General features: G+C 40.4%; 1 protein-coding gene across 3 annotated transcripts; it reads left to right on the top strand.

The window, feature by feature from the left end:
• The first annotated feature begins 53820 nt into the window (after positions 1–53820).
• serpinh2 (serine (or cysteine) peptidase inhibitor, clade H, member 2) lies at positions 53821–141258 on the top strand. 3 transcript variants are annotated; one of them, XM_051924085.1, is made up of 6 exons: positions 53821–53980; positions 80429–81014; positions 84375–84467; positions 89386–89618; positions 92259–92401; positions 140805–140941. In XM_051924085.1, exons 2-5 carry the CDS (start codon positions 80447–80449, stop codon positions 92361–92363), a joined length of 999 nt encoding a protein of 332 aa, XP_051780045.1. In that variant the 5' UTR covers positions 53821–53980; positions 80429–80446; the 3' UTR covers positions 92364–92401; positions 140805–140941. The 3 variants fall into 3 exon arrangements, with proteins under 3 accessions (XP_051780045.1, XP_028654016.1, XP_028654017.1); XM_028798183.2 differs by lacking the exon at positions 92259–92401 and having other exon boundaries at positions 53834–53980; positions 80422–81014; positions 140805–141258; XM_028798184.2 differs by lacking the exon at positions 92259–92401 and having other exon boundaries at positions 53835–53980; positions 140805–141258.
• Positions 141259–144179: the final 2921 nt, after the last annotated feature.

Genomic DNA, 144179 nt, shown 5'->3' with positions numbered 1-144179 from the left:
GAACAGGAAGTGACATCGTCCCTGGCGCCAGAACCAGAAGTGACATCTTTCCAGATGGGTCAGACAGGTTTTTCCATGGCTGGTCTGCTAAGACAACAGGAGAAGGTTTAGTGCACCCCCCACCTCCCGGCCTGACATGGAATTACCTTCATTTGGTCCATACAACGTCCTCCTACTCGCATGTGCGTGACAACATCTATATACTTTTCCTTATATATATTACTATCTGTAAATTCAAATATCATATAGATACGTAGATATATATTATCATTTGTGTGCTGCCTTATTGCACCTCATTGTCGATTGCACTTTAATGTACTATTTGCTTCCACTGCCTATTGAAACTTAGTCTACTATTTGCCTTTCTGGTTAGATGCTAATTTTGTTGTACTTGTACAATGACAATAAAGTTGAATCTGATCTATTGTGCTGACATCAAGTGCAGTTATGCTGTACAATCATGTGGCCGCTAGCAAGTACTGTTCCAAACAAAATGAATGGTGGAGGAGATGGGAAAATAAAAATGGTGCTAGGATGACATCAAAAACAGGATGGAGATATATAACAAAATAAAATGTTGCTTGAAGACAAGAAGTAATACACTTAGAAAATTCAAGACTCAAAACAGACTGGCCAAAGTTCATCCATGTGTGACTTGCAATGAAGCTCCATGTGTAAAAGAAATAAAGGTTAATGTAACAAAACCTGATATTCCTAAAGGCACCAATTACGGGTCACTAGGGGCTCAGAGCCCATCCTGACAGAACTGGGTACAACACAGGAAACAGCCCTCGGCATTATGCCAGTCTACTGCTGTTGTGACCAATTTGTTGATGGAGCTGAGCTGAGCTCATTTTCCAAAATTCAAATCAAAAAGTCACACAAGGTCATAGAAAGCGATATGCAAGACAGAAACCTGTGAGCAAAAACTTCAAAAAAGAATTTGTCGGAGAGATTAAAGAGTCTTTCCTTTGCAAAACAACAAATGCGGATGCACACAGGTAACTCTTTGAAGATGACAGCCATGACGATGTGACCAGCATCACACACAGCCTGCTGCTGTCTAGTGTCACATTGGCTCAGCCAGGGGTCAGTAAGAAGACACAGATCAGATTTTATACTTACTATAATATCATTTACCAAAGCAGCTTTATTTTCAAGAGAGTGAATGCTGTATTTTAAACTACAAAGGTGGTTTGACCTGGTATTGCACTCTTTCTTTTAGTTTGAAGTTACTTACACAGATGACCTTAGAGGAGGATCTCATTTTAACTGCAATTATGCTCTTTACCATACAGTTATGAATTGATTCAGATTTTGTTTCACGAATAAAAAAAATTCTGGGTAGCTGCTAGAGAATAATAACAGGTGAGATAAACAACAGCCTGCAATTTAAGATCACAGGACTGCTATCTGGATGGTGCCCTGATCAGTCAGCCAGGCAGCTTTGCAGCCATATTTTGGGATAAAATAAAAGATCCCCTCCAGTTAATCTATCTTAAAGAATACAGGCTTTTCCCAAAAATCATTCCAATTATTTACAAATGTTTTGCTTGTATTTACACACCAGGAGCCTCATTTATAAAACTGTGTGGATTTGAGCATGAAAGCATTAAAACAATAGATAAATAAATCCAATTTATAAAATATGAGTATGCACATCTGTATGCAAATCACAATCATCTTATAAATGTGCATATGTGAACGCACCTCAAACGTCACCCAGCTGCCATCTAGAAACAACCATACTTGGACTATGCTAATGAACCTTAAACAAATGCAGTCACAATACTGCAGACCTTCACTGGCTGAGACATCAAGCAGTATGAGACAGAAGCTCTCATCTCACATTAGAGGCACACAATAAACATTTACTTGGTGACCTAAACACAGGAGTCACCAACAAGCACAAATATAATGAATGCCAACATGTTACTGCTGCCATGAAAAGTGAAAGCTCTACTAGCTGCACCGTGCCTCAAATAAAAAATACAAATGCAAATGTGATTAGTAATCGGAGGTGCCTTATAATGTATTTTGATGTTTATCAGTCTCATCTTGGCATCACAGACCACTTGTATGGTAGAGGAGAGGTTGGAAGCATGTACTGATATGGCACGTTGCTGCACCCACCACATGACGAGCCACCTCAGCATCCCAAATTAGGACCAGAGTGGAGTCATTCAATGGGTGACACCTCAGCACCACACTAGTTTGAACGGAGTGGAACAGTGTGAGGCTTTATATAGCAGCTGGAGTTCCAATCCTGCCACCAACACCCAAGTTTTCCCTTGCAAGTTGGAGGACCTGCTTGCAGAGCTTGATGCAGGTTAACATCATACCCAGGATGGAGCAATTGATGGTTAAGGGTCTTGCACAAAGGCCCAACAGAGTGGAATCACTTCTGGCATATGCGGGCCAGCAACCTTCTAATTGCTGACGCAGATCCCATGATGGTGGAATGAAACTGCTTATGGTTAACAAAACCAGCTTCATTCTTACTAGGTGCTCTTAAAAATTGTAATAGATAGATAGATAGATAGATAGATAGATAGATAGATAGATAGATAGATAGATAGATAGATAGATAGATAGATAGATAGATAGATAGATAGATAGATAGATAGATAGATAGATAGATAGATAGATAGATACTTTATTAATCCCAATGGGAAATTCACATTCTCCAGCAGCAGCATACTGATACAATAAATAATATTAAATTAAAGAATGATAATAATGCAGGTGAAAAACAGATAATAACTTTGTATAATGTTAAATGTTAACGTTTACCCCCCCAGGTGGAATTGAAGAGTCGCATAGTTTGGGGGAGGAACGATCTCCTCAGTCTGTTAGTGGAGCAGAACAGTGACAGCAGTCTGTCGCTGAAGCTGCTCCTCTGTCTGGAGATGATACTATTTAGTGGATGCAGTGGATTCTCCATAATTGATAGGAGCCTGTTGAGCGCCCTTCGCTCTGCCACAGATGTTAAACTGTCCAGCTCCATGCCAACAATAGAGCCTGCCTTCCTCACCAGTTTGTCCAGGCGTGAGGCGTCTTTCCTCTTAATGCTGCCTCCCCAGCACACCACCGCGTAGAAGAGGGCGCTCGCCACAACCATCTGATAGAACATCTGCAGCATCTTATTGCAGATGTTGAAGGACGCCAGCCTTCTAAGGAAGTATAGTCGGCTCTGTCCTTTCTTGCACAGAGCATCAGTATTGCCAGTCCAGTCTAATTTATCATCCAGCTGCACTCCCAGATATTTATAGGTCTGCACCATCTGCACACAGTCACCTTTAATGATCACGGGGTCTATGAGGGGTCTGGGCCTCCTAAAATCCACCACCAGCTCCTTGGTTTTGCTGGTGTTCAGTTGTAGGTGGTTTGAGTCGCACCATTTAACAAAGTCATTGATTAGGTCCCTATACTCATCCTCCAGCCCATTCCTGATGCAGCCCACGATAGCAGTGTCATCAGCGAACTTTTGCACGTGGTAGGACTCCGAGTTGTAGTTGGAAGTCCGATGTATATAGGCTGAACAGGACCGGAGAAAGTACAGTCCCTTGTGGCGCTCCTGTGTTGCTGACCACAATGTCAGACGTGCAGTTCCCAAGATGCACATACTGAGGTCTGTCTTTAAGATAGTCCACGATCCATGCCACTAGGTATGAATCTAATCCCATCTCTGTCAGCTTGTCCCTAAGAAGCAGAGGTTGGATTGTGTTGAAGTCGCTAGAGAAGTCTAGAAACATAATTCTTACAGCACCACTGCCTCTGTCCAAGTGAGAGAGGGATCGGTGTAGCATATAGATGATGGCATCCTCCGCTCCCACCTTCTCCTGATATGCAAACTGCAGAGGGTCAAGGGCGTGTTGAACCTGTGGCCTAAGGTGGTGAAGCAGCAGCCTCTCCATGGTCTTCATCACATGTGATGTCAGAGCAACAGGCCGAAAGTGATTCAGCTCACTAGGACGTGATACCTTTGGGACCGGGGTGATACAAGATGTTTTCCAAAGCCTCGGGACTCTCCCCTGTTCCAGGCTCAGGTTGAAGATGCGCTGTAGAGGACCCCCCAGCTCCAATGCACAGACCTTCAGCAGTCGTGGCGATACTCCATCTGGACCCGCTGCTTTGCTGGCACGAAGTCTCCTCAGCTCTCTGCTCACTTGCGCTGTTGTAATTATGGGTGTGGATGTCTCTCCTATGCTGGTATCAGCAGAAGGATGTGTGGAGGGTGCAGTACTCCGAAGTGAGAGTGAGAGTGGGTTAGGGTGGTCAAACCTGTTGAAACGAAATGTAGCACCTCATCAGTCATTAATGTCCTCCAACACAGTGGGCAAGATGTAGCTGTAGCATGGCTGAGATATTCCTGACCAGTTGGCAAATTCCCTCTGGTAGATACCTGCTGCTAAAAAGCCAACCACTGTAAAAAATATAAAACTGCATATCAGGCAGGCTGTCTTTCTAATGCTGGGGCCAACTCAGCATATACAAATAGAATGGCTCTTGGAAGCCTAAATCAGCTCATAAACCAGTCATCATCATAGGCAAGAACAGAGTCCCTAAAAAGTCATTCTCTTCATATATGACCCATTGCATACTTTTGAATAAGTGTCAAACAAACCATGTCATGTCAGACCATTAGGCTATGAATAGGCTGTAGGGCATGAGATTTAGAGCTTTCTGTATGCTCTGAATGAACTATGTCTGTGTTTTTTACTTAATGCAATACAGCAAGTGATTGCTTCTGTTTCTAATGCTGAAAATTGACCCAAGTAAGTAAGTTCAGTGTAAATATGCAGCTTTGGACCACTTAAAAGTCAGCTACAAAAGTCTGTACATCAAATGCATCACTTTTGAGGTTTAATGTTTGTCATGTCAATGCACATTCTAATAATAGTTTGGTGATAAGAATCATTTAGCTGGTTTGGCTGCATTTCCCTACTTTATCAAGGATGCCATCATTTTCCAAAGTGTTGCGTATGGATGGGTCAGAGCTGCCATAAATATACGCTTGTTCTCCCATCAAGTTTTCTTTTTATAAGTACCAAGTTTTGCATGGAGAGTTGAGCACACACATTTCAGGCCTCTGCTATAGACCACATCACATTTATATAGACTTGGAATGTGACCAAACACAATTAAGCTCCAATATTTTCTTATAGCTTTGGTGTTCAGAGATATGAAGTTCCTCTTTAATACCTCAGCTTGTTGCAAAGTGTTATGATTGGTGCCAACATGTAGCAATAAGATGGATACTTTGTTGGCCGGGAAGTTCAATTTAACTTCAGTGTCAGTTACCTGTGCCCCCAAGAGCAACACATACACTGATATGCATCTTTAAATGCATAATAATAAATTGGTGTCGTTCACAGTAAATACTATTGTGATACGCTCGAATTCCCATGGACTAACATCATGAAACACCTTGGTTTGAAGATCTGCACTCTGGTAAACTGCCAGTGGTCAGTTATGAACCTACAACATCTGGCTCAGAAGTGGTTTCTTTGTAGTGTGAGCCAGTAGTACAATTACATTAGTGAGCCATAGAGAGACCACTTCAAAATACTGTACAAAGAGAGTTTCCTGGTGATGTCAACTGAGCTTCCTTTCTGTCAGCTGTTATCTTTTCTGTGCAATGCCACCACTACACTACTGTCATGAGCATTTGGTATTCCAATAGATGGTGCATCTAAGATGGGTTGAAATCAAAGTAAGCAATGTACACCTCAGCGTTAACATTTGTAGAGCCCATGCAATGCAAATGTCTTGGTTATATGCCTTATGGTATGGGATTCGCAAAAGCAGTAAAAATGTTTGTGATGTGCCACCTGTTGCAATGGTACAGACATTGCAACTGTACAGACACACAGGCAGACACACAGACTCTTATCCTTTTATTAAGGTGAATGATGCCTTTTACAGTATTAAACACTATAAAGTATGATTTTATCAGTTATCAGTTATATTCAACATTCCCAAATCTTTTTCCTTGAGGGTCACAGGGATCGGTGCCTATCCTGCAGCCCCAGACTATGACTTTTAGAGGTCCTAAGCACTCAAAAAATTTTGGTGCCCCCATATATACGATCTGCACCCTCTGTCAGTGGATGACTGAATGGGACAGCCGACAAAACCAAGACAAGAACGATCATGTAAGCCTCTGTGGACCGTGGGGCAGTTACCAGATTCTAATTTTATTGTATGGTCAATATTAATATATATCATTAATGTCTATTATTACTATTTTTCTTATTATTTTTCTTATTGTATATATATGTATGCATTTTTTCATGTACAGTGGGAGCCCCTTTTTGTGGAACCTGATTTCAACTGCACCTATTGCAGTTTTGCACCATATAGTCCATGGTAAGTCCAGTAATGGAAAGTTTCTGTGGTGCTCCCCCTTCCCTTGATACCCTAAGCATTTGTTTATTTTCTTAAAGGGTAATCCAGTCCTGCCATCCTGGTGACACTAGACACAAGGCTGGAATGCCACTCTATCACAGAGCACACTCTCATATACACCTGTTATTCATTCACATGGATCACCATTTAACCCAACATTTGCGAAACCTGCACTTTGGCTGAACTAAATTTTGATGTTAAATTTGAGTGTGTAATGACTTCACTAAATGTCAGCAGTCTGAAATGAGAATGAAACAAGGAGATAGGAAATGGTAATATAAACCAGAAAAACAAGCATTGAAGAGACAGGCCCAAAATGAGAATCTAAAATCGTACTTTAGGAGTGTCGCAAGAGCAGCAAAAACCAATAAAGTGCTTAGTAAACAGAGCGAAGACATAAACCAAAAGACAGTAAAAATACAGAAGCTCATAACCAGAAATTAATTATTAATCTCAAATAATAGCTAATCTCTAGATTATTTGGCTTCTAAAGTTGCCATGTTTAAAATATTTCAGAAACCAAGGAACCATTTAAAAAACATTAAAAACAAAAGGCAGATGATGACAAAATGAAGGCAGCTGTGTTTCTAGGATTTGACACCTGTGATGGTCCAGTAGTGCTGAGCCACCATGCATGAAGCAAGCAATCAGCTTTTATGAACTGACACCTTTGACCCTCAGCTCTGTTGCAGTGTGCTGTTCAGAGATAATCACTTATTCATTTACGTAGCACTGCGGTGGGTTGGCACCCTGCCCGGGATTGGTTCCTGCCTTGTGCCCTATGTTGGCTGGGATTGGCTCCAGCAGACCCCCGTGACCCTGTGTTTGGATTCAGCAGGTTGGAAAATGGATGGATGGATGGATTTACGTAGCACTTTCCTGTGTAAGCCATGTGAGAGTATTTTAGACAGCACAGCACAACATGCAGCTCTCATACCTGTCACATTCAATTCTGGGTTCTAGTCCAAAGTTTATTGTGCAGTGTGGTGGTCCTTTATAACTGTGCTTTGCAGAGCCAGTTATATCATTATATGATATAGTATCTCTCATAGGAGCTAACCTGACAAGGTGCTTACAAAGCAATGCATCTTTATTAAATGGCCCCTTGTGTTATCACCTTACACTGCAACTCCCATTACAGACAATGTATGGCACTGCATATGCAGACAAGCTGTACATTCAAAGTGACAAAGACTCCAAATGTCAAGGGTGACACTAACGGAGAAACGGAAGTGTCGGAGCCTACAGAATGTCAGTTGGAGAGTTAATTAATTAATTGCAGAGTATAGCAGTGCAGATGCAGAGGTGCGCCTTGAACTGCAAGTGAAATTCAGTCACCCAAAGAGCAGACGGAGAAGTGCTGCTGGAGCTGTGAACATTCAAGGGTTAGTAATCGGTAGTGACAAAGCCAGCAGCTTCAGCACTGTGTCACGCTGGATTTAAGAATAAAATGCCGCACATCTAAAGCGGACTGCCTTTCATTTTTTTCTTCTCAGTCACTGAGCAGGGTGCCCCTTCAGCACACTGCAGATGATGTTCACCAGTAAAACCTCCTAGGACAGCTTCAGGCTCAGAAGGGTGACACCTACTGACTTTGGACTTTTACATTTCTGGAGTTGCATATCATGATGAAAAAATGAAATGAAGGCCTTGTTGCTCAGAAAACTCCCTGGATTAATTTGGGAAAATATGAGGGTTGGGGAGAGGTGGTAAAGCAAAACATGAAAATAAAATATGGGTGAGATGGAGATTTTATAAAGGAAAAATAAACAAGGAGGTACACTAAATTAATCAATATTGATTAAAAAACACAGGACTCCTGTTTCATATTCCAGCCAGGACACCGGAACTATTTCAGTTTATTAATAAAGTTCATGAAATTGCATGGGCTCACACAACTCAGCTTCCACTTTCTCAGTTTATACTTCAAATGTAGCAATATGCTGTTATTCCACAATTTCTCTCCTTGTTCCTATAGAGGAAACCACATATTTATCTATATAAATACATAATGCCCTCTGTTTGTCTTTTGAATTTCTTGTTTTTGCTTTGCGTCCTCCCCCACCATAACCTATCGTCTAGCTTTAGATTAATCAAAACTATCGATCTCCGGTTTTCGACAGTTCTCAACTTTTAGGGTCCTGTGACACCGAAAACATTGATATATCAATAATGGGTGTGTGGCTGTGTGTTGTAGCTCATTCTTGGGGACGGTATAGAGCTAAAACAGATAGACGGAAAAATACCAAATTTGAAACTTAAGCCTGTTATGAGATGACGATGCGCTGATTAATTTTTGAGCCAAATTGTGCAAGAGAAAGAGGCACTCTAGAGGAACCCTCAAATACCGTAATTCTGTCATTAATTATGAATTCTTCTCATCAATTCCTATCATAATGACCCATTTTATGATCAGCCTCAGAGCAGTAAATAAGAACTGAAATATTATAGAATAGTATGTGTAACTTGCTTCTTAGTGCACAAAGCCTACTGACGCTCACGTCCGATTTTTTTTTTTCTGTTATTTATGTTTTATGTTATTTACCCATTTTGCACACTTATATTAACCCTCAGAACACATCTAGTCTGTTTGTTTGTTCTTCACACAACAACTAATTTTCATTAAATTTCGCATATAGGTTGCTGTTGGTCTGACTTTTTGCATGTCTATTGCACTTAACCCAGCTTAACATGTAGAGTGTGTAAAATTTCAAAACTTTCATCATGAGTAGAGGTTCAAAAAAGGAAAAACACAAAGTGGTACTTTTGCCAACCTTATTAATCACCAAAACTGTAGCCTTTGGATATTTAATCTTCAATTGGTGATTATGTTGTGATGAACATCAGGATAGACATGCTTTCTTGCTTATTTATTAGATATTAGGCCTGGGAAAGTTAACTTAATGTCGCTAGTATTAAGCATTAAAAAATATTCTTGGCTTATACATACTGACATAGATGCAGGGGAAGAGGTGGGGGAAGATATTAATGTAGTTCTGGTGCAATGCTAGAGAAAAATTTTGCTTTTTTTTTTTTTTCATTTCACGTTTCTGTAAGAAGACGAATCAATGTCATATCACATAAGTGCAAAATAAGTTATCTTTGAGTGGCACTAAAACCAAAAAAAGTCTCTAGTACCTCTGCATTTATCTCCCCAGTCTGACAGCTAGCTTAAATATAATAACAAAATTCTACGAAATAGAAGTGCAATGATTATCCCTACCCATCATTCCAGTTTGCAGTATCTTCGCTAATTTATACAAAGAACAAGACATAACCACCCAAGTAATGCACGGTATCAGTTTTTAGGCGAGATAGCTAAGCTGCTACAGAGAATGTTTTGCGTGCCAGAAGCAAAGGTGCACAGCAGTATTTTCTAACCTTTTATCTGTGGTCACACACCTTTTGTATCCCAAAAAATCCCAAAGCACACTATGATTCTACCAACTACAAAAATATTAAATGTCATGCGTATGCTAAACTCTCCAAACGGTCTTGACTACCAGAGACGTCATCAAAAAAATCAGTTTGGAGATTGGCGCTCGCAGACACAGCACTTAATGAGCACTCATATGCCAACTGTCCCTCAGCTCTGCGAGAGTCACTGACGAAATACACACCCTGGCAGATGGACCCCCAACACGTCTCCTGGCTGTTAAAGTGCACTCTAAGTGCTGTGTCTGCCAAATATCAATTGTGGTGCTGCTTTAATATCAGCTTCTCCAGGTGGTCCCATTCTCCTCGACAGTTCTCGACAACTTGAGGAGTGTGTTTTTCTCAGGTCAGGACCCAGAGGCACTACTCTGTTATTTCTACAGTGCACCAGTTGTAAAACACTTGGGTAGAGTATAATGATCAAGTTGTTGATGCTGACGAACAACTGAAAAACAGAGTTTTAACACAAGTTTTAATGTATGCCAGTTTAGGAGACCCTTATACTTTCAATTAAATCAGTCTTCAGCAGTGCATTCCAAATCTAAAGTCGTTTTGATCATTCAGTTTTACTTTGACATGTCTGTTTATTATATACTCTACCAACTTCAGAATTAACACAAGATATACTTGTTGTTATTTTTGTAGGTGCTTATCATACACTGGCCTCATTTTTCCATTCTTCCATTTAGGAAGGCATTCAAATTCAGGTTGTACTTGCTGAAGTAGTATTTTGTTAAAAGTTCAGATTTTGGTTCATTGTTTAAGCTTAAACTATGCCACTAATTTTTTTTTTATTTCTTTTGCGTTGATTCTACATTAAATTTGTGATTCAACGTGTATTTACTTCATGATTTGAGTACTTATTTTACGATTACATTTTTTAATGTTGGATGTGATTAATTGTGATTAATTACATAGCATGATGTGATTATTTATATATTGTGGTGGATTGCCGGCTTCTTACTCCGGCCATCACCTCCAGGCCACCAGGAGGAGCTCTCATGGACTCATGGACTATGTAGTTTTTATACGCAGCCCTGCTGGATACTTTGGGGGCCACCAGGAGTCGCTGTAGGAGGACTCGGAGGCTCTTATGTGCCCTATAACCCGGGAGTACATCATGGTCACGTGACAGGAAGATACAATGTGCTCCCGGGTTGAAGAAAAGGACTGTTTACCCTGACCCGGAAGGAATAAGGAACTGTGGACTGATTGGGCAGGAACACCTCCGGGTCAGGGTGTATAAAAGGACTATGGGAAGCCCAGTACATTGAGCTGAGCTGGGTGGAAGGGTGGCAACGCGTCTGGGAGAGGAGGATTGGTTTATTGATTGATTATTGATTTATTTATATGAGTATTGTGGAGTGTAGGGTGCTTGGTGCACATTATTATTATACAATAAATAATAATTGGATTTTTATCTGGTGTCTGACGTCTAGTCTGAGGGTTCAAGGGGTCACGGAGACCTTAATCTGTCACAATATATATATATATATACTAGCCATCCCTTGTGGCTCTGCCTGTGTAGTAGTGAAACAGGACAGTGAGAAGGGCACTGCCTGGCTCCCCACTCCTGATCACGCTTCCCCTCAGACCGTTGTGTCTCTCTCGGATTCGCACAAATAATTTGGTACCCCAACCGAACTATGATACATAGCATGATGAGAGAAGTTGCAAAATCAACCTGGAATGTTCAAGCAAATTATAGAAAAAAACCTGATCTAAATCCATTCAGTAGCTCTCTCGTGAAAAGCAGACAGACATACAGATAGACAGACAGACGTTGGATTTTATATATATAAATACTGTATATTATATATATCAGACCCAGAAAACACTGTCCCTGCTGTTTTAACAGCACTAACAGAATTTCAGAAGATATCTGGTCTTAGAATTAATCTGAATAAAAGTATACTCTTTCCAGTGAATTCACAAGCATATAATATTAGATTAGACACCCTACCTTTTACCATAGCAGATCAGTTTAAATACCTAGGGGTAAATATCACAAGTAAACATAAAGCTCTTTATCAACAAAATTTTGGTGTCTGTATGGAAAAAATTAAGCAAGACTTGCATAGATGGTCAACCCTTCATCTCACTCTAGCCGGAAGAATTAACATTGTTAAGATGAATATCCTTCCTAAACTTCTCTTTTTATTTCAAAACATTCCAATATCCATCCATCCATTTTCCAACCCATTGAATCCGAACACAGGGTCACAGGGGTCTGCTGGAGCCAATCCCAGCCAACACAGGGCACAAGGCAGGAACCAATCCTGGGCAGGGTGCCAACCCACCGCAGACATTCCAATATATATCAATAAATCATTTTTTAAACAGTTAGATTCAACAATAACCTCATTCATTTGGAACTCAAAACACCCACGTATCCGAAGAGCGACCCTACAAAGACCTCAGGCAGAAGGTGGCATGGCTTTACCTAGTTTTCAGTTTTATTACTGGGCAGCAAACATACAAGGTAGCAAAGCAGAGAATTCATTCGAGTTCCATATGCGCAAAGCATAGAATTATTCAACTAAAAATTATATATCGAGCTCATCTGTCTCGCTTAAAACTGTCCAAAATGTTTCCAGGGCAGGATCCAACCTGCGAACGCTGTAACCAAGCTCCTGCCTCACTGGGTCACATGTTTTGGGCCTGCACCAAACTAACATCATTTTGGACAAATTTTTTTAAGTGCCTTTCAGACAGCCTTGGGGTCACAATCCCTCCTAACCCATTAACAGCTGTGTTCGGTGTTCTTCCAGATGGACCTGAATTGGAGAAGGACAAGCAAACGGTGATTGCATTCACTACACTTTTGGCACGCAGACTTATTTTGTTAAATTGGAAGAATCCTAATTCTCCTCTGATAAGTCAGTGGGAAACCAATGTTTTATATTATTTGAAATTGGAAAAAATCAAATTCTCAGTTAGAGGATCTGTACAAAATTTTTTCAAAACCTGGCAGGATTTAATCAATATTATTTTAGAATAAGAGAAATAACTATTACCGCATTTAATTCCCTTCTCCATCTCTTATTTACATATATATTTACTTCTCCCTTTCTTTTGTTTAATGTTGCCGTATTAAAAAGCCTTAAGCAATTTTCCTTTAGCTAAGCTCTCCTTCTCAGGGGTGGGGCTTGATTTGTCTTCAATTTTGTTGGGTTATAAATTGATCTATTTGTATGGAATGATTACAATGAAAATTAATAAAATAAAAATATAAAAATATAAATAAATAAATACTGTATATGGTCATACAAAGTATTTTACTCAATGCCAGAAAATGTTGGAGTGCTAGTTGGGTCACCCCTTATATTTCACATGACAACTTTAAATAGAAACAATGCATGATGGCTCATATAAGGCAAAGTAAAAAAAGTAAAACATCATTGTAGCAGTTAGGTCTGCTTTGGGGTTCTGGCTTTATTGAGTGCAGTCCAGAATGAGGCACCACCTTCCTGTGAGCACCTTGAATATATAGTCCTCCAGCTGAAAGGGGCAAAGTCGGTTACCCTCAGTGGCTGTCTTCTCCTGGCTATAGGAACATAAAGAGATGATACCATTAGCAACAGCACCCCCTCTCGTCCCAGGGAGGGATTGCTTACCCAGCAGGACAGTGATACTCAGACACACACGTGTGACAATTTATTATTTATATGTTATTACTCAGCAAAATGCATTTTAATATTCTTTTTGTTATTTTATATGTCAATATAATACTTTCTCACAGCTCTAGATATCCCTATTCTGTCCTATTAAGTGACAATGTAGTCTCTTACACAGCAGTTTACACTTTAGTTAAAGTCCCAGCCTTGTCATATACGTGAAAAGAGCAACATAACGCTACAGAGGCACTGGTGCATTACAGCTGTGGGGATCTTGATTCAACTACTGGGCCGGGCACATAAATGGTAAGCTTTGCCTGGTGGTCCACTTGTTAACATTGTGGTCTTATATCTCCAGGGACCTGTGTTCAAAACCCAGCTTGGTGACAGAGTGTGGAGTTGGCACATTCACCTCAGGGCTTATGCTTCTTGATTACACTACTAAACAAGCCATGTAACCCAAATTAAACATGTTGGATTTGAAAATGTCAACATAGCATAATTATATTTGAAATTCACACATGAATACAATCTACAAATGCTTTCCACCAAAGTCATTATAATTCATTAAGTCTGAACACAGTAGTACACTACAAAAGAAATACAGTAGTAATTGTAGTTGTAGTAATGGCAGCAGTAGTACTGTCATTTGTTCTGCCACAGGGCGCAGTAAAATTCCTTCTGCACATTAGAGTGCCAGAGTGATATTTATGGGCTACAACTCAGCATTTAACACTGTTGTACCACCAAAGCTGACCACCACACTCCTCAATGTGTACTTCATGTCACACTCTGATTTTGGAGTTCCTAACCAGGAGATTTCAACATGTGACCACACGCTGACCCTCAACACAGGCACTCTACAGGGAAGTGTACTGAGCCCCCATTGATCATGTGGCCAGACACAGCTCCAAATCCATCATTAAACTTGCTGATGGTACTACCATCATAATAGTGATGCCAACAGTGATGAGGTGGCTTACAGAAAAAAGGTTTATCTGTTACCTCAGTGGTGCTAGAACAATAATCTTAACCGAAATATGAGCAAAACTGAACTGGTTATAAGTTTGAGAAGCCAGAAGACAGATTACAGCACCATAGGAGATGCCAGCCATCCTGCATATATATATAAATACATATATACAGTATATACAGTGCATCCGGAAAGTATTCACAGCGCATCATTTTTTCCACATTTTGTTATGTTACAGCCTCATTCCAAAATGGATTAAATTCATTTTTTTCCTCAGAATTCTGCACAAAAAAGTTTACTTGAGGTTTTTGTTAATTTATTAAAAATAAAGAAACTGAGAAATCACATGTACTAAGTAATTCACAGCCTTTGCTCAATACTTTGTCGATGCACCTTTGGCATCAATTACAGCCTCAAGTCTTTTTTAATATAATGCCACAAGCTTGGCACACCTATCCTTGGCCAGTTTCGCCCATTCCTCTTTGCAGCACCTCTCAAGCTTCATCAGGTTGGATAGGAAGCGTCGGTGCACAGCCATTTTAAGATCTCTACAGAGATGTTCAATCAGATTCAAATTTGGGCTCTGGCTGGGCCACTCAAGGACATTCACAGAGTTGTCCTGAAGCCACTCCTTTGATATCTTGGTTGTGTGCTTAGGGTTGTTGTCCTGCTGAAAGATGAACCGTCGCCCCAGTCTGAGGTCAAGAGCGCTCTGGAGCAGGTTTTCATCCAGGATGTCTCTGTACATTGCTGCAGTCATCTTTCCCTTTATCCTCACTAGTCTCCCAGTCCCTGCCGCTGAAAAACATCCCCAAAGCATGATGCTGCCACCACCATGCTTCACTGTAGGGATGGTATTGGCCTGGTGATGAGCGGTGCCTGGTTTCCTCCAAACGTGACACCTGGCATTCACACCAAAGAGTTCAATCTTTGTCTCATCAGACCAGAGAATTTTCTTTTTCAGGTGCCTTTTGGCAAACTCCAGGCAGGCTGCCAAGGATGATCAGGGGAAACAGGATGCACCTGAGCTCAATTTTGAGCTTCATGGCAAAGGCTGAGAATACTTATGTACATGTACTTTCTCAATTTTTTTATTTTTAATAAATTTGCAAAAACCTCAAGTAAACTTTTTTCACGTTGTCATTATGGGGTGTTGTGTGTAGAATTCTGAGGAAAAAAATGAATTCAATCCATTTTGGAATAAGGCTGTAACATAACAAAATGTGAAAAAAGTGATGCGCTGTGAATACTTTCCGGATGCACTGCATATATAGTCACGCACGAGCTCTTAGGGAGCAGCTTAAGGACCTAAAGAGCAGCGCAAAATCGCAAGGCAGGGGACGACGACAGTGCGCTAACCTTTCTTTCTTTATTTCAACAGGAAAAACGATAAAACACAGCCATGAATCCACCCGAATTCCTTAGCAGAACAAGCCACTTCCGGGTTCCTTCCTTCCCTCTGGTCCCCCTATGACAATGTCACCACATCCCATCTACCTCAGCGGTTCTTTTCCCAGCATTCCCGTTCCATTTCCGTCCCCGTAGCATTTAAATATTCGCCATTTTCATCTGTTGTTGTCTGTAATGAGTTTCATGCTTGACCCAAAACAAGACTGTAAACAAACCGGTTTTCAGTATATGGGGACTCCCCAACACTTTTACCTTGTATTTGTGCTTCTTTTTACTATATATATATTTATATTTATATATATATATATATATATATATATATATATATATATATATATATATATATATATATATATGGTTGAAATAGTTTACTGTCAAATAAATGCAAAGAGTACGCGACACGTGTTTCGCCCTCATTGTGGGCTCATCAGGCGTACACACTCCACTGCACTCCCTCTCGGGAATCGAACCTCGGACGTCAGCGCCAGAGGCGATGCCCCTAACGTTGCGCCACAGCGTGTGGTTAGGGGGCACTGTCGCTCCCTTGAACCCTCGGATAATACGTCAGACACCAGATAAAAGTCCAATATGACTTTATTTTGTAATAATAAAGTGCACAAAGCACCCTCCTCTCCACAATACTCATATAAACACTACAATAATCAATAATAAACAATCCTCCACTCTCCCAGACGTGTTGCCACCCTTCCACCCAGCTCAGCTCAACTCTGGGATCTCCCACAGTCCTTTATATAGTCCATGACCCGGAAGTGCTCCTGAACCCCTGTCCATGTGACTTCTTAGCACTTCCGGGTCAGATCCAAAAGTCTTCTTTTCATCCCGGAAGTACATCTGTCTTTTTGTTCATGTGATTATGATGCACTTCTGGGTTGTATGAGAAAGTCTCGCTGCTCCTCCATGCAGCGCCTTCTAGGGGCCCCTGTGGTATTCATCAGGGTTGTGGATGAAAACTCCAATGTCCATAATTCCCTGCTGGCATTTGGGGCACCTCCATGCTGCAGGGAGGGCTCCATCTGGTGGCCTGGGGGTATTGGCCGGGATGAAAGGCTGGCCATATCCCACTATATATATATATATATATATATATATATATATATATATATATATATATATATATATATATATATATATATATTGTCACACACGTGTGATTGGGAGGCAGTTAAAGGTCCTGCAAAATAGTAGTACCATGCCAGACCAAGGGGTAGGGAGCTGCACTGACTTTCTTTCTCAATTCTCTGAAGACTATCCACGGGAAATCCCGTTAGATTCCGGTACGTATGATGACTTCACTTCCGGTCTTGATGACATCACTTCCAGTTCCAGTCGCAATGACGTCACTTCCTGCCCTGGCCTTTAAAGCCGCCATATTCTCATCCTAAAATCAGTTCTGTTTTGGACTCAAACCTGTTAACAATTCAAACTGAATTACCCATTTGGACCCAGGGAACAATATACGGGTCCTACCCCAATCCTATATATATATATATATATATATATGCCGCAGAATGCAGGCTGGTTAGATTGCTGAATGATTGCACACAACCTAGGATGGAATCATTTTTTACAGCAGTACCGTGTCTGTCAAACATACAAACCCCAAATTCCTGCTCCTCTTTTTTCTTTTTCCACGTAACCAATTGCCACACAATAATCGTCTGTAATAAATGAAAAACCAGCTGCAAGCTTAGAACACCGATTCATCAAAACTTTTAAGTAACATTGAAAAATCTTCATTATCCATGCTTAATTATTTCATCCATCCATAATAATAATAATAATTGTTTGCATTTATATAGCGCTTTTCTCACTACTCAAAGCGCTCAGCAATTGCAGGTTAAGGGCCTTGCTGAAGGGCCCAACAGAGCAGAATCCCTTTTGGCATTTACGGGATTTGAACCGGCAACCTTCCGATTGCCAGTGCAGAGCCCTAGCCTCAGAGCCACCACTCCGCCCATCCAGGGTCACTCCAGTCCCAGACAGCATACAGTGTGTGTCAGCAGCGGTCCATGAACGGGGTGCCAGGTCATCGCTACCACTGTACCACCATGCCCCCAAATGTTTAATTATTAATAGTATACATTATTTAAATTAAGTTAACAATTTATTTGAAAAATGTAATATTCATACTTTAATGCATTTCATCATAAACATTATATCAAGTATTCATCCTAGTATTCTAACAGCACACAGCTCCAAGAGGATAGCTCCTGGAAATCTAAATTGACTTAAAAGCCATTCATCATCATCTGTAAATACGTGGTCTCTTCTACTGACTTAAATTGAATTCCTTTATTGTCTTTGAATGGTAAAATGAGATTCAATATGCAACTCCTCCATAAACTAATTTTCTTATAAAATGATAAATAATAATAATAAAATGATAAATAATATGATAAAAAATAATGAAAATATATATGAAAACATAAGTACAATAAACATGTACGTACAGTGCAGACAGGGCAAATGGTTCATAAAGTGGCTCAGGTTGTGCAATGTCACAGTTGTAGTGGAAGTTTACAGTGAGCTAATTATAATTATAAGTGCAAGCAGTTCTACTGGGAGCACTTCACAGAGTGATTGAATGCATTTATAGCTCTTGGGATGAAACTGTTTCTGAACTTCAAGGTCCATTCGGGAAAGGCTCAGAAGTGTTTGCCAGATGGGAGTAGTTCAAACAGACTGTGACATGGCTGAGTAGAATCCATGCAGATGTTGGTGGCTTTCCTTAGGCAGTGTTATAAATGTCATCAATGCACCAACACCACTGTCTAAAATCCTCCAAAGACTCAATATCCCTTTGTCACTGATGTCATCCTACACCCCTTCAAGTGTACCTGAAAGGACAGATAGATAGATAGATAGATAGATAGATAGATAGATAGATAGATAGATAGATAGATAGATAGATAGATAGATAGATAGATAGATAGATAGATAGATAGATAGATAGATAGATAGAACTTTTATTTGTATCCTAGGGGAAGCTTTTTAAATAAGTAAATATATATGTACAGTAGATAGGTATGTAATAAGTAAATAAATAAATATATGCACACTTGGACTGAACACACACTGAAATACAATACAATACAATACAATTTATTTTTGTATAGCCCAAAATCACACAAGAAGTGCCGCAATGGGCTTTAAAAGGCCCTGCCTCTTGACAGCCCCCCAGCCTTGAATCTCTCAGAAGAAGACAAGGAAAAACTACCAAAAAAAAATCTTGTAGGGAAAAATGGAAGAAACCTTGGGAAAGGCAGTTCAAAAAGAGACCCCCTTTCCAGGTAGGTTGGGCATGCAGTGGGTGTCAAAAGTAGGGGGTCAATACAATCCAACACAACACACAGAACAGAACAAATCCTCAATACAGTATAAAAATAAAAATTTTAGAAGTACTTGACTATAAAGCAAGAAAAGTAAAAGAAAAAGGAAATAAAACTTCTGACTTGGCAGTCCCAGTCCCAGTGAGTCATTATGCAGACGTATTACTGTTGCTATAAAGGAGCCCCTGGTCGTGTTTCTAGACCCACTTCTGTTGAATAATTCATTGGCTGAAGCTTCTCAGTGTTAGTGTGTCAGAGAGAGGAGGTGCAGCATTGTTCATAATGGCACTCAGTTTTGTTTTAATTGTCTCCTTTGCTACAACCTCCAGGGGGGTCAGAATGTGTCCTATAACTGGGCCTGCCCTTTAAATTAGTTTGTTGATTTGGTGGGCCTCTGTTAAAGTGATTTTACTGCCCCAGCACAACACAGTGTAGAAAATTGCACTGGCCATCACAGAGTTATAGAAGATGTGAAGCATGTCACTACACACATTAATGGAATATAGCCTCCTAAGAAAAGAGAGCCTCCAGGTATGTGCCATTTCTCTGATCTTTATTTCAAAGGTTGAAGAGTAACAGGGCACAGCTAATTATATTCAGCAGGGCACTACTGAAAGACTACACAGTCCCTGAAAGCTGGTGAGGGCACATATAAAACTAAACTGTACTTGGAGTTGCATCCTCACAATATACTTTCTGGTTTTTCTGTGGATTTCATTATGGAAGTAATTTTCACTTGTATTAAGGTAGTGTGCAATAAGAAAATAATATTTTTAGACTGGAACTGGTATGTGAGGCAGTTCTATTCTGAGCTTGGAGTGTGGCATACACATACGGCCCTGTATATGTGTTTTTATATATACATATTACCAGTCAGAGGTTTTATCCCTTTGCGGTCGTTAGGCCAGAAAACTGGCCTTAGTAAAAAGTGTGCTATAGGTCGTCAGGCCACCGCTGGTGGCCCTGCAAGTTTCTGACCGATTTGCACAGTCGCCTGGTCGAGAAAAGTGGCCTGTGTTATTCCTACGTGCTTGAAAAAAATAACTGCTGTAATTATTGGCGTTTTTTCAATAATTAATTACGACTAATGTAGCGTGACGTTGAAAATTAAATACGACTGCAAAGGATTAAACCACCTCTGTTTTTTCACTTTTTCTTAAACTTTAATCAGATGAAATGCAATGAATGACCTAAAATGGAGAAAAGGAAAGTAGTAAGCTTTCCCAGGTTTAAATTTAAAGTTTAGGTTAGCAGAAAGTGAAAAAAATGAAATTTCAGAATATCACAAATGGGCGTCTTTCAAGGAACAACTAATAGGTTACACTCTACTGATGTTCTGCAGCAATTAAAGTAAACCATTTGCACAGGTGTCCCAACTTCTGTTGATTACTCAGCAACCCTCTGTCTCAAAGCAGAGTTGGAACAGACTGTGTTACTACACCCTCTGAAGAACTACTTGGACAATATTCCAGTGATAAGGGCAAGAGATTAACAAATGAAATGAGACAGAGCATTATTACCCTTAGAAGTGTAGGCCTTCAGTTAGGGAAATTGCAAAAAATATCAAAGTGTCAGTGAGTACAGTGGTGTCCTACACAGTCCAAAGGCAATTGGAAACTGGAAGAATCTCTGGTATGAAGACATTTGGCAGACTCAAAGTCACAACCCAATCAGAAGACAAGTTCCTGAGGGTCACCAGCTTGTGTGATACATGTCTCACAGCACAACAGCTTCAAGTATAGTTTAACAGTGGTTGAAAAAAGCAAGTCTCAGTTTCTACTGTGAAGTGGAGATTTTGTCCAATCTGCAGTAGTGCACAGCTCATATTTCAAGGCCCTATTTTGTCCTTTAAGGAATGGCTTTCTTACTGTCACTAGCCTTGTCAAACCTGTTGCACAATTTCTCCTCTATTAGACCTATTAGGTGTTCCCTGAAGAAGGCCCATTTGCAATATTCTGATATTTTTGTCAGTTTTTGCTAGCCTAAACTTTAAACTTAAACATGTGGCAGCTTACTATTACTCCATTTTAGGTCATTCATTGCATTTCAACTGATTAAATTTGGCAAAAAAACTGGAAAAACCCAAGCTGTCTATATACAGTATATATAGAGAGAGGTACCTGATAGTTGATGTATTCAGCAGGGGGTGCTCTTTTTCCCCTGAGATGTGTTTCTTGATGCAAAACAGACTAGAGCCAGTGCTATCCCTTCAGATGGACCGGTTCACAGTATTGGTCCTGTTCTGGTGAGATTTTGGACATGCATCAGTTTTTAGGACAGCCATCTGTCATGCTGATCTCCTGAAACCCGTCTCTGCAGTCAATGCACAATGGATCTGCTTAATCCATAGTGACTGACTATACTGGCACATGATATGTCTGACTGCAGCATGCCAATAGCTCTCTCCCTCTTGTTTCTAGTACTGTAATAAGCTTTAAAATTGAATAAATGGCCTTGAATATTATGCCAATCACATTATTTGCTCTTTGTTGACATATGCAAATGGGTGAAAAGGCAACACCTTAGCGACTCCTTAAATGAAGATGCAGATGGGGTTGTTGGGTGACTTATGGTGGTGAGAGGCGCAGACTAAAAGGAGGGAGTCCTGGCAAGAAACAGATATTGCACTTTCAGAAAACTGCAGGGCAGGTTGCCCAGCAGATGCCATGGATGTCCCTTCCTCCTGTTAGACAGGGGGAGAAAAGGCTCAATGCAAGGTAATACATGCACACAGGCTAGGACACATTATTATCCATTTAAGTGACCAGAGAGCAAGTGAATGACCTGGCAGGGAGAAGGAGAAAATAAGAAAAAGAAAAAAGACCAGTAGATGGAAGAAATGAATAGGAACAAAAAACCTGACAATGCTCTGAAGCCCACTAAATACACTGTCAAAGCCAAATCATTATGCCCAAAATCAAAGTCAGAGAAATGAAGTAAAAGGTTCTAAGACTAAATTCTTCTTGGAAGCTCCTTTTAGTTTTTTTCTACTTTAGAAAGATGAAGTTATAAAGAAAAGGATGTGATCAGGTATTGCAATGCCACCATTTTCAATAGGCAGGATTTTATGATGCAATGTTGCATTTGACCCCTTAGTCACATAACCAGCAACAGGCGTGGCAACTGTAAACAACAAGGAGGCAAAAACCATCACAAGGAGATCATAAGAAAATAAAAAAAAAATGTTGCTACTAAAATAATAATAAAAATCATATAAACAATAAAAACAGAACAGAAAGAAACACACAGCATTCCAAAACCTCTTTAGGTTACCTATTTTGCTTCTAAGTATACATCCTTTGGTTTACTCAGTTTGTTTTTCTGTTTTTAATGTTTAGTTATTTCATAAAGTGACTTATTTTAGATTTGTACTATTTTGTTATCTGGGTAGGATGCAGGTTACGATGGCACCCCATCCACCAAGAGGGAAAGACATGACATTTAATAAAATTACAATACAATTTTGAACACAGGCAGTAAGGAAACGTTGGCTACCAGCAAAAAAATTTCCTGGAATTCTGAATAAATAATCAAAGGCTAAAACTACATTTCAAGAAATGAATTTCCAAGAGTCATTGCCTTAAAGAAATACAATTAGATCAAGTTTAAGAAAAAGGCACAGCAGAACAATGGCGTAGACTAATACAAAAAATTAATGCAAAGCAGGAAATACCTTTATGTACATTTAGCATTAGGGCATTTCATAGAGCATCACAGTGGACATGTAAAAGAAATTAGAAAAAAAAAACTCTATAACTCCAAAAAATAAAATAAAATAAAAAGATAATTAACAGAAACAGTAAAGAACTGGAGTGGAACAAGATATTAGAAATGCCAGAAGGCAGTGTTGCTGAACACACATGGAAGCAGCCAAAGGTTTGGGAGGACGCCAGTCTCCCTATAAATTCGGAATTATAAGGAGGTATATCCCACTGTGAGATGTCTCATGAACATCCTAGTCTTCCAGAGATATCCTGTTGGTGTGTGACCAATTTTGGGAGATGTGTTAGTCCTCTTTGGATTACATGTCATGGTCAGATGATGACAATAAAATTCTCACTACTTTTATACATTACTACTCAATGAACCTTGTCTTCCACAACAGGCTCATTGCTAGAGGGAGAATACACACAGTGACAGGATGTCCAGTCTGGGGTTGTGACCTTTTGCATGTTCATATCAAAAATACATAAAAGCAGACAGAGATGCAGCCATCCAGTATGGGTCATTTAACAGACAGTTGCTATGGTTTGGTCAGGGTTTCATCCTTGTTTTAAGATTCTTCTCTTTGTATTTTATTTTGTTGTTTTCTATGTATTTTATGATTTGTGTTCCATTTTTTTGCTTTGCACCTTCCTCCACCATAACCTATCATCTACAGGGGAGGAGCGAAAGCTTTAGACTCATCAAAAATTTTTATCTCTGGATTTCGACAGATCTTGACATTTTAGGGTCACCCGATGCCAAAAACATCAAAATCTTGATGATGGGTGTGTGTCTGCCTGTGTGGGTGTGTGTCTGTGTGTCATAGTTTTTTGAGGATGGTCTAGAGCTAAAATGACGGAAAAATACTAAACTCGAAATTTAAGCCTGTTATGAGATGACAATGTGCTGATTAGTTTTTGAGCCAAATCATGCAATAGAAGAGGCTCTCTAGAGGAACCCTCAAATACCGTAATTCTGCAATTAATTATGAATTCTTCTTGTCAATTGCTATCATAATAACCTATTTTATGATCAAAAAGATTAGCGTCAGAGCGGTAAATAATTACTGAAATGTTATATAATAGTTTGGGTAACAGCCTACTGACGCTCACATCCACATTTGTTGTCTTTCTTTTTGTATTTTATTATTATTTATAGCATTTCTTTGCAAATGAATAGCTGTGGATTTGTTAAGAATTTTAAAATAGTTAATGCTTATATTATGTTCAATGTTTCTTGTAGGTCAAACATTAGAGAGCAAGCCCAACTGACACTGCACTGTGCTCTGTACAGTGCATTCAGATGGTATTCCGAACCCATCACTTTTTTCACGTTTCTTATTTTGCAGTATTGTGCTAAAATCATTTAGATTTATTTTTTTCCCACATCTAGCAACACTCAATACCCAATACAATACTCAAATACCTCAATACAAATCAAAAACAAATTTAGAAATTTTTACAAATTTATTTAAAATAAAAACTTAAACATCATATTGACACAAGTGTTCATACCCTTTATTAGAATTTAGTTGAGGCATCTTTGACAGCAATTCAAGCCTGGGGTCTTCTTGGGTGTGACACAACAAGCTTCACAAACCTGGATTTTCTGTCAATCGTCTTAGGAGATTCCCTTAAGTTTTGTCAGGTTGGATGGAGACCACTGGTGCACAACTATTTTCAAGGTGTCTCTAGAAATGTTTGATTGGGTTCAAATCCAACCTCTGTCTGGGCCACTTAAGGACATTTACAGGGTTGTCCCTAAGCTACTCCTGTGTTGCTTTTGCGTTGGGTCATTGTCCTGTTGGAAGGTGAACATTCAGTCCAGCCTGAGGTCCAGAGTACTCTGGAGCAGGTTTTTATTTAGGATATCTCAATACTTTGCTGTCCTTTTACCTTTCCCTCAACCATATCAAGTCTCTGAGTCCCTGTCTGTGAAGAAGAACCCCACAGTATGACGCTGCCACCACCATGCCTCACTGTTTGAATGGTACTGCACAGTTGATGAGTAATTCCTGGTTTCCTCCAGACACAATACTAATAATGGATTCATCAGACCAGAGAATCTTGTTTCTCACAGTCACTGAGTCCTTTAAGTGTCTTTTTACAAAGCAGGCATCAATATGTTTTTTACTAAAGAGAGACTTCCATCTGGAAACTCTTCATAAGGCCCAAATTGGTGAAGTGTTGCAGTGGGAGGTTGTTCTTCTCGATGTTTCTCCCATCTCTACACAAGTTATCTGGAGCCCAGCTAGATTGACTATCTGGTTCTTGGTCAGCAGTCTTACCACACACGTTATCTGAAGTTCAGCTAGATTGACCATCTGGTTCTTGGTTAGCAGTATTACCATGGCCTTTCTCCCATGATTGCTCAGTTTAGGCAGGTGACAAGCTCTTGGAAGAGTCACAGCTGTTCCAAATGTCTTCCATTTAAATGGAAGCCACTGTGCTCTTGGGAACCTGCAATGCTGCAGAATCTTTATAGCCTTCCCCAGATCCATGCCTCGACATGTTCCTGTCTCTAAGCTCTACAGGTACTTCCTTTGACCTTGTGCCTTGGTCTGTGCTCTGATACACATTATCCACTGTTGGACCTTCTACAGACAAGTGTGGGCCTTTCCTAATCATATCCAATCAGTTGAACTGACCACAGGTGGACGCCAAACAAGTTGTGGAAATGTTTCAACAATGCTTATTAGAATATGATGCATGTAAGTCAAACTTCAAGTGTCATAGCAAATGGCCTGAACACGTGTCAACAGAATATTTCAGTTTTTATTCTTTAAGAAATTTAGAAAAAAAATCTATCACGGCTGTTTTCACTTTGTCATTCTGGGAAATTTAGTTTTGCTTGATGTGGGGAAAAAATGCATTCAAATGATTTCAGTACAAGGCTACAACACAGTAAAATGTGAAAGTAGTGAAAGGGACTGAAAACTTTCTGAAGGCATTGAATACATTCTGTTTGTAAAGATGTTGTCCTTTCATTTACAAGCCAGAGGTGGACGGTAATCCCCTCTCTTGTAGGGCATTTTGATATATTTTGGGACGTTTCTTTATATTTTTAAATTTAATTCAGGTTTTCCCACTTTGGGCCTAGACATACCAAAGCCTGCAAGTTATCTTTGGGTTAGCTGGACTGGGTGTTCCACATCTAGGCTGGCTAGTGAAGGTCCCGGCCTGCTTTTTGCAGAGCTTTCTGGAGGACTCAAACCCATTTGCAATGTTTGGAACTCCATATCACAGCAGTTACAAATTCCTTTGCTTTTTGACTATGAGTTACGATTTGGCTCTGGTTACATGTTTCTTTTTACTTTTGATTATTGCACTTCCCGCACCATTTTCTGACTATGATTCATAATACACGTCAACTGAGCACTGTTTGCTTAACCATTTGTCTTTCTTTTTTTGAGCCTTGGCCTGAAATATTTTGACTTAATGGAATCTCCTGATTCCATTTCCGCTCAAAGCTGTTGACATCTCGTACAGTCAATACACAACCTGCATGTTAAATGCCACATGTTACAGTGTTCTGTATGTTACCCTCAGGTGCAATCACTTACCACTCCAGTGCTTTTCAAAAGGAACAGAGATGTGGAAGTTATTTGGCACAAAGTCCAGGCTGTGAACTGAATGGTCCCCTGCAAAGATGACAAATAGTGTTCACAGTGTGAGGTCAAGCATAATTTTAGCTTTAGTTGAGCTCTGGACATGCAGACATCGAACAACAATATTCACTTGTATGTTTGACCATGTTTCAAGATGTCTTGTCATCTTCAAAGTGGCATACTCAGAGTTAGACATTCAACCTTACACTCTGATGGCCTAACACAGAGACACACATGAGGGATTAACAACTGTGTCAGTGGTCTGAGTTTAAAAATAGCAAATTTAGCTTTAGCTTTAGGGTATGAAATAGCTTAGGAGAAAGCAACAAAACACTTTGAGGAATAGATTGTAGAATATTATTATTGTAACAATAATAATAAAACAATAGGGATTCTGTAACTAGAAAAACTTTAGAGTTGTAGTGAACTTATTAGTTTTCACCAGTGTTGGGGGGTAACATGTTAAAAATAACATGTGTTACATAGTCATATTACTTTTTAAAAGTAACTATGAGGGGGAGTCAAGCTAAAGTTAGAAAATGGGATTTATTAGAAAATGGAATGACCCTTAACAAAACTGATCATGTCATTTCTCGATGGAGTCTCCACCCTTCTCAATGCACTTGCGCCACCTGCCTGGAAGTGCCTGGATTCCAGCAAAATAAAAGGTTTCATCTTGTCCTCTCAACCACTCGTACGCCCGAGTTACTGTTGAATGCTACATACCGAGGGGTATTACAGTCACTAGTGCAAGTTACTGTGACTTGCTGGAGACCAATGTGAAGCCTGCTATTCGATCCAAGCGGCGGGGACTGCTGTCTCAAGGAGTCTTTGTGCTGCAAGACAATGCCCACCCGCCCACACACTGCTAAGAACACCAAGGCTTGTCTGGAGAAACTGAAGTTTTCCTCCTTATTCGCCAGATATGGCACAATGTGATTTCCACCTTTTTGAACCACTAAAAAAAGATCTGGGTGGTCGTCGCTTCAAGACAGATGACGACGTGAAAAAAAGCGGCGCACGAGAGGTTGTGAGGACAAGACAAAACCTTTTATTCTGCTGGAATCCAGGCACTTCAAGGCAGGTGGCACAAGTGCATTGAGAGGAGTTGAGACTACACTGAGCAAATGACATGATCAATTTTGTTAAGGGTCGTTCCATTTTCTAATAAATCCCATTTTCTAACTTTAGCTTGACTCCCACTTATAGTTATGTAATACAAAAAATGTATTACTGCCTTACTATGAAAGATATTCCCAACACTCCAAAAAATACAAATCTTTTCCTTCAGTTTCATTGCATGTACATGCACCATTCCCTACTGAATTGTAAGTACAATACTCCAGAATACTGTCTGACATAAAAGCACCTGCTGTACAGATGCCACTCTGATACTCTCGCAGCTGCATTGTCCTCTGCCTCTTACCAGCTGTGCTGCACAGATGCTCGACTTGGCTGACCTTTGACAAAAAATTAAGAATGTGCGAGGGTTTAACACATGCACAAAGTTACTGTTTTTTTACTGCTTACTAGCTAATGTTAAGTACACTCCATTAAATAAAAGGAAATCAAATGAAAGAGAAGTCTTCTAACTATGATGTCGCCCATGATGTTAATCCCATGCTCTTACATCTTTAATTTAATCTTCTCCATGTGGTAAGTAATGGATAAGCTCTCCGTCTGGTGATGATGTGTGACTGGGTTCATGCAGGTATCTAACATTCTGGCTAAATGTTAACTAAAATATTACATTAACAATCTAGATTAGAAACATATATCAAGTGTGGCTTGTGCCTCACATTTAACACTACTACGGTAATCTCTGGCCCATAATGCCCCAAACTGGAGTAAGGAAATTTCAAAATGTCATGTCATGTCTTTAAATTAGTCCATCATCCAACTTGGTGATTATTTCAAAGATCCTCCCAATGTTTTAGGAAGTGCTAACAGAGGGGCTGCAGCAAGGCAATCCTCTTTTGAGAGGAAAATCTTTTTGGAAGCATTCATCAAGAATGAACTGATAAGCTCTCAAAAAATGCTATTCTCTTTGCCATGGTCTCAAAAGAGACATAATTACAAGTACTAGAGTGTAGAATGTGGCACTCAGCATATGCTGATAATGAATGTTATTATAACTCTTTGTTTTCTCGCTAAGAGAAAAATGCAACAATGCGGTACTGATGATCTGTGGTCATTCCAATCAGCATCACTAGATTCATAATTGAGACCATAATGGCACTTACAGTGCAGTGCATCTACAAATCAATTAATCCATCCATCCATTTTCAGATTTGCATATTTCTGTTTATGGTCACAGGGCAAATCAATTCAATTCAATTTATTTTTATATCGAACTCTTCACAGCAGCTTGGCTCAGAGAGGTATACAGATATTCAAGTTGAAAAGTAACATAGAAAATATCAATTAACACCAAAATTAGTTGATTAAAAATATACATAATGTGATAAAGAAGATAAACACAAAACCTCAAGAATGATGTACATTTTAGAACATAAATCTGTTGTGTGGATCTAAAGGTCAATTTTACAACTTCAATAAAATGGCAGGAAAAAAACAATTAAGTGCAAAAGCAGGCTCTGCGGGTGACTGCCATTTGCCAGGGGTTGACTCTTTCCTTCCTTACATAACCATAAATTTAATTAATTTCAGTCTGTGGTTTTATATAAAAAAGGAATTAAATCTTAAAAGATATACAAGAAATAATCATTGAAATGATCAGTAAATGACAAATGAATTGAATATATGTTGTCACACACGTGCAAGTAGGAGGAAGCTGTATGGACCAAGTGTGGCTAATTCCACACCAGGCCAGGGGGTGGTGGGGTGCGCTAAGCCTTCTTCTGTTGTCTCTGCAGACCAAAAACGGGAAAACATGTCTGATTCAACTTTGAAGATGTCACTTCTGATTCCGGTACCCAGTAAAATGTCCCTTCCGGTTACGGTGCCCAGAAGTATGTCACTTCCGGGTCTATTACATCATTTCCGGTCTTACCAACAGTAGTTCTGTTCTTGTTTGGACTCCCAGCGATTGCACAACAGTGACAATTTTCAAAACCCCTTTGCAGCCAGGGATATTATACAGGTGGCTGCCCCAAACCTTTTTAAGTATTTCGGATCTAATCATTTCGCAATGTCTCACCCAAATGTTTGCAAAAGAAGAAATGACTGGAATACCTCAGGAGGAAGTAAAAGCGCGCTTTGTGTTTGAAGGTTTGAAAATAAAAGGGCCAAGCAATAGCAAAACCCCGGAGCCTTAAGGGATTTTGCTAGCAGTGTTAAAAGAAATGAAAAACATTTTTCAATAAACATGCACTAAACATAAAGTATACCAGTAAACACTTCAGGCTGGAGAAGTACTTAATGATTAGAAAGATACCAGCATGATTCCACTCTGCAAGAAGGATCCAAGGAATTATCGTGCACTATGCTTTATTTTGTCTTGTGGAAATGATAATAAGAAATATTTTTAAAAACTATTCATTCATGAGAGCAAGTTCATTAAACATTTAAAAAGCACCAAGAATTAATCTGTAGTTAAAGGCTTAGTTCTTCCAACTATTTTGCTCTGGGAAACACCTCCAATGTTAAGGGACAGTTGTGTGTCTGAGACTTCTTGTGAGAAGGACAAAACACCAGGAGGTGATTAATGCAGTCTAAACATAGTCAGGGCAGGAAAGACATCAGAACCAGGAGACTGCAAAAGGCAGAAACCAAAAGGTCAAAATGAGAATCGAGGGTCAAAGCCAAAAGATGAGTCAAAACCAAAACTTGAAGCTAGGGCCTACTTTGAAATGAAGCTCACGACACTAGAGAATTTCCAGAGGTTGTTTATCCACTGAGGGTTAGCACATGATGAACCTGCCACCACATTTATAACATAAATTCTTTGACATCATGACTGTAATGATCAATATCACAGTCGCCTTACCTTACACACTGCTGAGATAAAAAAAAGAAGTTGCGAAGGATAAAAAAAACAAAAAACAGGTATACAAGACGAATATCTCCAGCGCTAACTTTAGGGCATATGAAAGCATGAGAGCAACCATTAAGAAGGATATTAGGGAAGCCAAAATGCACTTGGAGAGAAATATAGCCTATAAGTTAAAAGACAATCCAAAGAGATTCTTTCAGTATTTTATTACAGAAAGAACAGTCAAAGAGGAGGTGAAGTGCATCAGGAATAGTAAAGGGGAATTAAAAAACACAGACCATGAAATAGTGGATGCTCTAAACTCACATTTCTCTGAGGTATTCACGTATGAGGAAGTAGATAACCTTTCAGCAGTAACAGGGACTACTAAGGAGGTACTGAGTGAAATGAAAATTGTAGAGGAAGAAGTATTGTTTAGATTAAATAGGCTGAAATTAAACAAATCACCAGGACCAGATCATATTTATCCTCGAGTGCCTAAGGAGGTGTGGTGTAAAAGGTCAGTGGTTTAGGAATTTAGTGGCCAGTTTTAGACAAATAATCGAGCTCCATGAAGGTGTGGGGGTGCATGAGTGTATTTCACCCCGCGCTTAATTGGGAATTGCATATATGTGCGGAGGCAGGCAAATCAGTCAAGCACCTCAATGATGCCGCTGAGGGAGCAGCTCCTGACACCCATACCCAATTAGGCAGCAGAGGATAAAAGAGCCTGCACGGGACAGAAGAAGAAGAAATAGGAAAAAAAAGAGGAATGAAAGAACAGAAAGAGAGCTGTGAGAACAGCATCAGAAGGTGAGGCAGGATGAGCCAGCCAGCTTGAGTTTATGTCCCCGCAAAGAAGTGAAGGATTGACTCTCTAGGGGCAGATCATCCACACCAATTATTTCTTGAAGAGTGGGTGCGATTGAAAGGGAGTCCTACTCTAGTGATACACGCTACGCCAGGGGAGAGAGAAGGAGGACAACTGACCCCAAGCAGTCTGGCCAGCGCCGCTTGGCAGCTAAGATGGGAGTTGGGTGATGAGGGGTGTTTCTGCCAGTTGAGCGAGCAATAGGAGTGCCAGGGAGAAGAACATGGAGTTGGATTGGGCTCATCTGACAGACCATGAAGGACCCGATGTCTATTAGTTTTACTCTCGTTTTTAATTCTTATTTTTTTTAACTCATAGACAGTCACCATTTTTATTGGCTTATTTCTTAAAGACTGCATTGCACTTTGGAAAATAGCTTTATTTTCTTGACGTGATTGTTTTAATAAAAGCACTGTTCCACTTTTGTACCTACCCCTTCCTATAATGTATGTGTCATCATTTGCTAGGCTCATCTCTGGTACATTATCAGTGGCGGTGGGTTCAAAAGGATCCTGGGATGCAACCGGTAGTGTGGAGCCAACCTGTACCATCACAGGAGGTTAGTGAGTGCATGTATAAACCCTTATCTTTCATTTTTAGAAAAGTCACCTCACTAGGGAAAAGACTGGAAGACTGGAAAATAACAAACATTATCCCGTTATATAAAAAGGGCGATTGGGCAGATCAAAATAACTATATGCCAGTGAGCTTAACAAAATCACAGGTAAATTAACAGAAGAAATTCTTAAGAAAAAGTCTGAGCAACACAAGGCAAAAACAAGTGTTTTACTGAACACTCAGCATGGGTTCAGATGAGGGAGATTGTTTTACTAATATGTTGGAATTTTATGAAAAAGTAATAAGAGAATAAGATTAGAGTGGTGCATATGATATTATTTATTTTGACTTTCAGAAAGCAGAGTTCAGGGTATAGTGTGTAGGTGGATACAAAAGAATTCCAATACCCTACTCTGTCATTGTCTTTATGGAGTTTGCATTTTCTCTTCCAGCTCTGTGTAGGTAATTCTCCTGGAACTACTCTTTTCCTCTATTATTCCCAAAGATATTCAGTTTGAGGTAATTGGCGAATCTAAATTGGCCCCGGAGTGAGCATGGAGGTGTATGGACATCCATGTGAGTGGGCCTGCATAATTCCATGATCACAAGTCTGTTTTCTGCTGTGCCTTCTATCCAGTGCTGTCACAATAAACTCTAACCCCCATGAACCTAAATTGGATTAAGCAGGTTTGAGAATACATGTTGTAACAAAAGAACACGACAAAGAAAAAGAGTTGGGGGCACCACAGGGTGAACCCCATTTAATTGGGAGGTTGATTTGACAAAGAAAACAGCCGAAAAAGAGCAATATGGCTAGCGCACTTGTCTTCCAGAAGCATCTTGTTCAGACGTAAGTCTAAAGTGACTGGTGACTTCTGGTATGGTCAGCTCTTACAGGTCTCAGGGACTGGAGGTGGCAGGACTTCCGGCAGAGTAGAACAGACGCCATTGTTCCTCCAGCCATCTGTCTTAAGAGCTGAGGGTAAAAGAGGGAAAAGTTTAAAAATAAAATGCATGTTTAACCGCAAAAACATGCACTTGCTTCCGAGAGCTCCACCTTGTCTCTATCAGTGGTCAGAAGATGTCCTCTTGCACCAGGTCATCTGGTTATGTGCCTGTGGTTCCAGAAGGGGTGGGACTTTGGTTGCCCGATGGCTGCTGGGCTAGGTGTTGTCTGCTAGGGGACTGCTCAGTGCTGTGAGGGAAACAGGAGATACCCCCTCTTGCCATGGGCAGGATATCGTCAGGCTTACCTGAGCCTTTTGGGTGATCCCTAATTGCATATGTGTGACAAATAGCATTCTCAAACAGGCCTAATCAAATTCAAGATTGTGAGGGATGGAATTTTAACTATATTACATTATTAATAGTGTTTAATACCTTAGGCTTAAAAGCAGAAGTGTGCTTTACTGCGGGGCACTGGGGGCAGCACTGCTGCCTCATGACACACAAGTCCTAGGTTCCTGTCTTGGTCTGTGCCATCCACTTGCCTCTTCTCCTAATGGGTTGTGTTTCCAGGTACTCCACCCCAAAAGGCACATGGACGAGGTTGATTAGCCCCCATTATACATGAGTGTGAGTGAGCAAGTGTGCCCCCATTATGGTTGGTTCCTGCCTTGCACATATTGCTGCTGGGAAAGATTTCAGTTCCTGCAGTGCTGAAATGGAATAAGCAGGTTTCAAAAATGGAAGAATTGATTACTGTATAGTGGACTCATCATTGTCCTCAACAAGATAGTATGTCTAAAAAGGCTAAGGCTTTACTGAGAAAACAGAGTGCCCATGATAGATGGACAACAATGCAAAAAAGAGTTATGATTTAAGTGATGTGCACTTGTGAGGCTGCTGTACTACCATGCAAGCTGTTGATCTTCAGAATTTAAGAAGACCATAACAGTATTAAAGAAAACCAAGAGACGTGCTGCTAGACTGTCTATAGAGTATGAAATATGACAAAACTTTATAAAATGAAAATACCAATTAATATTCTAGAATATGTAAGGGTAAAGGAAAGATAAGGTCACACTCTGGACATTAAGGTATAGCTGAAGGGTGACCAGGAGTACACTGCAAACTGAAGTTAGGAAACAACGCTACCCACAGAACATCAGTCACTCAGCAGCGTGAATGAACACCAGTCTTCTGATGTAACATAAATATTGTCAGGAAACCACTGGGTGAAATGGAATTAAGAATGCCAGGCTAAACAGCTTCTCCTCTACAGAAAAGCCATTTATTCTTTTAGCTACATTGGCCTGTTTGTGAATAAGGTGGATTGTTGTTCTTTATAGCAATGTATTACAGTTTAGCCAGGGTTTTGTCCCTGGTTCATACAAATTCCTATTGAGTTATTATTTTTATGCTTTGCTAAATATTATTTTGTATATTATTTTATTAAATCATTTATTAATGTCTACTCATTTAGTACTTGTGTATGATGGGTATTTAAGTTTAGTGTTTAGTGTTTAGTGTTTTCAGTTATATCAACATGGGACTACACTACATCCTGCAACATCTCGACTCTCCAGGGACATATGCTAGGATCCTGTTTGTGGACTTCAGCTCGGCGTTCAACACCCTCCCATCTCCCAGTGGATCAAAAACTTCCTGACAGATAGGAAGCAGCAAGTGAGACTGGGAAAAATCACATCCAGCACACGAACAGTCAGCACTGGCACCCCCCAGGGATGTGTCCTCTCTCCTCTGCTCTTCTCCCTCTACACAAATGACTGCACCTCAAGAGACCCGTCTGTTAAAATCCTGAAGTTCGCAGATGATATGACAGTCATTGGCCTCATCAAGGACAGTGACGAGTCTGTATACAGATGAGAGGTCGAACAGCTGGCCCTCTGGTGCGGTCAAAACAACCTGGAGCTGAACAAGCTTAAAACTGTGGAGATGACAGTGGACTTCAGGAGGAGCCCCCCAGTGCTGCCCCCTCTCACACTACTCAACAGCATTGTGTCTGCTGTGGAAAACTTTAGGTTTCTGGGATCCACAATTTCCCAGGACCTAAAGTGGGAACTAAATATAAACACAATTATTAAAAAGGCCCAGCAGAGGTTGTACTTCCTGCGCCAGCTCAGGAAGTTCAACCTGCCTCAGGAGCTGCTCATCTAATTTTACTCTGCAGTAATCCAGTCTGTTCTCTGTTCATCTATCACAGTCTGGTTTGGTTCAGCCACAAAACAGGACAGGAACAGACTTCAACGGACAGTCAGGATTGCAGAAAAAATCATTGGTGTTGATCTGCCCTCCATTCAAGACTTATACAGATCTCGAGTCAGGAAAAGGGCAGAAAACATGATTACATACCCATCACACCCTGGTTACAACCTTTTTCAACTTCTTCCCTCTGATAGGCGCTACAGAGCACTGTACGCCAAAACTACCAGACATGTGAACAGTTTCTTTCCTCAGGCCATCACTCTCATGAACAATTAAGTCAATCTCAAAGCATCAGGGACAATACTAGGTAAAACCGGAGTCCAATTCCTTGTATGTGTACATATACTTGGCCAATAAAGCTGATTCTTCTTCTTCTTCTTATACCTTGTGTTGTTTGGGAGGAATCTTTGGAGGTGGGGCCAACATTTACATGCCAGCTGGAGCCCCGCCCTCTGTCTACACATTCTTGGTAGAGAAGTGAATGCTTCAGAACAGCATTGAGAATTGTTTGGTAATTTCGTTTTGTAAGAATTCTCATTTTCTGATTATTTCAACATTTTTTGAATTCTTGCTTTTCAGACTGGACTTATTTGTTTTTCATTTTTTAATAATCTTCTTTAACATGTTGACTGTCATAGAAGAAAATCTGTCAGTTTGTTCCTGATGCCAATTTAAAATCAGCATATTATTTTAATATACTAGCTATTTGCATTTTGTTATTAAGCAAAACTCTCAATAAAATATTTTTTGTAAAAGAAATCTAGTTGGCACATGGAACAGAAAACTCTTGGTGCATGCAAGCTGCTCAATAACAGCTTTGTGCATGAGAAGCGCATGGTAATTCAGCTGGGTAACAAGTTTGATCTTACACAATATGTTGCCATTGAATGTTGCAGTTTCCATTTGAACGTCATAGTAGTGAGACATTAATCATTGAGAGATATTCATCCATCCATTATCCAACCCATTATATCCTAACTATAGGGTCACGGGGAGCCAATCCCAGTCAACACAGGGTGGAAGGCAGGAAACAAACCCCGGGCAGGGCACCAGCCCACCGCAGGGCGCGCGCACATACACACACACACACCAAGCACACACTAGGGACAATTTAGGATCGCCAATGCACCTAACCTGCATGTCTTTGGACTGTGGGAGGAAACCGGAGTACCTGAAGGAAACCCACGCAGACACGAGGAGAACATGCAAACTCCACGCAGGGAGGACCCGGGAAGTGAACCCGTGTCTCCTAACTGCGAAGTAGCAGCGCTACCACTGCGCCACCGTGCCGCCCTGAGAGATATTCAGATTATGTAAATTATTTTTGTGAAAAATAAATGATATCCAAAATATTGGTCAGGTCAGGTTGGGGAGCATGGAACTTCTACTGCACATTGCAGCACCCACCACATGACAAAACGGGTCATCGTTCTGGTTGGCAACCCCCCCCCCCCCCCCCCCCAGGCAACATGCGGTCCAGTCCCACCTTCCAGAAATGACCCTTTATCTGCTGCATCCAGGTGTTACATGGGTGTCCCCTTGGCCTGGTCCTGCCGCTCTGGTCCTCAACAATGAGGATCCTGTGAGCCAGATCACCCTCGGGGAATCACTCCACATGGCCATAGTCCCATAACTGACACCTCCTCACAATGCAGGTAATGAGCCTCATTCTGGACTCCATGAGCAACCACTCATTTGACACAAAGTCAACCCGCGGTACCTGAGGATTCTGAAAAGTGACACAGTACTAAAGGAGTCCAATCTTTGTCTCAGGTCACTGGGTAACGTCCATGTCTCACAACCATATAGCAAGACAGGAAGCACCAGGACTCTAAAGACTTGGACCTTTGTCCTTTTGCATAGATATTGGGAGCACCACACAACCCTTTCCAGCGACCTTATGACACCCCATGCTGTCCCAATTTGTCTATTGACTTCAAAGGAAGAGTCACCAGAGGCATGAATGTCACTGCCAAGGTGAGTAAACCTCTTGATGAGGTCGACACTCTCACTGCAGACAGACACACTGCTGATGGTTGTGCTCAAGAGGTCATTGTATCTTGATTTTTATCCAGGACACTCGCAAGCCCAGGCTCCTCGCTCAGTCTCTCAGTATCACTGATCAGAGCCTCCATTGACTCAGAGAAGATTGCAGCATCGTCAGCAAAGTCAATCTTTCTTCACCAACAGATGCTCCATGTCCGCTGGACCCCACAACCCTGCCCAATACCCACTCCATGCAAGCCTTGAACAGAACAGGAGCAACCCCTGACGAACCCCAGAATCAAATGGGAAAAACACAGAGGTTCTGCCTCCACTCTGCATAACACTTAGAGTACCAGTGTACATGATATCCAGCAGTTTCAGTGGGATCCCACGAAGTCTCAGGATGTCCCACAGGGCAGCTCGATGCTCTGAGTTGAATGCTTTATCAAAATCAACAAATCACATTTGTGTATATTTAGCAGTCAAGATGTTAAAATATATTTTGTTAATAAAAATCTTCAAAACTTTTTTGTTGGAATATTTCTGAACCAGGGGTTTTTACAGTTTCCTCTCCTTCTTTGTGAATGTTCTTTGAATATTATTAGGGTTTTTGGGAGTCTGGGCTTCCCCTATTTGTATATGATCATTAGGGCATATAGGCCCTTTTTGAGTACTAGTCCTCAGACATGCCTGGGGTTAGATTTAAGAGGTGAGGACTCATTTGGCCATTTTCAAGTTTGGGACCTGTTCATAAAAAAGCCAGAGGTTGCATTGCAGATATTTTTAGACTTCATCTGCCATTTTTTGTTGCATGTGGGAGTTTAGAAAAACCTAGCACTTCAATATCTCATTTATAATGGTCTTTATATTGTCGTAGGATCATAAGGAATTTTACAAACAAGAGGAGCCCATTTGGTCCATCAGGCTCATTTCTTTAGCTAATAGCTCAGCTGTCCCAACTTACCTTTCAGATACAGTATATCCGGAAAGTATTCACAGCGCATCACTTTTTCCACATTTTGTTATGTTACAGCCTTATTCCAAAATGGATTAAATTCATTTTTTTCCTCAGAATTCTACACACAACACCCCATAATGACAATGTGAAAAAAGTTTACTTGAGATTTTTGCAAATTTATTAAAAATAAAAAAACTGAGAAATCACATGTACATAAGTATTCACAGCCTTTGCTCAATACTTTGTCGATGCACCTTTGGCAGCAATTACAGCCTCAAGTCTTTTTGAATATGATGCCACAAGCTTGGCACACCTATCCTTGGCCAGTTTCGCCCATTCCTCTTTGCAGCACCTCTTAAGCTCCATCAGGTTGGATGGGAAGCGTCGGTGCACAGCCATTTTAAGATCTCTCCAGAGATGTTCAATCGGATTCAAGTCTGGGCTCTGGCTGGGCCACTCAAGGACATTCACAGAGTTGTCCTGAAGCCACCCCTTTGATATCTTGGCTGTGAGCTTAGGCTCGTTGTCCTGCTGAAAGATGAACCGTCGCCCCAGTCTGAGGTCAAGAGCGCTCTGGAGTAGGTTTTCATCCAGGATGTCTCTGTACATTGCTGCAGTCATCTTTCCCTTTATCCTGACTAGTCTCCCAGTCCCTGCCACTGAAAAACATCCCCACAGCATGATGCTGCCACCACCATGCTTCACTGTAGGGATGGTATTGGCCTGGTGATGAGCGGTGCCTGGTTTCCTCCAAACGTGATGCCTGCCATTCACACCAAAGGGTTCAGTCTTTGTCTCATCAGACCAGAGAATTTTCCTTCTCGTGGTCTGAGAGTCCTTCAAGTGCCTTTTGGCAAACTCCAAGTGGGCTGCCATGTGCCTTTTACTAAGGAGTGGCTTCCGTCTGGCCGCTCTACCATACAGGCCTGATTGGTGAATTGCTGCAGAGATGGTTGTCCTTCAGGAAGATTCTCCTCTCTCCACAGAGGACCTCTGGAGCTCTGACAGAGTGACCATCGGGTTCTTGGTCACCTCCCTGACTAAGGCCCTTCTCCCCCGATTGCTCAGTTTAGATGGCCAGCTCTAGGAAGAGTCCTGGTGGTTTCGAACTTCTTCCACTTACAGATGATAGAGGCCACTGTGCTCATTGGGACCTTCAAAGCAGCAGAAATTTTTCTGTAACCTTCCCCAGATTTGTGCCTCGAGACAATCCTGTCTCAGAGGTCTACAGACAATTTCTTTGACTTCATGCTTGGTTTGTGCTCTGACATGAACTGTCAACTGTGGGACCTTATATAGACAGGTGTGTGCCTTTCCAAATCATGTCCAATCAACTGAATTTACCACAGGTGGACTCCAATTAAGCTGCAGAAACATCTCAAGGATGATCAGGCGAAACAGGATGCACCTGAGCTCAATTTTGAGCTTCATGGCAAAGGCTGTGAATACTTATGTACATGTGCTTTCTCAATTTTTTTATTTTTAATAAATTTGCAAAAATCTCAAGTAAACTTTTTTCACGTTGTCATTATGGGGTGTTGTGTGTAGAATTCTGAGGAAAAAAAATGAATTTAATCCATTTTGGAATAAGACTGTATGTAACATAACAAGATGTGGAAAAAGTGATGCGCTGTGAATACTTTCCGGATGCACTGTACTTCTCGTCGGTTGTCAAGGTTTCTGCTTCAGCTGTATGATCAGTAGTTTGTTCCCAATTCACACAACTCTTTGTATAAAGAAGTGCTTCCAAGCTTCAGCCTTAAATGCACTTCCTTTACTTTCTACAGATATCCTCAAGGATGTGGTTCACTGTTTAGTTGAAAATAGTCAGCTGGATCTACTTTATCAATGTCTTTGAGAATGTTGAAGATATGAAATCGGCCTCCATGCAGTCTCTTCTGCTTGAGACTAAACAGGTTTAATTCTTTGAGTCTGTCACGGTAGGATGTGTCCTGGGATGCACTTGGTTGCTCTCCTCTGTACAGCTTCAAGTGCTGCTATGTCTTTTTTGTACCGTGGTGATGTAAACAATATACCATACTCCAGATGCAGTTTCATTAGTGCATTATAAAGTATGAGCATCAATGAGCATTGATTTATATTCAACAGTTTTTATGATATATCCTAACATTTTATTTGCCTTTTTAATTGCTTCTGCTCATTGCTTAGATGATGAGAACACTGTATCAACATAAATCCTTAAGTCCTTCTCAGAGGTTGCTTCTTGTATGACAGTGCCTCTCATCTTGTATTTATAATGGATATTCCTTTTGTTCATGTTTAGCACTTTGCACTTTTTCTGCATTAAACTCTATTTTTAAAATGTTGTCCCAATTCTGAAGCTTGACCATGTCTTCATGAATTGTTTTTGCTGTCTTCGCAGTGTATGCCACTCCTCCCATTTTAGTATCAGCTGTGAATTTGGCATCATTTCTCTGTGGCATAGGATATTAAACTATGGTCCAGATCCATGTTGGGTCATGTGTTGTCTGAATAGTACTCATTGAATGAGGGTCACACACAGTTTGCGGAGTGTCTTGCAACGGGTTGCCGGGGAAGTTTAAGCAAACAGCATTTCCCTTCTATAACCTGCGTTGGTGAATCTCCAAGGGGGAACAGGATGACTGCCAGAGCCAAATCTCCAAGAGAAGCCCAATAAATGATGGTAGGTGATAATTGTGGGTCTCAAATACATAAAAAGGCAAAATTGGGTTATGAGAAAAAAAACATTTAAGAACTACTGGTCTATGGTAATTAAATTGAAACTTGTGGTGGACAGCCAGGGCCTGTACTGTACCTAGCTGGGATGCCTCTATAGTGGAAGGACAGGGGAGAAAGCATGATAGATGGCAGCCTCCCTGGGCTGCAGTGGTGCTTTGGACTCCCACAGGGCTCCTTGGGAGCTGGAGTTTGGAGCAGCCGTGTTGGGTTTCATAGGCCCTGCCAGGGGGTGTTGCAGGAATGGTTGAGCCCTTTGGTGCAGCACTTCCGCCACACCTGGAAGTGCTGCTGAAAGAAGATCACCAGACACCTGGAGAACTTCCAGGTGCCCTATAAAAGGAGCCAGCTGACACTACTCTGGGAGCCAGAGTCGGGAGGTGGAGGACGAAGCTTGCCAGGAGGATGGAGGCAGACATTTAGAGAAAGACAGAGAGAAAGAGAGGAAAAGAAAGAAGTATGTTTTATGCTGTGTTTAGTGCTTTGAACTGTGCTGTGCAGGTGGGAAATGGGAGAAGGTGATTCCCACAGGAAAAGATAAAAAAGTGTTTCCTGAACTTGTGTCCTGTGTTTGACTGTGTCAGGTCTGGGTGGCAGGAGAACCCTCTGCAGGCCACACCCTATATTACAGTATGTTAAGCATAGTTTTAGTGTTGTCGTGGACGGCCGGGACGCCTCTTCGCTGGGAGGACCTGGGGAGCAAGCCTGGTCACGACAGTACCTCCCCCAGAATGTTAGATGGCAGCCCACCTGAGTTGTAATGGTGACTCGGACTCCGGCTGGGCTTCCTGGAAGTAGGAGTTGGATACAGCCTTTTTGTGATCTGGGGGCACCGCCAGGGGTGCTACAGCTGCTCCTGAGCCCATATGGGTGGTTCTTTCACCACACCTGGAAGTGCTGCCAGAAGTAGGTCATCAAGCACCTGGAGCACTTCTGGGTAACATATAAAAGGAGCCAGCAGATACTTCTCTGGGAGCCAGAGTCGGGAGACAAAGCTTACTGAGGAAGAGTGGAGGAGAAAGAAAAGAGAGAAAAGAAAGAAGAAGAAGAGATAATTTTGTTCAGATGTGCTGCTTTTGCTTGAGACTGTGTTGTGTACTTGTGGGAACTGGGAAGACGTGGCCCACAACTGAAAAAACAAAATTAAAATCATGTTTGCTTTTATAAGTGTGCCTTCTGAGTCTGTCTGTGTTGGATTGGGTGGCTGGCACGCCCCATATTGGTGTCACAGTGTTAATGCATGTTCAATGTATGTGGTTAAGTAATTCACAGTTATTATTCACATTATAATTAAAAAGCATGCAAGTGCTCATAGCATGTACAAAAAAAAATGAAATTGAACTGAAAATTAAATATGTGTGTGCAGTTTGACTTTTCTCCCTGTATTTATATGAATTTTCTCAACACAGTTTGGATTTTTCCCACATTCCACAGTATTTAATTGGCACAGCATGAGAAACTGTGTGTGTGTGCGTTTGTGTCCAGAACTGGTTCTTACCTTGCACCTGATACTAGGTTTTAGCTCCCAACAACCCTGTTTGAAAACATGTGGGTTCAAAAAATGAATGGAATTTTTAAAATATTTACAAAGGCTGTTTGCTTCACTCGTAATGTTTACTCTCAGCCAAGTGACACATAGAAATACTGCATCTCCATTAGAAGAGGGAAAGAATAGTCACATGCCAGTTCCACCATTCTTGTGTCTGTGTGTGTGCAATGGCAAGGTCTGTAAACTCTTTGAAATCCCCTGGATTTATTATTCATAATGACTTACTATTCATAACAATGTGATCTGATCTTCAACTATGTCATAATTACAGACAAGCACAATCTACTGAAACTAATAACACAAAACGAATTGGACTTCCTCTTGTCAGTATTGAACAAATCCCAAATATCACAGTCCAGGCAGGAAAAAGTCAGTGAACCCTCCTCTTTAGTAAACAGCAGAACCTCCTTTAGCAGCCAGCACAACCTCAAAATGTTTCTTGTAGCTGCTGGACTTGCACATTGATCAGCAGGAACTGAAGTCAACTTGTCATTGTCAAACTGTTTCAGTTCATTGATATTTTTAGCATCTCTCTTTAGGTCATGAGATGTCTGGTGGAGGTTGTTGCTGCTCAAAAATGTCTGATTGTTTGTGTGTTATTAGATTAAATGGAGTGTGTTTGTCTGTTATTCTGACTTACTTGGTGACCAGACGTTTTATGAATAACTAATGCAAAAATCCAGGGAATTCCAAAGTGCTCCAGGACTTTTTCTTGCTATTGTGGATACACACATACACATAACATATACATATTCATGTCAGTTTATTAGTTTTCTTTGCCAAAGATAGGTTCACAAAGATCCAGAAATGCAAAACAACAGAAAAATACAAACCTATCTGTCATTGATGCATGGCATCATAGGTTTATGGTGAGCTGATGCCAATACCAGCTGAATTGGGCACAGGGGAATATTCAGACACACACATTTAGCCAATTTAGAGTCACCAGTTAATCTAAACTTCACGTCTCTGGGTGTGAGAGCAAAACCAGATTGTATCGAGAAAAGGCCACAAATAGGGAAGCTGTAAACTCCAGGCAGGTGGCGACCAGGGGTCTCATTTATAAAACTTTGCGTGGATTCAAGTGTGAAACAGGAAAATACATATGCCAAAAAAACAAAAGATTTATAATATATATACAGTATGTATATATATATTTACATTTCTGCTCAATTTACCTTCATAAATGTGCTTTGAACCCTGCCCAGTTCTGCTCTGAAACAACCATATATGTACTATACTAATGCATTGCATCCATAAGTAATCATGATGCTGCAGATCTTCATTGGCTGGTAGAGCAGCCTCACACCTGACACATCCAACCACCGGCAATTGCATTTGAGACGTCCTGTGGCACACTTCACACGACATTGTAGAACATCTCCTGCAGTCAAGTAAAAGTGTAAGGAGCCAGTGTCTGAACAGGCAGCCATCATCACCTGGCACATGTAATAACACAATTGCTGTTACAATGAAAAGTATAGACCATATGGAAAAACTAAAAGTTCAGCTAGTTACTTTATCAACAAACTAGCCATCACGTACAGCAACATCAGCAACTCATCTGCCAGTGCTCCATAATGAATGAATCACAGGTTGACCCAGGCCACCGAGTCACAATATTTGTCAGTCTTATCTTGGCATCACAGATGACTCCTGCATTAATGGAATGTAACTGCTTATGGTTAATTAAAGAAGTTTCATCTTAAGTAGGTGCCCTTATTGCAATATGAGTACAGTAAAGTGCTCTGATTATGTCAGGAGAACCAGACACTGCTACACATTTCCTTTTTATGTTGACACATACAATCAAATCTTATGGAAACTAAATGTAGCGCCTCATTAGGCGCTTGTCGCTCCCCCCACAGTGGGGAAGATGTAGCAGAAGCATGGCTGAGATATTCCTAACCTGTTGGCCAATTTTTTCTGGTAGATGCCTTTTTCCAAAAAGCCAGCCGTTGTTAAAACCTGGATATGAACAGTTAGAGCCTGATAGTTTTATAAACCTTATCCTAGGGAAACATTCAGCGTAAAGATCTTGTAGTGGTGACGCTGTTGTGCCAACCACTATGGCCACCTCTTTAAAATTAGAACAATCTAGACGAGAACAGGCCATTCAGCCCAACAAAGCTCACCAGTTGTATCCACTTATTTCTTCCAAAAAACATCAAGTCGAGTTTTGAAAGTCCCTAAAGTCTTACTGTATACCACACTATTTGGTCACTTATGTGTCTATCATTCTTTGTGTAAAGAAAAACTTCCTAATGTTTGTGCGAAATTTACCCTTAACAAGTTTCCAACTGTGTCCCTGTGTTCTTGATGAACTCATTTTAACATAACAGTCACGATCCACTATACTAATTCCCTTCATAATTTTAAACACTTCAATCATGTTACCTCTTAATCTTCTTTTGCTTAAACTGTATAGGCTCAGATTTTTTAATCTTTCCTCATAATTCAGCCCCTGTAGTCCTGGAATCAGCTTAGTCGCTCTTCTCTGGACCTTTTCTAGTGCTGCTGTGTCCTTTTTGTAGCCTGGAGACCAAAACTGCACACAGTATTCCAGATGAGGCCTCACCAGTGCATTATAAAGGTTGAGCATAACCTCCATGGACTTGTACTCCACACATCGTGTTATATAACCTAATATTCTGTTTGCCTTCTTAATGGCTTCTGAACACTGTCTGGAAGTCGATAGCTTAGAGTGAACTATGACTTCCTAAATCCTTCTCATAAGGTGTACTCTCAATTTTCCGACCGCCCATTGTGTATTCAAACCTAACCTTTTTACTTCCTATGTAGGGAAAAGCCAAGCAAAATGACACCTTTTATTGGCTAACTAAAAAGATTGCAATATGCAAGCTTTCGAGGCAACTCAGGCCCCTTCTTCAGGCAAGATGTACTTCCTATGTGTAACACTTTACATTAACTGACATTAAATTTCATCTGCCACAAATCTGCCCAAGCCTGTATGCTGTCCAAGTCCTTCTGTAATGATATAACGGATTCCAAATTATCTGCTAATCCACCTATCTTGGTATCATCCGCAAACTTAACCAGCTTGTTACTTATATTCTCACCTAAATCATTCATATATATTAAAAATAGCAGCGGCCCTGGCACTGACCCCTGTGGAACACCACGCTTAACATCGGCCAGTTCTGATAAGGTTCCTCGCACCATCACCCTCTGCTTCCTGTGTCTGAGCCAATTCGGCACCCATCTATAAACACTACCCTGAACTCCCACTTGTTTTAGTTTGATGCCCAACCTCACATGTGGCACCTTGTCAAATGCATTCTGAAAGTCCAGATAAATAATATCATATGCTCCACTTTGATTGAATCCTTTTGTTGCCTCCTCATAGAATTCCAGCATGTTAGTAAAACACAACCTCCCTCTTCTGAACCCATGCTGACTGTTCAGAATAATTCCTGTCCTTCAGGTGTTGCTCAATCTTATCCTTAATAATTCCTTCCATTAATTTTCCTGTGATGCATACTAAGTTTAATGGCCTATAGTTGCTTGGATCTGCCCTGTCACCCTTTTTTATATAATGGGATGATGTTTGCCATTTTCCAGTCCATTGGAATCTCTCCAGTGTGCAGTGACTTCTTCTTCGTTTACAAGTTCAAATGTATTGTACTGGTGTCACATCAAATGCTGTCCTATATATATCTTATTTCTCCAGCTGCACTGACCCTCTCTGTGTCCCCAGGTTAACTCAGGTTGGCCCATGCCACTGTTCACTGCAGTTGTCCTTCTGCAGTATGTGATGGAAGTGCCTGGGTAGCGTGAATATTTATCAAAGCGTTTTGTTTTTTCCTTTACATTCTGAGCATGTCCTATGGCATTTTCTCTTCCTGTTTATGGGATTTGTAAAAGATAATCTGTAATCAGAGAAGGCTGCTTGGGGACCTAATCCATGTCTTCAAAATTCTCAAAGGGATCAATAAAGTTGATCCAGCAGAATTCTCTCAGTCACATTGTGAATTGAAGTTCTTCAGGACACTGGTGGAAATTAAGATGGAAGCTAGGAAGTCCTTCATTGCAAACAGATTAAGGGAATTAGAAATAAAATACTGAGTCATGTAGCTGAAGCGGAAACCTCAATAGCTTACAAAGTATTAGGAAAAGACATTGATATGGCGTAGTTAATAGTTAATCATATGAGCTCAGGGGTATGAATGGTCTCCTCTCACTGTAAACCTCCTTCAGTTTCTATCTGCTGCGCATATTGGTCATTTTACTCCCAGTTCTTAATTTTATACTTTATCGACTTTCCTCTCTCACCCTTTTATCTTCCTTTAACACTGCATTTACCGCTCTGATCCTTCATGTTCCCACACCTCTTCATGCTCTACACCAGGCCTGTTTGTCTCGGTCCCTGGTACACAGAGGTTAACAGCTTTCAATGTAGTGTAACTCAAACTTGAACAATGCCTTGGAATGGATTTCTTCGGTGCTTGAAGTACTGGTGATGCTACTGTGTCGCCATAGAGTACTTAATTGAACAGCGGAAGAGTACCACCCACCTCTAGCACTAGGTTACTTTCTAAATTAAGTTTTTTTAATTTAAAAATTGTATTACAGTATGTGCAACACTATCCATTCAAAAATACAAACAATACATTTCATGTCAAGTCAAGTGAAGTTCATTGTTATGTGTACATAGTATAGTCTATCTAGTAGAAATTCATACTTACTGTACATGGCACCTCAGAGAGCTAACAAAAAAACATCACAAATAAAAAAGTAAGGGTGGTGTACAGGTAGTGCTACTGCCTCACATGTTCTCCCCATGTCTGCCTGGGTGTGTTCCAAAGACAGTCCAAAGACATGCAAGTTAGGTGGACTGGTCCCTAATATGTGTGTGTGCTCACCCTGCCATGGCCTGCTGCCCCTTCCAAGGACTGCTCCTGCCTTATGCCCAGTGATTGCTGAGATTGGCTCCAGATTCACTTTAACCCTGCTATGGGCAAATGGGCTTAGAAAATGGGCAGAAGGATTAATAAATAAATAAATAAATAAATAAATAAATAAATAGAAAGTACACTGTGAACAACAGGGTGTGTTGCAGCACCCCAAACCCCAGGCACAACCTTACAGATACTGGTCCAAATTATAATAAAAAAGTTTATTTGTATAAAATACCTTACAAAAAAATTCTCTGTAGTCAAAATACAACACTTTCTTTCTTTCTTCTTTTCCACACCTCCCAGGCAAGCTTTCTCCATCCTCCACACCTGATTCTGATTCGCCTGGATAAGGTCAAGCAGCATCTTTAATCTTAGACCTAGTAGTACTTCAGATTCCATGGCATAGCCCTTTGAAAGTATTTCCAGGTCGAATGTAAGTCCCTGAAAGTAGGGAATGCGAATCCTGCCAGCTCCCTCTGGTGGCCCCCACAGACCCCAACAGGACATCCCATGGTACTACAGGTCTCAGCTTGCCCTGCGGGTGTCCATGTGTGAATCCCACCCAAGGGATGCTGCCTTCTAGGGTACTTGGGGAGAGAATATTTAGGAGTGCTCATTTCCCCGAGACCTTCCACTGCACTGTCCTCCTGGCCGGGTAAGGATCTTTGTTCAGTCCTGGCTTGGATGCCAGTCCAGGTGTGGTATCCATTGCAATACGTATATACGGTATATTTACATTTACATTTATTTATTTGGCTGATGTCTTTATCCAGGGTGACTTACAACATTCTTGATACAGTTGCTTACATTTCTTTTTGGTGTTCCAATGGGAGCACAGGCAGGTCAAGTGACTTGCTCAGGTCACACAGTGTCAGGAGTGGGATTTGAACCCACAACCTCAGGGTATGAAGTCCAATGTATATGTGTAGTGTGATGTCCAATGAATATATGTACATACCACATGTATTTGTTCGGAAGTATCACTGCACACACAAATATATACTATATATATACTGTATATTGTCACACACGTGCACATGGGAAGCAGCTAAATGGCTCAAAAGAAGGTAATTCCCAGTCCGATCAAGGGGGTGCAGAGTGCACTAATCCTTTCTCTTCTCTCCCCGCAGACCAAATGTGGGAACTTCCACCTGACCCCCAAGACACCACTTCCAGTTCCACCCCAGAAGACATCACTTCTGGTTCTGCCCCAGAAGACGTCACTTCCAGACCAACAGAAGAGCCCACCTCCCAATAACGTAATTTCCACTTCCCAAGAAGTCGCAGCTCGATGATCTCATTTCCAGTTCCGGTCCCAAGGTCCCTCCTCTTCCTGGTTTGCAACTACATAAACACCTTATTTCCTAACCTGCTCTGTTCTGTTTTGGACTCTTGCCTGTAAATTCCATTACATCAAACATTTTTCTTGTATCAGCAGCCAATTCTCAATTATACGGGAGGCTGCCCCAAACCCCTTTGTTGTGTCAAGGCTTGATTATTACCACTATATAAATATATATATATATATTTTCATTGTATAGAACCTGACAAATAATATAAAGAGTACACGACACATGTTTCGCCCTCATTAGGTGTACGCACTTTTACTTCATATCTCGAATGTCAGTGCCTGAGTCGAAGCCTTGATATATATACACACACACACACACACACATGTTTGTGTATATATATATATATATATATTGTGGAATGAGCCCTGGACACAGACAGACAGACATCGTTTTAAAGTCCCCACACACATTTATTTACAAGCTATTTACAACTAATGTGATCAAGCACAACCCAGTGCCGCAGCACCAATCACCCCACAAGTCCAGGCCCTTTCACAATGCCTTTACTCTCTTCAGGCCGCCTCCTTGCCTCTTCCCAGACCTTGTCCTTCTCCTCACCCGACTCCAGCTTTGAATGAAGGGAGGCGGCCCCTTTTATAGTTCCCCGGATGTGCTCCAGGTGTGTTCCGGCAATCTTCCACCGACACGCCCCAGTGTGGCGGGAGTGCCGGCTGCATCCCTGGAAGCACTCCGGGTGTCCCTGCTTCTCTTCCCCCCAGCACTTCCTGGTGTGGCGGAAGTGCTGAGGTCCAGGGCTCTCCAGGCATTGGGGTGCCCCCCGGCGGTGACCACGGGCCCCTACAGGGTTAAGCTTCAAAGCTCTATACCCGTGGTCCCCACAGCACAGGTATGGATAGATAGATAGACACACTGTTATTTTACAATATTTGAATAAAAGAAGTTGAGATGCATTAAATGAAAATCAGCATTAACAGGCCCACCCATACCAAGTTTGAAGAGATACTCAAACAAAAGGCCCATTATATAACTGTTCCTCACACATATTATAGCATCAAAAGGAAAAAGGAGGCAGAGACCCAGCAGGCTTATTTTACAAATATATTAACAAATTCTTGCCAAATTTTGAACAGGCTTTGCACTGTTCCCGCAAAGGAAATTTGATTTTTTTTCCTAGATTTAGATAATATAAGACATTACTCATTGATTTATGGTGGGTGAGTAAAGGATTCTTCCAAATAATCCAAATAAGAGGGACAATGTAGGAAATCACAGTGAGTTTAACATTACATAATCTTATCACATCTAATGTAACTCTGGACAAAGCAATTAAAGGATTAGGAATAATTAGGAGGCAGACAGTATCTCATAAATAAGCAAACTTTTTTTTTTTAATTGTTGGCATGATGACATATTACTTAGTGCTGATGCCACCTCATGGCTCTGGAGACCTGGGTTCAGTTATACTTGGGGCTACTCCAGGCACTGCAATCACTCCCTTATCTAAAGATGTGTATGTTAGATTCACTGGCAAGTGTAAGTTGGCCAGCACAAAGATGGGTTTTTGTGTGAATGATGGCAGCAAGGTAGGAATTAACCCTGAACTGGCACTTGTCCATGACAAAAGCACCCACATTTGTCTATAACAGGATGACTTTGAGATGCCAGTTAAGGTAATACATACACTTTGAGAAATACATCATGATATGATTGGCTTCTTGGATGGTTAAATAGTTCTTATTTATCAAATCGATATCAGTACTTACAGAAATGTGCCAAGAGTACTCCATCGTTAGGCTCAGAAGTTAAATATGGTATCAGTACTGGGACCTTTACTATTTTCACATTACATGCCTTTGGAACTATCATTAGAAAATATAACATTTTTCACATTATATATATATATATATATATATATATATATATATATTGTCACAAGAATGAGTCAGAGACATCATAAAGAGTTGGGGCAGCCACCCATATAATATGCTTGGCTGCAAAATTGCTTCGTTAGATACAAATTGTTTATAGGTTGGAGTCCAGAACAGAACTGCCTGTACTGAGGCAAGATGGCCATTTTTAAAGGCCTAGAAAGGAAATGACATCAACGGGCAGGAACTGGGAGTGTCTTCCTCAGGCTCGGAAGTGACATCATCCTTAGGGCTGGCAAGAGGCGGGCTTTCCCGGGAAAGGTCTGCAAGGGACTGAGAGAGATAGTCAGTACACTCCACCGCCCCCTGGCCTGGCGTAGAATTACTAGTGAGTAAGCCCTTCAGCTGTTTCCCCATGCGCACGTGTGTGACAATATATATACTGTATATAGAGAGAAAACCCAACTATACCCTTCTTTTAGACCAAGTGATGTTTCTCCAATGCCGTCCTTAATTAGTTGTGTCAGTGAATTATAATAATGGATTGATAAGAACTACAGGGTGGCCCACGAAAAAGTAGCCCACGTTACTATAGTATTACTGGCGGCCTTCCGTAAAGAAAGAAAGAACTTCTGTATTGCGCGCTTTGCTGGGACACCAGCGGCAGGAAACTTTGCAGCAAAAATGTCCTGCGTTTCCTTAATGGAACGTACGCCTCCACTATCGCGATTCTTTGTGGAATGGGATACATGTCGCTCCGCTCGTACTCACGTTTGCACCTCTACTGTTCCTTCAACCCAGCAATATGATGCCTCCTTTGTCGCCGTTTCCCCAGACTAACAGGACCCGGGGGCGGGGAAGCGTGATGCAAGCCGCCAACGCGGCGTCCCCCAATAAACTCGGTGGAAGGGTTGGGTTGACAAGGTGCTACGGGGAAGGATTCACTCGGCGCGCCACTCTGGCAGGAAGGCGGGCTACTTTTTCGTGGGCCACCCTGTACTTGTCTCTAAATAAATAAAAAACAGAAATGTTAATTATTGGAGGAAATGATGCTGAGTGCAACAGCATTCTGTCATTATTTAACTCAGTTGGAATCACCATTAGTTTTACTGAATTGGATCACAACCTTTGGCAATAGCATGTATTTTAAAACACACATCTTTTTATTATAATAAAAAAATCCTGGGATGAAATGAGACTTTTTAGCCTGGGACAAGATAAGACTTTTTCAGAGAGATACTTTCACGTCCCGTGAGACAAGACTTTGTGTCAAGAGATTTAACAACACCCGGGGCCAGAAATAAAAGACAAAGAGTAGACGACAAAGTAGAACATCTTAAAGAATTCAAAAACGTTGGCGCGATACACATGCAGAGCAGGTTAGAGATAATGAAAGTACTAAAATTTGAAAGGCTCAAAAAAATGGTAGTAAAGATCGCATTAGCGCAAACAAATGGAAATTATTACTCTGTGAAATAACAGAACAGCGAAAAGAGATCGAATATATTGTTCAGATTTAAACTTTAAGTCGGAGACTTGTAGAACATCTAATTCATGTTGCCATCAGGGAAAAGTAGTGTTTCTTCCCAATGAAGAGGCGTATCTGCAAGAATTACAAGATTTGTTGTTTGGTGAAAGTGAAATCCATATACGCGAGCGGCTGAGATACGAAGTGGCTGGCGCATAGCGCAGGCCTTGGGTTTGCGAGCAAAGTGAGAAGGGGTGAAGCCCCCTAGTTACAAAACTATTAAAATCGTGTTTTTTCCAAAATGTCAGAAAACTAAAAGAAATTAATCCATGCATTTATTTCTAGTAGGATTGACTACTGAAATGCGGTTTTCACTAACAGCTTCCAGTTAATTCAAAATGCAGCTGCAAGAAACATGGTACAAACATCTAACTCCTGTTTTTAAGTCCTTACACCGGCTACCAGCTTTCAAAATCATTTTTTTAACAAATAAAGCCTTAAATGGTCAATGCCCTGCTTACCTATCTAAACTTATCATTACTTAAAGACCAAGACGTGCATGAAGATCTCAAAATACTAGCCTACTTAAGATTCCAAGTTTTAATAAAGTAACAGTGGGATGTCAAGTTAAAGGGCCCCAAAGTTGTGAAATGATCTGCCTGCTACTATAAGAGATGCTCCTTCAGTCTCAGCTTTTAAGCCCAGGCTGAAGAGTCATTTCTTTAGTCCAGCATACCCTGACTAGAGCTGCTAATTAGCTGTGCATACGGAATCTCAGTCTGGTAGTCATTTACAAGGAAAGGAAACAGATAAAGTAGCTTTGTGATCATCGGATGGAAAGATTCTGTCATCAGATAGAATGGCCAGCACAGATTACACAACAAAATGCCCAGGAGAGGTTGAGCAACTAGTTGGCCAAGGTCTCTAGGTCTCTGTGTTTGAATTTGTCTTGACTTTCTCTTACAAATTTACTCTCCTATGTTGTGAATTGGCCATAGTTCATCAGACAGTTAATGGATACATATTGTTTGTTTCCATCTAAGTTAATCAGCTTTTACCTTGTTTTTGTGTGTTTCACTAATCTGTCTCATTATGGACTAATTTGGTATTTAGTAGTTAGTATATAATAAAAGTATAAGTGTCTGTGTGTCCATCCAGTTGCTTTGTCTCCGTAATTTCAAATGATGGCTGTGAACCACCAGGGTGCGTACAGCCACCCTAACCCAACTCAGACATGTAGAGACATGAGTTCCAGCACACAACACACTTTATTCAAGACTGGGAAAGCGTTTTTCTTTGCTCCCAGATCACAGCCTAGTACATAGACAATTCACAGTCCTTCCTTCCTTCCAATTCACTGTCCTTCTGCCTCCACTCCTCCCTTGCAAGCTTCGTTCCTCTTCCTCCCGACTCTGGCTCCTCGAATGGAGTGGGGTGGCTCCTTCTATTCTGCTCCTGGGAGTGCTCCAGCAGGCTCATTAGTATTACCTGGAATCACTCCGAGGTGTGGTGGAAGTCCATTGTAGGGCTAAGCAGCTCCCCCTGGCAGCACCCACAGAACCCAACAGGGCTCTACCAAACTCCAAGTCCAGGCATGCCCTGAATCCGTGGTGCCACAGCCGCCCAAGAGGGCTGCCCTCTAGTGTCCCAGGGAAGGTAGTGCCTTTAAGAAGCTCTCTCCCCAGGTCCTTCCATTCAGCTGGCATCCCGGCTGGGTAATGGTTGAGGCCGCCCATTACATGGCACATCACAGACATTTTTAGTAACAAAATGCATTGCATTTCTCTTTCCAAAAGATGACATAGCACAAACATTAACACTGCTTTTACGAATCTTAAACCAAATTGTATATAATAGAGACATAAGCATTTCATGATAGGCTGCAGATGCTAACACTAAAGTCACTGTTGATTACTTACATGGATAGCAGTTCTGCTCATATGGGCCAGTCGAGCCGCTAGCACGCACAGTATTTGGATTTAAGGTGGAAGGCCACGCGAGTACGGCCCCCTACTCCATCCCGTCCACGGCTTTTATGTATTATATGTTCCGGAATTCTACACCGAATCCCCACCCCCTTCTGGCCTCTTCCTCTGAGCCTCGGAAGCCCACCGTCTAAGCTGCGGTTGCATCTTCCTGCGCCACGTCGCTCTCCTGAGCAGGTAAGTTGTTTTCAGTTTTGTTTTACTGAGGGGACAGAGCAGGACGAGGATACGAAAACGTGACAGTGTTGCCGTATATGTGTGGAAAGTTAGGGTGACGTAGACAACCATTGATTAAGACGGTGCGGAGCGACGTCCATTAAATGCAAGGGGACTTTACCGCTAGGGTCCCTGTTTAATGTGTTCTGGGTTCTCCACTCCAACGCGGTCAATGCTTTTCGGTCCCGTTCCGTTCAGTTCGAGGTGTGGCCAGTGTCGCGTATTGTATTCAAACTTTTTTTTCTAAATAAAATCCGGACTTTGCGAGGACTCTTACTGGTCTTAGTCCTGCCTCCATGTCTAATTTATATTTTTACAAAAAACAAACCATGAGATCGATTATGCTTCTGCACTAAACTGATGACTGACCGCGGAGCGAGTTTTAACGCAAATCGCCAGTTTTTATATTAGCAGCACCGTACGGACAGGTTTAGCCAACATTTTAGAGTGTTAAATGCCAATTTATTATTTCTTTTTATTCAGCGAGGATCATCTGAGAGGACTAGAACGAAATAATCCATATCGTTTAGACATGAATGTTTGGTTAGCTGGCGATTCCGAACTGGCCCAGTATGTGAATGGGCCATGTCGTGTACCGGGACTCTGTCCAGGGGTTGTTTCCAGCCTCGGGCAGATGTTGCCAGGATTGGCTCTGTTACCTGCGACACCGAATTAGCTGGCAGTGTGGTGTAGTGGTTAAGGCTTGGGGCTTCTGTACCCAAAGTGGTGGGTTCAAATCCAGTGGGGCAGTGAGCAATTCACTTCACCTGCCTCAAAAAAACAAAAACAAAACTAATGTAGCTAATTGTGTCCCCACAGCTTTGTCTCAAGCAGTTCAATATTCAATGTTTAATAACTCCGTTTCTCTTAACTATATATACTTCTTGTGTATGTGTTTGTTATTTTGCTTTTGTATAGTATTTATTATTATTCTTATCTACATTTAATTTGTTTTTCTTTGCATATAACTACCTCTTTGACATGTAAATAATTTGAGTTACATCCTTTGTATGAAAATGTGCTATAGAAATAAATGTTGGTCAAATAAATACGTGTAAATGGAATGGAGTGAAAAGTGTCATTGACATGTGACTGAATGGCTTTAGGGGAGAATGGTATCCCCTCCAAGGATGGTTCTCATACTGCTGGTATTGGTCCCCGCAGCTCTCATCTGGGTTCTGTTGGTTGAATAATACATTTATTTTTTTATTACTATGGTAATGTAGGGTGCACCAGAAACTAACTTTAGAAACCTGGCACAGCAAAGTAGTGTAGAGTACAATTGACTAGAAACTCTATTTTGTGACTGTCCCCTGTTCAGACTCTGCTTAGAAAAAAATCTTTGCGTATTTATGCCATTGTTTTGGGATCACATTAATTTGTAACCCCCAGCAACTCAGTCTGGGGCAGTGGCTAACTGAATATTACTAGTTAAGGAATGAGCTATCAAGTTAACTTACACTTTTATCTAGTTCAACTGTGAAAATCTGAACCAACATTCAAAGTGTTTTTTCATTGTGATGCCATAAAAGGAACCAAAAGAACTATCCAAGTGAAGGTTACAGAAATTTAGATTTGTACATTTCACGCCCAACCTACCTGGAAAGGGGTCTCTTTTTGAACTGCCTTTCCCAAGGTTTCTTCCATTTTTTCCCTACAAGGGTTTTTATAGGAGTTTTTTCCTTGTCTTCTTAGAGAGTCAAGGCTAGGGAGCTGTCAAGAAGCTGGGCCTGTTAAAGTCCATTGCAGCACTTCTTGTGTGATTTTTGGGTTATTCAAAAATATATTATATTGTATTTGTAACAGGGTCTGTCAAAACCTAAGAACAGATGATGACTGATTTCTGAAATACCAGTGGGTTCCTGATTTTAAAGGGCTTTTTCTACATACAGCAACACTAGCTAAGTTCAGGTTTTCTTGATCTGTTGTGTCCTGCTAAGTAGCCTACTATACATTAAAATTTCTGTTTTGTTCACGTATGACGAATGTTTTTAAAGCATAAAGAACAAGTTTATTATGCAAAGAACCCTTCCCAGAATGAAATGATTCCGTGTTAAGCAAAATTTCAGTGATAATCACACAACCAGGTAATGTGCTATTCCAGTAATCTTATTTTTAAGAGTGTACTATAATAACACAATAGAAAAGGGATATTTAATTTTAACTAAGATTAGGAAAAATGTAATTCAGTTTACAAGGAACAGAGTCAATCATTTTTTTAGATTCTGGCAGGATGTTGTCCTTAACTAGTCAAGTCTGCTGAACCATCATTAATAGTTTGATTTCCAGTATCGATGCCTGGTTATGTCATGTGGGGTCTTTTTCTTTCTCTGCTCTCTACACAGTAAGGGGAGCAGGGAATTTGGTTTGATTTGAATACAATTAAGTATTGTATTTATTGCTAGTTTGTAATTTATTCATTGTAATAAAATTAAGATTTTGTTTTCCCTTTAATGTTTTATTGAATTTATTAAAATCAACTAACACTCCATACAAGCAAGTCAAACTTTACAAAACTAGGTTTGAAACAATTCAACCCCCACCCTTGAGAAAGAGAGCTAGGCCAACAGAATAAAACTTTAATAGTAGGAAAATAAATTATTAAAAATAAATAGAATAAAAAAGGGAAGAGAATCTTCTTCCTCAATTTAAGATTAAGGTAAATTTAATATAATATTCTTCTAGTCTTTCTTCAGTTTGGGGTTGTTGGGACTGCATCCTGTCCTGGCAGCGTGGGACTCAAGGTAGGAAACAGAGCTGGACAGGATGCCAGTCCATCACGGAGTTCATTCATGAACATGACTGGTGTCCTGCAAGGGTTGCATTAAAAAAAAAAATGCATCCTACACATTCTTGTATCAACAAAACTGTAAATCTTGATGAATTCCCCAGCATTCTGATTTAAGAATGACAATTCAATCTGAATCTGCACATGTTTATTATTAAGAATGAATATTGGGGGTGGCATGGTGGCGCAGTGGGTAGCGCTGCTGCCTCGCAGTTGAGAGATCTGGGGACCTGGGTTCGCTTACCGGGTCCTCCCTGCGTGGAGTTTGCATGTTCTCCCCGTGTCTGCGTGGGTTTCCTCCGGGCGCTCCGGTTTCCTCCCACAGTCCAAAGACATGCAGGTTAGGTGGATTGGCGATTCTAACTTGGCCCTAGTGTGTGCTTGGTGTGTGGGTGTGTTTGTGTGTGTCCTGCGGTGGGTTGGCACCCTGCCCAGGATTGGTTCCTGCCTTGTGCCCTGTGTTGGCTGGGATTGGCTCCAGCAGACCCCCGTGACCCTGTGTTCGGATTCAGCGGGTTGGAAAATGGATGGATGGATGAATATTGGGATGGTCACCTGTAAAATTATATTTAATTTAGAATAATAGTGTACAGTACAATTTCCATAAGCAACATATTTGAAAGTTCTCTGTGGCTTACACTATGAAGGCTGATGCTTTATGATTATTAACTTTGTGTAGAAAGGTGAGGGGTTTCAAAATGGATGAGGCTTGTCAAGTTCTGTGAATTTTATACTTTAAAAATATATACATTATGTCATCCAAAAATATTTCACATATGCTAAAAAACTTGTTTATGCCAGATGTACAAATTGTAAATGTGTATGGTAGTCTGCTGGGCAACCACCTTTGCAAACCTGGTAGTCCAGGTACTCTTTCTGAATGGCCAGCTTTATATATGGGGTTTCCTGCAGTTTTTTTATAGCCATGTTTATTTGTAAAGTTTTGTTCTACACATGTGCATAGCACTCTTTTACCACAAAATAAACACAATTGGCAACTTGGAAGGGAAAATTTTAGTAAATAATTTTTAAAAGGATTATATCATGTTGATGTGTGGTCTTTTTCCAATGTACACAAAATATTATCAAATATGGACTGAAGTACTGCATTAATATTTTATTCTCAGATTTTGTTTACAGACCTAATTTAGAAACCATCAGTCAATTTCTTTTTAAAGATATCACTATTTTGACCTTCAGGATTATTCTGAGGTGCAGTACATCCTTTATAGTGTCATACACCTTTAGTTAACTATACCAGTGATCTTTGTATACAGCTGCATTGACATTTATCACGCTTGAACCATTAAGAAGTTTAGAGCTGAAAAAGCATCTTCACACTCTGTCGGTTAATAGTAAGGAACATTTCACCATATACTGTACCTGTTTGGAGCCCAGAGTGCATATCGGTTAATGGTGAACATCTTATTTTTTTTTTTTTTGTTATGAGATTGATGTTGTATCCTTTCTGTGACATGTTAAGCAAGATCTATCTATAAAGAAATGTATCCCCCAATTCTGAAAGGCTAAAATAGCTTGAAAATTTGTGACAAGAGCATTGTTGGAACATTCAAACCATCATTTTAGGTTGTTTTCTCGACGGTAGCAGGCCCTGTCAGTTGAAAAGAGTTTACCTGCAGTATCAGTCTACATGTTTGTTTCCAAGTTCATTTCATAAAATGAGTCTTGCACAGGCTAGCTAGCTTAGTACATTTACATTTACTTACATTTACGTTTTCGGCTTAGTAAACAGTCTAAAGGTGCTGTTTTTGTTCATCTTTTTCAATCCTAAAATTAGTTTTGTCCAAAGACAAAGGACCTCTTTTATGTGTGTTTTCTGGATGCTGACTGCATTCATTGTTGTATATTATCTGACTTGATTGTGATGCCCACTCTCTGCAGTCATTGCTACTTTGCAGAGTATTTAATCTGATGAAAAAGTTCTTTCAGTATTTCTAAACTTATTTTCAATTTATTGTTGTCATTATGCTGCTTGTAATTACCATGTCTTGTAACTGGTATTGAAGCAGTAGTGAAATAGTTTGCCTTTTCCGCTCCTCTTGTGTGTTTTTTTTTTTGTTTGTTAATTATTACTTTATATCAGAGTATGACAGTGCGGGTTCTCCACGCTCCCATCTTGGTTTTTGGGAGCCCTTGAACCCTTCACCGTCGGTAATGTTACAGATGAGCTTGGCAGTGAGGCATAACAAATGAAGCAAGAGGATGGTGTAAAAAGGTGTCAAGTGCTTTTATTAAAAACAATCAACAAAAACAAGTATACAAATAAATAAAGTGCAGTGCTCTCCGAATCCTTCAATAAATAAATAAATCCCATAAAATTGAAATGTGGAGGTAAAAACCAATAAATAGAAAAAACAACAATCCTTAAAACAACGAGGTTAAAACAACGCTGGAAGCAGACCCTTTAAAATCCAAAGCCCAGTGTCTTCTTTTATCTTGCGGCTCCCCTGCTTTTCCCGTACGGGCTTCTCAACAGGGGAGTCGCCCTTCCTGCAGCTGACCTTACTACTGTTCGATTGCCTTCCGTTCCCTGGCTCTGTACGGCTTCCTTACCGGACCGAGACTTGGGTTCCTCAACAGCCAGGTCGCTGATGCTGAGGCTCACCTTCCCAAGACTCCACGACTCCCGCTGCCATCTCGGCCTTACGCGGCCCGCCGTCCTTCATCCCCAGTCACTCCAGCTCCTTATACGCTCAGCTGGAGCGACCGCTTCCTTCTGCCCCACCGAGTGTCGGCCAAACACTCTTGCTAGGGCTCACAGTCCAGCTGCCTGCCTGCGAGCACACGCTCGCTCTCGCTCGCTCTCGCTCGCTCACACTGGTTCTCGCACCATACAGCTTCCTGCTTTCTTACACACTTCTGCAACCTCCGTTTTCTTTTCTCTTTTTTCTTCCTTTTTAGCCGCCTTGCGTTTCTATTTATGAAGAGGAAGTGGCAGCTGTGGCAAATCAGCAGCCCCAGAACAATCACGGATGCGGACCGCTTCTCACCTGTGCACTTAGGTGAGAAAAGCCCATATCACGAATCACCCCGGGACCTGCTTCAGCCACACAACCACGCCCCCTCACTAAGCCGCGACTGCAGCGATTATTTATTTAAAACTGGCCTTTGACGGGAGCTGTGGACCCGCTATACCTCATTCCACTCCCCATAAGCCTCCAGCTGCACGGGAAGGCTCCATGCCACTGCCAACCCTGTGCAACTGGCGGCCCAGGTCCACAGCTCAGCCACACTACAATTACACTGCACTAAAATCAATAAACAAAAGCACAAAACAAATCCCACACTAAAACCAACCCAAGCCCCCGTTGTAAAACAGGACATAAAAGAAATAGAACTTTTAAAAGACAAATAAAACCAAACAATAAAAAAATGTCCATAAAAAAGCTCTGTCCTTTTAAAAATGTCCTCCTCTGGCTTGGGTCCGTAGGTTCTTTTAAAGTCTAGCACCAATCCCGCTAGCTGCTCTGTCTCCAGATCTTCTGTCCCCACTGCCAGCTCATCCCACCGCTGCCACCAAATGTGACAATGCAGGTTCTCCACGCTCCCATCTTGCTTTTTGGAAGCCCTTGAACCCTTCACTGTCGGTAATGTTACCAATGAGCTTGGCAATGAGGCATAACAAATGGAGCAAGGGGATGGTGTAATAGTGCAAAAATGCTTTTATTAAAATCAAAACAATATCACAATAAATAGTGCAGTGCCCTCCAAAAAGTCATTAAATAAATACATAAAGCAAGTGCTGAAGAGGAGGTTAAAAACACCATAGAAAAAAAAAACAATCCTTTTAAAATAACGACGAGGTTAAAACAACGCTGGAAGCAGTCCTTTAAAATAAAGCCCGGTGTTTTCTATTTACCTGGCGGTTCCCCTGCTTCTTCCATACGGGCTTCTCAACAGGGGAGTCGCCCTTCCTGCAGCTGACCTTACTACTGTCTGGTTGCCTTCCGTTCCCTGGCTCCGTACGGCTTCCTTATTGAACTGAGACTTGGGTTCCTCAACGGCCAGGTTGCTCACGCTGAGTCTCACCTTATCAAGACTCCACGACTCCCGCTGCCTTCTTGGCCTTACGCGGCCAACTGTCCTTCATCCCCGGTCACTCCATCTCCTTGATCGCTCAGCTGGAGCGACCGCTTCCTTCTGCCCCACCGAGTGTCGGCCAAACACACCTGCTAGGGCTCACTGTCCAGCTATCTGCCTGTCTGCGAGCACACGCTCGCTCTCGCTCACACTGGCTCTCTCTCCATACTGCTTCCTGCAACCTTTGTCTCTTTTCTCTTTTACTTTTTCCCCCTTTTTACTCCCCTTAGCCACCTCACACTTCTCTTTATGAAGGGGACATGGCAGTTGTGGCAATTCAGCAGCCCCCGGGAACAATTACGGATGCGGACCGCTTCTCACCCGTGCACTTAGGCGAGAAACACCCCCATCACGAATCGCCCCGGGACCTGCTTCAGCAGGATGCACTTAACTTTTGTCATTCTTGACCAACAGCAATTGCTGTTATTTTTCTTGCTTGCTTTACAGAATTTTTGCACAATCTCTCTATTTCTTAGTACTGAGTGTGCACATGGTTAGGTTAGTTAAAGGCTAGTTTATACTTGATGTGTCCGCACTGGTTGCGAGTGCCATGCAGCAAAGACGACATCAGATACAAAGGCCTGCCTTCCACGAGCAAATGGCATATGCTGAGTTTTTGTTGCACACTGTGCATAGAATTTTTACTACCACATGCCGATCCATGTATCTAAAGTGGTGAATTTCAAGGCTGGTTGTGTGGGTGCCAGAATGATAAACGACAGGCTGAATGACATAACAGGTCATCAAAGTGCAAGGAAGACATGCAAAAATATTTGAAGTGCATCTGTTCATCATCTACAGTAGGTCCCCCACTCATGAGAATATTACACTCTTCCTTCCTTTTGGTCAATAGGTCTGAAACTCCACCTTCTCCTTTTAAAGTGAGTAGTAGCAGGTAGAGTTTCACACCCTCTGCTGTGGCATTATTAACTGTATCGCATTGAACAAACCCCATCACCTACTGACTGGGAGACAATTAATGAGGTGATTGAATGGGCCACAACATGTATACATGTGTTTTCGGTTGCTGACTGTGTGTGTTCTTATTGCTGTGGTCTGCATGCAGGCTTCCCGTGGTATAAACAAGATTGTACATGAAATATTAGGTATTTGTTTTTATCAAATTGTTTTTGAATGCCGCCCTAGGACAATATTACATAGACCAAAGATACAAAAGATACCTGATACAAAACATCTATTAGTCTGCTAGGCTTTGCGAGTCTGTAGTTTGGTTGTTTATAATTAAAAACTGGTAGTCCAGGGCATCCAAACTACTGAATTGTCCACCCCAATGTGAACTATCACATATACAACAACATAGACAGTTACTTTGAATTTGAAACTTGTACACTACTAGCTGGATTACCTAGCATTGCCCGGACTATACATAGTTGAAATATGAAGCAAAATACTGTATTAGTTTTGATTTGATTAGAATATGATATTATGATATGATTAGTATTATTATTTGAGATACCCACATCTCAGTGTTGCCCTCGGTCTTCACTGTCTTCCTCTTCTTCCACAAATCAGCATTCTGATCACGCTTTGTGTATATCGCAACCATCGGTAGTAACCCCTTCTCAGAAGAGAGAGAAGAAACGCCTTTTCACTCCCTTAGGGGTTGAATTTAGAAAAATCCCTTCTTAGTGGGTGCTTACCTCACAAAAGGTATCTACTGTCCAAATTTCACGTTTATATCTCCAGTGGTTTAGGCTGTGCATTGCTGTATTAGTCAGTCAGTTAGTCAGTCACCGTACAGTTTTATACAGTGCATCCGGAAAGTATTCACAGTGCATCACTTTTTCCACATTTTGTTATGGTACAGCCTTATTCCAAAATGGATTAAATTCATTTTTTTCCTCAGAATTCTACACACAACACCCCATAATAACAACGTGAAAAAAGTTTACTTGAGGTTTTTGCAAATTTATTAAAAATAAAAAAACTGAGAAATCACATGTACATAAGTATTCACAGCCTTTGCTCAATACTTTGTCGATGCACCTTTGGCAGCAATTACAGCCTCAAGTCTTTTTGAATATGATGCCACAAGCTTGGCACACCTATCCTTGGCCAGTTTCACCCATTCCTCTTTGCAGCACCTCTCAAGCTCCATCAGGTTGGATGGGAAGCGTCGGTGCACAGCCATTTTAAGATCTCTCCAGAGGTGTTCAATCGAATTCAGGTCTGGGCTCTGGCTGGGCCACTCAAGGACATTCACAGAGTTGTCCTGAAGCCACTCCTTTGATATCTTGGCTGTGTGCTTAGGGTCGTTGTCCTGCGGAAAGTTGAACCGTCGCCCCAGTCTGAGGTCAAGAGCGCTCTGGAGCAGGTTTTCATCCAGGATGTCTCTGTACATTGCTGCAGTCATCTTTCCCTTTATCCTGACTAGTCTCCCAGTCCCTGCCGCTGAAAAACATCCCCACAGCATGATGCTGCCACCACCATGCTTCACTATAGGGATGGTATTGGCCTGGTTTTCTCCAAACGTGACGCCTGGCATTCACACCAAAGAGTTCAATCTTTGTCTCATCAGACCAGAGAATTTTCTTTCTCATGGTCTGAGAGCCCTTCAGGTGCCTTTTGGCAAACTCCAGGCGGGCTGCCATGCGCCTTTTACTAAGGAGTGGCTTCCGTCTGGCCACTCTACCATACAGGCCTGATTGGTGGATTGCTGCAGAGAGGGTTGTCCTTCTGGAAGGTTCTACTCTCTCCACAGAGGACCTCTGGAGCTCTGACAGAGTGACCATTGGGTTCTTGGTCACCTCCCTGACTAAGGTCCTTCTCCCCCGATTGCTCAGTTTAGATGGCCGGCCAGCTCTAGGAAGAGTCCTGGTGGTTTTGAACTTCTTCCACTTACGGATGATGGAGGCCACTGTGCTCTTTGGGACCTTCAAAGCAGCAGAAATTTTTCTGTAACCTTCCCCAGATTTGTGCCTCGAGAAAATCCTGTCTCGGAGGTCTAAAGACAATTCCTTTGACTTCATGCTTGGTTTGTGCTCTGACATGAACTGTCAACTGTGGGACCTTATATAGACAGGTGTGTGCTTTCCAGATCATGTCCAATCAACTGAATTTACCACAGGTGGACTCCAATTAAGCTGCAGAAACATCTCAAGGATGATCAGGGAAAATAGGCTGCACCTGAGCTCAATTTTGAGCTTCACAGCAAAGGCTGTGAATACTTATGTACATGTGCTTTCTCAATTTTTTTATTTTTAATACATTTGCAAAAATGTCAAGTAAACTTTTTTCACGTTGTCATTATGGGGTGTTGTGTGTAGAATTCTGAGGAAAAAAATGAATTTAATCCATTTTGGAATAAGGCTGTAACATAACAAAAAGTGTAAAAAGTGATGCGCTGTAAATACTTTCCGGATGCACTGTATATAAAGATAATATTACATGATAATGGTAGTTTACTGTTTCAACTTGTAACAGGTAGTCTAACAATCCTTGTTGCAGGATTTAATAGTTAATTCCAAACCATGTACATGTATTTGTTTTTAATTTAGCATTTTGTTACACTCTGTCTCTCTTTCTTATGCTGTTGTTTCTTCATCTATATATATAAAATCCCTATGTGCGTCCAGGTGTCCGTGTGTGGGTGTCTTCTGATGAAGTGCGCATGCGCGGGGCACGGTGCGACGCGCGATATTACTGTCAGAGAAAGTTAGAGGCGTTTTACGGATATACAAACCAGTATTACTGCGAGAGGAAATTAAAGGTACACTATACAGTGACGCATATTACAGCCACATATAAGCCAGTATTACTGTCAGAGGAGATTAAAGGCGTATTACCGACGCGCATGCCTGTATTACCGCCAGAGAAAATTAAAGGTATATTACGGACGTACAAGCCAGCGGACATACAAGACGGTATCCTTCAATAAGGGCGCGCACAGGCATCCTTCAATAAGGGCGCGCACAAAAAGGCGATTGAGGTCGCCCTTTTAAGGCTCGCCTTTTTGTGCGCGCCCTTATTGAACAGAGCCGTACAAGACAGTATTACTGTCACAGAAAATTAGATACACAATACACGGCGGCAGCCCACGAAGAACGGTCAGCTCAGCAAGTAAACATCAACAAAAGAAAAGCTGAAAGAAAGAAAAATACGACCAACAAAAAGAATGAGGTCAAAGTCCCTTGCCATTTAATATAGACTGTTCCTACTAATGTTTATGCACTACTGTTCTAGCGCCCGTTATTGTAACGGGCTAAATGACTAGTTACTCAATAACTTGGCTTTTTCAGTTTATTAGCTGTCCACTCTGCTTCAGCCATGTTGGCTTTCCTGCTTGACTTGGACAGCCCAGCGTTTCAACTTGAACTTGAAGCTTTTCAGTCATGCCGTGTTGCACCCTTCCTTATCCCTTTACTCTGTAGAATTTTCCAGACCCTTAGAACTCTCTGCCAGACACACACACACCAATAGATTGAGGGACAGTTTTAATCCTTATGTCTTAAGGCTACTTGACTGCCACTCGTACTGATGACAGTATGAGTGTTTCTTGTAGACATGTTCTATATTTATTAGAGGACTCTTGCACCTCCAGCTCTTTGGTCATGTATGACTTTCTTTTGCGATGTAAACGTTCATTCTGCCTGTTCAATGTGCTTCACCGTCAGCGAAGCTCATCACAGTTATTTTTCTATCAGCAGTGCCAGTTCTTTTCTTGTCAGCCATGGCGCATGGCTACCCTCAGCTGACTGGGTTAGCTCACAACTCAAAGTCTTGTGTCATGTTACACCAAACATGTCATAAGCTCTCAATTAATACCAAGGTCAAGGTTCGAGGCCCAGTGGTTAGCAAGTTTTGGAGATACAGACAGCTCTTACCATTTTACATATATAAATTCTCAAATAGCACAGTTTATAATTAGTTAAAAAGGTATATGAGTCTGTTCTGGTGCTGTAAGTGTGCCAACTCGATGAGAAACAGTGACACTACCTAACCAAACTGCAATCATTCTTCCTTAATTCATGCGTCTTTGTCCAGTCTGGAGGAACTCAAATTTGATCACAACTGAGCTGCACTAAGGATGGAGTGAATATTTATGGAAAGAACTGAAAGTTGGTGAACTCTATTTTTCACCTGTAGCAAAGCCTGTTAGTAACTGTGTTATAACACTTATTCTTCAGATGAGAGCTGAACATTCAGCTGTTTGGTTAGCTAAATAATAGCTAAAATGTGAGGACAGCAATATTTTAGGAGTTAGGAGTATTTACTGCTATTCCAGCTCAATGTACATCAGCCTGAGATATAACAAAGTCAAACTATTTACAACCCCAATTCCAAAAAAGTTAGGATGTAAATAAAAATGGAATGCAGTGATTTTAAAATCTCATAAACCCGTAGAAACATATCAAATGTTAAAAGTGAGACATTATACTATTTCATTAAAAATATCTCATTTTGAATTTGATGTCAACAACACATCTCAAAAAAGTTGGGACAGGGGCAACAAAAGGCTTGAAAAGTAAGTGGAATTAAAAGCAAACAGCTGGAAGAACTTTTTGCTGCTAATTAAGTTAGTTGGCAACAGGTCGGTAACATGATTGGGTATAAAAAGAGCATCTTAGAGAGGCAGAGTCTCTCAGAAGTAAAGATGGGCATAAACTGCATCTACAAATTGTAGAACAATTTCAGAATGATGTTCCTCAACGTAAAATTGCAAAGACTTTGAATATCTCATTATCTACAGTACATAATATCAACATTTTCTGAGAATCTGGAGAAATCTGTATGTACAAGGGACAAGGCTGAAAATAAATATTGGGTACCCATGATCTTCGGGCTCTATGGTGGCACTGCATTAAAAGCAGGCATGATTCTGTCATAGAATTAACTGCATGGGCTCAGGAACACTTCCAGAAATCACTGTCTGTGAACACAGTTTGCTGTGTCATCCACAAATGCAGTTTAAAGCTCTATCATGCAAATTCGAAGCCATAGTAGTGGAAGAGTCCAGGTGCTGAACTGGCCTGCCTGCAGTCCAGACCTTTCACCATTTGGCACATCATAAAACGAAAATAAGACAAAGAAGACCCATGACTGTTGATAAGTTAGAATCCTATATCGGGCAGTAATGGGACAACATTCCTCTTCCAAAAGTCCAGCCACTGGTCTCCTCAGTTTCCAGATGTTTACAGACTGTTGGTAAAAGAAGAGGGGATGCTATACAGTGGCCCCCGTCCCAACTTTTTTCAGATGTGTTGCTGCCATCAAATTCAAATTTACCTTATTCTTTTCTTAAAATTGTACATTTTCTCAGTTTAAACATTTGATATGTGTTTTATGGTCTACTGTAAATAAAATATGGGTTTATGAGATTTGCACATCATTGCATTCTGTTTTTATTTACATTTTACATAGTGTCCTAACTTTTTTGGAATTGGGGTTGTATATGAGGCACCCTGAAAACAGCACAAGTCTGTTTTGATGGAAATATGAAACACTTTTACAAAGTTAGCCTTAAAGGAATACTTCCAAAAACAATTTTTTTTTATCATTTACTTACCTCTTATTGTCTGTAATGATGCCCTGGAAAAATTGTTACTCTCATTTTAGTGGGAAAGTTCCTGATGCATCAACAGGAGCTAACACTGAACAACAGCAAACAATATCAAAATATTAATGAAAAAATCCGGAATTGCTCATGTTGCATAATTCACATGCCCAATATCCAGTTGCATATTCACATTTTCGTAAACACATCATCTTCCTCTTCTCTTCTTATTCTGTGCTCGGCCAACCTTCTCCAGACAGCTTGGTCCTGAACCTACTCCCCAATGAGACCCTTTTCCTTCAGTTCTCCTTTTACTTTATCCATCCTCCTCCGCTTTGACCTCCCTCACTTTCTCTCCCCCCATTCTCATCACTTTTCTGCCTACATTGTCCTCCCTCCCCACATATCCATACCACTTCAACCTACTTTCCTGTACTTTCTTAGATATCGCTCCCATTTTTGTTGTACCTCTGATTGTCACATTTCTTTTTCAGTCCTTTTTTGCATCTTAACATTCTCATTTCTGCCACATCTAACTACTTCTCCTTCACTTCTTTTACTGCTCAGATCTCAGCTCCATACATCATTGATGGCCTTGCCACTGTCTTAAGAACCTTTTAATCTTTTTCTTAATTCTATGCCCACACAATTCCCAATTCCTTCTTCCAGTTGCTCCATCCATACTGCACTCTGTAAGTAATCTCTGTGTATAATTCTCCATCTTGGGCTACCATTCACTCTAGCACTCTTTGTTGTAGCTTTCCCTATAGGCTAACTTCTGAATCCTGATCATCGTTAAACCTCATATGTTCTTTCTTTTTTATATTTATTTTCGATCCTCTATCTTCCAAAGTCCTTCTCTAGTCTTCCAACCTCCTTTCCACTTTGCTGGTGCTACACAGCACAGGGTTATCAACAAAAAGCGTTCACCAGGGTGATTGATCTTTTATCACATGAGTCAACACAACTATAACCAGATGAAAGAAGCAAGGACTTAAGGAAGCTCTCTGGTGCAGATTTATCTAAATGCGATCTTGTTTTTACTCTAACAGTGCTTCTAACCCAGGTCCTCATTCCCTAGACATTCCTCACATACATCTCTGGCACCTGTTATTCTCTCATGTCATCGCGTTCTTTCATAAGCCTTCTTCAGTTCAATAAATACTACATGCAAGCCTTTCTGTTTTTCTGAAAGCTACAATGTGAGCTGTCTCAGTGCAAAGACTACATCCTTTTTTCCTTTCTGCGGCATTAAACCAAACTACTCCTCATCTATGGTGGTCTCTTTGCTAAGCCTTGTGTTTATAATCCTTTCCCAGATTTTCATCAAGTGTGACATAAGCTTTATAGTTTATAGAGATTCCCTTCTCCTTATACATGGGTACAATCACACTGTTCCTCCACGCCTCTGACATTTCCTCCTGTTCATAGATCTTCTGCATTAAGATCTCATAGCACATCTACTCCTCCGCCCAAAAGGCATCTGTGTTTGCTAAAATATTGTTAAATAAAGCACTTCAGGAAAATCCTGTGATGAATGGGTGAGTGGGGCACACAAATGAGGACCTGTCTGTTTTTCATTTGAAGACCATCAGAAGTCCTGTCCGGTCACAATTCATTCTTTGCCTGCCATCTGCTTCAGATGATATTAACATTGTAGAGCCTGTTCTGAGAAAAGAGTACAATTAGAGATTGAACATTAAGGAAAACAAGTAAAGACAACAGGTGGAAAGTAGATGTCGCATTTGTACATATTTCAACACAAAGGAAGTCAATTTACGTTTGAAAAACTTACAGGTACTGCAACCAATGAGTGGAGAGGAGCATCTTCAATTTAAAAACTTGATCCCACTGTTCAGCTTTAGTCCCCATTAAAGCTCACTGTAACAGGAAATTTATCTCCATTCTCCATGAAAATAAGAGATTCAAATTTTTTTAAACACTACAATCAATTTGAGATATACAGTAATCCCTCCTCCATTGCGGGGGTTGCGTTCCAGAGCCACCCGCGAAATAAGAAAATCCGCGAAGTAGAAACCATATGTTTATATGGTTATTTTTATATTGTCATGCTTGGGTCACAGATTTGCGCAGAAACACAGGAGGTTGTAGAGAGACAGGAACGTTATTCAAACACTGCAAACAAACATTTGTCTCTTTTTCAAAAGTTTAAACTGTGCTCCATGACAAGACAGAGATGACAGTTCCGTCTTACAATTAAAAGAATGCAAACATATCATCCTCTTCAAAGGAGTGCTTGTCAGGAGCAGTGACTGTCACAGAGATAGAGAAAGCAAACAGATCAATAGGGCTGTTTTTCTTTTAAGTATGTGAAGCACTGCGGCACAAAGCTGTTGAAGGCGGCAGCTCACACCCCCTCCGTCAGGAGCAGACAAAGTAAGCTGCTGAAGGCGGCAGCTCACACCCCCTCCATCAGGAGCAGACAAAGTGAGACAGAGTTTGTTTTTCAATCAAAAATCAATACGTGCCCTTCGAGCTTTTAAGTATGCGAAGCTCCGTGCAGCATGTCGTTTCAGGTAGCAGCTGCACAAAAGATCACAACGTGAAGATAATCTTTCAGCATTTTTAGACGAGCATCCGTATTGTCTAGGTGTGCAAACAGCCCCCCTGCTCAATCCCCCTACGTGAGGATCAGAGAAAGTCAGCGCAAAAGAAAGAGAAAAGTAAGCCGGGTAGCTTCTCAGCCATCTGCCAATAGCGTCCCTTGTATGAAATCAACTGGGCAAACCAACTGAGGAAGCATGTACCAGAAATTAAAAGACCCATTGTCCGCAGAAACCCGCGAAGCAGCGAAAAATCCGCGATATATATTTAAATATGCTTACATATAAAATCCGCGATGGAGTGAAGCCGCGAAAGGCGAAGCGCGATATAGCGAGGGATTACTGTATAACATAAAATTGGCATTTTTGGATGTCAGAAATTTATTCCTTTCAAGTTGGGACAAATGTGTAAAAGGGGAGATTTGGAGAACGAAAGCATCAGCAGATTGTTTGAAATTTGAATTTAAATATTACTCTTCATTATATGTTATTAACCAGATAAAGTCTCCTCCATATATTGATGCAAACATGAATCTTACAATAGCATTTAACACAAACCTGACACACGGTACATTTACATGCATTTTAACAACCCAGTTATTCACAGAAAATCTATTTCTACAAGGCCATGTGAACCCTAGTCGCGCAGAAACCAGGTTAATACAGGTAAATTTCTCTGCGAATAACCTGGTTATTTGGCCATGTAAGACCTTACCCGGGTTGCAGTTAACACTAGAATTAGCAGAACCTTTGAAAAAACTCATAGATCCGGCCCACCTTAAATCTGTTCGCACTTCTCCATCAGTGTCTTTTGTCCTGTAAATGTGCCGATAAAGACAAGCAGCAAGCAGCCTACTATTCCATCCCCCCACAGCTGCAGAACTTGCACAAAGTTCTCCCAGCTCATGCCTTGATTGATTATCTGGGAGCGAAGTGCTGGAGTTTTAGAGTGGAAATAATAGATCATTATTTGGAACACATGCATTTCATGGGTGTTCCGTTTGTACAATATAATATTACTGTGTACTGTATAATATTAACAATAAGAGCAGCTCACTACTGAAAATGGCAAATATAGGAGGCAGTCAGGATCGAACCAGGTACTCTTGATTACAAGTCAGCAAATCTTACCGCTACGCCACAGAAGCTGTTGTTTTATCCTTGAACCTTTTGTGAAAGTGTTTATTTGATCTTTGGACTTCAGACTTCACACGTTATATAGTTTATGCCAACATTTTGTCATTTACAACTAAAATATGAAAAACGGTTCTGTTTTAACAATGTGTGTACATAGATTATTGTAGAAACGGAACACACATGAAATGCATGTGTTCCAAATAATGATCTATTATTTCCACTCTAAAACTCCAGCACTTCACTCCCAGATAATCAATCAAGGCATGAGCTGGGAGAACTTTGTGCACATTCTGCAGTGGTGGGGGATGGAATAGCAGGCTGCTTGCTACTTGTCTTTATCGGCACATTCACAGGACAAAAGACACTGACAGAGAGGTGCGAACGGATTTAAGGTGGGCCGGATCTACAAGTTTTTTCCTAGGCTCTGGTAATTCTATTGTTAAGGATTTGTTTGTATGAAAATGTGCTCTATAATTAAATGTTGTTAAATTCATAGTTTGTGCATGTACGTTGCACTGTTTGCCTGGGCATGTATTTGCTTTGGCATGCTTTCAGCTTTATGCTTTTGGTTTAAAGCCAATAGTGACCACCGATTTCACGTTACTTGATCAGCCAATTCAGTTTTTTTTTTCCCATTATCTCTTTAAAAAACATTTTACAATCTCCTGCATAACCAGATGCATAAATAGATAGATACTTTATTAATCCCAAGGGGAAATTCACAAACTCCAGCAGCAGCATACTGGTAAAGAAAATGTTAAGCCCTATGTCCTATATTAAAGTGTGTTTTTATAATTAAACTATAAACCATGGGTGGCACGGTAGTGCAGTGGTAGCGCTGCTGCCTCGCAGTAAGGAGACCTGGGTTCGCTTCCCAGGTCCTCCCTCCATGGAGTTTGAATGTTCTCCCTGTATCTGTGTGGGTTTCCTCTGGGTGCTCCAGTTTCTTCCCACAGTCCAAAGACATACAGGTTAGGTGCTTTGGCGATCCTAAATTGTCCCTAGTGTGTGGGTGTGTGTGTACCCTGTGGTGGGCTGGAGCCCTGCCTGGGATTTGTTCCTGCCTTGTGCCCTGTGTTGGCTGGGATTGGCTCCAGAAGACCCCCATGTCCCTGTGTTAGGATATAGCAGGTTGGACAATGACTGACTGACAATAAACCACAGGTATCAACTGTTCATTTTTCATTAACAAAATTAAATTATGTCAGCTTATTTTTCAGTGACCATAATAATACTAAAATAAATACAATTTCCTAGTGAACACAAAATAAATGAAAATAAAGTGGGTCTCATAATTACAATCTGTCATATTTTTTTGTTTTTCGGTCATGTACCTATCTGAAACAAGACTTAATTAAAATAGTTTTCACCATTTCTCTAACAAAAAATATATATAGTTAGTCTCACACAGTAAATTAATTGGTATTGGCCATTAAACACTGATTAAATGTAAAAATATATGCACTTATAGGTTTTAATCATCTTTAATCATTAATTGCACTACATCTCTTTTGCTGTTAAAATGTACAATATTTATACAGGTGTGTGTTTTTCTTCAGTGTATCAGCTAGACATTCGTAATTCTTGAGGTGCAATTATAAATATGAATTACCATTTTAATTATGTAGTACTTGATTCTTGCATAAACTTATGCTCTCTGACACACGGTAACAAATAATAAACATGGTACAAATCTTTAAAAAAAGCTGCAGAGATATCAAATGTTCATGAGTTGTTTATCAGGAATACACAAAATTAACATGCTTAACAGGTTTATAAGTTTTTGCTCTTAAGCTAACAAGCCTATTGTTAACTAAGCAGCAATTTCAAATTAGTCTTTATCTTTTCTTTTCCCAATAAAAAATGTAAGGTGTTGCACTTAAAACAAACTTGCTGTCCCTGTCCAAACTCAAGCAGTGTCCATTTTAATTCAAAGAACAAAATAAAAAGGTCTGAATTTATTAAAGTAGCCTTTCTTGCTGTTTGTCTAATTGCATAGGACGACCTCTCAGATTTATTTTTCTCAGTTTATTACTCCACTTTCTTTAATATATAGGATAATATTCAATCACCTCTCACTCTCTTGTAAAACAAGCCTTAACTTGGTGCTCTTTGTTTACACTACAGGAAGTTTGCAATTAAAGAAGAAAAAAAAAAGTGCTGACTCAACTACTGTAATACTTCACATAAAGGACCACTCCAACTAAACTACCGTAAACCTTAGAAAAGCTGGGGCTGAAAAGATTGTTTTTTTATGATCAGCCTATTTACCTGTCATTGATCAAGTATTTTTTAGTGAAAAATGGCCCATTTAGATCATCAGCCGATCAATCAGAGCATCCCTACTTTCAGAAGCCATAGGTAGAAGCGTCCACAAGATACATTTCTTGAGACAAATTCTCAGGTGATCCCATTATTTCTTCTCAATTTTCTCAATGTTTCAGAAATTGCAGTTTATGTTGATAAGCTGAACATACAGCACAGTTTCAGGAGCAGCAACACATTAAAAGAAACTTGTGTTGTATAGTCTGATTACTTTTTTTAAAATAAGTGTTGCCTTAGGTGACTTTTTATTTTATTATTCCAGCAGCACTGGGTGTAAGGCAAGAAGCATGCGTACAGATATGCTGCTCCTTTGCAGGGCTGTGTTGCACAGCTAGACAGAAAAGAGTGTGCAACGTGCAGTCTAGTAACAGAAATATATCAATAAAATGTCTGTTTAGTTTGAATGCAGTTATATGCTATGGATGCATTGAAAAAGTGAAACAGGGTTATGTAGTGGTCCATATTGCAAACCATTGGGGTCTTGTGTAGGAGAAGTAAAATGGAGATGTAATGTTAATTACTTCACAGCACATGAAGGACGAAAATGTGTTTCTGAAACGCAAGAAAATAATCCAGGATTCATATTTATTTTCAGAATCATGCTGGCCAAAGATGACGTTTAACTATTTTTTTTGTAAAGTGTAATGACGTTGGAGCATTTTGACAAAGGAGAACTCCAGAAGAATACTTGTGCATTTATACAGTACATGGAGTTTTACAAAACTTAACTGGGTTATGCATCTTTTCCAGTTATGTGTGTGTATGTAAATGCAGTGAAAGTGATTTATGACAGAGCTGCATTGAAAGGTGTGTTGTTACAAAAGCAGCTGTAAAGAGTTTATGTAAATAAAACCATCCTGAATAATCCTAATATTTCCTAGCTCATGTGACACGGATATAATAATGTTTGAATTTTAATCAGTATTTTTCAGTCACAGAACAGAAAATGTCTGAATAATTTAGTGCATGCACTATAAGGTAGTCCATGATTCTTTATAAAATCTATGCTAAACATCCCCGTTAGTTTTTACATTGAGGTAAACCCCCGCCCCCTTTTGCAACAAATGTGATTCAGACCAGGAAATAAAGGAGTTCTCCTAAATCACTCTTGTCGATAATTTTGAACAGCGATTCTTAAGCTTCTTTTTCTCGCAACCCAATTTTACCTTTTATGTGTATTAGAGACCCTCAATCGCTGCCGACTGTTATCCCTGGGGTTGAATCCCACAGTTTAAGAACTTATGTTTTTGAAGACCTGATTGTATACCCAGTCCATCTGCTTTGTTCAAGACTATTTATTTATTTTATTATTTTTGCATCATTTTTATATATCTATTGTACTTATTTTCTTATGGGGAATCTAAATATGTGATTTTATTTAAGTGCTGCATGTTAATTTTAAAATTGTTCATATAAGGGTCTGATTGAAAGTAATGAGACCATCCCTGTTTCTGTTTCATGGAGTTAGATATGGGAATGCTATGCAGGTGTTTGTGAACGGCATACATTAACATGTGTAAATCTGCAGTTGGACAACCGTATTCTTTAGCGTTCTGTCACAGCGAATGGAAACACCTTGTATGTGTCCTCATGGCGGATGAAGATGATGTTCCTTTTGGGGTACAGCATAGGTGTGTGATTGAATTTTGCATTAAGTTTGGTAAGAGCGGTAATGAAATAACAACTGAAAAAACTACTTGGAAAGAACTTCTTTTCAGATGATGAGCTGAAAAAAGTCTGTTACTCGTCTTTGAATTTTTGTTTGAAATGTTGTAAAGAATATATTCATTGTGAAGGTTGCTACTTCAAAAAATCAAAATGTTACGAGCCTGTGGAGCTATCCAATTCAGAATAAAAACAATCAGTCTCATTACTTTTTAATCAGCCCTCATATTTTTTAACGGTTTATATACTTTGTGTTTATGTGACATCATCTAGACATCACTTGACTCTTCTGGTCAAATTAGTGATGTAACGGTCATAACATATAAATTCGGCACACTTGAATCTTGGCGTTATCCTTCAGAGGATAAACAGAAATATTTGGACTTCAGTCTTCACACATTATACACTTCATGTCAACATTTTGTCATTAGTACCATAACATGCAAAAAGTTTCCATTTTAGTTATATGTTCAACATTTCTTGCCTCGCATTTCCTGTCCTCCAGCATTTACCCAGATTGTTGTAGAAGCGGAACACGCATGAAATGCATGTATTCCAAATAACGATATATTATTTATCCTATACAACATCGGGCACCTCACACCCAGATAAAGAACCGTTAGCAGGCTGCTTGTGCTGATCAACACATTTGCAAAACAAAGACGCTGATGAGGAGGTGCGAAGGGATTTAAGGTGGCCTGGGATTACAACTTTTTTCATAGGGTTCAGAGATTCTTTATAGCCACCTGCTTTATCCCTTTTGTAGCCACGTCAGCTTTCATTGTCCTTCTTTACTACATGGTTAACATGTCTTAAGCAATCAATCATCAGCAGTTCTGGGTAAAGCCTGGACTTTCCCTTCTTACTCTGGTCATTCCTAGCTCCATGTTTCAGTTGCTGAATATTCAGTTCACTACAGATTAGCGACCTTAAGTGCCTTGCCTCCTGTGATCTTGTCAATGTTTTTATTTAGGACAGTTGGGAAGAAAAGCAGTGAATGCCCAGGATCGCAATTAAGAGAGATAAGAATTAATGAATAATAGATAAGTTGTGTATATTCTGTAAGAGTGGCCTGTGGTAATGAGAAATTGTGTAGGGAGGCATAGAGGCTGCTTTAAAAACATAAATCCTTTAGTGTATTGATATTTAAACAAGTCTCTAAATAGCCTAGATGTAAATGATTTAATTAGACTGATGCATTATTTATTAATGTGCTATGGCAGTTAGCTGAGAATGCAGCGCTTTGTCTGCAAATGGGTGATTCCACAAGAAGTTCAAGCAGATGTGATCTCGGATAACAAAACAAAGCTGAAGCAGGGCCTGAAGTGAATGAAACTTCAGTGTGACTGCAGGAGAAGAGTACGCCACAAATTCTTAAGACTTCGTACCAACTCATGCTTTTCAAAGTTTCTCTTACTCATGAATGTGTCTGGTAAATCAGAATGTAGGACAAGAATAACAAGCAATAATGAAATAAATAATTCTATCTCATAGCCGCATAGACCAAAGCCTCTGTGGGTCTTTTTCTGGGCACTTCAGCTTTTCTCCTGTGTTGTAAAGCCAACTAGTTTCATTTATTCAGGCTGGCATGAGTGATGGTGCCCTGCTGTAGACTGGCATCCCATCTAGGTTTTGTTGCTCTCTTGCACACAACACTGCAGGGATAAACTACAGACTGCCATGACTAAATGAATGATTGATTTGTGCATATTCAAGATGCTTCAGCAAACAGAACCATTCACCATTGCTATTTCATTAACTGTCATAGGACAAACCTGGAAAGACAGCATTGCAGCTTAATGACCAATGAACAAGGGACGAGGCAGATCTTGATTTTAAAAAAGTTATCCCATCTGAATGAGTTTTTCTATTCTGCTCGAGAGCAATTTTCCTAAAATTGTTTATTGTAGCCAACATGCATGTGTTGGACATACCTGGTATTTCAAGGAGGTAAATGAATAGTAGCCGCTTTATTTGCCGCATGGAAGAAATTTACCTCAGACACACACAGAAGACTTTCAAAATTGTAGAAAATTTATGAGCAAAGAAAATGAATGATAAAAGAGAGATCCCAGTGAGGCACTATAAAGTCATTGTGCCGTTAGTATATAGGTGCCCCAGTTGTGTTTCTTGACACACTTCTGCTAAATGATTTGTTGGCTGAAAGTCCTCAACACTAGTGTGTCACAGTGAGGATGCGCAGCATTGTTCATAGTGGCCATCGGTTTTGTCTTCATTCTCTCTCTTTTGCTACCTGAGCGTGCCTTCTTAATCAGCATGTTGATTTGATGGCCAGTGCGATTTACTATGCTTGGTGAGATGGGCCTCTCTTGGAGTGATGTTACTGGCCCAGCACAACACACTGGCCATCACAGAGTTGTAAAACATTACCACCATTAAAGGAACACAGTTCCCTAAGAAAAAAGAGTCTGCTCTGCCCTTTCTTATATAGTTTCTTCTGCATTACAAGACCAGTCCAACCTGTTAGCGATGTGGAACCCCAACTATATGTAACACTGCACCACCTCCACATTTACTCCCTGAATAATGACTTGGTATGGATGAAAAGCAATAAGCACTTCCTTGATTTTGCTGATGTTGAGTTGTAGACAGTTCTCAAAGTTCACCACCTGTCTCATCCCCTTTCTTAATGCATCACATGTATTTTGAGATTTTTTATGGACATGTTCGTATTTACTGTTAAAGCTGGGTCTTCATTTAAGCTCATTGTATAAGCAATTGTTTGATTTCTCTTTGGTATGAAAGCACAAAATTAATTTCCCACCCGTCAGTGCAGAAACAACAGTTTGAGTACAGATAAAAAACAATTACCAGATTTGACTGGATTATTTGTTTAATATTCCCTTAGTGTGGATAATGACATCCTTTACATGCTCTACAACTCTGTGATGACCACTGTGATTGTTCTATGCTGCGGAGTGCTTGGCTAATATAAGCCCACTGAATCAACAATCGGATCAAGAAAGCAGGCCTAGTTATGGAACACACTCTCAACCTGCTGGAGGTAGTGGAGGAGAGAATGAAGACAAAATTGATGGCTGTTATAAAAAATGCTGCACATCCTCTCTCTGACATACTAACACTGAGGACTTTCAGCCAATGAATTATTAAGCAGGACTTTGTCAAGAAACGCTACTGGGGCTCCTTTATACTAACAGCGAGTCACTTCTCACATTAAAGGAACGCAGTCTCCTAAGGAAAAAGCCTGCATTGCTGTTTCTTATTTAGCTCTTCTGTGTTACCTGACCAGTACAACCTGTCATTGATATGAACCCCCAAGCACTTGTAGTAGTGGGCCACCTCTACATCCACTCCTTGAATAGTGACGGGACATTAAAGGCTCTTTGGTGCAGCAAAAGTCAATAATCAGTTCCATGATTGTGCTGATGTTAAGTTGCAGACAATTCTCTTTGCACCAAGAAGCAAAGTTCTCTAAGTGACTCCTATATTCTGCCTCATCCCCTTTATCAGTACATCCCATAAGTGCAGAATCATCTGAGAATTTCTGCAAGTGACATGGCCTGATGTTATATTTATAGTCTGAAGTGTACAGAGTGAAGAGAAAAGGTGACAGGACTGTTCCTTGTGGTGTTACAGTGTTGCTCACATCCATATCAGAAACAGTCTGAGACTGAGTCTCACAAACTGCGGTCTACCTGATAGAAAGTCCATTACCCAGGACACCTTAGACTTATCCACCAGCATATCTCCAAGTTTACCCTTTAACAGGGATGACTGGATGGTATTGAATGCTCTGGAGAAATCAAAAAATCATAATCCCCACAGTGATGCCAGCCTTGTCCAAGTGAACTGTGTCTTTAAGCAGTGTTACAGTAAGAAAAGAAACAAGCTATAACTGTTTACATGTTCTCCATTGTTAGGGCCTCGGTGAACACCCTGACAGCTGCTCTTTTGTTTCATTTTGCATCGGAGTTCACCATGTTGTTATTGTGACTTGTGTACTTTTGCTCCTTTCATTTTCGTTTGTTACTCGTTGACTTTCCCGATTGCCGCAGCCTGCTCCGACTCCCATGTTTAACCCTTTCCACACAGAGCTCTCTCGTGAATAGCCAGTGAGCTCAGCCATTAGTTTCTTTCAGCCTTTTTAATTTGCACGATGGACAATATCATTGACCATCAGCTCTGCACTAGTGGACAAAGTGTGTGTGAAGCAAATACATGTGCAGGCTAACAGAGTGCAACGGATGTGCGCAGACTACAAAATCAATAACAGTAACCTAGTTAAGGGTTTACATGGCCACATAATTGGGTTATTTACGGTGAAATCTACCTTTGTTAACCTGGTTTCTCAGTGGCTAATAACCCAATTTCTTTAATCAAAATAAAGGTTAATATAACATTTTAATAACCAGGCTTCTGTGAAGAGCTGGATTATTGAGGTGCATCTAAATGTGCCTACTGTGACTATACGAAGTTTTTTCTTCCATTTTGCAATTCTTATGTGTGTTTGATGGGGTTGTTGTCATTTGTTATAAAATTTCTTGAACATTTTTTAAAAAGTTACATTTGCACCTTGGGATGATTAATCGATCATGTAGAGTTTAAAAAAAAATGGCCCTTGATGAAGATCTTAACTTGCACTCTGAGCCGGAGTGCCAATATGAAAGGACTGACTGAGACTTCAGAGGCCTTGAGTTGTAATGCAGAGCTGCTCCACTCAGGTCATGGGGGTGTTGTATGAGGCTAGAGACTATCCAAGCAGTATGAGCCACAAGGCAGGAGTCATCCGTCGGTGTATATCAGGGCCCACTCACACAAAATGTACCTTACATACATGTCTCTGAGAATGTGAGAGGAAAATCCACACTGACATGAGGACAATGGGATTGGGCCAGACTCAAACCCAAAATGTTAGACCAGCTTGAAAGCATTTGATTAATTAATAAATGAATGAACCAGTTAATTAATGTCTTCATTCATTAACCAAAATGCCCTTAACCGACTGTGGTATCAGAGTTCAAGCAAAATAATTGGGCTTTGAAAAGATCTGTCATTAAGTTAATAATGCAGCACACAGGCAGTTTTAATGTAAGCACTGGCTCTTTGTTAGTGATGAGGTGGTGATTCCTTCTTGTGTCCATATTCAAAGTCAGTCAATTGTAAAAGATGTACCACAGCAGAGTTGAGCAGCAGTTGAGCTGATAATGGTGACCCTGCAATCCAACATAAATTGGTGTTACTCATTAGAGGGTGACAGGTCTGGACGACGACTTGAAGAGTTTAATTGTATGTATTTTTTTTATTTCTTCTGTGCTTTTGCCCACAGGCTCCAGTGAGACTGTAAGTCTACCATGCTGCTATTCCTTGCTTTTGCCTTTCTCAATACACTGTTCTCCGTTCAATCAGAGTCAAGCCAAGACTCTAAGGCCGTGGCTGCAGATAACACCTGGAATGTCGGCCTCAGGCTGTACCACTCCATTAGGAAGAACAGCTCATCCTCTGACCAGCAGAACGTCTTGTTCAGTCCTTTACTTGTAACTTTATCTCTCAGCTCTCTGTCCACCGGGGCCAAAGGCACCACACAGCAACAAATCCACAAGCTGCTTAGAACAAGTGAGATGAAAGTGGACAAGGGCCATGAGGTAATGGCGGAGCTCCGGAGATCATTTCATAGGTTGCAGAACAGCAGCTACTTTCTTCACAGTGGTAATGCCCTCTTCATTGCCAGCAGTGCAGCACACAGCTTTCTGCAAGGCAGTGGCCTGCAAGTTCACCACAGCATGGACTTCACAGACAAAGGACAGGTGCTGCAAACCATCAACAAGTGGGCCGAGAAGAGCACAGACATGAAGGTGTCTGGTATGGCTGGAGATGTGACTGGAGGTGGAGCTGTGCTGGCAGATGCAATGCACTTCAAAGGTGGGTTCAGAAAAAAGTGAATTTTGGTTGAGTGAACCATTGCGTGGCACAAGGCATAGTAGTATTGCTTCATGAATTTAGCATTCTGGGTTTAGTTTCTGAGCCGAGTCATTGTCCATGTGGAGTTTACCCCTTCTCTCCATGTCTGTGATGGCTTTTCTCTGACTGCTCTGAGTTTTCTCTTGTATCCCCAAAGACCTGTAAGTCAGGGTAGTTGGCTCTGTAGGGGAATGTGCATTATCTCCTGAATGAGATTCAGGACCCCCATGATCCAGAATTGTATGAAGGGGGTTATATCTGTATATGTATGTATGTACAGTATATGTCTGTGATATATCTTGATAGATATAGATCCCTTCACTTTATGCACACTATGTAGCTGTGTTTGTAGGTTTAATTTTAAATGGATACATTTTCCATTTTTGCCCATCAATCTACACTCAATAACCTATAATTGTAAAGTGAAAACATTTTGCTTTTTTCCACAGAGGTTTTGCAGATTTATTAAAAATCAAAAACTGAAGTTATTCATTTATGTACGAATATCCAGACCCTTTTCTGTGGCACTCCATGTGGTGATCAGGCGCGCCCTGTTTGCTTAATTATCCTTGAGATGTGTCTAGAGCTTGATTGGAGTCCACCAATGGAGTTGATTGGACATTGTTTAGAAAGCCACACACCTGTGTGTAGAAGTACCCATACTTCACTCTGCGTGTCAAAGAAAAACCAAGCCATGAAGTCCAAGGAACACTCTTTAGACTTCTCCGATCAAATTGTAGTAAAGCATAAAACCATTCCCAAAGCTTTAAGTATTCCTACAAGTACAGTGACCACAATAATTGTGAAAGGGAAGAAGTTTGAAACCACCAGGACTCTTCCTACAGTTGGCTATCTGGCCAAACTGAGTTACTGAGCAAGAAATATCTGGATTGGGGTATGTGTTTGGGTTTGGTTTGAACAAGAATCCAATGGTCACTCTAACAGAGCTTTAGAAGTCCTCTGCTGAGATAGAAGAACCAGTCTGACGCTTGACCATCCCAGCAGCACTCCTTCACTCAGGTTTTTGTGGTAGAGTGGTTTGATGAAAGCCAGTCTTGAGTGAAATGTATTGAAAGGATTCAGAGTGCATGAGGAAAATCTTCTGTGCTCAGGTGAAACAAAAATGGAACTTCTTGGGTAGAACTTAAGCACTATGTCCGACAAAGACTAGGCATTGATCATCAGCAGCCTAATACGAGCATTGTGGTGGCAGCGTCATGCTAAGGGGATGCTCCTCAGTGGCATGGATAGGGAGGCAATTCACAATTGAGGAAAGGACAAGTGCAGAAAATACAGAGAAGTCATTGAATAAATAAAACAGAGTGCATGCAACCACAGATTGGGGTGGTGGTTCACCTTTCAACATAATATTCAACAAACAGCCAAGGCAAAGCTGGCGTAACTTCATTACAAATCTTTTACTGTCCTTGAGTTGCCCAGCCATAGCCCACAGTCTATCGTCCCAGAGCATATGTGGAATGACCAGAAGATGGCAGTTTATAGACACTTCCAATTTAACAGAGTTTGATTGGATCTGCAAAGAAGAATGGGATAAACTACCCAGATCCAGGTGGGCAAAGCTTGTAGATCCTCCTTTACACAAGAAGACTCAAAACTGTAATTGCTGCCTAAGGGGCTTCTACAAAGTATTAAATTAAGGTTCTGATTACTTCAATGAATGAAAGATTTTATTTTTTGATTCTGAAATAATTTTAATAAACTTTTCTGAAAACAATTTTTCACTTTGTCATTATAGGTTAAATGTAGATTGATGAGCAAAAATGGCAATTTTTTTTTTTTTTAAATAAAATCTACAACCCAGTGAAGTGTGCAAAAAGTAAAGGGGTCTGAATACTTTCTGAATCCACTGTGTGTATGTATGTTTGTATGTATGTATGTGTGTGTGTATTTATATATAGAAAATTATGCAATGGTAACAAGGTAAGGTCAGATGGCTGAGAGGACAGAAAAAACAAAACAAAAAAAAAACTTCAGTTAGGCTGGAGAAATAAAAACAAAACCTGCAGGGATTCCAAGGCCAAAAGACATCCCAGCTCCCTATTGGCATTCTACCTAACATAATTGTTCCTAAATCAGTTCTCTTAAGTTTTCATGCTTCACATGAGAGGATTTGATGAAGCTGATCCCATGAACAGCTGACACATCCGCCTTAAATCCATCATCACAGGTGTCTGCATAATTCTTTGATAAGGTGGTGGTAGTGCAAATCACCACCACAAAAGAACCAGAAAAAACAGCAGAGAATACTGGGGATTAATAAAGTTTGCAGATATCTGAAAAATATGGTGCATAGATATATAGATAGATAGAGCTATATTTATTACATATTTGTCACAATACCAAAATTTTGGACTTTGGTATAAGAAATGTTTTGAAAGTATTCAATACAATTTTTCAGTGCCCAGTACAGCACATATTGCAACTGACTAAAATAAATTGCAATTCTCTATGCATTAAATAGTTGAAACATAATGCTGTCTTTTGTAAAGGGCGAAAGTAAAGTTTTGTAAACAATAAAATGTAAAGCAGTTTAAATCCAAGCAGCAATTCTTTTACATTAATGAAGACTAATACTATTACTGAGGTAGTAAATAATATGTTACAAATGTCATTAAATGTTAATTGAATAAGTATTACAATCTTTTGAAAACAGTATACATAAACATATTAAAACAAACATTGAACGATCAAATAAGAAATAGCACTTTGCAAATGAATGGCTGGATTAATAAATAAATAAACATGCTGTATACCACCTGCTTTGCATGCAATGAATGGTTAGTGTTTATTTGTGTCATACAATGTAAAAAAGTTTTGTTTTATATTACCTCTTATGCCGAGCACATGTCAACAGTCCAATGCATATAAAACATGTTATATGAATGTTCACAGTGAAAGATATTAATAAATCAGGGCGTAGTGGTAGCTCTGAGGCTAAGAATCTGCGCTGGTATCCTGAAGGTTGCCGGTTCGAATCCCCGTCACTGCCAAAAGAGATCCTACTCTGCTGGGCCCTTGAGCAAGGCCCTTAAACTTCGATTGCTCCAGGGGCGCTGTACAATGGCTGACCCTGCGCTCTGACCCCAAGGGGTATGCGAAAAGTAACAAATTCCTAATACAAGAAATTGTATAAGGCGAAATAAAGAACAAAAACAAAATTGAGGCCTGCTTATTAACTAATTGTAAAATAATGCTTGGAATGCTTTTATAAAGTGCATGACTGAATATGGTGGAACAACCGAATGTATGTAAAAGAACTGTTTCATTAACCCATTTTTTATGTGTGTTTGTCCTCCTCAGGTCTTTGGGACAGGGAGTTTGAGAGAGATGGATTAGACACCAGGACGTTTCTGGGCAGCCGCTACACTAAAGTGCGCATGATGCACCGGGCAGGTGAGCAGGGCCTGGCACTTAGTGGCTACAGATTCAACCTTCTCCTCCAACCCTGTCTAGCAGCATTGTTTGCTTTCTTTACATTGTTCTTCTTCTTGTACCTCTTTACATTAATCATCAACAAATGGGCATTTTTCTCTGCCACCACTGATTTATTAGAATCATTAAAGGCACCCCAACGAAAGCCACCAGCAGGGCTGCTTGTTCCTTCCTACATAAACTGATACCTGCATTAAATCATCATTAGTGGCAGCACATAGAAACACAATGCTTAACTCATCCTTCAGAATCAAGGATATTTCCAGGCTTGGTTCAAGTCACGCCTGCTTGTTTGAAATGGAAACTAGCAGCCTTTTTCCACTGTTGCACAGGCACATACCTGTATAGTTGAGTTAGCATGCATGTTAATAACATTTATTATCCATTACATGCAGAAGGCAATGAATGGGTGCCCGAAAAAAGTGGTTTGGGTGTTCAGACGTAAGTGACAAGGCCACTTCTTCAACTTCTGTCACACTTTCTCTGCATGATACTATGATTGTGTAACTATATATAAATATTCAATTTTAAAAGTAATGAAGTATTATAAATTACATTAAAAAAGCAGTGAAGTGTTCTGGGAAGAGGTTTCAATAAAAGTTTGGACAGTTATGGTTATTTGGTTAGATTTTTATTTATCTGTATTTTTGCCAGGTCTGTAAAGACCCTTGGTATGTAATAGTGTGTTTTTCAAAGTCCCACGTACACAAGGGTTAATGTTGTCATTTTGAAGCAATGTAGCTTTTTCTTTATTAAGATTGTTGTCTTGCTGGGAAACAAATCTTCTTCCAAGGCATGGATTTCTTGCAGCCTGCATTAGGTTTTCCTTTAGGATATCTCTGTATTTTGCTGTGTTTATGTTACCCTCCACCCTCAGAATCCTTTCAGGGCTTGCTGCAGAGAAGCATCTCCACAGCATGATGATACCGCCACCATGCTTCACAGTGAGCATGGTGTGTTTATGATAATGTGCAATGTCCAACCATGGTGTTCAATCTGATGTCTAAAAAAAAACCTTCTTCCAGTTGATATCAGAGTCTCCCATGTGCCTTCTGGCAAGCTATAACAGAGATACCATATATTTTTTTAACAGTGGCTTTCTATTTGTCACTTTACCATAAAGCTGTGACTGGTGAAGTACCCAGGGAGTAGTTGTTGTCTCTCCAGTCTTGGTCACTGTAGCTTGTAACTCCTTCATTACTGCCATGTAAGTAATCTGACAAGGAAATGGGAAGAGACAGTTCATGCAGGCTATTAAAACAGACTAGGAGTATCTTGTGGTTTGAAGGTCAGTTTATGGTCAACAGTTATTGTGTGCTATTTCCATTTACTTTATGGCAGCAAAAGATTGCAGCCCATGTTTGGCAAATGCATTTTTTTATTTTGGAAACAAAGTCCGTGAGAAAAATATAAAGCCCAGGTAAACTGCACTGAGTATTAGAACTCGCCTAATTATGGATGGAAGACCTTGCTTCTGCCTGTACCTAGTAAATATACCTCTTGTACTTTCTCGATGTGGTCCGAACCAGCTGCAGAAACCCCACGTTGGCACACTTTTGCCAGTAGCACTCCTTCAAAAATTATGTTATTGTCAGTGTTCTGCCGAAATTTAAAAGAAGCTAAGTGTATTCTTTCTTTAGTGTTGTTTTTTCTTCCTTCATCTAAGAATCACCGCTGTACTACTAGAGAGAGAGGTTAAGAGCACGCACTGATACAGCACATTGACAAACCAACCACATGACGCACCAACTCAGGATCCCAAATTGGGACCCGAGTGTAGCCATGCATCTGGTGACACCTCAGTACCACACAAGTTCAGATGGAATGAAACCGATGTGAGGTTTTTTTATTGTGGCCAGAGTGCCAATTCTGCCACCAAGCCTCAAGTTTTTCCCTGCAGGTTGGAGGGCCTACATGCAGGGCTGGATGTAGATTAACGTCTTACCGTTGACGGAGCAATTGCAAGTTAAGGGCCTTGCTCAAGGGCCCAATGAAGTAGAGTCACTTTTGGCGTTTACGGGATTTGAACCAGCAACCTTCCAATTTACCAGTGCAAATCCCTAGCCTCAGAGCCACCACTACTAGGAAAGTAATATTTTATACTCTGTGTGTGTGTTTGTGTGTGTGTATACATTTAACACCAGTCATTATATGCCACAGCAGTGATTCTGAGCTGCAGGTATTCTTCTAATTTGAAGATGGGAGCTAAAGCAGAACAGCATGTGCTTGAGTACTGAAGTAACAGCTCCTATTTTGAATGAAGTCTTGGCATTGTACCTGCCTTCTCTATACAGTAATAAAGTACCTGTAATTTCCCTGTATTTTGCCTTCTTTTCTCTCAAGCAACTCTGTCACATAAACTTGGCAATACCAGTATAATAAAACAGTGCTTCTTAAACTAAAGAAAATATTTTATTTGAAAATGAGATGTTAGATGTTACTTTTTTTGTTTGTTTTTATATAAATATAGGTATGAAAATGCCAAATGAAAAATAGATGTCAGATGTTACTTTTTTTCAGTAGAAATACAGGCACGAAAGTACAGAATAAAAATTAAACGTTAGTTGAAGATGCGATTCCGAATGCTTTCACAATGTCATTTGTCTTCATTCCAGAATCAACTTTTTCCAGGATTAATTTTTTTTTGTAATGCCATTTCTCACATTTTTTATTCATCTCAAAGAAAACTTTGAGTAGCACTGTGAAACTCGAACAATACAGTATCCGCACACGACACAACTACCCATGTGAACTCTAGGTGGAGCACTGTGTGTGTATACATAGTATATAATAGAGAGAGAGATTGACTAACTTTTGGTTTAGTTAAAGCTGCAATCTCTAACGAATATATTCCCAGGGAACCCCCTTTTGGATGCAACAGCTCTACCATACTCTTTCCATTTCTTAATAATTGATTAAGCGAGACCCTTATGGAATAGTCATTGACTTCGATATTTTCTTGCTTCCATCCATCGACTTGTGGTTTTCAACCATTTTCATGGGGTTGTTTAGAGTGTTATTTTGTCTTCATTGCATACTTTAGGCCGCCATACTGACTCACCACAAGTTGTACCTTCCAGATAAGGTGCATTGAGACTACAACCAACTGAAACCCCAGACAGGTAATCTCCATTTATGAGATTAATAATTTTTATTTTTATATTTGTAATTAATTTTGAGCACTTTGCAGAGATGTCTTCTCTTTGACTTTTAAGAGTCTTTTTCTGCTAATCTGTGGCAAAAAAGTCAGATTACTTCCACTCTGATTTTACTGTTCTAAAACCGTAAAATGTGAAAATTTCCATGAGACTGAATATTTTTAAAGGCAAGATATATGTGGTAAAGTCTTAGGATGGTATCAAAATTTCAACTTCAAGCCGTCAATTAATGTTTGCACGTGTAAGCATACCTGAACATGATCTGATCATTTTAGAAGTGATGATTGTCTGTTGCGGATTGTGAGACTGTTAACATAATAACAGAAGCAAATTATTTAGTCTGAGATATTGGCTCAGATATTACCATTCTGACAAGTCTGAAAGATGTAGTTTTTGAGCAAAATTGTGGCAGTAGATTTTGTTTTTTTTTAGGGTTTTTTTTTTTAGGGTTTTTTTTGCAAATTTATAATTGAGGGTTAAGGACAAAAAATATATATAAACTTTGTTAACAAAATGAGATTCTTCTACATAGTAAAATAGTGGCCTGGAGCATTTCACTGCTAAAATCAGAGCTTTATGTTAAGGAAGTCAAGTGTTGGATATCTTCAGTGTATGGTGTTTTAGTGTAAGAGAAGGTGGGCTTGCCTGGTGTAAGAAGAGCTGCTGCGGTGTAAGCTGCTGGCAAACAGCTCAGTGGTCATTATTGCCTTCATCCCATAATGTTACTTAAAGACACACTCTACCCAAAAATATTTTAGAATTTGTTACCTCCTCTGTCTTATTTGTAATGGCAGAGAAATTGTTTTAATCTAATGTTTTAATGAAGAATGGGAGATCACAGCATTTCTGATACAGTAGGGGCCAGTTGGGGGCTAATACTGAACAACAGAAGACGATATTAAAACGTCTAAAAAATCTCCAGTTACTTGTGTCGCAAAATCCACCTGCCTGACAACTAGTCAAATATTCACAACATCCAAAGTACAAACATTTATTTGCCCAAGTACTATAAAATGGTTACTTCTGGAAAATTCTGGAGTAGTGCTTGTATGTGAAGCACATTTAAACAGGATTGAGGTTTTGAATCCAAGACATGGTTCTTAATCAGTGAATGAGTTGTAGATGTGGGAAGACGACTAAAGCTCTCTATGGAAAAACTGCATGCATGCACAGGGAGACTCGTGGTGTGGGATTCAGACCAGAATGGTGGAACCATACATCTTCACGGCTTAGCTCTGTGCCACCATCCTGCCCATTAAACATCCAGTTTTTAGTAACTTTGTTCATTATGTAAATTACACATTAATAATTAATATACATTTAATGTTTTGGAGCTGCTGGTCTAAGTTACACCTCCTTGTGTCATTTTAATATTTTTATATAGTTTAATTATAGGCTTGGCATTTTCTGAATACTTGTGTGTGTTAAGTATATTCTTTGCAACTGTGTCTAAGCTTGTGATCACCTGAATTTTTTCATTAAGCCTTTTATGTGCCAATCGTAGAATGCATGGCATCAATCCTGCATACAGCATGGGAGCAACTTTACATTGTAGAAAATAATAAATCAAACTTTGGTTTAATTCTGCAATTTGTCCTCATAGGAGATGCAATGCACTGATGATAAATTGCTGCTATTCAATATAACATGGCTGCATTGAAACTTGATTACTAGGTTTCTTGTCTGTCTTAACCCATATAATATATCTGTTTGGCTTCTAGGCATCTACAGGCACTTTGAAGACATAGAAAAGATGGTGCAAGTCTTAGAGATGCCACTGGTGGACAACGGGGCCTCTATCATTTTCCTCATGCCGTTACACGTCCAACCACTGAGCCGTCTTGAATCCATGCTGACCCAGAATCAGATCAACACATGGTTGGGGAAGCTGAAAGAACAGACAGTGTCCATCTCATTACCCATGGTGACTCTGAGGAGCACCTTTGATATGCAGGTACTTTTGTTCTCTCTTTTTCCATTACAACCTTAAGATTTTAATATACACCTACAGAATTATGTATCCTGCGAACATTTGTAAAAACAATTTAAATGACGTTTAAACGATAAGCCATCATCCCATACCTTCTTGGATTTTAGCTCCAGCAGTCCTTCCTTACAAAAAAATTAAAAGATGTGCCCTTGCAAATCATTTTTGTTGCACCGTTGAGCTCATCTCCTTAGCACACAAGATTACATAGACAATCTCGAAGCCTTTGGTGACTTGAGTTATGAGCTTAAAGAACTTCACCAATTGGGTGGAGTTTCCAGTTAAGCAGTTCAATCAATGCAAAGTTTGAGCTTCTGGGTCATGACTGCCAAGCGTCTATAATGCCCGATATAGCAGAGTGCCATTTGGGCAGGTCTGCTTTGTGTGTGCACTTTGGCAACAGAGTTTACACACCTATTCAGTTTCTTCTTTATGTATCATGTCCGCATGCATTAGTTGCTGCTTAAAAGTATTTCTTCTGCTGAACATGCCTCAGTCTGCCACTTCATGCTCATTACAGTACATGTTTCTATTGCTTTATTTTTTAATTGGACTTCTGGTGTTGAAATGACTTGTTAAAGGATAGGTTTGGTATTTTTCAAGTAAGTTTATTTTTTCACAATCATGGTTTGTATTCATTTGTCACGGGAAACTGCTCAAAAATCAAGCATATATACTGTATATAAGGGGGGACCCAAAAATAACAAAATTTAAAAAAAAATCGTATATTTCTCAGAACATTTCCAAAATGTAATCACCCTCAAAGTACTCTCCCTAAGATGCAATTCACTTGTTCAAAACTGTTCTGAAACTCTTGCAGAGTGATAGCCTTCAGTGCCTACGTCGTTTGCTTCTTGACTTCCTCTACATCCTGAAAATGCTTTCCTTTATGATCCCTCTTCATTCTTAAAAATAAGAAAAAATTGCAGGGTTCAAGGTCCAGGGAGTAGGGGGGTGGGAAACCGTTGTCATCCTGTTTTTGTGAGAAACTGCCACACACTCAATGCTTTAGGGGTGGAAGCGTTGTCGTGATGCAGAAGCCACTCACCTGATTGACACATGTCATGTGCAGGTCATTTTCTCCGCACTGCATCACACAATCACCTGAATACTTTAAGAACACCGCTTGGCCAAATGATGCAGAGGGCAATCTAGTACATGCTCCTAGTGGCAAACATCGAAACTAATTCCCCTCCAGCCTCCAGAAAAAAAATTCTTGGTATTTTTGGGCCCCCTCTCATAATATTAAGTAGAATGTCTGCCTATTCCCTACACAATCCTAAACCCTGTGACAGATCTGGACCACATTTTGAACAATTACTCTCTAGGACCACACAGACATGACAAGCTACCATTGACACATGAAAACTGTAGGTATCGTTTCTTTGTTAACTGATTTCAACCAAAAGTGGTAACAACATTTCCTGTGTTGCATTTTACGAATCTAAAAATTTTTTTTTTTTTTTGAAATTCAAGTTGGTGGATCCAACATGGCGGACTAAAATTTTTACACATTAAAAATGAAGGCACTGTATCGGGGGTTGTTATGAATTTTTTGAAAGTAGCAACAATTTTAACTGGCAAATGCTAAAGATGATGTGTTTATTCCATGCATTCCTATGATACCCACTTGACATGACCTTTGATTTTACGTGACTGCAATACCCAGTGTGACTTGCATTTTTCGTGACTAAAAATAAGGCTCAACGGCAGTCACTTTCACTTAGAAAGTCCAAGCTTTTCACATGGTTAACCATATGTTTGTGTCAGAGTGGGCTCACCAAAATATTTATACATTTACGCACCAGACGGGACAACCAAAGATATTGTATATCGCAAAGCAGTAGATTAATTAATTATCCATATTGCAGTAATACATTTACAAAATACTATATGAATTTGAAAATTAAATTAATTAATTTGAATCTGTTGTTTCATTTTCACGTTTACACCAATGCTAATGTTCTAGATATAAGAAGCCCGGGCAGTTATACATTAAAAAATAAAAAATTACGTGCCTGTGATTGAGTTGAATATGAGGACTAAAGGTGGAGAATCCAAACTTAAAACCTCATAACTTGCAAAATGTGTGCATGATTGTTTTCCTAAAACATGCTTTCTGTGTTTCTGAGATATCTTTATGACAACAGAAAGGTGTTTAAAATGATCCATTTTATCACGGATTCTCAACACTATTTTTCCTGAGGTAAGTATACACCCTGTTTGCCTGTCTGTTCAAAGGAGACTGTCATGAGTGAAGTTTTTATGTAAATGAAGTAAAACAGTATGGAGCCAGACATGTTTGTTAATCTTCTTATTGTGACACTGTCTTTCTACCAAAATACTTTATAGACAAAATAGACAATAGGCATAACCAGCATGTGAAAATAAAATCAGAAAACATAAACTGAAGTTTCCATGGACCCCTTTATGACAATCATACTAATTCAAGGTTACCTTCCCAGTTCTCTGAATCCTCTCCGTAGCATCAAGCTACATATTTTCATGCTTTTGTCTTTCAAATTCTGTCGCCCTTCTTGTGTTGCATTTTTTTCTGCCATCTTCAATCTTTTGCAGCTTTACATTAGTTTATTCTTGTTCATACAGATACATGCTGTGATCTCAGGGAGAATGAAGGAGGCAGTGCAATCAGGAGACAGAATCAAGTGTGACTGGAGCAGGCAGGGGTCTTTATACTGGGAGGCAGGATAACACAAGCTGACTATAAAGAAATGAATACTAAAGTCATGGTTGGTGTACCATTTAAAAGTCCTTGTACTAAAGTCTTACTGGAAATGCATTTTATCTTCTTCGAACACTAAGGAAAGGGTTGCAATGCACAATAGCACAGAGACGAAGTCAGGGATTAAAAAAAGTCAAATAAATTCTGAGATACTGATTATCAGAAGCCCAAAACAGAAGTTGAAAAAAGAAAGAAACTAAGGTCCTTGTGTTATTTAGATTTGGTTTCTCCTAACTAAACCACAAAAGACATTTGTTATCTAAATCAATGGAATAAAGTACTTGATGTGCTAAAGATTTGATTAAGTAATGCACAGTGAAGTCATATGTAAAAGTATGGTGATAGCCATCTAAAACTAGAATGAAGTAGCGGTGCCCACAAAAAAAAAATAAACAAGATAGCACCACTAGAGCGTGACCATCCTAATGATATAATATATTGAGGGTAGCATAAGTATTTTGTAAATCTATAAAAAATTGCAAAAATATTAAGTTGGGAGCCCAAAACTCAGTTTAGAAGAATATGGTTCAGCGGGAAGGCTAAAATATTTGCTCACCTTCATAACTGGATGTATCACTAGAATAAAATAACACCACAACACATTCAGCAATTGATAAGAAGGATCTAATCTAATGAGGCACAGATGTCGTTTTCTGTTCAAAATTCTGCGAGTGTGTTGTGGAGTCCATCTTTACTGACTTCATAACATCTTGGTATATGGAATTTGCTCAGCTCAAAATCTTCAGATCACAAGTGACACAGATCAACGATACCATGTGGCCTTCTGTTCAGGACATTTATAACATGCACAGGATTATTAAAGACACCAGCCATTCCACATAGTCGAATCTCTCATTCCTCACTCCTGACTAAAGATATAGATCACTCAGACTTAACACCAGTAATTTCAAGGAGAGTTTCTGTGTCCTGAATATCATGTCATTTTCTTACCCACTTAATCCAGACTAGGGTTTGGAGGGCTGAAGCCTATCCCAGTTAGCATGGGCCACAAGCCTGGAACAAACCCTGTACACTGCACCAGTCCATCGCAGGGTGAACACATACATACACTATATATATATATATATATATATATATATATATATATATATATATATATATATATATATATATATATATATATATAATACACACACACACAACAGGTCCAATTTAGCTTTGTCAATTCACCTAAAATGCATATGTTTGGACAGTGGGAGGAAACCCATGCATACACTTGGAAAACATGCCAACTCCACACAGGGAGGACCAAAGACTTGAACCCTGGTCTCCTTACTGTGAGGAAGCAGTGCTGCTACCACACCACTATACCATTTTTTCCATATTGTGAAGTTACTAAACAGTCATTTCTAGACGTGTACATTTATTTTCCTGTGCCATTCGGTTTGATACACATTGTGAATTTTGTTTAGTTTTAAGTGTGCAAGTTACATGCATAACTTTTTTATATTCTGATGGTCAGCCAACCGAAACATTGGAAAATAAAGTGATACTTGACAAGATACAGTGTGCCCTCTGTTCTATATTTTTGTGTGCTGAACTAAAATTAAAAACTCAAGTTACTTCTCCAGCTTCGCAATTAAATTAGCACATGTTCAGTAATGCATCCTCAAAAGTATGTCCACCACAAAGCCAGAGCTTGAGGACCCTCCTGTATCCTTCAGGTCTCTTGTTTGGGAACATTTTCATTTTTCTTTTGAACTACAGTAGAAATAGGCAAAGACAAGTTAGTAAGACAAGTGCAGCATACCAGCATTGTTTTACCAAAATCGAAAATTTTGGTGGCAGTATGTTTACTTGTTTGAGGCAGCATCATCCAAATGTGAATATCACCAGTACAAGGAAAAAATAGAGTGCAAACACTGCACCCTGTGGCATTTAAGCAACCTCTCCCTGTTAATTCAGACTGAGCAAAAGCAATTACAAACGCTATTGGTGTTTTTATGGCATCGGATCAGCGATCAAACTCCATTGCATGACATTAACGGCTTTAAATATATGTTTAAAATGTTTGAGCCCTGGTATGACGTTCCTTTTCGCCCATATTTCAGCCAGCAAGTCATACCACCCATTTATATGAAAGTACAAGCTATAGATCTACATTACTTATCCAGGGTGTCCACTGTGGAAAAATGAGCCCACATAATCTCGTATTGCTATACTGTACTAGCAAGGTGTTACCTTACTGTACATGCTTCCTCTGTCCCGAGCGAGAAGGGTTTTTTCAACTGCAGGAAACATGGTTAGTGCCAGCAGGTCTGTGCTTTCTGCCGTAAATGTAGACACATTCATTTTTCTTTTAAAAAAAAAAAAAAAAAAATTTGAATGAATTATTTTCTATACGCTGAAATTTAATGGGTCTTTATTATTATACTTTTTATTTATTATTATTTATTTGATAACCTTCGGAAGCACTAAGTTTTGCTAGTAGGTTGCAGCATTATTAATAGCCATTTTTTTTTAATAATACCTAGGCGTAGGTAGGTTTTTTAAGAAAGAAAGGTACGCGCCTTTATTTGCATTCCATATGTGTTCCTGAAACTGGCCAGCTTACCACTGTTTACAAGTTTGTATAAGTATATATTTTTTCATGTTAAATTCATAATAAAGGAAAATAAATTTCAGATTTTACATGTCTCTTTTTCCCCACATTCTACCAAAACCAAACCGAACTGTACAGTGGATTCAGAAAGTATTTGGGCACACTTTCACATTTTGTAGCCTTGTGTTGAAATCATTAAAATTCATCTTTTTACCACATCAAGCAACACCCAATACTTCAGAATGACAAAGCAAAAACAGGACTTAAGTAATTTTTATAATGTCTTTAGATCATCTTTTCTGCAGTATTTTCTGAAACTACCATTGATCTCAAGTCCTCCAGTTAGTAATGTGAAGCTGAAAGTAACCATGCAAAAAATAATAAGTTTCTGCAGGTGCTTGACGTTTAACTGACATATACTTTAAACATTACACTTTCCTTAGCCACTACATTGCACCATCTGCCAGCCATGTTTCAGTTACACAGCTTTCAATGAATCTGAGACTACTGGTACTGAATTGAGCAGAAGTTGCCTTCTTATTAAGCTGTCTCTGAGCCTGTCACGTTTCATGGTTTGTAACAGAGAGGGAAGAATAATAACAAAATAAAATTAAACAAAGCACATTGCATTTGCAAACTGCCAGAATTATATGAGTTGACATGAGGCTGAGTATATTCAGAGTAATTCTAAGCAGAAGTGTGCAGAAAAGCCATCAGGTTCTGAACTTTTAATTGTCTGAAGCACAATTATGTAAACCTGCCTAAGTGAAGCAAGAGAGACAAGCGAGATTCTTGTCATTAAAAAGCCATTAGGCTGCTTGCTAAAACGCATGTTGACTTTGTGTGGAAATTTTTTATCATTTAATCAGCAAAAATAGAGAAAGGCTTTATTTACCTCTTTACCTCTTTAAAAAGTGAATATCCCTAAGATGGTGTTTCATATTGTTATTCACTGCTGACTTTAATCTTAACTCTTCATAATCAAGTCAAATCAAGTTGGGGAGCATGCACTGGAACAGTGCGTTGCCACACCCACTACACGACGAAACAACTTGGGATCCCGGTTTGCAACCCCCCAGGCAGACACGTGGTCCAGTCCCACAGAGACACAGTACCAAAGGAGTCCAGTCTTCATCTCAGGTCACTGGATAGCGTCCATGTCTCGCAACCATATAGCAAGACAGGAAGCACCAGGACTCTAAAGACTTGTACCTTTGTTAAAGACTTGGACCTTCATCCTTTTGCATAGATATCGGGAGCACCACAAACCCCTTTCCAGTGACCTCATGACCCCCCATGCTCTCACAATCCGTCTACTGACTTCATAGGAAGAGTCACCAGAGACATGAATGTCGCTGCCAAGGTAAGTAAACCTCTCGACAAGGTCGACACTCTCTCCGCAAACAGACACACTGCTGATGGCTGTGCCAAAGAGGTCATTAAAGACACTCAGACTCCTCGTTCAGTCTCTCGAGCGCCCCGATCAGAGCCTCCATGGACTCCGCGAAGATCACAGCATCGTCAGCAAAGTCAAGATCCATGAATCTTTCTTCACCAACAGATGCCCCACAGCCACTGGACCCATGACCTTGCCCAACACCCAGTCCATACAAGCATTGAACAGAGTAGAAGCAAGAACACACCCCTGACGAACCCCAGAATCAACTGGGAAAAACGCAGAGGTTCTGCCTCCACTCTGCACAGCACTCACAGTACCAGTGTACAGGCCGGATATGATATCCAGCAACCTCCCTTTCATAATCAGGGACCTGTTTTTGCATTTTAATAAGTGTAGCAATGCAACAACACCAGATAGGGTGCCATGCTATTGCAGGGCACACCCACACACTGAGCCAGGTGAGAGTGACCAGTTGACCTCACACAGGTGTCTGGAATGTCCATGAAAACTGGAGTTCCTGCAGAAAAAGCCACTTAGGAAGTTGGAGCCATGTCATTGGATCCTGGAACTTGAGCTGTGAGGCAGAAGCACTAAACACTGTGCTGTCATGCCCTCCGTGTTCAAATTATGAAAAAGAAATTAAGGAAAATACACTTAATACTGAGAATATTAAGGTCACATTAAACAAATTGTGAGGAAGATAGTGATGTGTGCTGTAAAAGCTAAAGAAGGCAAACAGATCAACTGGGGCCCGATTTATTAAGCTTGCATATGCAACTTCCCACATAAATGTCAGGGATTTATAAAAGAAAATTTGATAGGAGAAAATCCATATATTTACAACAACATTTATTTATATAGCATATTTTTGTACAAACCTTGTAGCTCAACATGCTTTACAAGAAGACAAAAGGAAAGTTATATGAAATGAAAAACAAATAAGATTAGGAAATAATATTAAAGAACAAGTAATAAAGAAAAAGGTACAGTCAGATGGCCGTGAGGATAGAAAAAACAAAAAAATATCCAGTTAAGGTGGAGGAAAAAAAAAAAGAAAATCTGCAGGGTTTCCAAGCCCAAAAAGACCACCCCAGCCCCCCATGGGCATTCTACCAAATATGAAAGGTGTTTAAATCAGTCCTCTTGGTTTTCAGGCTTCACATGATAGTATTTGATGATGTTGGTATTGTGGACGGCTGAGACACCGTCCTTCAATCCATTAACGCCAGAGGCTGCATGGTGTTTTGATCAGGTGGTGGTGGTACAGATTGCCACCACAGAAGAACTGGAAAAGACAGCAGAGAATAGTGGGGATTAGTACAAATTGTGGATCCCTGAAGAATATGATAATTCTGTAACCTTATAGTCTATCAAGAGTATAAAGAAAATGTAGCTAGAAAAGTCATTTTAAAATAATGGGTTTTAGCATTTTTTTATAATGATCCACTTTACTAGTCTGGCAAATTTCTGTCAGTAAAGTATTCCAGATTTTAAGTGCATAACAGCAGAAGGCTGCCTCACCGCTTCTGTTAAGTTTGGCTCTTGGAATTATAAGCAGGCCACCATTTGCACATCTAATGTTACAACTTTGTGTAAGGGGACAAGCATTTCAAAATATAGAACAGAGCAAGATTATTTAAGGCTTTGTAAGCCATTAGTAGTATTTGAAAGTCTACTCTGAATGACACAGGTAACCAATGTAACCATGCCAAATATGGTGAGATGTGCTTAAATTTTCTTTTACCTATTTAAGATTCTGGCTGCTGCATTCTTTACTAATTTCTTAATTAGTTCTGTTATGAGTGCATTACAGTAATCTAGTCGACTAAAAACAAAAGCGTGAATTAATTTTTAAGCGTCTTGCAAAGTTACAAGAGTTCTAACATTTGCTATATTCCTTCAGAGAAAAAAATGCAGTCCTCAAAATCTGGTTAATATCCGATTTAAAGTTTAGTACAGAGTCAATCACCCCTAAAATCTTTACGTCCATCTTGACTTTTAAGCCTAAGGGATCAAGTTTATTTCTAATGCCCTGGTTATTTCCATATTTGCCAGTCACTAAGATTTCTGTTGTCCCCTTATTTAATTTGAGAAAGTTACTACTCATCCAATCAGAAATAAAAGTAAGACATTGGATCAGGGAGCCAAGAGCATCAAGGTCATCAGGCTCTATCAATAAATAAAGCTGTGTGTCATCTGCATAGTTGTGGTAGCTCACCTTGTGCTTTGAAATAATCTGGCCTAATGGAAGCATGTAGATTGAAAAAAGCAGTGGACCCAGAATAGATCCTTGTGGTACACTATGTACAGTATCATGGACCTCCAAAGTACAATCACCACAACTAACAAAGAATTTTCTACCTGTTAAATAAGACTGAAACCAATTTAAGATATTGCTGGAAAGGCCCACCCATCATCTAAGGTGATTTATAAGAATACTGTGGTCTATGGTGTCAAATGCTGCACTCAAGTCTAAGAGAACAAGAACAGGTGTATGGCCTCTGTCCACATTAACCTGCAAATCATTTACTTCTTTAACCAGTGCAGTTTTTATTCTAAAACCTGACTGAAACTTATCAAGAATATAATGTTTATTCAAGTAATCATTTAGCGGCTCGATTACTGCTTTTTCTAGAATTTTACTTAAGAAAGGCAGGTTAGCATGTGGTCTAAAGTTATCAAAAACAGAAGAATCAGGAGTATTTTTCTTGACCAGGAGTTTAACAACTGCAGTCTTAAGACAGTTAGGGAGAGTTCACTATTTCAAATACACTATCAATAAGGACATCAGAGACTTCTTTAAAAAAAAAAAGCCTTTTGGTACTGGGTTAAGGGTGCCGGAAGAGGGTTTCAGTTGAGCAATTATTCTGTGTAGTTTGGGTAGGTGAAATAATTTAACTTGTTTAAAAGGGAATGCTAGGATTCAAAAGGATTAACGGTGGCGCGGTGGTAGTGCTGCTGCTTTGCAGTAAGGAGACTGTGGAAGATTGTGGGTTCGCTTCCCGGTTCCTCCCTGTGTGGATAGCGCTTTGAGTACTGAGAAAAGCGCTATATAAATGTAATGAATTATTACTATTTGTAATATCATTTATTTTGTGTTTAAAAACAGTGCAAAAGCTTCAAATTTCACTAGTAGTTTTTAGGAGGCATTCCATTGAATGAGCTAGGTTTAGAAGATGATCAAAGGATGAGCATAAAACTCTTGGATTATCAGCATTGTCATTTTTAATTTTAGAGAAATAAGACTGCCTCTCAAGGTGGACTACATAGTTATATTCAGTTATTTATGTCTCCAATATTTCATAATGGAGCTATCAGATTAGTTTTTCTCCATTTACATTTAGCTTCTCAGCATTCTTTCTTTAAATGAAACATTCTTTGAATCTTCAAAGGTGTAATAGTGCTAGAGTGTTTCTTAACTATCTTTTCAGGGACCACTATGTCCGTTGCAGCTCTCACCTTCAAATAAAAAATTTCTACCTTACTGTTAATGCTGTTAGCACTATTGAGGTAAGCACTACAATCGAACTGATTGTTTATCGACAATCTGCCACACTTTTAATCCTTTTCATATCACTAAGTCCAGCGTGTGTCTTCCCTTATGTGTGGGCTGGATGATATGCTGACTCAAATCAAAAGAGTGCAGTAGGTTCAGGAATTCTCTTCCTTTCGGGACACACTGGTTATCCACATGAAAATTAAAATCACCTACAATTAGAAACCTGTCATAGTTATTATAATTGACACTTAGTCTGAAGACACATTATGTTGAGGTGGTCTATAAATCAATACGAGAGACTGGGAGACTCCTTGAGTAACAACGGAAATATACTCGAGAGATGTGAAACTACCAAAACCTGCATTTTTAACATTTAATTGGCTCAAGTAAATACTTGCTAAACTGCTGCCTCTTTTGCTTTGATGAACCAAACAAGCAAAGCTGTAATTTGGAGGTGCTGCCTCAATTAACACTGCCCCACCATCTGAGCTGAGCCACGTTTCACTTAAGATAGATAGATACTTTATTAATCCCAAGGGGAAATTCACAATGAATCTTAATGAGAGAAAGTCATTATTCCTATCACTGATAAGATCTTTAACACTAGAATCCCTGAAGCTTACGATTTTTTTTGTTGTCCCTGACCTAAGACTAAGCAAATGAAGTTCTGTAGCATTGTGGTTGCATATGTATGAGGTTACCTACAAATTTATAAAGTGATTGGGAGTTTTACAGGGCAAATGCGCCAGGTTTTATAAATCTGTTTTAGGCATTTTTCTTTTTTTGGACGTGCGCATATTTTCACACTGAATCCACACAGAGTTTTTTTTTTTTTAAATGATACTCTTGGAAACCAGCTAACATTGTTGACATTGACCGCAGAACTACCAATACCAGTTACTTTTTAGAAGTCATTAAGGAGCAGGAAACTTTCTACAGCCATGACAATAACCAGTATAACCAGTATCATGGTGGCACATTGATGAATGCTATGGTCTTCTACAGCAGCTCCAGAATCCTTTTGAATCTTGGCCTGGTCACTGTCTAGGTGGGCATATTCCTTCAGTGTCCATTTCATCTTAAAGACTTGACTATTGGAATAACTGACTGCTCTTAATCAGTCTCTGATGACTGAGTATGAGCGGGCCTTGCAAATACAAATGTTTAAGGAGAATAACTGGTAACAGGCTGACATTTGATTGCAAAACAGAACAAATTTGAAAGAAGGGACCACATCTCCTGCTGTTTCTAAGGAAACTCATTTGTTTTAAAATAGGCAAAAATGTAATGGGAATCTGTTGTAGCATTTGGTTTTAGATCATAGTTTCTTTAAGCCAGGTCATGTATGGGTTGCAAAGTGTCTCTTGCTTTGTTGCTGCTGGCAGTTGAAGTAATCGTCATTGCTCCGCTATAACTGTTGGCAATGATTCTCTGAGGAGAACCCACCCTGGAACACTGTCAACGCCGTTTCTCTAAGGGGGACCTCCCCCCGATTTTGACAGTCATAATGGGCTGGGTTGTCAAAAACACTAAAGGGGGCAAGATTGGGTCAAAAGGAAAAAAAAAGGTTTAAGAAACACTGTTTTTGATGTTAGGTAAGTATAAACAAAGCACAACAAATGCTGACATTAGCAGAAAAATTATCGGTTTGCACAGTCTTCTTTCACTGCACTGTATCTTAAGCAAGTTAGAAAGCAGTCCAACTCAGTTCTGTCAGACTGCAGCTATCCACTGCTTCCCAAGTTTCATTTGTTGCTGTCAGGCTGCAGATTTAGGTTCCCCAGGGTGAAGAGCAGCAGATTTAAGAACTCTTTTATCCCCAGAGCCATAAATATTTTGAATTATAATAGTTGTAGGGATCTTGCTGAGTTCTGAATTATTACTGTGTACAGTTAGAGATCATTATTCTTATTGGTAGATAAACTTATCTGTGTATGTGTGTAATGATTTTAACAATCGTTGTCATGTTGTTTCTTGATTTAATTTCTTGTATGTTTTCCACTTCTCTGCTGCAAACCAATTTTCCTTTGGAGTAATAAAATTCTGTCTAAACTCGTTTAGACCTGGTTCCTGCTTTTCAACTACTGCTGTTGAGATGAACTTTAACCCCTGTGACCCTGAACTAACTTAAAACAGGTGCCATAGTGGATTGTGGTTAGCTAGCATTATATTGTTAAAAAGAAGACTCTACCCTTGTTGTTACAGGCCCATTAGTTTTAACAAAAGAAACATTTGTAAGAGACAAGAGCAGCTGTCCACTTCAGACATGTTAAGGAGTGTAAGTGCTGATACATGCTGAGGAGGTCCTGCTTTAGTCACTTTACTAGGAACCTACAAAAACGTCTGATAGCAGCATTGGCTATTGCGTCATCCATCTAGACATTCAGAACATCCATGATGTTGAGCTCTACAAGGTACTAACAACACCAAAGGCAGAAGTGCTCTTTAAATACTCTGTAACACATTACTTGGTAACTTACTCTATCTATTGTTCTTTGCACGAAGACAATATTTCCTTAACCCGTGGCTATAACAGCCTCCACTCTTCTGGGAAAGATTTCAACAAGATTTTGGAATGTGTTTTAAAAATCTGTGCCCATTCAGACAAAAGAGCATTTGCGAGCTCAAATAGTGATGTTTGGATGAGAAGACCTGGCTTGGCTTGCAGTCGGCATTCCAATTCATTCCGATGGTGGACAGTAAGGTTGAAATCAGAACTCTCTGCAGGCTATTCAAGACTCTCCATGTCTTATAGATCTGTTTTTGTGCATAGGGACACAGTCATGCTGGAACACAAAAGGACCTTCCCCAAACTGTTGCCACAGAGAAGTGCACAATTGCCAAAAATGTCTTTTGTATGCTGTAGCATTAACAGTACCATAGTCAAAACCTTGAAACTGCCCCAGATCATTATCCTACTCCACCAAAAGTTACAGTGAGCACTGTGCAGTCCGAAAGGTAGCATCCTTGAGACACCTACCAAACCCAGGTTCATCCATCAGACTGCGACACAGTGAAGCATGAATCATCACTCCAAAGAATGCATTTTCAATGCTCCAGAGTTTAGTGGTAGCTTACTTTACACCAATACAGCCGACTCTTGGTACCATGCATGGTGGGTGATCTTAGGCTTGTGTGGAGCTTCTTGGCTATGGAAACTCATTTCATGAAACAACTAATGCATAGTTCTTACACTGATGTTGCTTCCAGAGGGAGTTTGGGACTCTCTTGTGAGTGGTGTAACAAACAATAGGTGATTTTACACACAATCCTCTAAAGTACACGGTGGCCCTGCTCTGTGACTTTAAAGGGTCTACCACTTTGTGCTCGAGCTGTGGTTGCTCCTTGATGCTTTCATATCACAGTAATGGCACTTTCAGTTGACCAGGGCAGATCTGGCAGAGCAGAAATTTCATGTACAGTAATCCCTCCTCCATCGCGGGGGTTGCGTTCCACAGCCACCTGCGAAATAAGAAAATCCGCGAAGTAGAAACCATATGTTTATATGGTTATTTTTATATTGTCATGCTTGGGTCACAGATTTGCGCAGAAACACAGGAGGTTGTAGAGAGACAGGAACGTTATTCAAACACTGCAAACAAACATTTGTCTCTTTTTCAAAAGTTTAAACTGTGCTCCATGACAAAACAGAGATGACAGTTCCGTCTCACAATTAAAAGAATGCAAACATATTTTCCTCTTCAAAGGAGTGCGCGTCAGGAGCAGAGTCTGTCAGAAAGACAGAGGAAAGCAAACAAATCAATAGGGCTGTTTGCTTTTAAGTATGCAAAGCACCGCTGGTACAAAGCTGTTGAAGGCGGCAGCTCACACCCCCTCCGTCAGGAGCAGAGAGAGAGAGAGACAGAGTTTGTTTTTCAATCAAAAATCAATACGTGCCCTTCGAGCTTTTAAGTATGCGAAGCACCGTGCAGCATGTCATTTCAGGAAGCAGCTGCACAAAAGATAGCAACGTGAAGATAATCTTTCAGAATTTTTAGACGAGCGTCCGTATCGTCTAGGTGTGCGAACAGCCCCCCTGCTCAATCCCCCTACGTCAGGATCAGAGAAAGTCAGTGCAAGAGAGACAGAAAAGTAAGCCGGGTAGCTTCTCAGCCATCTGCCAATAGCGTCCCTTGTATGAAATCAACTGGGCAAACCAACTGAGGAAGCATGTACCAGAAATTAAAAGACCCATTGTCCGCAGAAATCCGCGAACCAGCAAAAAATCCGCGATATATATTTAAATATGCTTACATATAAAATCCGCGATGGAGTGAAGCCGCGAAAGGCGAAGCGTGATATAGCGAGGGATTACTGTACTGATTTGTGGCAAAGATGGCATCCTATGACAGTGTCACATTTGAAGTCACTAAGGTCACAGTATGACCCATTCTACTGCTGGCATTTGTCATTGGAGATTATATTGCCATGTGCTTGGTTTTATGTACCTGTTAACACTGGGTGCAGCTGAACGCCCGAGTTCAATTTGTCCACAAACATTTGACCAAATAGTGTAGCTCTTAGTGGAATTTCTTATTTATTTACACAGTCTGTTTCTGCTCTTATTTTGCTGCATTAACAAGGGTAGATCACAAGAATGTTTAGTGGACTCTAATGAGATTAGTACTTCACCTATCATTCTTTTTTCATTTACTATATCTGTTTTTCTATTGAAATTCTAGTTTAAGTCAAAGTATTAATTTTTACCTATACAGCATTCATTAATATTTCTGATGTGCCATCTGTAGGAAAAAAAATGCAATACATTTTATTACCGCACTGGGTTGGACAAATTGTAAATGCATATGGCGGTCTTCACTTTTGCAAACCTAGTAGTCAAGGTACGCTTTCTGGTCGCCCCACCTTTATATATTACAGTAAACTTTTGTTGTATACGAGTGCATAGCACTCATCTATCATGAAATAAACATAATCGGCTTCTTGGAAGAGAATATTTTAGTAAACAGATGATTTTTAAAGGGTTATGTCCTGTTGATGTATGGTCTTTATGCAAAAATGTTTTACTGAACATGAATTGAAGTACTGCATTATTTTCTCAAATTTTGTTTTCAAACCTAACATAAACTCCGCCAATTAGTTTGTTTGTTAAAAACATCATCTGTTTGACTTTCTGGGTTATTCTGAGGTTCAGTATGTCATTTTCAGTGTCATACACCTTTAGTTGACCACAACCAGTGATCTGTGTATACAGCTGCATTGAAGTGTATCATACTTGGACTGTCAAGAGGGTCCTCATGTTAGTAAAGGTGAGCTGTATGCCTGAAAAAACACATTCACACTCTGTAGTGTTTGAGATAACAGTGAGAGGAGCATTTGCACAACTTCCAATATATCAGAGAAGGAAGTTATTTTCTGTTAGGAACCCAGAGTGCACATCGGTTAATGGTGAGCACCTTTTTTTATTTGGGATTCATGCCTACTTTTTGTGACTTCATAAGGCAAGATCTGGATAGGTTACTGTCCAACCAAGGCTGAAACTTTGAAAATCTGTGACAGGAGTATTGTTGGAACATTCAAGCCATCACATGTAATGATCAAGCTGTCGAATATTTTAGGTCATTCTCTCACCTGCAGCAAGCCCTTTCAGTTGAAAAGAGTTACCTGCTGCATCAGTGCACATTTTTCTTTCCAAGTTGTTCATTTCATGAAACACCTCAGCACTGCATCACCATTTGTTAGATCTTGCAGGTCAACTAGTAAACAGTCTGTTGCTGTGCTTTCTCACCTTTTCAGTCGTAAAATTAGTTTTGCCTGAAAACAAAGGACCACTTTTGTATGGAGTGTCTTGATGTTGTCTGCATAAATAGTTTGTGGAATATCCTCTGTATTTAATCAGCTGAAAAGATCTTCCAGTATCTGAAAAGTTGTTTTCCATTTATTTGTTTCATAATGCTGCCTATAATTATAATTCCTTTCACTTGTAGCTGGTATCGAAGCAGTAATGGAACAGTTCACCTGTCCTCATTTTTTTTAAATCCATAACAAAGTATTCATTAATTATTATGTTAATTATACTTATATTGTGGTAAACAATGAGAGGATGTGATTAACTTTTTGTATTCTTTCCCTCACTGCCCCAGTTGCTAACGCTATTGTTTCTCTTGCCTTCTTTGAAGACTTGCTTTACAATTATTGTGTGTTGTGCACATGTTAAGCCTGGTTAACACTTGACAAGTTCATGCTCATGAGGGCCACACAGCAAAAATGATGTTAGAAGCAGTGATGGCACTCTGGGTGGTGAGTTTTGAGGAGAGGCTGGTGACGTGGGTGCCAGAATAATGAGTGAAGGGCTGAATGTGACACAACAAGTCATCAAAGTGCTAGGAAGACATGCAGAAATATTTGTAGTGCATCTCTTCATCATGTAGGTCACCTACTGAATACTATACTCACCCATCCTTTGCCACTTTTGGTTAATGGGTCTGACCCACCAACTTATTAATTTTTTTTTCTTTCTTAAAGCCAGCAATAACTGCCACAAGTTTAAATGCATTTTGGTCACTGACAGAGCATGCTTTGCACTGCGGTCAGCTTGCAGGCTTCACGCAGTAAGTATAAGCAAGACAGTGTGGCTCCCTATAAGCAACGGTCTTTAAAAGTGCAACCCAAGTTAGAATCGTATTTAAAGGATTGGGTCTTTTGTTTTTGTCAGTTTGTTTTAGATTACCAAAATGTTTCATGGATCAAACATCTAGTAGTCCACCAAGCACTTTGAGCCTGTAGTTTTGGATGTCTGGAAGCAAAATCTGGTAGCCCCAAGACATACAAACTACCAATGTGTCCATCCCTGCTGCATACGTTACAAAATCTATTCCAAGATGTGGAAGATTGACAGAAGTAGCCTAAGATTCTACAGATGAGTGCTTCTTATTATTGTGTGGTACTTAGCAAGCTGCACGTCCAAACCAACAAACTTAAAATCAAAAGTCGTCAGAAGCGTTACTAACAGTGCCGGTGTGAGCTGCATTAGAATATGGCACAAAAGAATTTTTAAAATGTTCCTTCATAGCTGGAGGTGCTGGGCTGGTCATTTTCTGTCTTTTTCAATACTTTGCAAGGTGTATACACCTCAACACCCTGAAAAAAATAGCATTTCAGATTAAAATAAAAACAAATGTACATCGGTTGCACATAATAGAATTGTTTTTATCAAAAATAATTTAATTATGCTTAATGCACTAAATTAATATATCCTGAAACAACATATTTTTATATAAAATTAATGAAACTTTTTCATTCTCTGTTAATTATTTTAAATGAATATGACTCATATCCATAAAGCATAATTTAACAATTGTTTTATAAACTTTTTTAAAAATGCACCTTACCGAGTACTTAGCTGTAACCTTTTTAGGTTGTCAATTATACTTGTTCCAGTATAATTTTATAGTTCATGTCCAAAGTTATTGATAAGAAATAAACAAGTTTACTTATACCAAAACAATACAAACCACCAAAAATACAAAAGATTAGTATTCAAAAGCTGAAATGTACAACAGTTGTACAAGAAAACTGCTTCTTTGGCTGTGCCAGAATGCCATGACCAGTGTATACCTAAATATGAACACAAAATGCAACTTGGGTAGAGTGTTACATAAATATAAATAAATGTATTTTATAATATAACTGTATATGTTATACAGTAGAATAAATGTTAAATATTAGTAAAATATAAAGTGCAAAAATTACTGCTTGGCACCTTCTCTCTCTCTCTCTCTCTACGTATACTGTGTATAGATATAGATAGATATATATATATATACATTTTAATTTTTTTTTTATTTTTAAAACAAACAAATTCAGCAACTGTATTGTATTATTTATTTGTCTGTATTAATAGTATTTATCTGGTTGAGCAATGTTATAATACTAATGAACAGCAATGCTGAAAGTTGTTGACCTGTAATGAAAGTTAGAACTTTTTGCTTTTTTAAGTATGTAAACGTACCTGCACTAAGCAAGTAAATCTAGACAACTTAATAGTACATTTACTGACTAGTGACGGTAGTTAGTGAGCATAATTTGATAAAACATTAAAAGAGAATACAAGTAAATAATGTAAAATGGAGCAATGTTAATCTGTGTGATTAAGTGTTTTAAATGAATATCTGAATATTTCTCGTGTTTATTTTTTTTTTTTAATTTTTTTTTTAACATTTATTTCACTAACCTTTTGCTCTAACTGGCGACAATCACTCAAACTCATTGCTTCACATGACTTTACCTCCAAGTTATCCAACCTCCACTGACGATGAGTCCGCTTGGGGCGTATTGATTTCCAGTGAGGACGAAATAGAACTATTTTGACTTATACCTAAATGACTGAAATTAGCATATTGTATATCACACAAGATTCAATACATTAAATATGATCGAGTTATGTTCAAAAGTGGAATATAAACAATACATGTAATATAAAGTAAATACATTTTTGTAAATGTAAGAACCTGCCATTTCCCTTTTTTTCAGCGCAGTAAACTTTCTGGCCTTTGCTCCATTTTACAAAGTTGTTTGTAACACAGCTTCACTGAACTGATGAATAGAACGACGTGTACACAAATCTACATGTGTCTTTGATCATAGTGTAACAGCTCCAAAGTTAAATGAGAAATTAGTCACCTCTGCAGTAAGGGAAGAACAAAGTTGTGTTTTTTTTTTTTGTTTGTTTTTTTTAAGAATTTGTGAGGGTTGAGGCTGACATGTGGGACTCCACAGACAGGGAACAACAACATTTATTTCTATAGTACATTTTCATACAAAACATGTACAGTAGCATAAAGTGCTACTGTAAGATGTCAAAGAACTAGTTATGCAAAGAAAAACAAATTATAATTAGATATGAAAAATGATGCATGAAAAGTTACAAAAAATAAATAATGCACACTTAAATAAGAAAAACAGACAATTAAGAGAAATAAAGTCCTTAAATATAGAATTATTTTTTAAGCCTCTAAATGATCTCTGATGTTAAGGTCTACTACTCAGGGTGGATAGAAAAAAAAAAATTCCAGGTACTAGTTACATGCAAAAAGACAACCCAACATAAATGTTCCTAAGTAGTTCTTTATTGTATTTTTTTGGAAGGCTTCATCTTCGAGGATTTAATGCAATGGGCCTTGTGGCATGGTGGGGTATCTGCTTTCATTCAGACATTTGAGGTGCTTTGATCATGTGCTGGTGGTGTTCAGAAGAACTGGAAATTAAACAGAGAAAAGGAAAGATTAATAAAGATTGCAGGTTTCTTGAAAAGTATGACCATTCCCTTGATATCTAGTTTATCAAGGGTATACAGTAATCTTAAAATATACTTATGAAAATGGCAAATTAAAAAGATGGGTTTTTTTTAAATGATCTACAGCGTTGGGCAGGCATTTGTCTATAGGTAAAGTATTCCAGATTTTTGATGCGAAACAGCAAAATCCGCCTCACCACTTCTTTTATTCTTTGCACTTGGAATTATAAGCAGACCACCATTAGCAGATCTAATGTTATGACTTGGAATTTATGGGGACAGTCACTATAGAAAGGAGCAAGATTTTTGTAAAGGCTTTATACATCATTACCAATTTAATGACACTAAAACTGGTGAGATGTGCTCAGATTTTCTTTTTCTAGTTAAGGTTCTGGCTTCTGCATTCTGCCCTAACTGTAACAGATTGATTTCTTTCTTTCATAGACCAGTTAGGAGTGCATTACAGTAATCTAGTCCATAAATGAATTTTCCAGCATCTTGCAGTTTTGTAAGAAGCACAACTTTTGCAATGTTGCTTAAATGGAAAAAGCAGTTCTAGTAATCTGGTTAATGTGCGATTTAAAGTTTAGGTCAGAGTCCATGATTTCATCTAAATCCTTTACTTACGCCTTGAATTGTAATTCTAAGGGAATTGGTATTTCATTATTATATACAAGTTTAGTGTATTTAATATTTCCTTAATTACATTTTCAGTAAATTAGTCAAATTAGCTGAAATCTTACAATCAACACATGCTTGTGGACAGAATTGAGACTTTTATGTGTTTAGGTCTGTGGTTTCCAAATTCAGTCCTGGAGGACCTCCATGGTTGCTGGTTTCCCAATCTATCATTTATTTTACTTCTAATTGATGTCATTGTTAATTAGTTGGTCTTCTTTGTGTTCTCTTATTCGGCATTTAGAAAAGGTCAGATTTGTGAGATTTATATTGTTAAGGAATTTAGAAATATTCATGTTTGCAATCATTAGAAGTTCTTACTTCTCATTTTCTGTTCTTCTATTAATTTGTCTTTTTCCTGTGTAATTTGCTCCCTTAAGTTTATCTTAATAATGGCAACTAATAATGAATAGGACAAATGACACTGAATGCTGAAAGGCTGCAACTTCTTCAGTGTTAGACCCACTAGCATATTAGTAAATAATGGATAAAATTACCTGGGGGGTATTTTTCGTAAGTGGATTACTCGTTTAGCCAGATGTAATTGTTGACGATTTAGCATGATCCTGGATCTGTTGGTTTTTCGAAACTCTTGATGGATGTGTTGTCATAGCAGCACATCCAAATCCTCAAACCTTCTCGGAGCAGGTTTGTTCTATGTAAACAAGGATTAGCTCACACACTTAATCAGTGTCCGTTCATGGAATTCATTCAGTCATGGCTTCGCCATTCATGAATGAGCGACCAATTGATATCGGTGCACAAATTATAAGAAGAAAATTTCATATAGAGAGGGTTTTGCATGATCGGCAAGATCCTTTATTGCTTTTGGAGGAAATTCTTTTTGAAAGATACCGCTTTAGCCGAGGGGAATATTGTACTTCAAATATTTATTACCACCTTATATTCGAAGTCGGGCTTTCACAACCACACAGACAGTATGCATTGCTTTGAGATTTTTTGCAAGTGGCACTTTTTTTATATACTGTAGGCGATGCAGAAAATCTGTCTAAAAGTGCAGTTTGCCAGGCAATTTGTAAAGTCTGTTTGGCTCTGAAATATTTGGGTTTTCATTGTGTTTCCTGGACACCTGCGTGTGCAGACAATAAAAGAGGCGTTTCATGCCATTGCAGGTAGGTAATACACATGCAAAAACACCCACAGTTCTATGAAGAATCTCACAATCAGCCTAGCATTCTCATTACCCAGGATTTCCAAATGTGATTGGGGCACATGGGACTGATCAGAGTGGAGTTTGATCAAACATTGTACCTCTCCTCCTGATGAATAATCAGAAACAGTGTCTTCATCAAATATTTGACCTTCGTCAATATCTCATTGGTCAGACACAAGTTCTAGGGATATGACATTCCCTGCGAGTGACCCAAAAAAAAGCTATATGGAACATACCTATGGCACACATTGAGGACAAATATATGCAATGACCATCCTTTACCTGAAATGAAGTGACCACTGCATCCTGCCACTGGTTCTGAGGAGGAACTTCCCCCAGGAATGCCCTCAGAAACAGGGCGATGGGCATTTTGCTGGAGAGCCAACTCTTCTGCAGGGGTTAGGTCTGGACCGCATGGACGGCCACCTGTTTTTCACTTGCCTGCCTTCTTATTAGCTTTAAAATTAATGTTTTTTATATTACACAGTATATGATTATTTATGTCAACAATTCTTTAAATAGTTATATACCAATATTTACCAGTATGAAGTATATTCTTGTACTTTACTTTAACCTGTTCCTGTGTTCTCCTTGTGCTCACGTTTGATCTGGAATTATGACATATTAAATAATAATTAATCTGATACATAGGAAATGAAACACTGCATTCAGTAAGTACAATGCACACTACTTAGCATTTAATTTGTCAGCTACTTTTTGCCAGCCGTCTTTTCTGGTTTGGCTGCTTTTGCAGTGTTACCCCTTGTGCATATTAAATCTTGAAATTCTTCATGTCCTTCGAATAAAAGGTCCTGCTCCGCTTGTGTGAAAAAAAAAATGCACCCGTTCTTTCGTCATTTTGTTACAGCCTATCAAAGACTTGCTGATCATGTTTTCTAGACTCAGTATATATGGGCTTTTCAATCAGCGCGGGCGCACGCATTCATCTCGGATGATTAGATCCAGCTAGACTAATCTACTACACGGCTGCGTTTGAAAAACCGACTTATCCTGGATGAATTTCACCGGCATTAACTCATCCAATATGAGGCATCTGATCTCGAATGATTTAAACGACGTACGGAAAACACCCCCTGGAAAAGTAGAATAAAATTCATGTTAATGCTAAAAATCTTAAAATGAAAAGTTAAAAAAAAAAAAGTTAAATTATCCCAATAAATGCTTTTTCCTACATTTCAAATATAATTCTGCAAACTCAGTTTTGAAATTTCTGGTGTCAAGCCTTTCATCTTTCAGAGTCACCGGCCTAATTTCTGCTCTGCTCACTGTTATTTTAACTCTCACACTTAGTGCAGAAAAAGAGAAGAAAACAAAAGAGACCAGCTAATTAAAAACTGAGATCAACCAGAAATCAAATGACCCATTGATTCTGAGACTGTCTGGAACAAAACCTGCAGGCACAGTGGGCACCCAAGACTGAACTTGGAAACCACTGGTTTAGATACAGAAAGTGCCTTTTATGAAGCATATGGTGCTGCACAGTTTTACAGAAAGTATGGTCCTTTGATACATTTGCCACCCCACAGATACAGGAGTACTGCTGGTTGTCCTTAAACAACATTAAATACACATGTGCTAATTATATTTTCAGCAAATTAATCAGATTAGCTAAAAACTTACAAATGGTACATCAGCGATCTCTTGAGTTCTTTTCAAAGTAAGTGTGCTGGCCAGGCATGGTTTGTGTTGTCCTCCAACTCCTTTTTTGTTTTGAGCACACACTGTAAGTTTACATACAGCATCTATATGAATTATTCATCCACTCCTGCAAAGGTTTTACATTTAATTGTTCTACAACATTGAATCACAGTGGATTTAATTTGGGTTTTATGACATTGATGAACAGAAAAGACACTTTAATGTCAAACTGAAAACCGATCTCTGCAAAGTGGTCTAAATTTAATTACAAATATAAAACACCAAATAATTGATTGTGTAAGTATTCACCCTCTTTAAATATGATATTCCTAAATCATGCCTGGTACAATTAGTTTTAGAAGACATCTAATTAATTCAGTGGAGGTCACCGGTCTGGTGTTTCAGTTGATTGTAGTCTCAATGCAGCTGATCTATAAGTCAGTATGATGGTCTAACTTACACAATGAAAGCAAAAGAACACTCCAAGCAACTCTGGGGAAAATGTGATTGGAAAGCAAAAGTCAGGGGTTGGAGACAAGAAAATTTCCAAGTCACTGAATACAGGTTGAAGTCCAGTTAAATCAAACATGAAGAAATTGAAAGAGTATGGCAAAGATGTTAATCTGAACATTGCAGCCCATTCACAAAAACCAAGTGAACATGTAAGAAGACAACTAGTGAGGTTAGTTACCAGAAGAGGTATGAAGAACTCTGAAGGAGTTACAAGCTACAGTGCATCACATTGAAAGGACTGTTCAGACAACCATTGTTGCCTGGGTGCTTTACCAGCCACAGCTTTTTGAGAGTGTGGCAAAGAGAAACTCAGCTTTATTAACAAAAAATAATAATAACAATAAAACATCTCAGATAGAGTTTGCCAGAAGTCACATGGGAGACTCTGAATTCAGCTGAAAGAATGTTCAGTGACCTGCTGAGACCAAATGTTTGAGCACTTTGCATTACAGAATCACTCCACCCACAATGTGAAGCATGCTGATAGAAGGATTATGCTGTGAGACGCTTCTCTGCTGCATGCCCTGGAAGTGTTCTGAGGATAAAATCAATGCAGAAAAACACTGGGAAGTCCTGGAGAAAAATGTGATGCAGTGTGAAAGAATTATGTGCCATGGGAGAAGATTTCTTTTTAACAAGACAGTAAGCCAAGCATTTAAAAAACAAAACTACGTGGGAATGGCTTCAAAACAACAACATGAATGTCCTGGAGTGGCCGAGTCAGAGTCCAGATCTCATTCCAATTCCGAATTTGTAGCTGGACTTCACAGGAACGGTTCATTCAGTCCCTATGCAATCTGACAGAACTTGAGTTGTTCAGAAAACAAGAGTGAGGGGAAAAACTAGTGTACAGATGTGCAAAGCTGATTGAGACATGAGCACGTAGAAACAAGACCGTCATGGCTGACCCAGGTGTGTCTACTAAGTACTGACTTGATGAAGATGAATACTTATGTGTTATCCAACCTTTTATTCGGTATGCCAAAGATTTGATTTGTTGGGTCCAGCGACACACCTGAGAGATTAAAATACAGTAGATAGATAGATAGATCTAAATAATAAGAAACTGTTAAAAAAAAAAATCAAAATGCTAAAGTTGTCATCTTAATTCTTATTTCTGGAGTTAAGGAAAGGCCCGTTATAGCAAACTCATCACTATGCACTACAAGTACTCCCTTTTACAGTGCATCCGGAAAGTATTCACAGCGCATCACTTTTTCCACATTTTGTTATGTTACAGCCTTATTCCAAAATGGATTACATTCATTTTTTTCCTCAGAATTCTACACACAACACCCCATAATGACAATGTGAAAAAAGTTTACTTGAGCTTTTTGCAAATTTATTAAAAAAAAGAAAAACTGAGAAATCACATGTACATAAGTATTCACAGCCTTTGCTCAATACTTTATCGATGCACCTTTGGCAGCAATTACAGCCTCAAGTCTTTTTAAATATGATACCACAAGCTTGGCACACCTATCCTTGGCCAGTTTCGCCCATTCCTCTTTGCAGCACCTCTCAAGCTCCATCAGGTTGGATGGGAAGCGTCGGAGCACAGCCATTTTAAGATCTCTCCAGAGATGTTCAATCGGATTCAAGTCTGGGCTCTGGCTGGGCCACTCAGGGACATTCACAGAGTTGTCCTGAAGCCACTCCTTTGATATCTTGGCTGTGTGCTTAGGGTCGTTGTCCTGCTGAAAGATGAACCATTGCCCCAGTCTGAGGGCAAGAGCGCTCTGGAGCAGGTTTTCATCCAAGATGTCTCTGTACATTGCTGCAGTCATCTTTCCCTTTATCCTGACTAGTCTCCCAGTTCCTGCCGCTGAAAAACATCCCCACAGCATGATGCTGCCACCACCATGCTTCACTGTAGGGATGGTATTGGCCTGGTGATGAGCGGTGCCTGGTTTCCTCCAAACGTGACGCCTGGCATTCACACCAAAGAGTTCAATCTTTGTCTCATCAGACTAGAGAATTTTCTTTCTCATGGTCTGAGAGTTCTTCAGGTGCCTTTAGGCAAACTCCAGGCGGGCTGCCATGTGCCTTTTACTAAGGTGTGGCTTCTGTCTGTCCACTCTACCATACAGGCCTGATTGGTGGGTTGCTGCAGAGATTGTTCTCCTTCTGGAAGGTTCTCCTCTCTCCACAGAGGACCTCGGGTGCTCTGACAGAGTGACCATCAGGTTCTTGGTCACCTCCCTGACTAAGGCCCTTCTCCCCCGATCGCTCAGTTTAGATGGCTGGCCAGCTCTAGGAAGAGTCCTGGTGGTTTCGAACTTCTTCCACTTACCGATGATGGAGGCCACTGTGCTCATTGGGACCTTCAAAGCAGCAGAAATTTTTCTGTAACCTTCCCCAGATTTGTGCCTTGAGACAATCCTGTCTTGGAGGTCTACAGACAATTCCTTTGACTTCATGCTTGGTTTGTGCTCTGCCATGAACTGTCAACTGTGGGACCTTATATAGACAGGTGTGTGCCTTTCCAAATAAAGTCCAATCAACTGAATTTACCACAGATGTACTCCAATTAAGCTGCAGAAACATCTCAAGGATGATCAGGGGAAACAGGATACACCTGAGCTCAATTTTGAGCTTCATGACAAAGGCTGTGAATACTTATGTACATGTGCTTTCTCAATTTTTTTATTTTTAATAAATTTGAAAAAATCTCAAACTTTTTTCACGTTGTCATTATGGGGTGTTGTGTGTAGAATTCTGAGGAAAAAATGAATTTAATCCATTTTGGAATAAGGCTGTAACATAACAAAATGTGGAAAAAGTGATGTGCTGTGAATACTTTCCGGATGCACTGTATGCATGTACTTTAGCTGTCTGTTGTGTTTGAGGGATTACCTGTGGAGTCCAGCATGTCATTGTAAGGACCCAACTACAAAAATGGGCAGATGTGCCTCAGAAGATCCACCAGAGTACTCCAGAGTATGAGATATGAGTAAAGACTGGTCCAGGTGTCCTTTGCTTGTAGTATTATAATGCTTGTTGAATCCTTGGTGCTAGAAACTTGACTGTGATGGTAAGGCTCAAAATCAGTAAGGTTTATATTAAGCAGGGCTGGCTATAATCAATCCGCAGACTCTAATTATCCATTTAACTAGAGGGAAATTACTTTTTCACACAGTGCCATTTGGTGTTGGATAACTTCATTTATTACTTAACACATTTTCTTTTTATTTGTGCAATTTATTTGTTCACTCAGTTATCTTATCTAACATTAGATTTTGTCCGAAGCCCTAAAAACATTCACTGTGACAAATGGGAAATGAGAGTGGAACTCATAAAGGGGACAGACACTTTTTTACAACACTGTATTTAAAGAAACATTATTACAGTGCTCTCCATCAACGGTTAGCCCAGTTCCAGCTTGGACACTCTCTTTCTCTGAAGATCACCAGTACCCTCTAAGCCAAGTGCAGAAGCAGCTGAAGTTGAGCTCTGTTTTCTAGATGTCATTGAAGAGCCACCATTTGCAAGAATAAAAATGTTCATTCTGTAGGTGCAGCCTTGTAGAGTTGGTTTTCATCATCAAAAAGGCAAATATAATCTTAAGCTATATCATAATAACTGTTCAATATAAATCAAAGAATATTATGCTCAGATGAAATAATGGACTGGTTAGACTACAGCTGCATTATTATGTGCAATTCTTCTCACCATGCTACAAGAAAGATGGCAGCAGTTACAGCTGTGCAGAGAAGAGCAACCAAGTGCACCCCAGAACTTAAGAACATGTCCTACTGTGACAGACACAGAGAATTGAACTTGTTTATCCTTGAGCAGAGGAGATAATGTGTGGTACCAATCCAAGTCTTCAAAATCCTCAAAAGGCATTAACAGAGTTAATCCAGTAGATTTCTTTCAGCTTAATGGTGAATCCCACACTTGGAGACCTCAGTGGAAATTAAGGGGGAATGCATTTAGTACTGAAGCCAGGAAGCACTTCTTTTCTCTAAGAGTTATGGAAATCTGAAACAAACTTAAGAGTCATGAAGTTGAAGAAGAAATCATGAAAACCTTTAAGAAGTACCTGAATGAGATCTTGGGACAGCTTAGTTATTAGCTAACCAAATGAGTTTGAATGACTCAATGGTGTCTCATTTACCAAACTTCTTATGTTCTGAGTTGTCAATCAAATGCAGACGGCAAGCTAGAATTGAGCATCCCTTACGAGACTGCACATTAGACTTGATGTCTGAGTCTGCATTGTTATTATCTTATTCTTGAGTTTCCTGTCTGTGTGTAGTTTGCACGTTTTATTGTGTCCGTTTGGTCTTTCTTCCATAACCCAAAGACATGGGTGTTAGGTTCATTGACGGTATGTGATTCCCCCAGTGTGGCTTTGTGCCTTGCAGTTTAGTATTGTGTCCTTCCCAGAGTTGATTCTGAACCTTGTACCTGAAGCTGTTGGGATTGGCTCTGCTACTCTATGACCATAAATTTTATCACATGAGATTCAACACATTTTATTGTTTTACCTTTTTCTTTAGCATTTCATTTTCATTGATTATTGTTTGACCAGTACAACCTGGACAAAAGGGGACTACTTGTCTGGCTGTTTGCCATCTCCATGATTAACATGTTAAATAGCCACCATGTCCATCCACAGGTGTTATAACACAGCAAGAAGGCCATGTGTCACTATGTGCCTGCAATTTTTATTAAACTTTAAGGATGTTTGTGAGGCAAGTAGAAAAGACTCAGTGCTAAATTATGAATACAGCTTTGAGCGCCATTGCTACCCTCAAGGCCCCTGATCCCCATAGCTGTGAAACCATCGTCCCTTTGACAAGGCAGCATTCGTCAAAAGAGATAAGCCGCAGTGAAAAGCCAGCACAAGCAGTGGCAAATGCGTATTTTCTACTTTTGTTACCATTCGGTGCAGGTTGGTTTTCTTTTCAAAGAAAAGACAAACTAAGATACAAATATGAAGATAGGCTTCTGTGTCATTTTAAAGGAACCTGGAGCCCAGGCACAGTGGCATTGATATTATTTTAGTTACTTAGGAGAGGCATTGTGGTGCAGTGGTTAGTAGTGTAACCACACAGCAATAAATCCCAGTCAGCTCACTGCATGTTCACAGCACATGCAGACATTAAGGAGATTTTTCTCCTGTATCCCAAAGACATACTTGTGATGCTCATTGGCTCCATGCTGGTTCAATCTGGGTGTGTGTCTGAGTAAGCTCTGCAATTAAATGGTGCCCATCCAGAAAATAAAAGTGTACGGAAGGACATATGATATTGGGTGGCTCCATGTTCAGCACTCCTGTCTCATGGCTCTAGGAAAATGGGTTTAATTCCCAATTGGGCTCTCATCTGTGTGAGCTTGTACACATTCACCCCATGTCCCTTCAGACAGTCTGGTTTCATACCACGTCCCAAAGATTCAATTAACTGTTGCTTCAAAATTGTCTCAGTGTATGAATGAGTGGGTGCGTTCTGCTGTTCTGTCCAGGGCCTGTGGTCGATTACAGATGATTCTGGACTGGCTTTCATAATGGATAGACAGAGTTATTTATTGATTATGCAAAACCCTGTGTGCCCTGCCTTGTTCCCAATACTGCTTATTTGGACCGTACAACAAAACATGATGATGGGGCTTTAAGGACCTACAAGATTGCACATTTACTACACACACAAGTCTTTTTGAGGTCTTGGCCCCCAGCAGTAAGTGACTAAATGATGCTCTGTGTGTATCCCCTACTGTAAACTACAGAAAATAGAATGAAGAAAATTCAGTTTTGGACTGCCATCCTGCCCAGGAATGGTTCTTACTCTGCATTTAATGTTTCTCTGGCACCAGGCCCTTTGGTCTTCTTCCCACATCCCAAAAATGTGTTATGTTCATTGTGGTGTCCCACCCAGGGTTACTTCATATACCTGAAGCTGTTCCACCAGGCAGCTCCCCTTCACCCTGTAAATGAGAAAAAAAGTTTAGAAGAATGGTGAATGCATGTTTTTACCATGATGTATTATTTAAACCCAGGGCCATTTAATAAGTAGTTTGTTAGCACTGCGTAGAGATTAAGAAACAACCCAAGAGGGTTCACATACTTTTACCTTCAAAATAATGGACAGCATGTCCAGTGCCTTGTGCAAGGCACCATACCCCCAGCCTACCCTAATAAAGCAGAACTCATTGATTTTAAATGCTTTAAATGTCAAACTGCTGCTGTAACCAAGCAAAATAATCCAAAAAGTACAGTTGACGCAATTTACGAGCCGTTTTGCTGACACATCAACAGGCCACACAAGAAAGGGTGAGTTTACCTAAAATGAGAATTGGGAATGAGTGGTGAGATGGAGCAGACAACATCTACCACAATTTTGCCCCGGAGATGGACCAAGTACAGCAGTGCATACAACCACCACCAAAAAAAAAAAAAAAAGACAATTTACAGGGTCAGGCTAAACTTCATATGGCTTGACAGCCGCTGATTCAGTAGGCAGCCCCTAACTGTGGAAACTTTCACATGATGTGCATAATGGTGAGCACCTCATGAGGTGTGCTGTCAACATCCCACAGCTGACTGTCAGTTTAATGTCATGTAGGAGGAGATGTGAATTTACACTACCTGAGCTGGATCGCCTTCTTTCGACTTAATTCTTGGTTTCATCCGCTCTCTTAACCTGTCTTTCAAGGAGTTAGTGCCTAACCTAACAGCACCGAACACACAGCAGGAACCAGACCTGGAGGGGATGTCTGCTCATCACACTTTTTTTATACTTATACAGTATTCATTTATCCTTCCATTTTCTTAACCACCTTTTTCATCATTGTCTGTCTTGGTGGCATTGGGCACAAGACAGGAACCAGCTCTGAACTACAGTAGATGCCAGTCTATTACTGATACAGTGTGTGTGTATTACCTTTGGATCGATACCAGCTTTTAGGCCTCAGTACCAGTACCAAAACTGTTAAAAAGCAAATAACAGATAACTACAAACTTCAGCCACCCTGGGGCACCATGCCACACAACACCCCTTTCCGACTGGTAGCATAAAGATGGTGGCGTGTCCCCTGTAAAGTCACAGTCGTGTCGAACCAATGGGAAGGGGTTGTCCCATGTGAAGTATCGATCATGTCATAGCATGTGGTTTGGTGAAGTCGACTACAATTCTAAGCACCTTTTCCTCAGCTCCTCCATCAAGTGTCGAGTGGAGGAATTTGACATTTACTTCTAGTGCCAAAAATCCTGAAATGCTGTTACTGTACCATTTTAAATTTTGGGTTTTTCTGTACTTTTGCAGTACCAGTATACCATGCATCCGTAGTACAAGTATAATACAGTCCCTATTGAAATCATCTTATTCTGTCAAAATCACCTTTTTTCTTATTAAACCAGGGAAATAAAAGTAAATATTTCCATTTTCAGTTGCATTTACATGTTATTACTCTTAACATCAAAGTAATAATAATAATAATAATTCATTACATTTATATAGGTTCCTCCCTGTGTGGATAGCGCTTTGAGTACTGAGAAAAGCGCTATATAAATGTAATGAATTATTATTATTATTATTACGTTGATGTTAAGAGTAATAACATGTAAATGCAACTGAAAATGGACAAGTAACGTTTTTTAAAAATCGTAAATGATTGTTAAAATGTAAATAGTGATCAGCCCTTAAAGTAACCCTTATCAACTTGCTCAGGCACAGCCAGTCACCTTCTAGACTACACACCAAACTAATTGCCCCCCAAATAACACCAACTGTCTTGGCTCTGATTGCTTCAGAATAAATCTGGCTTTTCCTTGAGACTTCCAATGCTAATAGGGCATGGGAATGCAAATAATTCCCTGTGGTTGGAAAGATGTTTTCAAAAGGCCTCCAGGATGAAGTTGTGTGAAGGTACAAGTTGGGGGAAAGGCACAAAAAGAGTTCTGAGGCTTTAACTATCTCTTTGAGTACCATTCAGTGAATTATTAAGAAGTGGAAAGCATATGGCACCACCAACATCGTGCCTAGATCAGGCTGTCTCCAAAGTGGATGACCAAGCCAGGAGGATATTGATCAGGGAAGCTACCCAGAGGCCAATGGCAACTTTGAGAGACTTACAAGTGTTTATGGCTGAGACTGGTCAGTCTGACAACTTTTACACAATACTTCCCTGTATGGTAGAATGACAAGAAAGAAGCCTCTTGTGAAATATTACTATTCTTAGTCTTGTTTGCACTTTGCAAGAAAATCTTGAAGATTCTGATGTCCGGTGGCAAAAGGTTTTATGGTCAGAGGTGACCAAGATTTAAGTTTTTTGACTGAACTCCAAGCGCTATTCTTGGCAAAACCCAAACTCGGCACACCACCCAAAACACATGCTACCTAACGTGAAGTATGGTGGTGACAATATTACATAGTTGGGGTCATTTCTCTTCAATGGGGACTGAGCAATTGGTCAGGATTGATGGAGAATGGATGCTGCCAATTACACACTCATTTTTGGCAGAGGACTGCAGGTTTTCCTCAATCGGCTGAAAACTGGCTGATGGTTAACATTCAAAGCACGTCAACAACCCTGGGCACATTTGTTCATCCATACTTTCATTTTCTTAATCCCATCCTAGAAGAAAAGCAGGAACCAGCTCTGGATGGGATGACCCTCCATTGCAGTGTACTATCTCTCATTGTCTCTTTACTGACCTCTCTTAATCCGCTTTCATTGTCATGGGCCACTTTGTCCAGCAGTAGTCAAGTCTAAGTGAGGTGCCAGTCCATCAAAGTTCCTACTTAGGCTCACACCTGCATTTACTCACAGTGCACAGTTAACTTTTAACCTAACAGGTGCTTCTTTGGGATGTTGGGTAAAGTGACACAGTCACAGACTCAGCATGCAAATGCTACAGATGCAATGGTGGAATATAGTCTAGATTTCGACCTAGAGGGGATATCCAGGTTACCTGGCTGTCTTTCCAAGGCTAAAGGGTAAGAGATGTGGAGCCAACCTTAGGGCTCTTTAAAGTACAACCTGCAGTTCCAGACTACTGGTCATAGCACCTGGTGTTGAGACTTTAATAAGTTTGGTTACCTGTTCATGGCCATTACCCGACAGTCCTGTATTTAACTTCAATTACCCTACTTAGCCCTGTCAGTAAAACCCCTAAGGCACCTTACACCCCCGATGAACGTGTGAGACCAGAAGGATATGAAAATCTATGCCAAATTGCCAAATTGATATAAAAGTGTATTTAGAACACCACACAGATAAAATACAAAGTTAAAAAGACTAAATGTAAAATATCAGTAGAAAAAAATATATATTCTTACAGCATTTTAGCAGTGATGACACAGATTTAGTCCTTTTCCATCTTTAAGATGATCTGTCTCTTTTATAAATTGCGTTCCATTTTTATAAGAAAAAACTACACAAAATTTTTGGATCCCCGTCAGTTGCTTAACTTTTGTTCCACCCCGGACTTGCCCTTCCATGATGGCGTAACAAATAATGTATTTTTTTTATCCCAGCCTATCAAACATATAATTAAAATATTTGTCTTTTTAGCATTAAATTAATTCTGATTGCATGCATGTTAAGCTTCACACTTATTTTCATTTAAACAGCATTACCAAGATTTAACATGTAATGATTTTTCGAAGCATTTTATCTGAGTAATCAAACAGTTCAGTTTTTCTTCAATCCCACACAGGAAGCTGAAAAACCGTTCAGTTCAAGTTTTTCAAGCTGTTTGCCACAAGAAAGTATAGAAGGATTGCTTAGGCCAAATCTTAGTATGACAAACAAAAGATCAAACTTGAGAGATTACCTTGCAGAAAGTGCCAAGAATTGTGCCACCGTCATTCTCGCGTTTCGGTCTGTTATACAGTCTGCAATTGCTCTGACTGGTCAATCACAATTTTAAAAGCCACATTTTTTAAGTTAGCATTTGGATGTTTCCAGTCCATGTCTAACCCAATCCGGTTTTTAGGCCAAGCTTTCGCCAGTGGACTAGGGTGGTCTGTACCATGCATCAGTCCTTTGTAACTTGGGTCACTCAAGCTCAGTTTTAGTTTAGAAAATAAACATTCATTTCATTGCTTCCCCACCCCTACCAAGTACACATGTTTACTATGTTGTGTTCCGCAGAAATGCGTCATAACACCCATCCATCGTATATGAAGTCAGCTTATTCCAGGTTGAGGTTTGTTTGATCACAGCTTCACTTGGCTTCTGGGTTTGTTCCTATAATAAACGATCAGCGTCTCTCCCAGTAGCGCTAATGGTGGCCGTTGACAGCCCACTTTGATCATAAGTGTTTTCTGGTCATTATCTATGGCAGACATGCCGGGTGGACACACGTCACACATGCAGACACATTCAAATAAATGAGTTTGGAGATCAATGAGTGTTGGAGTGGAAATGAAAATCAGATGAGCTCGTGACCTCGTAACCCTCACGTTTGACGCCGCTTTTTTACAATTGAAGATGTGTAAATGAATGTGAAGACACCGCCTGGGGGGGATCCAACGTTGACAGGCAGGTTGACAATTAAATGTATTCATTTTAGTGCTGATTAAATGGCAGACAAGATAGAAAGAAAAAAAAAGTACAAAACTGTCAAAAATTCAGTGAGGGGAAGAAGAAAAAGAAGAAGCAGGGTGAGTGAAGAACAAGCCAGGCCAGCAAATTGTGTATTAAGGCGATCATTCACAGATGGGCTGATTCCATTGTTTCAGCTAATTGAATTTTGAGTCCACCATAAGAAGGTACAGACTTAGCCCCTCTGGAGTAAGTAAAAGACATTCATCCAAAGAATAGACGCCTGCCACTTCAGACTTGCAGCTACTCTTGTGAAAATTGCATGTGGATGAAGAATTGTGGAGCAACAGTCACTGCAGGCAGTGGGACCTTTGGGAGTAGAGGCGGCCAGCTATCGGCCTCCTGATACCAATACTGGACTTTGAGCCCAAAAAAACGCAAGCACTAATGTGTCCATTTGCATGCCTCGGCTTTTATTTTGCACGTTTCTTTCTCTCTTTTTAATAACCAGAGGTTTCCGTAAATCTGCTTGCTGCAAGGAGGCAAATGTTTAGATAATTTTTTCTGACACATGACAAAGTGCACGGAGTTTAAATACAGACAGCTTGAAGGCTTTACAAATCCTCGGAGGTTTGTGTTGCTGAACCGAGTGTTTTAACGCAATTACCCATTTTTGCCTGGAGGCATATTTAAAAATAATTGGAAAGGCAGGCAGAAAAAAATAAATATATAAACATCTAGCCAGACCAGTCAATAAATATGATAAATAAATCTGTTTGTCTTTGCTCAATGATTCTTTTCAGTCTCTGACCCTGTATTTGAACTTTCCTTTATTTCTTATATTAATCCATTGATTGAAGCGTGTAGAGTCACACTTATATGGTGGGGGGTGGAGTGTGGCGCAGATCTGAGTCGACTGTTCTGAGTCCATTAAGGCACACATCTTGGATGGTAGACCCGTCACTGTTGCCTTGTGGCTAAGATACTGGACTTTAAACCCCAAGCTGTCAGTTTGATTCCCATTGTGTGACCCTGAACAAGTCAACAAACCTGCCTGAAGGAAAACTGTACAAATACAGTTGTAGCACATCCTGATCATGTACGTCACTTTGAATGAAGGCATCAGCCAACTATACACTGTATTCAGACCCCATCATGTTTTTCACATTTTACTGTTTTGCAGCCTTGAGCTAAAATCATTTAAATTCTTTTTTTCCCTAGTACCTAGTACCCCAGAATGATAAAGTGAAAACAGGGTTTTAGAAATTAATGCACATTTATTACAAATAAAATACTGAAATATCTCATTGACAGCAAGTACTCAAGATGCTTTGCTATGACACTTGAAGTGTGGCTCAGGTGCATCCCAGTCTATTGACCATCATTGAGTTGGGTCTACACCTTGTTTGGAGTCCAACTATGGTTAATTTAATTAATTCGACATGATGAGGAAAGGCAGACACCTCCAAGTCTCTAGAAGGTCACACAGTTGACCGTGTATTAAAGCGAAAAACAAATCAAGAGGTTGAAGGAATTGCCAGCAGAGCTTAAAGACGGGACTCTGTCAAGAACTGGGGCAGGCTACAAAAAAATGTCTGAAGGTTCCCAAGAGCACTCTTTCTAGAGCTTGCTGCTTAGCCAAAGTAGCAAAGATCACCAAGAACCCTGTGGTCACTCTGACTGAGCTCCAGAAAACCAATGATGGGAGAAACATTTATTAGAACAATCCAGACGAGAACAGACCATTCAGCCCAACAAAGTTTGCTAGACCTATCCAATTAATTCTTTCAAAATAACATCAAGTCTAGTTTTGAAAGTCTCGAAGGTCCTACGGTCTACCATACTACTTGGTAGCTTATTCTATGCGTCTATAGTTTGCTGTTTGAATTGAATCTTCCTAATATTTATGCAAAGTTTCCAACTGTGTCCCCATGTTCTTGGTGAACTCTCTCACATTCTTGATCCACAGGACTAATTCCCTTCATAAATTTAAACACTTCAGTCATGTCTCCTCTTAACCTTCTTTTGCTTAAACTGAAAAGGCTAGGCTCTTTTAATCTTTCTTTATAATTCATCCCCTGTAGTCCTTGACCTCAGCATAGTTGTCTTTTTTGTAGCCTGGCAAACAAAGTTGTACACAGTACTGCACCATCCACTTGAATGTGGGAACAGTAGGGAACGCCACTGAGCCCCCAAATCCTAGACACACCAAGACCCAACACAATTTCGGGTTCAATAAAATTGATTTTTAATCCACACAGCTCAATTAAGAAAATTATTGTAGCCATTACACAGACTTAATTGTTTGCCTTCCCTCTCCTTCTCTCCTCCAGTAAGTTTTGCCTGCTGCCTCCCTACTCTGACTCTGTAAGGTATGGCGGCAGGATCCTTTTAAGCTGGACCGGTGACACATTGTGGCTTGTGGGCAGTACCTCCAGGTCATACGGAAACCAGGGAGATACTCCCTGGCAGTGTCCTCTGTCATCAACCAAGGACACCTACAGGGCTGTGCCTCTGGACTCCAATTCCCATGCAGCCCTGCAGGTGCCCAACTGGAACCACTTGAAATGGACACTGCCACCTATTAATTTGTCGGATGAACTGCTCTTGGCTTCCAGCTCTCATGTGTCCATCCTTTCTTCCAGCATCCCAGCCAGGATGGGAATTATAAGGACGCAACCTGGCCATCCTTCCATTATGGCTTCCTGGTCAGACAAGAAATCCTCCTCAATCCTGCACACTTACAAATGATATAACTTCTAAGTCCTTTCCAGTGTCCAGGAAAGTCAAGCAAGTTTGTATCCTAGCACTTACCCACTATACTAATATACTTTTAAACATTGCACTGAGGACATTTAACTCCACACTAGGGCTGATAGTAAATTATTTAACCTATCTAGCCTGTGAGCTGAAAAAAAAAAAAAGTTCTCAAGGTCCGTGAGATGCCATTTGCTGATGATGCTGCTTTGACATCGCACACAGAAGTTGGACCTTGCAGACTGTCTCTCCGTACTTTTTGAGAGTTTGGGTTGATCATCAGTTTGAGAAAGACTCACATTCTGGCCCAGGGTGTGAACTCTGTTCCACACAGCTCCAGTGATGGCTGCCCCCTTGAGTTGATGGACAGCTTTACTTTCCCTGGGTTAATACTGTCCAACTCATGGCATGATGCAGAAATATGGTGCCTTTGTAAGTATTCACCACCTTGTTAGTTTCCACATTTTATTATTATACAACATTTAATCACAGTGGATGTAATTTGGCTTTTTTTACATTAATCAACAGAAAAAAGAGTCTTAAATGTCAAAGTGATAACAGATCTCTGCAAAGTAGTCAAAATTAGAAATATAAAACACTCATTAATTGATCACACAAATATTCACCCCTCAAAACAAAAATGTAGAAACATGTCTTTACCATAATTCTAAAAATATCAGAGGAATCAAAACACTGAGACTGTGAACCAAATGGAGATTCTGTGCAGTTAAAAAGTATTTGCCCCCTTCCTGACATCCTGTTTTTGCAGATTTACACCAAATAATAACCTCAGACATTTAGACAAAATGCAATATTAGAAAGAGGGAACCTGGGTGAACAAACAGTACAGCTTTAAAATCATTACTTTCTTTATTCTGCAAACAACTTTATTCAATACTCCTGTGTGTTCCATTTACCTCAGAAGTCGGATGCTGGAACATCACATCACACCCAAGGTTGACCACGTTCCAGTAAAATATTCAAAAAACCAATACGGACACCTCCAGGAAAATTTTTGTTACACTTGCTCTTTTGGAATACAGACAACTACTGAACAGTACATTATGCGGTATTTTATGCATCCAAACATAATAGCAATGTGTCCACAGATAGAGGTTGGACAGTACTGTGTGGATGATATATTTAATGAGACACAAATACACAGAGGTGCTAATGAACAGTACAATACTATATTGTTCACTTCTGTTGATGTGCAGTGCAGCCATCTTGAATATTGAAGTCATTGTTGGTGAGGCTCTCTCAATCTCCAAGTCGGTAATCCAACTTGTAAGCGTGTTCCACTTGAAACTTCTGGTTCAGTCATCTGAGTCTAAATATTAACTTTGGTCAGCAGGTTCAAAGACCAAAGAACTTAAAGGACTGGAGTCATTTCAAGTTCATGGTTAATCGCCAGAGCTGGGGGAGTCTAATCAAGAACAATTGTTGGAGCAATGTCAATTTCATAATCAACCTGCGATGAGCCACTGTGACCCTCTTCACAAACTTCAACCCATTACCATGAAATGCAACAGTAACTCATGACCCATAGTTTAAGAAATCCTGTGATAAGGAAAAAGCAGGTCTGAAGTGCATGAGATCTAGTTCATCCTGCAGTCTTTGCTGCCCTGTAGTCTCCGAAATCAAACACCCTAGAAACACCAACTAACATGCTGTTAGGTTTTTACCCCTTGATGTCAAGAAAGCTTCGAAAGTGTCAGTCTAGACCCCACCATCAGTAACAAGGCCTCCTTTATTTATTGGTATATTTTAGAGGAGTTGTACCATTTTTCTGAAGGAGAGCATTGTGCAATGAGTGAAGCCCCCCCACCACCCACTTAAAAAAAAAAACCTCACACTTTTGTATAAAAACCATAAACAGCTCCGCCTTAAAGTAGCCCACTCCTTAACAGAGCAGTAAAGTGTATTCTCATCATCAGAACAAGACTACTTCATCCATTCAACTATGCATGTTGTGATTGTTTCAAAAGTATCAGGACATCCAAACTTCACCAAAATCAATCAGATACCACCCCATCTATCAGTCAATTTGCCTGATCTGATTGTTTCAAGGGCAGAGGATGATAGGGTAGTGGTGGAGGGGATAAGAACAAGGAAGAAGTGGTTGGAGATGTGTCAGATGATATGAAAAGAACAGGCCCCACCATGAAGCATGTCCAGGACCTTGGCAGGTGGAGGAAAAATATTTGGGGGACAAAATTTGCTTAACCTGGGCAAACCCAGAAAATGGCTTCTAAACTGGTGTTGGTTATCTTAGCTCTCGAGAGCTGCATCCTCTCACAGCAGTATCAGCATTTTGTAGAGCACATGGTCATTAAGTGCTTCAGAATGTCAATGAGTAGAATCTCACCCTTTACTCTTATGCGATCCATCTACTTGTAAGAGGATTTAGTCATTAATTATTCATACTTCTGTGATAATTTAGTTTGGGTTGGCTGTTTAGCTTCCCCCTCACATGGTGGAAATATGGTGTGCCTGTGGTCATAGTGGCAAAGTTTTGACTGTGATCAGTCAGAGTTTCTTGTTGTATTCTAGGAGTAAACGTGTCCACTCTGTTTTCCACTTACTCCAAAGAAGAGCAGTGATCTGTTTTTAATGGACTGAAGGTAGACCAGCAGTCACAATCTTTATCGGTTCCATCAGAATCATGATACAGATTTGCTTAATGTTGTTGTCAGTAGTACACATGTACAGACATCTAGCTCCTTCTTCATGGTCAACATTTTTAAACTTCTCAATTCATTAGTAAACACTTCATTGTTGGAAAAAAAAATTCTTCATATTTTGCAGAAAGCCTTAATATGAATTTTGGCCCTGGTACACCTTCAGCCCATAGGAGGTTTGTCAAATATATTATATTTTTGTTTTTATGATCACTTCTCATTTGAACTTCCCGATTTGATCATCATCTCCGTCATTGTAATAGATAAGGACAGATTGAATCCAGAAGCACTGTAGCAGACACACCATTGTTTTAACCTTTTAAATGTACTTTAGGAATGCAGGATGCCATACCATGTTCAGGAAGCACTGTATCAAAAGCAGAAAATTGCTTTGAACAGGGCTGAAAGTTTGTTACAGTGCTCTCTCACACATGGGCCATTTTGACCTCACCATCAACCTGCACATCTTTAGGAATGTGAGAGGAACTCCAGAGTGTCACAGGAGAACTCATGCAACCTCCACAAAGAGTGCAACCAAGCACACTGGACCCACAAAACAGGAGTACCAACCACAGTGCTTCCATGCCTTGAACACATGAACATATTGTTAAAATACTCTGGGCTATGGATGAAATGAGTTTGTGAAGATCTTGGAAAGAACATAATGGTACTCCGATTTTTCCATCAATGAGATAATATTGAGGTGCAGATTTGAGATGCCCCACTCTTCTGTTTGTGGTGGTTGTGTTTTCTTTCATTTTTCTTTTAATTATTATTTTTCTGCGCTTGCTTTATTAGGCTGTGACTCCCGCCACCCAGAATTAGGTTGAGCAACTCTGAAAACAGATATATGGAGGAATTTTTAAGGTAGCCCTTTGAGTGCCTGTCTGCCCCCTTGTAAGAGGCAGATGTTCAGTAAGAGTAGCAGCTTGTCTTTTAAAGAACCTTTCTAGACTTTTTACTATGCAGAGTAACTTTTCATAGTTTGTGAGTACAGGATTTGAACCATTGCTGTCCCATATTAGAGCGAAATGAGGCTGCCTTTGCTGGTGGATGCATAAGCATGTGTGAATAGAACTGGCACTTCTGCCGCTCTGCCTTATGATGAGGTCACTGATGACATGCTACAGCATGCGCTTCCATCGAAAATGATGAACAAGAGGCAGCAGCCTTGTTACATCCTTGGGACATGACGATGTTCATTTGATACGCAGCATTCTGGTCCATTTCTATCCTCCTCACTATTTCAAAGAGATTATTAAATGAGGGAGCTTTTTATTAAGTAACTCTTAACTTGCCCTTCATTTCAAGTATCTTTGCTGGGAGAAACTCCTTTTGCTCTTCTTCTCAATGGTCTCAGTGACCTTTTTATGTGATATGCTATTACAATGCTTATAGATTTTTCTTTTTGTAACTTTTTCTATATGTCTATATATGTCTATATTAATGTGTTCCTTGGATAAACGCACACTTCTCAAAGAGCAGGTATGCATATTTTGACAAACCGAAAATGTGTGACAAAAACAGGCAGTCATTTATTTTTTAAATGCAGCTTTATTTTTTTTTATAATTTAATATCTACCCATCATTTAGCACTATCTATCTATCTATCTATCTATCTATCTATCTATCTATCTATCTATCTATCTATCTATCTATCTATCTATCTATCTATCTATCTATCTATCTATCTATCTATCTATCTATCTATCATATAGTGACTTTCATATCTAACTAGCCATCATATAGTGCCTTATCTATCTATCTGTCATACAGTGCCTTTCATTTCTATCTATCTGTCATATAGTGCCTTTCATATCTGTCTAGCTTTATATATGTCAATCTACACTAAATGGCCACCAGTATGTAGATTATCCTCTAAATTATTAAGTGCATGTGTTTCAGCTGCAACTATGGTTAACATGAACAAACACTGGCAGTAGAACAGGTCATACTGAAGAATTCAGGGACTTTAAACTTGGCACTACTATAGGTTGCCACCTTTGGCAGAAGTCATTATGTGAAATTTCTGCTCAGCTAGATTTGCCCCAGTGAGGTGTAAGTGCTATTATTGTGAAGTGGAACCATCTAGGAGAAACATCAGCTCAGACACAAAGTGGTAGACCACGCAAACTAACAGAGCAGGACCTCCAAGAGCCTAAGCACATAGTGCATAAGTATTGCCTCTCCTCCACCTCATCGCTCACAGCTGATTTCCAAACTGTTTGAGAAACTAACATCAGCACAACAACTGTGTGTCGTGATCTTCTTGAAATGGGGTTTAATTGCTAAGCAGCAGCACACAGGCCTAAGATCACTGCACACAATGCCAAGCTTCACCTGGAATGGTATAAAGCCCACCTCTGTTTCACTCTGAAGCATTGAAAACGTGTTTTCTGGTGCGACACAGCACACCTCACTATCTGCCAGTCTGATGGATGGATACGGCTTTGGCAGGTGCCAGGAGAATGCTGCCTTCCAGCCTGCATAGTACCTACTAAGGATATTATGATACCAAAATATTTGTATTTCATGCCAATAAAAGAGAATTTTCTTGATAGTCAATACCATGGCATCTGATCCACTTTAACTGTAATTCCCTACTGATGAACTGGACAGAGATTGTACTGCTCCGATGGCTTCTCTTCGGCCTGGATATGCATGTGTAAACGATTATACCACATTGTATATTGGGAGTGAAAACTGCATTTCAACGCAAGTTAAATATATACTCTCTTTCTTTTTGTACCATATTTCTCTCGTGTGACTATTTCCGCCATGGTTACTAAAGGGGTATTGGTTCAAGTATGTCCTGCATTTCTATGAAGAACACAATCCCAGGGAGCAAGTGTCCCCTGCTGGAGACATTCACCAGCTTTTTAATTAACGGAAACTGCATTATTCAAGTGCACAATATTGTGCCTTTTTCTGTAATATATACTAATAGTCACAGCAGATTTAAAATAGTGGTATATTAATCAAGTAGTTGCTTTGTTATCATTAGGTAAATGAGCATTAGCAAATAATCAAAGTACAAGGTAAGACTTGAGTTTAATGTGTGACAGGGGGTGTTATTCTCATAGAGGGGATACCAGCATAGGATTTATAAAGAATCAGATCATCACTGATAGCCTGATTTATCTTACCTTGTGCACATTCTCATTTTATTCTCTGACATTTTCTCAGCCTGTAACTGAAATACACCTCTTAAAATAAACACTGAAAAGAAAAATTCAAACATTATATCCATACTGTTGTTAATTTGTGAATTCCACAGTAGTTAGCATATTTTCATTTAAACTGTTTATAGTTATTTTTGTCACAACATGCTTTTAAATCTGTTTTGTCAGATAATCTGTTACATTTCTAACATTTGATATTGGAAGATTTATATTTGCATTATTATCTGGTGTGACGGACGACCGGCTATGGACTCCGGTCGCCACCCCCAGGCCGCTAGGAGGAGCCCTCCGGACAGCATATTCGTGCCCCGAGTTCCAGCAGGGCCTCATGGACTTTGTAGTGTTGTGACACAGCCCTGCTGGATACCTTGGGGGCCGCCAGGAGTCGCTGTAGGGGGGCTAGTGGGCTCTTGCATGCCCTATAACCCGGGAGTGCGTGTCAGTCACGTGACTGGAGGAAGCGACGTGCTCCCGGGATGAAGAAGAGGACTGTTTGCCCTGACCCGGAAGGAAATAGACTCGTGGGTTGTGCTTAGAACCACTTCCGGGTCAGGAGCTATAAAAGGACTAAGGAAAGCCCAGAACACTGAGCTGAACTGGGAGGTAGGAGGGCGAAGTCTCTGGGAGTGGAGGATTGTGTTTATTGAAGAGTTATTGGTTATATGAATAGTGTGGTGTGTGGAGTGCTTTGTGCACTGTACAATAAGAAAATAAAATATTGTTGTACTTTCACCTGGTCTGAAGAGTGGTACCTGAGGGTTCAAGAGGTGGCTCCACGCCACATTTGCTACACTGGCGTAGTCGGCAGGAGACTCTGGCCATCCGTTGGCAGAAACCTGCATTTAAATATAAATTTTGTTGTGGCAGAGAACCCAGGGAAGGTCCCTCTAGTAACCGCGGAGGTGAAAACTCCACCCGCGACCAAGAGCGCTGCAGCTGTAAGCCAATCTATACAGCAGGCTAGTATGGGGAAGAAAACTGGGAAGAAGGCTGGAATTGTCCAGAAGACTTCTGTCCCGGATCCGGTGGAGATGCTGTGGACTTACCTGACGGGCAGTGAGGAAGATCGGGAGCAGCTCAATACAGAGCAAACCCGAGCGGGACGACAGCCGGAACGGTGCATGATTGCAACTCCCGAAGATTATTACAGGGAGTTGGAGCGTGACCGCATACGTTCCAAGGTAAGTGCTGGGGACGCACACGAACCGCCGGGTGCTTGTTTTTCTCTGTTTGCAGAGGCTTGTCTGCACGAAGCGGACAAAGAGCATGCCCGCCTCACACCTAGACAAGATGAAAGAAAGAAAGCAAGCCAGTCTAGGTGTCCGCGGAAAGGGAGTCCATTGGCTGAGGATGTCCACGTGACCTCGCGCGCCGGCAACCAGGAAGAAGAGCAGTTGGGAGCCGTCGGCGAGGCGAATACTTCCCCGACGCGTCTGCGCTCCCTGAAGGGGAAGGGGACCGCGAGCGAAGCAGCGCCAACAATAGATGAAGGTAAAGAGGGGCGGGAAGTGACTGTAGTGTCTGCCGGCAAAGTTAAAAAGGCAGACCGCAGCCAGCCGCGGGATGCTACCCGTTCCTCTAAAGACTCCATGTCCCAGGAGCCCTTGCGCTCATCAGCAGAACACGTGCCAGATGCGGACGTGTCCATTGGCTCCCGGCTGGAAGGTAAGGGGAACGGGAAGCTACCTTGCCTCCAGCCGAATTAATAAACTATATGACTGTATGGGATCTCAAAGAGGTACTCGACCCCGTAATGGGTTTCTTTCAGGGGATCGAGGACCTGAGGAGACGGTTGGAGGAGCTGGGAGCCACGGTCGAAGCGCCGCTGAGGAGACTGCATGAATACCTTCGGCGGTTAGGCCGTGAAGCCCCAGCCTCGATTGATTCGGCGGTGCAGGTGAGTGAAATCTGCGCCGTATATAATAAGGGGATGCAGTGTGAACCGGCACCGTGTTTAAAAAGTAGCGGCTGCCAAAGCACTGTGAATCCGACAGTCGAATGTGGTACGATGACGGAGTGGTTGGGCAGCGATCCGATAGAACCGGGGCGGCGGTATCAGACGCCGCTCCAGGATAACGCGGACTGTAAGAGCCCGACCCGCGTGATAAGGGGGTTGCCGTTGGTTACCGGAGGGGCGGAGGAAGTGCCAATCGAACCGGGGCGGCTGGATAGTGCTGTTACCCGGAGCGATGTGGTACTAATGACGCCGCCTCCAATAATACACAGGACAACGGGCGTGCAAACAGCAAAGATGCTCTCTCTTTTTCATTGAGAGCCTCACGCTGTGCAAAAGCCCCAGAAAAAGAAGGAGATCCCCGAATTAAAAAGAGGGTCTCCTAACAGAGTAAAGAAAAGGGCGGAGAGCAGCAAAGCGGCCGTTAAACCCTCCTTGGCGGAGGACAGGGTGGAGCTGACGGAATTCCCGAGGTGTTTCTGGTCTCGGGAAGAGAAGCCAACAGGAGGACGTCGGCGGTGCTACAACTGCCGGCAACCGGGCCACGTGTGGCGTAGTTGTCCCCGGAGGACAGGGGAGCGGTGGAATTGCAGATACACCGTTCCCCCAAGGTTCGCTGGGGGATCTAGACAGCAGAACCACGGCCCGGATCTCGCGTCCTCCTGGAGGAGGACGTCCCTCGCGGGAATCAACGCTCCGCCCCACTGGTCGTCACTAAGGGGGAGGGACTGTGACGGACGACCGGCTATGGACTCCGGTCGCCACCCCCAGGCCGCTAGGAGGAGCCCTCCGGACAGCATATTCGTGCCCCGAGTTCCAGCAGGGCCTCATGGACTTTGTAGTGTTGTGACACAGCCCTGCTGGATACCTTGGGGACCGCCAGGAGTCGCTGTAGGGGGGCTAGTGGGCTCTTGCATGCCCTATAACCCGGGAGTGCGTGTCAGTCACGTGACTGGAGGAAGCGACGTGCTCCCGGGATAAAGAAGAGGACTGTTTGCCCTGACCCGGAAGGAAATGGACTCGTGGGTTGTGCTTAGAACCACTTCCGGGTCAGGAGCTATAAAAGGACTAAGGAAAGCCCAGAACACTGAGCTGAGCTGGGAGGTAGGAGGGCAAAGTGTCTGGGAGTGGAGGATTGTGTTTATTGAAGAATTATTGGTTATATGAATAGTGTGGTGTGTGGAGTGCTTTGTGCACTGTACAATAAGAAAATAAAATATTGTTGTACTTTCACCTGGTCTGAAGAGTGGTAGCTGAGGGTTCAAGAGGTGCACAAGCGCTATACCTGCTACACTGGTAAATAATTTACTAAATAGTAATATTTTACAGATGAATCAAACTGATTCAAATTTCAAATGTCACAAACCCCAGGAACTTCAATTGTCCTTTTTTAATGTCGATCCCAACTACTGACTTGTCTGCTTATAATAATCGATTTAAGAACTGTTGTTTTTGTTTCACTAGTTTCAAAGTATCTTAAATGAGTGAGCAAACTTTGTCATTATTGAGCAAATCCAGAATTAGAATATTAGTGGACTGATGTTACTTGTGAACTGTAATTTAAAGACCAAATTACATTTGCCAATGTACCGTTCAAATATGTGACATATTGGATGTGCTTTCATCAGACTCGTCACATTAGTGTTATACTCTTGAACGTTAGTTTGTCTACAAAACCCAAATGTCTGACCCCATCATGAGCTTTGTAGAATCGTATTCAGTGTGCTGTTTTGTCCGACTGTGGTCTCCACAGTGCACTTCTGTTAACCCAGTACATATTGGAAAGACAATAAATCAATAAATATGTTTTTTTTTGGTATGCATAAATAGAGCAGCTCATTTCATCAGCAGTACAGACGAGCCAAATAGCCACTTTGTTTGTAAGTTGTCTTGATGTTGAGCTGTTCACACTGCCACCTTGCAGTTTCCTCCCACATCTCATAGTCCTATGTGTGACCCTGACACTTCTTAGAAAATGGATGGATGCTCGGACCTGTACAGGAACATAAAGAGAATGAAAGCAAAGCCTCCGTTCCTTTATCGGGACAGTGTAGGACATGGTATTAAAAAATAATCAACCTCAAGGTCTACAAGTTAAACCAATTACAACTTGCATTTAATCGAAGGCGTTAAGTGCTTCAAAGCACACACTAATCTGTTTCTGAGCTAACTCCATAATGCATGTTTTGCCCCCCTTTTTTAAATGCTAAGAATGATTCCAGCAATCGTAAATCGGTGAAATTCTCCTACCTACAGCACAAAGCTTTTCCAGACATGACTTCTGCTGTGTTATTTTTTGAAATGTGTTAATGTATACCCATCGTTCTGCTGATACCAGCATAGGAGAGACATCCCCACCCACAATTACAGCAGCACAGGTGAGCAGAGAGCTGAGGAAACTTTGTGCCAGCAAAGCAGCGGGTCCAGATGGAGTATCGCCACGACTGCTGAAGGCCTATGCGCTGGAGCTGGGGAGTCCTCTACAGCGCATCTTCAACCTGAGCCTGGAACACGGGAGAGTCCCAAGGCTTTGGAAAACATCTTGTATCACCCCAGTCCCAAAGGTATCACATCCTAGTGAGCTGAACGACTTCCGGCCTGTCGCTCTGACGTCACATGTGGTGAAAACCATGGAGCGGCTGCTGCTTCACCACCTGAGGCCACAGGTATGCCACGCCCTCGACCCTCTGCAGTTCACATACCAGGAGAAGGTGGGAGCGGAGGATGCCATCATCTATATGCTACACTGATTCCTCTCCCAATTGGACAGAGGCAGTGGTGCTGTAAGAATTATGTTTCTGGACTTCTCTAGCGCCTTCAACACCATCCAACCTCTGCTCCTTAGGGACAAGCTGATAGGGATGGGAGTAGATTCATACCTGGTGGCATGGATCGTGGACTATCTTACAAACAGACCTCAGTATGCGCGTCTTGGGAACTGCAGGTCTGTTTGTAAAAAAAAGCAACACAGGAGCGCCGCAGGGGACTGTACTTTCTCCGGTCCTGTTCAGCCTATATACATCGAACTTCCAATACAACTCGGAGTCCTGCCATGTGCAAAAGTTCACTGACGACACTGCTATTGTGGGCTGCATCAGGAGTGGGCAGGAGGAGGAGTATAGGAACCTCATCTAGGACTTTGTTCAATGGTGCGACTCAAACCACCTACAACTGAACACCAGCAAAACCAAGGAGCTGGTGGTGGATTTTAGGAGGCCCAGACCCCTCATGGACCCCGTGATCATCAGAGGTGACTGTGTGCAGAGGGTGCAGACCTATAAATACCTGGGAGTGCAGCTGGATGATAAATTGGACTGGACTGCCAATACTGATGCTCTGTGCAAGAGAGGACAGAGCCGGCTATACTTCCTTAGAAGGCTGGCATCCTTCAACATCTGTAATAAGATGCTGCAAATGTTCTATCAGACGGTTGTGGCGAGTGCCCTCTTCTATGCCGTGGTGTGTTGGGGAGGCAGCATTAAGAAGAAGGACGCCGCACGCCTGGACAAACTGGTAAGGAAAGCAGACTCTATTGTAGGCACGGAGCTGGACAGTTTGACATCCGTGGCAGAGTGACGGGTGCTCAAAAGGCTCCTATCAATTATGGAGAATCCACTGCATCCACTAAACAGTGTCATCTCCAGACAGAAGAGCAGCTTCAGCGACAGAATGCCGTCACTGTCCTACTCCACTGACAGACTGAGGAGATCGTTCCTTCCCCAAACTATGTGACTCTTCAATTCCACCCAGGGCAGGGGTAGGCAACGTCGGTCCTGGTGAGCCGCAGTATGTGCAGGTTTTTGTTCCAACCCAGTTCCTTAACGAGAACTCAATTATTGCTGATGAAGCACATATTGCTTAAGTGACATTTTGATGCTTCATTTTAGTGGTCTCGCTTGTTAAGGTTCTCCAACCTTAATTGCTTATTTCAATCTTAAACTGCTGCATTCAGTGTTTTAATTGCTCCTTATTAGCAATAAGATGTAAAAGACAAAGCAGCCAGCAGTTCTCCAGCTAGCTTTTTTCCAATTACATCTGTGTGTGTTCATCATGCACGGTTTGATTTAATAAAACACTTAATAGAAAAATGTGATAGACTGAAAATGATCTGTTTTAGGCTTCATATCATTTGGATGATATCCTTGGAAAGGAAAAAAATCTACGATATAAGAGCCTTCCATTGCACAGACTAACAAGCCATAAAATTAAATAAGGTCTGAGATTGGCAAGGATTGGTTTCTAATTAAGCAATTGGGTTGGAATGAAAACCTGTAGCCACTGCGGCTCACCAGGACCGACGTTGCCTACCCCTGACCCAGGGGGGTTAACGTTAACATTATTCAAAGTTATTGTCTGTTATACCTGCATTTTTATTACTCTTTAAAATTGTTTTTGTATCAGTATGCTGCTGCTGGAGTATGTGAATTTCCCCTTGGGATTAATAAAGTATCTATCTATCTATCTATCTATCTATCTATCTATCTATCTATCTATCTATCTATCTATCTATCTATCTATCTATCTATCTATCTATCTAATGTGGTGTTGTAGCACTGTGAGCCATTTTGATATGCATGTTTTACTCAGGCATTTATAACATATTCTGCTTTCCAGAGTAATTCATCCACTTGTAGTTATGCTGGAGTGCATAACCGATTGACATTTTGGTAATATGGTATATGGTATGGCAAGAAAGCAAGTACTGCAACATTTTTGGCATTTAGTTTTTCACTTGGTACCAGAATGTGGGTTCTTCTGACATCCTTAATGCCTACTGTAAGGTTTGGTGGAGGAGGGCTAATGGTCTTTGGCTGTGAGATTCCTCAGTTTTGGTGAAGGCTGCTGTTAATTCTACATCATACAAAGTCATTTTAGACAACTGTGTACTTCCATCTTTGTAGACCCTTTTCTGTTCCAGCATGACTGTGCTCCTGTGCACAGAGCCAGGTCCATAAAGACATGGATGAACTCTAGCAGCCTACACGGAGCCCTGAATTCAACCTTTAGAATGAATTTGAACATCAATTGTCAGCCAGGTCTTTTAGTCCATCATCAGTACCTGACATCACAAATGCTGATTTGGCTGAATTGGCACAGACCTCTACAGACACATTCCAAAATCTACTGGAAAGCCCTCCTAGAAGACAAGGGGCTGTTATATCTGCAAAGAGGGGGCAACTCCATAATAATGCCCATGATTTTGGAATGGGATTTCCACCAAGTTCATATACTGTAGATGAGATTACTTTCCTGTTTGTAATGGTAATGGACAGGTTGACAGATGAGGTCAGACAGGAGTCTCTGTGGAGTATGATGTTTGTGGATGACATTGTGATCTGTAGAGAGAGTAGATAGCAGGTTGAGGTGGACCTGGAGAGGTGGAGGTACCCACCAGGGAAAGGAAGAGAAAGGAAATGAAAGTTGTAGAAGTAAGATGGAGTACATGTCTGCAAATGAGAAGGGAGGTGGTTGAAGAGTGCAACTCCAAGGAACAGAGGTGGTGAAGGTAGATGTATTTAATTTCTTGGGTCCAACAATCCAATGCAATGGAGACTGTGGAAGAGAGTGCAGGCAGGGTGGACTGGATAAAGAAGAGTGGCAGGAGTGATTTGTGATATAAGAGTGACTGCAAGAGTGAAAGGGAACGTCTGTGAAACGGTATTGAGACCAGCTATATTGTATGGTATGGTTTGGAGACTGGGGCACCTATAAAAACACAGGAGGCTAAGCTGGAAGTGGCAGATTTGAAGACACTACAGTTTTCGGTCAGAGTAACAAGGGTAGACAGGATTAGAAATTAGTATATTAGAGAGACATCACAGGCACGATATTTGGTGGCCAAGTGAGAGTCTAGACTGAGATGGTGTGGGCACATGCATAGGAGAGGTGAGGGGAAAAGAATGTTGAGGATGGAACCACCAGGCAAGAGGAGAAGAGGAAGGCTAAAGAGGAGATTTATGAATGTGGTGAGGGAGGATATGAAGGCAGTCTGTGTGGCAGAAAATGAGGCAAAAGTCAGGGATAAATGGAAATGGATGATCCGCTGTGGCAAACCTTAAATGGGAGCAGCTGAAAGAAGAAGGTGAGATGGTCAGGTGTCCGCAAACATTTGGCCATATAGTGTATCTGGGTATGAGATTTGAACCCTGAGCCGTGAATTCATGAGGCAGCAGCACTATTAATTTATTAAAAGTTTAATTTTACAACACATTACTTGCATATCTGTTCAACTCATCACTTTACTCCTATGTGGCTGCAACATAAATAGCTGAATATAGAGCCTTGTACAAAAATCATTCCACCCCTTCAGATGTTGCTGGATCCCAGTTGCTACTTGCACATCACGTTCTCTCTTCTCTAATTTTTTTCTATAACATTATTTGTAATCCTTCATCATTTGAATCTCAACGTCAGGACAGCCCTGGAAGGCTTCTTTAAAGGTTTGCTGCTTCTTCATGATGCTTCCACACAGATGTGACACTTGCACTCCTGTTAAGGGCTCAGATTGAGTGTATGATAGCCCACCGATGCTCATGCCAATGATCTGTCCAGACGTTTTTATTTCAAGCACTTTTATTGATCTTTATCTCCTCTCCCTCTGCAGAAATATCTGAAAGATCTGGGGCTAACAGATTCAGTGGATGAGGAGAAAGCCGATTTCTCTGGAATCACCAGTGACGAGCATCTGCACCTCGCCAATTATTTGCACGCTGCCACGCTAGAGCTGGACACACAAGGTGGAACCTCAGACATTGAAGAAGAACTTCAAAAACCAAAGCTGTTCTATGCAGACCACAGTTTCATCTTTCTGGTCAGAGACAATGAGACAAACTCGCTGCTGCTGATCGGAGCTGCGGACAGTGCCGATGGGGATGCCTTACATGACGAACTATGAGCCAATATGTTGGCCTGTCACAACTGAATGTTTTCTGTGCATTAAAGAACCTGAAAGCTGTTTTTTCTTTTCTACCATAATTCCAGCATTAAACTTCTGGTGAATTTGTTAAATTATGTACAGAAAATTCAATTTAAATAAAGTAAAAATATAAAGTTGCTAATTCCGTGCCAGTCACACAGGAAAGGAGCAAGTGAGCCTAAATGAAATGAAAATGGGCTTGATGTGCCCGATGCTGCCAGGATGGGCTCCACCATCAACCAAGCCTGCAAGAAGTGGGATTGAACCTACACTGACCACAGTCGAATCAAACTAGCACCCACTCTCCAGAAGCGCCTATTCCATTAAAGGGGCACAGACAGTCACATGAGGTACATTCAGCCCACTTAAAGTCATAAAGTGACACTAAGAATGGATATCATGGAGATGTTAGACCATAGCTGGGCATCACGGATCAAGGTCCCTATTGCTGTCTGGTGGGCACATTGTGCCATCATGACCTCTTCTGAAAGCAAGTCTCTCAAACCTGCTTAACTCTTTTAGGGCGGATGTCGACTTTTGTCAACAGGAGGGGTTGAGGGCGCATGTCGAGAAAAGTCGACATCCAGGGGTAGAGGGTGACAATCAGCTGTTAATGGTGACAAAACTCACTGTTACATCACAGGTATTCCGTCTCTGCTTGAAGGAATGTTAGACTCAGTGACTCGGCATCTAATCTTTGCGTGTGCGTGAGTTCCGAAATATAAACAAAGGCAAGATCGCATCGAGATCTCACGAGGGAGCGTAGCGAGTGCAGAAAAGAAAATACTCTGATTTTTCAGAATCTGATTTTGTTGACAGTGATCAGGAGATCGAGCAAGAGAGTGAGGAACTGGCATCAGCTGATCGGATACCAGCCGATGCCGCCCCAGCTGATTGGCTGTCAGCTTAGCGCATTCGCGTAGCCGACGCATCTACGGCAAGGTTCATGTGGGAGGAATACCCAGACATTGATCCATGGGAGCCAAACTGGCTACTGGACTTCACAAGACAGCATGACTTGCTGTTGGACACGACAGATTACCAGCCGCTGGACTACTTCAGGCTGCTCTCTCCTGATGCTGCTTTACAGCTACTGTCAGACAAGACAAACAGGTAGGCAGAGCAATGTTTTGAATCGCGGGCTGCGCTTACATCACATTCTCGTTTTTCAAAGTGGAAACCCACAACAAAAGACGAGATGAAGGGCTTTGTAGCATTACAAATAGAGGTGGGACTAGACTGGTGATATAACTTAAGGGAGCATTGGTTCAAACGTGCTTTTTCCCCTGGTGGCTTTGGACAGGTTATGCCGTGTGATAGGAACATGCTGCTGCAAAGTTTTATTCACTTCTGTGATAACCAGAAGCAAATCCCAAGGGGTGAGCCAGGCTATAACCCCATGTATAAAGTTCAGCCCCTGCTTGACATTATGGAACCAACATTTGAACAATTTTATCAGCCTGTCCGTGATTTGCCTGTGCATGAATCTACGATAAAATACAAAAGACGCCAATACATGCCAGACAAGCCCACAAAGTATGGCATAAAGGATTTTGTACTGGCAGCAGCAAAACACTGGTTTCTGCCTGAAAGTAATTACATATACAGGAAAGTGTTTCTTTCAAAGAGAGAACTGTCCCTTGACAAGTCAGTTTGCGCTGGCGCTGCTTCAGGGCTATGATCATTTGGGTCATGTTGTGTACATGGACACTTTTTATACATGACCAGAATTGTTCATGGAGCTACAGAGCAGGGGAATTGGAGCTTGTGGCACAGTGAGGGTGAAAAGGAGACACATGCCTTCAAAGTTGAAGTCAGACAGGCTGAAGAGGAAAAGAGGTGACAATCCATTTTTTATGTGGGCGGAAAACTTGGTGCCATTGGCATGGCAAGTCAAGCGGGTGACTTGTCTCTCTACAGTACACACTAACAATATATGTGAGAAAGTGCAGCAATGGACAATTGAAAAGGAGGCACCAAAGCAAAACATATTGTAAGCAGTGCAATGTGGCAATGAATGCAATCGGCTGCTTTGAGTGATATCAGACTTTGCAGGACTTTGCTGTGTAACATGTATGTGAAATCATATAGTATGCAGGCTCATACAACATGCAAGACAGTAACATTTGTCAAAAGTAAATATTTTTTGTTGATTTGATATGTTAAACCATTGCTTTGTGTTCTTTTTTTAAAAAAAGTTAGTTTTTGGAAAAATATTCAGCCCTGGGAGAAAAGAAACAAAAAAAAAATTAGTCCAAAAAGAGTTAAACCAGTTCAGGGTCATGGAGGGGCAGAGCCTAAAAAAGCATCACTTAGATGCACGTTCAGTTTAGGGCCCAGTCATGTTTTCAGTGCCAATGAAGGATCTCCAGTGATCACCTGCCTGTCTTTGGTTGATTTGGGAGGAAAACGTCAGATTGACATGTCACTGAAAAAGTTTGTTTTACGTTAGAAAGTCCTGTTTCAGCGAGGTGGAAAACTTGGGCTGCATGTGTGTATAAATGCACCCCCCGGAGCTTCTGAAGATGTGACTCTTTATAGTGAATAATAATTCAGTGTTGAGGTAAATTCAGTATACAATTCATAGTGTGATTTACAAGACCATTAGAGTGATGGATAAAGATGTTACTGTGAGTAATTCTACTACAAAAAAAAATAATGCATTGCAGTTTGCATGAAGAGACAGGTGGCCAGATGTGATGAGGCCCTCATGACCCAGAATTATTTCAAATCAGTGTTTATATCTGAAGAGGATTTATGTAAAGGACGATAGTTTGCGAATTGATTGCAGATACTGTGCCTTCAGGGAGTTTTCAGACATCTTCACTTTTGTGATGTTTTGTTGTATTGCAGCCTTGTGTGAAAATCATTTTTTTCAAATCAAGCAACACTTACTACCCCAGAATGACAAAGCCAAAACAGGATTTTAGACATTTTTGCCAATTTATCCAAATTAAAACCTGAAATATCCCATCAGCACTTTGCTGAAGCATATTTAGCAGCGATTCCAACCTGGAGTTTTCTGGGGTCTGACGTGACAAGCTTCCCACTCCTGGATTTGAG

The sequence above is a fragment of the Erpetoichthys calabaricus genome, chromosome 3, assembly GCF_900747795.2.
Source record: "Erpetoichthys calabaricus chromosome 3, fErpCal1.3, whole genome shotgun sequence".
Classification (NCBI taxonomy): domain Eukaryota; kingdom Metazoa; phylum Chordata; class Cladistia; order Polypteriformes; family Polypteridae; genus Erpetoichthys; species Erpetoichthys calabaricus.
This window is presented reverse-complemented; position numbering and strand designations above follow the sequence as displayed.

What these genes read in the sequence shown, in the direction of transcription:
- serpinh2 (XM_028798183.2), top strand. Translation starts at nt 80,447, where the DNA reads ATGCTGCTATTCCTTGCTTTTGCCTTTCTCAATACACTGTTCTCCGTT. An exon ending in AGATGCAATGCACTTCAAAG is followed by an intron (nt 81,015 to 84,374) that starts GTGGGTTCAGAA and finishes TGTCCTCCTCAG; the next exon opens with GTCTTTGGGACAGGGAGTTT. An exon ending in GGAGCACCTTTGATATGCAG is followed by an intron (nt 89,619 to 140,804) that starts GTACTTTTGTTC and finishes CTCCCTCTGCAG; the next exon opens with AAATATCTGAAAGATCTGGG.